Below are 144,179 nucleotides of genomic sequence, written 5' to 3' on the forward strand. Positions count from 1 at the left end.
GAGAGCAAACCTCCCGCTCGGGGGCTTAGCTGCAGCCCAGTGCTCGCCTATGTTTTTAAAATACTACCGAGTGGTGAGAAAACCTCCCACTCGGGGGCTTAGCTGCAGCCAAGTGCTCGCCTAAGTTTTTAAAATCCTACCGAGTGGTGAGCAAGCCTCCCACTCGGGGGCTTAGCTGCAGCCTAGTGCTCGCCTAAGTTTTTGAAAATCCTGTTGAGTGGAGAGCAAACCTCCCACTCGGGGGCTTAGCTGCAGCCTAGCACTCGCCTAAGCATAACGAGTACAAGTCGATTGCAATTTGTGCTTCGTCCCTACCTGCAAAAGAGCATCACAAACACTAGTATATATTCCAAGCAAAGAATGATGCTCGTTCGAAGGCAGAAGCAAACATATTCAACGCCAAACCTAAGTTCAGATAACGTCTTACGGATCCAGAAGTGCTCAGGACCAAGCCTGTTAAAGTTTGTCGGTTACAAAAATCACTCAGCATTCCGAGGCAAATTTAAAGCATCAAGCATAGAAGTTTTTTACCCCTCCTGTGGAGGGCTGGAAGGCGCAACGAACTCGTCCAGGTCGATTCCATCTGTGATCCGAGTGGCAGCAGCGATGAAGGTCTCCATGAAGGATCGGAAGTCATGCTTCTTGGTATTGGCCACCTTGAGAGCTGCCATCTTGTCCTCTCGTGCATCCTTGCAGTGAACTCGGACCAGAGATAGAGCAACGTCGGCACCGCACCTGACAGAAGACTTCTTCCATTATTGCACTCGACTTGGAACTTCGTTCAGTCGAGTCATCAGGGACTCAAGGTCATTCTGAAGTGCTTCTCCTGGCCAGAGCGTCGTGTCGATGCGTGACGTCGCAACCTTCAGCCTTGCAAGATAGTCAACAACGGCAGCAACGCGAGACTCGAGTCGGAGCACGTTCATGGCAGTTTCATCCTTCATAGGAGAGTTGATGGGATCTAGGCTCGTCTCCAGTCGACCAGTCTCCTCCTCAAAGTTCTGGCAGAACTCTGTAGACACAACCCCAAAGTTAAGGCAGCAGTTTGGTGGTGAGGCCAAAATTAAAAAGCATGTCAGACACAAAGGGTTACCTTCAAGCATGAGGAATAGCTTCTTGGCGAGTCCTCCCAGATAAGCCTCCACATCATTCTTCTTTCCCACCAGTTTGCTAGCTTTGTCACTCAGGACCATCTTGTCATTCTTCAGTCGAGTGACCTCCTGGTTGGCCACGTCGAGAGCAGCTTTCAGATTAGTGTTTTCCTCTTCAAGTTTGCTGATTGAAGCCAACTTTTCTTCTACGAGCCTGATCTTCTCGGAAGGTGCTTTCTGTGCCTCAGCGAGGTGAAGATCCTTCTTCTTCAGAGAATCCCTCAGTTTATCTGTAAAATCACAGTAAGATCAGACTCGGGGATGGACAAGAAGCAAAGGCATTCGTCAAGATTCTCACCAAACATACCTTTTGCCTCCTCCTTCGCCTTCGTGAAGTTCTCCTGGAGAAGCTTCAGGTCAAGTTCGAGTTGGATATGCTTGTTCTCCAATTCAGTATAACGAGCTGCAAGCTCGCAAGATTTCTGCAAAAAACCGATCGACAGACGTCAAAGATAGGTCACTTCCGAGTGACTAAGAGAAAAATCGTAGTATTTCTAAGACTACAGCCAAATCTAAACATTCAACTGTAGTCTCGGGGACTACACCCAGTGGGTGCACTCAGCGTGCCCCCACTAGATCTATCAGCTAGACTCAAAGTCGGTCAGTCGACCAAAAAAGAGAGAGTGTGTTCTTCAGACCATAGTCGACTGCCAGCAGTCGACCACAGTCTCGGGGACTACACCCAGTGGGTGCACTCAGCGTGCCCCCACCGGTTTATGATTCCATTCGACCAGATCGAGTGAAGACAGTAATGAGAAAAAAACTCAAGACATAAAGACTATGGTCCACTGCCAGCAGTCGACCATAGCCTTGGGGACTACACCTAGTGGGTGCACTCAGCGTGCCCCCACCAATCCGGAATCTCAATCGACACACCCAGTGGGCGTATGACAGATACTAAGATTTTCAGAAAGAAAAGTTTTCAGATACCATATCCTAACAGAACAGGCAGTGACCGACCAACCTGAACATTGCTCTGAAGGGCTGAACTGGTGTCATAAGCTGCTTGACTGGCGTCTCGGATCGCCTTCACTTGCTCCATCATAACCCCCGCCTGGCTTATGGCTTCTTTAGCAGCGCTTGCTTGGTCTTCAGGGACGTGGTGCGTAGAGAAAAGTGAAGGCTGACCAGCACTCGACGACGAAGGGCGAGCACTCGTCAGTGGCACCGCAAAGGATATGGTAGGCCGAGTGACGTTGTCCCCCTCCGCAACCAACATCTCAGGTGCTGATACGACCTGAGCTGCCTTGCCTGCAGACGCTCTCCTATTCCTCCTCTGCCTCAGTGGTTCCTCGTCTTCATCATCATCAGGAAGATCAATGATGATATTAGATGGAGCTGCAGAAAAGAGTCAAAGTTAAAAACGAAGGTCCCACCGACTGAAAACGAAACTTCAAAGGTCATACCAGGGTTGGAAGTGACGGCATCCTCCATTTCTTGATCTTCAGGTCTGGCCGAGGTATCAGAAGTAGCAGCACTGCAGTTTCAGAAATCAGTCGGTCAGCTAATGAATCGACCAAGAATAAATCCATGAGAAACAAGAGGACACAAGTTATGTCATTAGCCAGAAATAGTGGGAGTCACCATCTTCATCTTTGGCAAAGCCTTCGTAGGCTTCGACGGCACCACTCAAGATTGCTTCGGCGCTTTCTCAGTCGGCACCGGAGAGGTCGTCCGAGGATGCTTGGTCGATTGCACAACAGGCGCGGCCCCCTTGGCGCGCTCGACTGCAGGGTCATGGGCAAGCTTGGACCTTCTTTCAGAACGGGGAGGCGCAACTTCCTCCTCCTCTTCCTCCTCCTCCTCCTCATCGGAGCCTACATCTTCATCACCCTCATCGCCATCCGATTCCCATTCCTCCTGACTTTCACCTCCACTTCCTTCCTCCTCCTCGGTCTGTGCTTGCGCCCCATTGGGCATCGAATACAACTCAGTGGTAGCCTGAAGGACAACAAACAAGACAAAAGTCGATCGACTGATCTGCAGCAAAATAGAATGGACAAAACATGATTACACTCGGAGATAAGTGGTCATACCTTGTCTAGTTCATAAGACTGGTCGAGTGGCGGGATCCTCCTGGCCCCATGAGGGTTGTCCTTGTTCCCTGTGATGGCAGTCATCCACCTCTCCAGTGTGACATCGTCGACCTCCTCTGGGTGGAGCCGAGTGGTGTCTTCAGTACCAGAGTACAACCACATCGGGTGGCCCCGGTATTGGAGTGGCTGGATGCGCCGTCGAAGGAAAACCTCCAGAAGATCCATGCCAGTCACACCGTCGCGAATGAGTTGGACTACACGCTCCATCAACATTTTAACCTGAACCTTCTCCTCCGGAACTACTTTCAGAGAAGACGGCTTGTTCACTCGACTCATGGAGAAGGGAGGGAGCCCAGTCGACTGCCCTGGCGTCAACTGGTCTTGGCAATAGAACCAGGTCGACTGCCACCCTCTAACTGACTCGGGAAGTGTCATAGCTGGAAAAGCACTCTTACTCCTCATCTGGACCCCAAGACCCCCACACATCTGGATTACTTGGCTTCTCTCGTCATTTGGATTAGCCTTTTTCACCATCTGAGAGCGACAAGTGAATATGTATTTGAAAAGGCCCCAGTGCGGCCGACAACCAAGAAGTTTTCGCACAAAGACACGAAAGCAGCGAGATAAGCCATGGAATTGGGTGTGAAGTGGTGGAGCTGAGCCCCGAAGAAGTTCAGAAACCCCCAAAAGAAAAGATGCGGTGGCAGAGAAAACCCACGATCGACATGAGTCACTAACAGGACACACTCACCCTCCTGAGGCTGCGGCTGCCACTCCGTCCCCGGAAGCCTCGCTGCCCCGTGCTCGATCAGCCCTTCGTTGGCCAGGTCGTCGATATCCTTCTGGGTGATGGTCGAGCGGATCCAATCCCCTAGATCCAACCTTGCGGCGAGCGGGACCGCGACGAGGATCTGCCCCGACTGGTCGCTCTCCCCTTCGCCTTCGCTGTCGCCTTCTTCGCCCACTCCAAAGCCGCCGTCTTCTCCTTCACCATTGTCACCGACGAGGCTGGAGCGAAGCAGCGGTGCTGAACAGATGGCAGGCGCAGCGGATGAATTTGAAGACGGGGGAGGGGAAAATGAGGGAGCACTGTTCAAAAACCTCCGCCCAATTCCTTATATGGAGTCACTTCCGAGTGGCTGACTGGTAGGCCCGGGCAATCCTGTCAAATCCCGAAACAGTCGCGCAAGCGATACATGGCGAAAAAGGTGGGGCGAGAATCGAGGCGTCTCTGCCTTATCCCATCCGAGTACCGCGGCCTTCTCCGCTTCGCGCGCTTCCCGAAATTCAGATCCCACTAAATCCGCTAACCGCGGGGCAACTTGACAGACGGAAGATCTCCTGCGATCCGTCGCTCGGACATCTCCAAGTTCATAAAGTTCACTCGACAGATATAAAGAATGGATCAAGGCGACTGAAAGAAAAGTTGACACCCTCACTTAAAAGCCATTGATCCAGAGTAAGACACATTTATAGCACCAGAAAACAGGTTGGAAAGAATATCAACTCCTTCCTCACTCAAACCTCGATCCATTCGGGGGCTAATGATGAAGTCATGTACCTGGGGTAGGGTCATGGACCTGTCCAAGGTACCATCCCCGAGGACATCTTTAGAAGAAGCCGTCTTCCAGTCGACCTAGAGGGACTCCACTCGACGGACTGGAAGACACTCGACGAACTTGAAGACACTCGACCATGAAGACTCACTCGACCACCAGGAGTTCAAGATCTACTCTGTATCCAAACGGTCTGTAATTAAGTAGTCTTTATGGTCATGATGACACTTTATGTAAGGCGTTACCAGTAATGCCAGGCCTTAATGTACTTTAAACCCTCCGCTATGTGGGCTGGCTGGGGTCTTGGCATCCTCTATATAAGCCACCCCCTCCACTGGCAGAAGGGTTGGCACCCCTGTAACTCTCACGCATATAATCCAGTCGACCGCCTCCGGGCACCGAGACGTAGGGCTGTTACTTCCTCTGAGAAGGGCCTGAACTCGTAAAACACTTGCGTGAACAACTACTCCATAGCTAGGATCTTGCCTCTCCTTTAGTACCCCTATAGTACTATCAGACTTAGAACCACGACTGTCAGTAACCCAAGGCCAAGGGTCTTTCATTTTAGGCAGGCAAGAGCTTCAATCCAAAAGCATTTGCTGTGGACTCCACTCAAAAGCCATTACTCAAAGTTCAGCTAGCACTAAAAAATCTACTCCTAGTAGAAGTGTTGAATTAAACAAAGTACTAGTCGTCAACCCGTACGCTTGCACGGGCTAGACATATATACAATTGTGAAGTAATTGTGTCAAAATTTCATTCCAAAAATATTTGTCACTTTTAACCAGAAGTATTCAAAAGGAACATGATAACCGGAACACATAAGAAAATAAGGTTGTGAGTGGAAAAAATTCATAATAACGTGCGAGTGCTGGTTATTCGCAAAGCCGTTTAGTTATATTAGATCTTTAGCACATGTACTCTGCCCTCATAATATTAAATATATGATATAGTTTTAATATTATATAGATAAACAGAATTGTTTCGGAAATTTGATCGGTTAGCATATATGAATCTTATTTAGCATCGATGTATAGTGAAGTCATAAAAATAGGGATATCTCACATTGGCATTCTCTATAGATAAATGTCTAGTAGATTGCTTTCACATTTTTTTCTATAATGGACAGGGAAATTTGGTCAATTAGCGTACACAAATCGATAACATGTTTTTTGGAAATGGAGGCATGCCCCCGGCCTCTGCATCATGATGGTGCATACGGCCCTCTTATTAAAAATCTAGAAAGTAGCGTCATGATTGTCTTACAGCTCGCAAACGGAGCAAAACAAAAAAAACTGGGAAATACAAGCATTAAAAATTGGGGGAGAATTTCACTTCCCCGGCCTCTGCACCAACTAGGGATGCATACGGCCATTTTAGTATGAGTACCATGATAAACATGGTCCTCAATTTTTTTTAAATGAGTATCAAGATATTTTTTGATGAGTGGTTCCACCACACATCAAACTTGATCCTCAATAAACGGGGGAAACCCCCTGTGTATCACCTGTCAATTCTAGGAATTGAACTCGGGTCGTTAGGCTACACAAATCGATAACATACATGCACAACAAATTAATATCTCTAGTGGCTTATAGGTACTCAAGTTAGAATAGACTTGATACGGAGTCTACGAAGGCGTAGCCACTGCACTATCCTTTTATGCAAAATAATCTCTTTGATACGGATAATTAAATGTATATATGGAACACAAACTCTTTCTTGTATCAGATATAGCACCAATGATACCTCAAGGTTCTTATTAATTTGTGAAATAATGGGATATCTGTCAGGACCCCGAATCGATGTCACATCGATCTAGCTGGTAACACCTCATATCACTTTGCGGCCTCACGCACGGTATCCCCACGGGTGTCGTCTTACCTTTTCCCGGGACCGTTTGCGCCTTTTGGCTCACGTATATGATAGTGTCGCTAGCATCCATATGATAAAGAGCCCGGGCTGACATGACTAGTCGTAAACCCAAAGTGGCACAGACTTACAGGGACAGGCATCCATGACCCAGCTTCGAACGTGTCGGTCATCAGCAAGTGGGTCCGGGCTGTAGCACTGGGCTAGCAGGACTCCGGTAAACCGGGCTGTAGCGGGCTAACAGGACTCCGGTACTCAAAGCGTGACATTTCCCCGAAGGGACAGACACAGGAACGAAGAAGGACACATGCCGGCCAGCCTAAGTGTTCCAGAGCAGTAGCAAGCTACCATGGCTCGGCGGCAACACTAGGAGACATTTCCCGGTAAGAGAGACTACTAAAGATAAACAACTAGATAGTCAGATCCCACACATACCAAGCATTTCAATCATACACACAATATGCTCGATATGTGCAAATACAACGAAGCATCACAACATGACTCTATGACACAAGTACTTTATTTAAGGCTCAGTGAGCCATACATAACATACACAAAGGTACGGGTCTCACGACCCCACATACAAGTCATACAGTCATACAAACCAGCAGCGGAAGTAGCTTGTCTGAGTACAGACAACTAGTAAAATAAAAGAGGCTTGGGAAGCCTAGCTATACTACAAGGTCCTTCACAAGCTCAGGGTCACCACCTGGGTCTTTAGCCTACTCGTTGATGTCAACGTCTACATAGAACCCATCAGAAGGGGTTGCAGCGTCTTCTGTAAAAATGTAGATTATAGCAACATGAGTACAAAGGTACTCAGCAAGACTTACATCAGATCCTACATACATGCATAGTATCAAGAAGGGTTGGTGGAGTTATTGCAGCAAGCCAGCTTTGACTCTTGGCTAGGCTATCCTACGATACTCCAACTTGAAATGGTTTTGCGCACACGAGTCCACTACTCACCAATTCAATACACTACCGAGGATCCACCTCCATCTTCCTACGGAAGAGCCATCCTCAGCACTCACACTTATCTTGAGGCTTTTAACAGTTTCCATTTACTTGTCTATGAACTGTATAGGCAACCAAGTAGTCCTTTACCGCGGACGCGGCTATTCGAATAGATTATGATAACCCTGCAGGGGTGTACTTCTTCATACATGTTTCCACCACTTAGCGTCTGCACACGACATGTGCTCGGCAGACTTCAAGCGAAAGCCGACGTGGGTGTAGACCACGACCTACCTAAACACTTAAGCCTCTAGTCCAGGTTTATCGCCTATTCAGGTTCCATCCGCAGGGAGTCCGGCCGAGGTTTCCCATACGGCCCCGAACGATGTGAACAGGGTTCCCGAGATACCTAACGGGTATTCGGTACACCCGGCCACGTACCTACCGCATCACAGCCCACCCCTACGGTCAGCGCTGTCCACGGCCTCCAGTAGGCTACAAACACCAGAAACTACTTGCAACTCCTGGACAGAGATCTAGGGTGAATAAGAAGTCGAGCGGGGTCATATTTCAGGGCCCAATGCATGGTAGTAGCTGTATCTTAAATCACGCATACAGATCTCAGTGCTTAAGGTCGGCTTCAATGAAACAACCCACCATGTACTCCTACATGGCCTCTCATCGATACCTTTACCAAATCGTGTTCACCACACCACTCTCATTACCGACATAATCATTTCACTCCAGCCCATCACCCCGATGAACCAGACCTGACACGACTCTAAGCATAGCAGGCATAGCAAGGTAGGAACAACACATTCATGTGGCTCAAGCAACTCCTACACATGCTAGTGGGTTTCATCTAGTTACTGTGGCAATGACAGGTCATGCAGAGGAAATGGGTTCAACTACCGTAGCACACAGCAGTTTGAATCGCGTTGTCTTAATGCAGTAAAAGAGAGCAGGAGCGAGAACATGGGATTGTATCGATATGATCAAATGGTTGGTTGCTTGCCTGATGGTTCGATGCACTGATATGGTTCTTCGTTAGGGTAATCACGGTACTCCTCGGAGACAGAACCTGCCGCAGAGAGCACCGATACACAAACATTACCAAACAGTATGCAACAATATGATGCATGCATGAGACATGGCAAAATGAGTGTATTGGGCTAATGCAACTAAAACCAGAAGGGTTTGAACAAATTTGAATCAAGGATTCAAATTTCAAATTCAAATATGGCCTTTTAAAGTGCTTTTCCTTGTTCTGCTTAAAACATCAATTTAACTTGTTTGATCATGCATGAAAATAGTACAGATGGATAGATTGGATTTTTCTGATCATTTTTCATATATAATTTGTCCAATTTGGAGTTACAGAATAAAAGTTATGAATTTTTGAAGTTTAAATAATATTCTGGAATTTCCTGATTTAAATTAAATCCAGAAATTATAGTTATTGCGCCAGCATGACGTCAGCATGACGTCAGTGGTCAACTGCGGCTGGCTGGAGTCAAACCTGACGTGTGGGGCCCACACGTCAGTGACAGGGGGGTTAAACAGGGTTAAATTAATTCTAATTACTAATTAGTGGCGCTGGGGCCCACTCGTCAGTGTCAGGGGGTTAACTAACAATGGTTAGCGCTAATCTAACCATCTGACCGACAGGGCCCACGCGTCAGTGACCCTGGGGGGTCAAACCCCAGGTCGGACAGGTCAAACCCCACCGGCGACATGACGCCGGCGAGGCCCGAGACGGCGGCGAAAGTGCTTTTTGCCATTCCGGCAACCAAATGGACGGCGGAAGGCATCTACGTGTTGCTGAGGTTGAGCCGCGACTATTGGTGGTGGTGGTTGGGCTCGGGGTGGCCGGAGTTGACGGCGGCGAGCTCGGCTGCGGCTGCCGGAGTTCGGGTGCGGTCGGAATCGACGTTGCAGGGGGCTTGGGGAGGCGTTAGTGCGCGCTGCGTGCTCCTGGTGAGGTGGGGAGCACGATGGTGTGCTCGGTTGGGTGCTACGGTGACCGTGGCCACGACGGCGACATCGCCGGCGGCGTGGAGCTCTCGGCCAAGGTGGGGCTAGGGCCTAGAGGTCGGGAGAGACCAGGGGAGAAGGGGGAAACGATCCGGGGCTCACCGCGGGGCTGCAGAGGTGGTTAGCGGGCTCGGGGACGCGCTGGAGACGACGAACTCGACGGCGACGATGATCGGAGCCCGAAGAGGGGAACGGCGACGTGGCGGCGATGCAGGGCTTCCGGGGAGCTGTGGAGCGGTGGGGAGGAAGAGGGAGTCGAGGCGGAGCTCCTGAGCTAGTCGGGGGAGCGAGGGGTGGTCGGAGACGGCGGCTATGGCGAACGGCGGCGACGGTGGTGTTCGGCCGTGAGAGAGAGAGGGAGAGAGCAGCACGGGAGAGAGAGAGGGATAAGGCCAGGGGATCGGGGCGGCACCGAGAAGAAGCGCCGCGGCGTCGCGCTGGCGGGGGAGGCAGGCAGACGGGCTGGTGGCGTGGCGCTCCGGCCGTGTGCGCGCGCCGGCCACACGCCTGGCCGACTGGCGCCAGGAGGACGACGGCGGTGGTGGGCTGGGCTGGCTTGCTGGGCCGGCCAGCTGGCTGGGCCGCACAGGGAAGTTTTTCCCTTTTTTTCTGTTTCTGTTTTTATTTAATATATCTGCAACTTTGTTGAATTTAATAAAATACCTAGGCAAGTTCAAAAATCACCAAACTATTCCTGGCCCATAGTTGGATTATTTCCAACATGAAACATTTTAGTTTGGAGATATTTGAGCATTTAAATATTTTATATTATTTTAAATGCCCAAATTCAAATATTTATGATTTAATTCAAAAACCCTAGGATGGCCTAGGAAAATGTGCACCATTTTTGGCAGAGGTTTTGAACCAAGACAAAAATGATGGGCATTTTAGAAGGGCATTTCAGGTTCATTGAAAAATTATTTTAGTAACCCTACTTGGTTTCAGAGGGGACTGGGGGTTCTGTCATCCCCATTTCAAGTTTCTGATGAAAGAATAAACATGATGCAACACTCTAATGCATGACTAGCTAGGGTGTGACAACTCACCCCCACTCAAAAGAATCTCGTCCCGAGATTTGGGTTCCTCCGAGAAGAAGGCGAGATATTCAAGTCGAAGACGATCCTCCCTTTCCCAAGTTGCTTCATCCTCAGAATGGTGCGACCATTGAACCTTGAGAAACTTGATATTATGACGTCGAGTGGTACGTTCGGCCTGATCGAGGATACGAATGGGGTACTCTCGATATGTAAGATTATCTTGGAGATCAAGCGTTTCGTGGTCCACTCCACGGATAGGATCCGAGAAGCAACGCCTGAGTTGAGAAACGTGGAAGACATCGTGAACTCTGGAGAGGTGCGGAGGTAGTTCCAACTGGTAGGCAACTTCTCCTCGTTTGGCAAGAATGCGAAAATGTCCAATGTAACGAGGAGCCAATTTGCCTTTGATACCGAAACGATGGGTTCCCTTCAGAGGGGTGACCCGAAGATAAGCCTTCTCGTCAACCTCGAAAGTCACAGCCTTATGTTTTCGGTCATATTGACTCTTTTGACGGGATTGGGCTGTTTTCAACTTTTCACGAACGATACGAACTTGTTCTTCTGCTTCCTGAATCATGTCCGGGCCAAAGAATTTTCTTTCCCCGGTCTCTGACCAGTTAAGGGGTGTTCGACATCGTCGTCCATAGAGAACTTCAAAAGGGGCTTTACCCAAGCTAGATTGATAGCTGTTGTTGTAAGCGAATTCGGCAAATGGAAGGCACTTCTCCCAGTCCATTCCGAATGAGATAACAGAGGCTCGAAGCATGTCTTCTAGAATCTGGTTGACGCGTTCCACTTGACCACTTGACTGAGGGTGGAAAGCGGTGCTAAAGGAGAGACGGGTTCCCATAGCATTTTGGAAACTTTCCCAAAATTGAGAGGTGAAAAGACTTCCTCGATCCGAGTTAATTTCCAAAGGAACACCATGGAGGGAGACTATTCGGGAGATGTATAAGTCTGCGAGCTGACTAGCGGTTATACTCTCTCGAACAGGTAGGAAATGGGCTACTTTGGAAAGACGATCGACCACGACGAAAATAGCATTATTCCCTCTCTTGGTCCTGGGAAAACCGGTAATGAAATCCATACCAATTTTATCCCATTTCCATTCAGGAATAGTTAAGGGTTGAAGGGTGCCAGCAGGCCGTTGATGCTCTGCTTTTACACGACGACAGACGTCGCAATTAGCAATATACTGAGCAATTTCTCTCTTCATCCTAGTCCACCAGAACCTCTGGCGTAGGTCCTGATACATCTTAGTACTACCGGGATGAATAGTGAGAGGAGATTCATGAGCCTCCTTAAGGATCAACTGCCGTAGATGCTGGTTCTTGGGAACCACTAGATGGTTCTCAAAGTGCACAACACCATGATCATTTGTGGAGAAACAACTAGCACCTCCGCTAGCAATGTTCTCCTTGATCTTAGCTATTCCCTTATCTCGCTTCTGGGCAGCAATGATTTGATCCGTAAGAGTAGGTTTCGCCACCAAGGTGGAGAGAAATCCTTGAGGAACAATGTGAAGGTTAAGCTTCCGAAATTCCTCATGGAGAAGCGGTTGACTTTGTTGTAACATCAGATTGTTACAATAGGATTTACGACTTAGCGCATCAGCCATGACGTTGGCTTTCCCTGGGGTGTAGGTTATTCCTAAGTCGAAATCTGTGATCAACTCGACCCAACGTCTTTGCCTGAGGTTCAGATCCGGTTGGGTGAATATGTACTTCAGACTTTGGTGATCAGTGAATATTTTGCAACGGTTACCGAGGAGGTAATGTCGCCAGGTTTTAAGTGCATAGACTACGGCTGCAAGCTCTAGATCATGAGTGGGATAATTCTCCTCATGTGGGTGCAATTGCCGTGAAGCGTAGGCAATTACGTGTCGATCTTGCATGAGAATGCAACCTAGTCCTTGTCGCGAGGCGTCGCAGTAGATAACAAAGTCCTTAGAGAAGTCTGGCGGTACCAGTACGGGAGCAGAAGTCAGGCGTCTTTTCAGTTCCTGAAAGCTGTGCTCACATTGTGGAGTCCATTCGAACTTTTTATCTTTCTTGAGGAGTTCGGTTAAAGGTTTAGCAACTTTGGAGAAGTTTTCGACAAAGCGACGGCAATAGCTCGCTAAGCCTAGAAAACTCCGAACTTGCTTGACCGATTCGGGTGGAGTCCAGTTAAGGACGGCTTGAACTCGCTCAGGGTTAACAGCAATACCTTTACCAGATATTACATGACCCAGATAGGTCACTTCTGGCAACCAGAATTCACATTTAGAAAATTTTGCATAAAGGCGATGCTCTCGAAGTTTCTGCAACACTAGCCTTAGATGTTCGGCATGTTCTTCCTCGTTCTTGGAGTAGATGAGTATATCATCGAGGTAAACCACGACGAATTTATCCAAATACTCCATGAAGATTGAGTTCATTAACCGAGAAAAGGTGGCTGGAGCGTTGGTTAATCCGAAGGACATGACGGTGTACTCGTATTGGCCATAACGAGTAACAAAGGCCGTTTTAGGAATGTCCCCGTTTCTGATTTTGATTTGATGGTAGCCCAACCTCAAATCCATTTTGGAGAAGACTGAGGATCCAGCGAGCTGATCGTACAGGTCGTTGATCCTGGGAAGTGGATATTTGTTCTTGATTGTGACCAAATTAACAGGTCGGTAATCTACAACCATCCGATCCGTACCATCCTTCTTCTTGACGAATAGGACGGGGCAAGCCCACGGAGATGAGCTAGGTCGGATGAAACCCTTTTTCAAGGACTCATCGAGTTGTTTCTTAAGCTCGGCTAGTTCTAGGGGTGCCATCTTATAAGGTCTTCTAGCAATCGGAACGGTTCCTGGAATGAGGTCTATTACAAACTCAACATCCCTGTCAGGTGGAACACCTGGCAATTCCTCTGGAAAGACATCCGGGAAGTCACGGACTACCGGAACGTCCTCAAGGTCTGGCAAAGGGCTGGTGTTAAGAGAATATAATTGTCGCTTGGCTATTCGGGTCAAGACATTGACTATCTTTCCCGAAGGATGGGTGAGTTGAACAGTCCTAGAGAAGCAATCGATTTGGGCATGATGAGCCGACATCCAGTCCATACCCAGAATGATATTAATATCTGAAGATTTAAGGGCTATCAAAGACGCGAGGAAAACAAGTCTGTCGACTTGGATCTCATTTCCATAACTTACCCTAGAGGTCTGCCATCTAGAACCAGGGGTAGAGATTTCCATAGTGGATGGCATGTCACAGAATGCAACGTTATGCAAACGAGCATAACTTTCGGATATAAAAGAATGAGAGGCTCCTGTATCGAAAAGAACAGATGCCGGGTGGCAGTTAACAAGAAGCGTACCGAGAACGACGTTGGGATCCTCTTGAGCTTCTTCGGCAGAGATACAGTTGACATGGCCACGTGAAGCGGTGACCGGCTTGGCGTGGAATATTTTTCCTGTCGGCTTGCCACGGCCAACAGCTTTAGCAGACTGGTTGGGGTTGGTCTGGGGACACTCACGCATATAGTGACCAGATTCCCCACACTTGAAACAAGTCACGGAACTGGTACGTGGAGGAGCATTGTTAATTGGACCCCCATAGGGCTTGGCTGGAGCAGACTGTTGAACGGGGCGAGGCGCCTGGAAAGATGGCCTCGGTGTGAACCTGGGTGGCAGGGCGGTGTTGGGTACCCACATGCGGCGCTTCTGAGGACCAGCACCGGATGAGGAACCCATGTCACGGCCATGCTTGCGTGTTGCGTCATAGTCAGTCTGACCAGTTTCGGCACTGATGGCTTTGTTGACAAGTTTCTGAAAAGTTGTGCACTCATGCAGACGGAGGTCACGGCGAAGCTCAGGACTAAGGCCCTTACGGAACCTTGCTTGCTTCTTGGCATCGGTAGACACTTCCTCGGTTGCATATCGTGCGAGATTACCAAACTCCCTGCTGTAAGCATCCACAGAAAGTCGGCCTTGGGTGAAACTGCAAAATTCTTCACGTTTACGGTCCATGAGACCCTCCGGAATGTGATGTTCACGGAAAGCCTCACTGAATTCAGCCCAAGTAGTGACATGGCCCGCTGGGCGCATATCTCCATAATTCTCCCACCATAGACTGGCGGGGCCTTCAAGATGATATGCAGCAAAGGTGACCTTGTCAGCCTCCGCTACCAGCGCGGAACGCAGTTTGTGAGAGATACTGCGAAGCCAGTCATCAGCGTCGAGAGGCTCGACGGAGTGGTGGAACATGGGTGGATGCAATTTGATAAAATCACTGAGTGACACCACGTTAGCCCTCTGATGGTGTGCTGTATTCTGTTCAATACACTCCAACAAACGGTTTGTCTCCCGCTTGTTTCTCTCAGCTTCCATCATAACCTCGGCTAGTGAAGGAGGATGAGGCAGATTTGCATCCCTGGCTTCACTGCCTTCGGCCTGCTCTTGAGAAGCAGGGTTAGCGCGCGTGTTGACCATCCTAGGTAAACAAGACAATGATTTAGTCAGGATGATAAAATTCCGACATAGGATAAAAATGCAAGTAATAACTCGAAATGCAAGATGATCATCCGTATGACATGGTAAAAACAGAACTGCTTCTTTTATTCCATCGTCATACACACCATACAGAGTTTAGTACAAGACCAAACAAGGTACTATTACGGTGAAAAGAGGATTACATCTCATCGGAGGCATTCCAAGCTCCTATACATTATTTTTCTACACCTCCGGAAGGAGTACAAACTAGGTCATATCCCACGAGTCACGCGGGACGATAGATGACACAGCTAGTGCGAACTAGTGATACTACCACTAACTCAGACCGATCCGTAGTAGTCCTCGTAGAAGTCACCTCCATAGCCTGGAAGCTCAACATGATCATCTGGAAACAGACGGTCTCGCAGAGCTTGTGGACCATAGGGGCTAGGATGAGGCCTTGGACCAACAAACGGTGGCCTGCGGGGACCGCGAGGTGGGGTGATGCCTCCTACATCACACCAAACCATCACGTCTGGCAGAGCAGATCTCACAGGATAGAGATCGCGCATATCTGAATATCCAGCTTGCACCGCCGGTGCGAACCGAGTCAAAGTGGCCCAGTGGTCAGCACGGGTGTTGAAGAGCTCTAGCCTTAAGGCCCGATTTTCACGGTCCTTATCCTCGAGCATCTCAGCAGTGGTGCGAGTCCGTGAATCCTCCTGAGTGGGGTCAGCATAGATAGCCTGGAGATACCCTTGTGCTCCCGGAAGTGATCCTGGCATATACCGGAAATCAGAGTCCCGAAATATACCAGATCTGACTCGCATAATGGTCATCATAGAGTAGGCGGCGTCCTGCACAACCATCTCAATAGTAACCCCGAGTCCATAAGAGCAGTGAAGAGGCTCGGTGGATCCAGGATAAGATGGAAATATCCTGACAGTGCAGAGATACTGGCTTTGATTAAAGTCTCGGAATTGCTCTTCGACCCTGTACTCAGGATACCAGCGGTATCCAGCCTCAGTCATTACCCTGACCAACTTGGCAGTATGGCCGGGTACATCTAGGCATCGAGTCAGGCGAACCACTTGATTGAGGTCACGAGTGGCCATCTGAAAGCACAATCATAATGCAAGGGCATTAGAGTTTTCTAGCAAAATTTCGGCAGCATAACAGCTGTAAATGCTCAAAAAGGATTTGAGACATTTGACAAAGGATTTCGTACACACTCAACATCACCATATCAAAGTTCTGAAACCATTCTGGCAACATAATGTGGTAGTAGAACTGAACTAGGCTGGTAACCATCAAACTTATAAGGTACTACTAATTAGTAACACGTGATCCTGATAGAGAGAATAGATCCTAATTCCTTAACCCCGGTAGAAGAATGGACTGACTCAGATCAGAATGTCATAAGGTATAAGGAGTAAAAAGAGCCTTACGTTCCATCCCACAAACAACTCCCCTACATATAACTAAAGAATTTCTAGACTCAACATCGACCAGTTGGCTTGGAGAACCTACAGGCAGTCCGGCTCTGATGCCAACGCTGTCAGGACCCCGACTCGATGTCACATCGATCTAGCTGGTAACACCTCATATCACTTTGCGGCCTCACGCACGGTATCCCCACGGGTGTCGTCTTACCTTTTCCCGGGACCGTTTGCGCCTTTTGGCTCACGTATATGATAGTGTCGCTAGCATCCATATGATAAAGAGCCCGGGCTGACATGACTAGTCGTAAACCCAAAGTGGCTCAGACTTACAGGGACAGGCATCCATGACCCAGCTTCGAACGTGTCGGTCATCAGCAAGTGGGTCCGGGCTGTAGCACTGGGCTAGCAGGACTCCGGTAAACCGGGCTGTAGCGGGCTAACAGGACTCCGGTACTCAAAGCGTGACATTTCCCAGAAGGGACAGACACAGGAACGAAGAAGGACACATGCCGGCCAGCCTAGGTGTTCCAGAGCAGTAGCAAGCTACCATGGCTCAGCGGTAACACTAGGAGACATTTCCCGATAAGAGAGGCTACTAAAGATAAACAACTAGATAGTCAGATCCCACACATACCAAGCATTTCAATCATACACACAATATGCTCGATATGTGCAAATACAACGAAGCATCACAACATGACTCTACGACACAAGTACTTTATTTAAGGCTCAGGGAGCCATACATAACATACACAAAGGTACGGGTCTCACGACCCAACATACAAGTCATACAGTCATACAAACCAGCAGCGGAAGTAACTTGTCTGAGTACAGACAACTAGTAAAATAAAAGAGGCTTGGAAAGCCTAGCTATACTACGTGGTCCATCACAAGCTCAGGGTCACCACCTGGGTCTTTAGCCTACTCGTTGATGTCAACGTCTACATAGAACCCATCAGAAGGGGTTGCAGCGTCTTCTGTAAAAAATGTAGATTATAGCAACATGAGTACAAAGGTACTCAGCAAGACTTACATCAGATCCTACATACATGCATATTATCAAGAAGGGTTGGTGGAGTTATTGCAGCAAGCCAGCTTTGACTCTTGGCTAGGCTATCCTACGATACTCCAACTTGAAATGGTTTTGCGCACACGAGTCCACTACTCACCACTTCAATACACTACCGAGGATCCACCTCCGTCTTCCTACGGAAGAGCCATCCTCGGCACTCACACTTATCTTGAGGCTTTTAGTAGTTTCCATTTACTTGTCTATGAACTGTATAGGCAACCAAGTAGTCCTTTACCGCGGACGCGGCTATTCGAATAGATCATGTTAACCCTGCAGGGGTGTACTCCTTCATACACGCTCTCACCACTTATCGTCGTTTACACGACATGTACTCGGCAACCTTCAAGCGGAAGCCCAACGTGGGTGTCGGCCACGACCTACCTAATCACCTAAGCCTCCAGTCCAGGTTTATCGCCTATCCAGGTTCCATCCGCAGGGAGTCCGGCCGAGGTTTCCCATACGGCCCCGAACGATGTGAACAGGGTTCCCGAGATACCTAACGGGTATTCGGTACACCGTGCCACGTACCTACCGCATCCCAGCCCACCCCTACGGTCAGCGCTGTCCACGGCCTCCAGTAGGCTACAAACACCAGAAACTACTTGCAACTCCTGGACAGAGAGCTAGGGTGAATAAGAAGTCGAGCGGGGTCATATTTCAGGGCCCAATGCATGGTAGTAGCTGTATCTTAAATCACGCATACAGATCTCAGTGCTTAAGGTCGGCTTCAATGAAACAACCCACCATGTACTCCTACATGGCCTCTCATCGATACCTTTACCAAATCGTGTTCACCACACCACTCTCATTACCGACATAATCATTTCACTCCAGCCCATCACCCCGATGAACCAGACCTGACACGACTCTAAGCATAGCAGGCATAGCAAGGTAGGAACAACACATTCATGTGGCTCAAGCAACTCCTACACATGCTAGTGGGTTTCATCTAGTTACTGTGGCAATGACAGGTCATGCAGAGGAAATGGGTTCAACTACCGTAGCACACAGCAGTTTGAATCGCTTTGTCTTAATGCAGTAAAAGAGAGCAGGAGCGAGAACATGGGATTGTATCGATATGATCAAATGGTTGGTTGCTTGCCTGATGGTTCGATGCACTGATATGGTTCTTCGTTAGGGTAATCACGGTACTCCTCGGAGACAGAACCTGCCGCAGAGAGCACCGATACACAAACATTACCAAACAGTATGCAACAATATGATGCATGCATGAGACATGGCAAAATGAGTGTATTGGGCTAATGCAACTAAAACCAGAAGGGTTTGAACAAATTTGAATCAAGGATTCAAATTTCAAATTCAAATATGGCCTTTTAAAGTGCTTTTCCTTGTTCTGCTTAAAACATTAATTTAACTTGTTTGATCATGCATGAAAATAGTACAGATGGATAGATTGGATTTTTCTGATCATTTTTCATATATAATTTGTCCAATTTGGAGTTACAGAATAAAAGTTATGAATTTTTGAAGTTTAAATAATATTCTGGAATTTCCTGATTTAAATTAAATCCAGAAATTATAGTTATTGCGCCAGCATGACGTCAGCATGACGTCAGTGGTCAACTGCGGCTGGCTGGAGTCAAACCTGACGTGTGGGGCCCACACGTCAGTGACAGGGGGGTTAAACAGGGTTAAATTAATTCTAATTACTAATTAGTGGCGCTGGGGCCCACTGGTCAGTGTCAGGGGGTTAACTAACAGTGGTTAGCGCTAATCTAACCATCTGACCGACAGGGCCCACGCGTCAGTGACCCTGGGGGGTCAAACCCCAGGTCGGACAGGTCAAACCCCACCGGCGACATGACGCCGGCGAGGCCCGAGACGGCGGCGAAAGTGCTTTTTGCCATTCCGGCAACCAAATGGACGGCGGAAGGCATCTACGTGTTGCTGAGGTTGAGCCGCGACTATTGGTGGTGGTGGTTGGGCTCGGGGTGGCCGGAGTTGACGGCGGCGAGCTCGGCTGCGGCTGCCGGAGTTCGGGTGCGGTCGGAATCGACGTTGCAGGGGGCTTGGGGAGGCGTTAGTGCGCGCTGCGTGCTCCTGGTGAGGTGGGGAGCACGATGGTGTGCTCGGTTGGGTGCTACGGTGACCGTGGCCACGACGGCGACATCGCCGGCGGCGTGGAGCTCTCGGCCAAGGTGGGGCTAGGGCCTAGAGGTCGAAAGAGACCAGGGGAGAAGGGGGAAACGATCCGGGGCTCACCGCGGGGCTGCAGAGGTGGTTAGCGGGCTCGGGGACGCGCTGGAGACGACGAATTCGATGGCGACGATGATCGGAGCCCGAAGAGGGGAACGGCGACGTGGCGGCGATGCAGGGCTTCCGGGGAGCTGTGGAGCGGTGGGGAGGAAGAGGGAGTCGAGGCGGAGCTCCTGAGCTAGTCGGGGGAGCGAGGGGTGGTCGGAGACGGCGGCTATGGCGAACGGCGGCGACGGTGGTGTTCGGCCGTGAGAGAGAGAGGGAGAGAGCAGCACGGGAGAGAGAGAGGGATAAGGCCAGGGGATCGGGGCGGCACCGAGAAGAAGCGCCGCGGCGTCGCGCTGGCGGGGGAGGCAGGCAGACGGGCTGGTGGCGTGGCGCTCCGGCTGTGCGCGCGCGCCGGCCACACGCCTGGCCGACTGGCGCTAGGAGGACGACGGCGGTGGTGGGCTGGGCTGGCTTGCTGGGCCGGCCAGCTGGCTGGGCCGCACAGGGAAGTTTTTCCCTTTTTTTCTGTTTCTGTTTTTATTTAATATATCTGCAACTTTGTTGAATTTAATAAAATACCTAGGCAAGTTCAAAAATCACCAAACTATTCCTGGCCCATAGTTGGATTATTTCCAACATGAAACATTTTAGTTTGGAGATATTTGAGCATTTAAATATTTTATATTATTTTAAATGCCCAAATTCAAATATTTATGATTTAATTCAAAAACCCTTGGATGGCCTAGGAAAATGTGCACCATTTTTGGCAGAGGTTTTGAACCAAGACAAAAATGATGGGCATTTTAGAAGGGCATTTCAGGTTCATTGAAAAATTATTTTAGTAACCCTAGTTGGTTTCAGAGGGGACTGGGGGTTCTGTCATCCCCATTTCAAGTTTCTGATGAAAGAATAAACATGATGCAACACTCTAATGCATGACTAGCTAGGGTGTGACAATATCCAAGGCAGGGAAAGAAATTCAGTCTTACCTGATAGAAGGGAAGATGTGTTTTCCTTTTTTCATCTCGATTGGACATAAGAATTTCTATGTGTATGAGTCTTACTGTATGTTCAAACTTATTTATTGACCACAAACACATTTATATTCAATAATGACAGAAAAAGAAAGCGATCTAGAACTATGCACTGCTGATATGAATATTATGTGCAGTTGCTTCCATTTTATTGATCTTTACATGTGAAATGCATAACTTAAAACCAACTGGAAAAAATCAGATGAAGAACTTGCGGAAAGATGGCTAGACTACCGCCGTTGGGGTGTTTGACCATTTAGCCTGGACTACTTTCTTCCTGTCAGCATTGAAACCATGAAGCAATGCATCTCTGGAGGAAGGTGTGTCTAACAATGACGGGATATGCGTGTCATCTGGTAATGCTTTGACAATCAAAGACGCTAGATATATTGTGCTACAAACCTATGAAGATACTGCACCCAATCAGTCCACCAAGGTTATTAAGAGAAAGAAAGGTAGTATCATCGATGGAGCCCTTCAATTATATGACGATGAATCAAGCTAGAAATCTAGGAACACATGCGGAAGAGCTCATCATGAAATGATTTTAATATTCAATCCTCCTTAAAGAATTTATTTGTAAGTGTATCAACTAAGTATATAAAAATACTCATAGATTCGTGCACCTCCAAATTTAAGTGTTTTCCACTTGCATTTTTCTCTCCATTCTTTCTTAGCTGCAGTACTTGCAAGGCGACAACCACATTACCTCCCTACTTAGCCGACTTCACAATGGTGCTCCACTAATTGTTTAAGAGGCGAGCACATGTAGGCAGTGACCATAAGAGACTTCGGCGTGGAATTAGAACAATCATTTGGAGTTTCTTCCTAACACAGCTTGGCGATGATTGACTTAAGTAACTATATAATCTGCATGTTTGCATGGCTTGATCCTTTTGTTCAAAGAATAAAAGGAAGAACGGATGTAGTAAAGGAAAAATTAGTGGAGAATCACGTTCAAGGAAGTGCATCGATGGATCAATGCCACTGTTGGTAGTGCCCTTGGCTGGCCTTTGACCATGAATTTGATGCTACTATACAAAAGATTGGGAACATGCGTAACTGACGATGCACCCTGCGATGGTCATGTTGCAAATCATTCATAATTAGAAACTTCAGTAGGGATCCCACGCCCGAAATAGTCAATCTTTGCGCACATGTCGAGCGCTCCAATGTAGAAACTTATGAAATGCCAGATTTGTCAATGATTGACATCTGTTACTTGTGCACATGCGTCTAAATAAAATCGAACTGAAGTTTGGCAGGATAAATATTGAAGAATCTATAATAGCTCCTTACCTTGATGGTACAATAATTGATTGACGGCAATAATATTAAAATATGTATACCTTAATTGAAACTGTAGAAAATACAACTGAACCATTGAACTACAATTGAAGTTCAGAAAAAAAATTGATTAGACTTCCACATTAACACAATTCATCTACATTAAATCAGGATACACAAAAAATGCATATACGTTTCAGTTAATGTAGGAGATGTTTGGGGTGGAAGGTCCTAATTGTTGGCATGTAACTTAGACGCATGATACATGAACCAAGTATAGATAGTACCATCTTAAGTTGATGGTGGAGATTAGGCTCGATAGAATGCAAGCAAAAGCCTGAGTTAACATGGAAGATGAACAATACAGAAAGCCATGTCATGTTATTTAAAGAATAAATTAAGCATTGGCAGCACAGAGGAAGACGAAATCTGCAAAAACCTGGCTTAAGCTATTGGTAGTGTTGTACCATCGACCCAAGGTCAAGAGATTACACACCTCCTTCGTTGATCCTCATGCCAAGGGGAGAAACAACGTCTCCTAGCCAATCCTCTCTGCAATCTCGTCCTCCTCCATCCTCTGCCCCAGATCTTCTTTGTAGACCCTCCTCAAACGGGGAGAAGCAGGAATGCATGAACTGTTCTGCAATCTTTCATGGAGTTCAGCCACGCTAAAAGCAGCCAGCCAGCGGCCCCCCGTCCCCTCCACAATGCGTTAGTCCTTCAGGATAGTCATGCCGCTGTCCTCCCTCTACCTCCTCTATACGTTAAATGGAGTGTTGAGACGCATGAAAGTTTATCAGCAATTGCTTGATCTGATTACAAATACCTCCGAAGTAGCAGGAATGCACGGACTGTTCTCTAATCTCTCATCGAGTCTAGCCACGCTAAAAGCAGCCAACCAGCGGCCCCCTCTTCCCTCCACAATGCGTTGGTCCTTTAGTTAGTCATGCCCCTGGCCTCCCTCTACCTCCTCAAGATGTTAAATCGAGTGTTGAGCTGCATAAAAATTTAACAGTAATTGCTTAATGATTACAAAGACCTCCGAAGTTGTAGCTATTGTGCTCAGGCTTGTAGCCGCAGATAATCCCCGTAGTTGTGACTACCTGAGAAAGCATGGGGATAACCTCCTGTTGGGTGCTGCAGCCCTGATAGTCCCAGTGCAGCAAGTCGTGAGGGAGCATGGCAAGACCGAGAGGAGGTGGACTTTGTGGATGAGATAGAGAATACATCAGAGGATGACAGGAAAGGAGAAGACGTAGGGAGAAAACTATAGCGTGAGGATTCTTTTGGGATGGATCGCTAGCCTAGATTTGTTTCTCCACGGGCAACCTAGATTGGTTTTTTACAGCTAACGATAGATCGGTTTTTCTTACAGCTAGCCTAGATTTGTTTTTCCACGGGCAACCTAGATTGGTTTTTTACAGCTACTTTAAGTTTTCTTTTTCCTAGATTGCAAGGATTATATGGGTGGATCTACACCGTTATAACTCGGTCCCATCAGCTGAACGGCCAGTAATTTCTAATTAACGTGGTAATTTCTCGGGAGTCTGTAATTAGTATAGGTATAGATTTCCACTGGAACAGCTATGTATGTTTTCAGTGAGACTGTGCATGCTCTTTGTTTCGTGCAATCTGGTGTCATACTGCCATCACAAAGTACATGACAAAACTAACAACACAGATGGCTTGTTGAAGTATCATAAGGTTATAGGATGATATTAAACAAAAGAAAACTATAAGCTAGGAATGAGTAGTCCTCTTTGAATCTCTTCAACCCAGCTTCTCTAGATGGTGCTATCCCTCTGAAATGCTTGTTGTATGGTTACGTCATGTTCATCTAGACTATATGTTATAAGAGCAAGTATAAGAGAAAAAGTTCAGTAGTGTGAATAAATTAGTACTAATTCATTTGCTGATCAAGATGTTTGATTGTTTTCCTCTTGTTGATTGTTTGGACAAAGCTGTCATGTTCTATTCAGGTAGACAGAGTTGTATATGATTGTTCAAAATATAAGGGCTGAGCTCAAGGAGCATAGCAGCAGCTGTCAGTAGTTACACGCTTGCACTGCATCTATGATAGTTGGATGCAATATATTTCCTAATGTATTTGACTAGTGTTTAGGTCAACAACAATCCATGATTTTTTTAGTTAACAGCAATCCATGATTTTTAGTTAACAGCAACCCATGATTTTTAGTTATAAGCAATCCATGATTTTTAGTTAACAGCAATCCATGATTTTTTGGCTGTTGGCTGCTGTTGTATGTTGCTACTGCTACTTGTTGGTGGGGCACTGGTGCTACTGCTAGTCTGCTACTTGTGCTGGATGTGCTACTGCTAGTCTTCTGCTCGTGTGTTGTTGTTAGTTACTTCGGTTGCTCGTTGGCTTCTGCTAGTGCTAGGCTGCTAGTAGTTCTATAGTGTAGTTGCGGCTGCTCTATTGTGTCATATACAGATATGCTCATGTAGTCATGTGTGCTGCAGATTTATTGGATCTGTGGACTGTGGCCAACCATTTTGATTCTAACTGAACATTTTCAAGCTACTAGTTACTGGTGCTATTTTTCTTGCAGCTGGTCATGCTCGGCTGCTGCTGGTTGCTGGTATACTAGTGCAATGGTGCTCTGTATTGTGTTTCCTTGTGCTATGCTGCACTGTTGCTTGCTGCTATAGATAGTGTGTTGTTTTGTGCTCTGTTGCTGCTAGTTAGTTGTGTTGTGCTGCTGACCTGCTGTTTACTTAGTACTTACTTGTGATGTGCTACTATAACTATTTAGCAAGTGTTTAAAGCTTTAATTCATTAATTTCCTGGGTAATAATTGGTCTCTTCTGCTGCTTATCAGAGATGGGGGGAAGCAGCCACCGCCGCTCTGCCACACCGCAGTACGAGTTGTATGCTTCCAAGTTCTTCAGTATCATACTTGGGACTTCAGTATCATCCATGACGCAGGTATATAAAACGAGAGATCTCCCCTTCACCCATCTCATTATGATATCTGTTGTTTGCTACATCACTCATTGTCCCAAACTGCAGAGGCTGCCTGACAGTTTTATGAACATGCTGGGTGAAGATCCGCCAAATAATGTGAAGCTACGACAGGCTGGCAGTGGGTTACGCAGGCTGTGGGATGTGGAGATGGTGATCAAGGAGGGCCACATGTACTTGTATCGTGGGTGGGAGAAGTTCTACCGTGCCTACGACCTGTGGCTGGGGTACTTCCTTCTCTTCAGGTACTACGACGACGCTAGGGCTGGACCAAAAGCTCGTAGCTCGCAAGCTTAATGAGTTCTCAATAGTTCGACTCGTTAAGCTCGTAGCTCGCTTCTTAATGAACAGAGCCAATCATTGATTTTAGCTTGTTAAGCTTAACAAGCTTAACGAGCGAGCTAACGAGTTTCATGAGTAGCTCGTTAAGCTCGTTAGTAACAATACAACAAATATTTTCATATTACGTGACAAAGTTTTGTAGCACCTGAGCCCATCTATTTAATCTAATCGACATATGAGGCAACAAACTACTTTATTTCTTTTTGTAGTCACCATATTTCAACTTGAAAACCATACCTACACATTCATCATGTATATCGTAACACATTATAATCTGTTAACGAGCGCTCACGAGCGCTCACGAGCTTAACGAGCTTCAAATGAGCTGAATTGAACAAGGTTTTCTGCTCGTTAATCTTAACGAGCTTAATGAGCCGAGCCTTAACGAGCACGAGCTTAAAGAGTACGAGCTTAATGAGTCGAGCTGCTCGTTAGTCCAGCCCTAGACGACGCCACCATGCTCACCGTGAAGTTGTTTAACGCGACTATGTGTCGCATGCGCTATGCTGACGATGATGATGCCAATATGTTCTGCCTCTTCTTATTCCTATACATTTGGCTTTGTCTCACATTGATTGTTAACGGTCATTGTTGCATTTGGACAGGCAATGGGAGCAGCAGCAGCGACACTGGCTACAGCCAAAGCAGCAGCGACTATGGCTGTAGCAAAAGCAACATCGATTCTGGCTTTAGCGAAAGCAACAGCGATTCTGGCAGCAGCAAAGACAACAAGAAGGATGATCCGGACTGGAGTATGGGAGAAGAGGAGCAAAGTGGGGATGAGGAGCTGCAGGATGACGATGGGCATCAGGCTGAGGATGACCTAGTGCTGGTGGTGGTTGACCAATGGCAAGAGATGGTGGTGGCTGACCATGGGCAAGAGATGGTGGTGGCTGACCATGGGCAAGAGATGGAGGTGGCTGAGGATGACCTAGCGATGGTCGTGCCCATCCTGCCTGAAGGTGGCCTCGCGATGGTGGTGGTGCCTGACAATGACCACGCACCGGTGGTGGCGCCGGCGATCCCACAGCTTGGCGACATGACCACGCCAATTGTGATAGAAGACTACATCCCACTGCCTCCACTGCCTCGCTGCTCTTGGCGCATTAGGCTGAGTAAGGAGAAGGAGAAGAACAATGAGAACTGAACTATGTCAGGTATATCAGATCTCCAAAATGATATATATATACTTAGTTGCCTATGTTATCTCTAATATGCTTAGTTTCCTATAGGTTAGCTTCATTTTACCTAAGTTGGCTCTAATATGCTAACTTAGAGCTTATATGCTTAGTTTCCTATAGGTTAGCTCCAAAATAACTTATGTTAGCACAAAATGATCAAGTTTACATAATATGCTTATAGTCTTCTTCTTATTCTTCATCTTTTCCGAAATGACATAGGTTATCTTCATTTTATCTAAGTTGGCTCTAATATGCTAACTTAGAGCTTATATGCTTAGTTTCCTATAGGTTAGCTCCAAAATTACTTATGTTAGCATAAAATGATCAAGTTTACATAATAAGCTTATAGTCTTCTTCTTATTCTTCTTATTCTTCTTCTTTTCCAAAATGACATAGGTTAGCTTCATTTTACCTAAGTAGGCTCTAATATGCTAACTTAGAGAGCTTATATGCTTAGTTTCCTATAGGTTAGCTCCAAAATTACTTACGTTAGCACAAAATGATCATGTTTACATAATAAGCTTATAGTCTTCTTCTTATTCTTCTTATTCTTCTTCTTATTCTTCTTCTAGTATTCTTTTTCTTCTAGTATTCTTCTAGTCTTCTTCTTCTTCTTCTCTTCTTCTTCTTCTTCTAACTTCTTGTTTATCATTTTGCAGATTTGATTTAATTCACGGAAGCTTGCATGGATGGGGTGCTTCTTTTCCATTTGTGTTTTTATTTTGTATCAATGTGAAACTTTTGTGAATTGATGGATAACGGTGTTGGTTGAACAATGTGAAACTTTTGTAATATGTAACGATGGAACTATGTGTTTGCTGTGTATGTATATATGATGAAACTTGTGTGTTGGATATGATTGTTATATGGATGCTTGTTGTATATATATGTGTTGGATATCTCATATGTGAAATGGTGACCTGAGATTAAGAAAAACAAAAAAAAATTTAAAAAAATTGTTACTAATGGCGCACTACCATGTGGTGCGCCATTAGTATAGCAGACACTAGTGGCGCACTGTGGGCAATACTAATGGCGCACTACGTGGTGCGCCATTACAACACCAGATACTAATGGCGCACCAGTGGTGCGCCATTAGAATTTAATACTAGTGGCGTGGTACTAGTGGCGCACCAGTAGTGCGCCATTAGTAGGCAAAACTGGTGCGCCACTAGTAGGCCTTTTCCTAGTAGTGCTTACTACGTACTACCACTAAATATTGTACGTGCAATGCACGGTGATGTTATGGAGTACGTGCCTAAGTACTCTACTACTACTATATTAGTTGGAGGCACATATTAACTTTTATATTTGTTTACGTGTATGCCCCAAGACCTTCCAACTAGACGTGTCTTTCTCTCCAGGTCGCACTTTGTATCGTTCATACCACTAAGTACTACTACATGTGGTCTCCGACCCAGAAGTGGAAGAAGTGGAGACGCTCTACGACGCTGTTTATTTTATGATGGGCTCTACCATGCTGTTCATGTCCCACTCCTTTCGCTGACGTGTGGGACATCCAGCACGTGCCGTGTTTGGCACTCTTCGTCGTAAGAGTTGAAACGCTAGCATTCATCAGAAATAAAAAATAATTATAAATCATCAGTGATACTATTTTTTTAGAACCAATCAGCAGTGATACTATACCATGCGGTTTCCTTGCTCCTCGGTATCAGAAAGAATACTTCCGTTCGCCAACATGTGGGACGTCGACCATCCTGGTCCACTTGCAATGCACGCAGAACTCCAAGGGAGAGTGACCCCGGTCGTCGCGCCGCAGTAACAATGACTAATGAGCCGTCAAATCACAGGCCCACTTCCCACTTTGAAGTTGCTCGGACGAAGGAACCATCATGACTTTGTTGAATTCCGCTTCTTGAAGAAAACTACTGTACCAGCAGTACTGCTAGCTACAGTAGTTACTCCAGCAGAGGCCTCCTTTCGTTCATAGGATAGGAATTTTATAGGAATATGAAAATAATAGGAAGTGAGATGACATTCATCTCAATTCCTATAGAGAAAGAGATGCCATATGATGCATAGGATAGGAATTTTTCCATTTAGTCTAGGCTAATGTACTGGTAATTTGCTCTAAAAACTATAGTAGTAACTAGTAGTACTGGTACATGCTCATACTCAGACACACACACACACACTAACTACTAGTACTACTACTTCTCACATGCTGGCCACACACCGTCGTTCTCCTTCCGGCTTTGTCGGCGACACCCCACCGTGCTTGGATCTCCGCCGACCTCTCCGCAGCAGCGCGTGCGTCCTTTTCTTTCTTGCGGCGGTGGGCCTCTCTTTTCTTGAGTGCTTTCTGACTTTTCCGCTCCCTCAATGCGGCTTTGGCTGCCTCTTGCTCTACTGCCCATCCGGCCTTGGCATCTTCAAATTCCTCCCACATAGTTGTGAGGTCGTGAGCGGCGATGAACTCGGCACGGTGGGATGCCATCGCTTCCCTACCATTTTGTGTGCGGTCGTGGGCTGCGAAGAACTCGGCGCGGTGGGATGCCATCACTGCCTAACCGGTTAGTGTGCGGCGCGGTGGCATGAACAATGCTTGGTGAGAGCTCTGGGGTGGAGTGGTCGGACAACCGTATAGTGCATTGGTTTGTCAAGAGCTCAAGGATAGAAGACGAAGGAAATTTGGATTCCCCTTCAATCCTGGTCATTTACTACCGAGTAAAATGCATTGGTGATCATCGAACTTGTCTTGATAGCTCACTTTGATCATTGTATACGAGATATGGTGATTATACGATCACTGGCTCAGCGTATAGCTCCGTATTTGTCTGGTTGACCAGTCAAATAGTCCGCATGCGCCTCATCAGCTCGTGTTCTTTATCTATCTATGCGGGCCTACCTGTCAATGGAGAAAGAAATACTGTAAAAAAACAAAATTATGCGTATGTGGGGAATCAAACCACGGACTCGTCGCTGCAACGCACCCTCGTCAGCCAAATGAAAATGAAATACTTTGTGTCAGACACTCATGCTCACGCTGTCAAAGCATGCTAATGCATGCACGTCGCCCTCTAAATCAAAGTCTTGCTTATGGCGCAACGCAAACGGCGAGCCCATCACCTGCGCGCCCTGGCGGTGCCTGACATTACTGTTTAGACGTTTGATGGAGGCCTACGCGAACGCCGAGCATGTATTCACCTGGCTCAACACAAATGGTCATACTCGGAGCGCCTTGCTCATGTATATCGTCCATCACAACGACAATCTATAAAACAGCCTAGCTAGAGAGGGTATTATGGTAGTATGGTACGGAGTATGTACTATCTTGAGCGACTGATCTTAGTGCCACTGCACACGAGTGTGTGTCTGATCGATTCGTCCATTATTCGTAAGTTATGCATGGTTCTGTGGTGTCTATGGTGGTCTTCGAAGGCTAGCTGGCGACACGAGCGATTGTCAATACGTGTCGCATATGCCTCAAAGGCTCGTCATCCATGAGTTCACACTTTACCACCACGCCAGCGTCTAACCGCCCTGGCCTACTGAAACCCCTTCCATCGCTAGCGCATGCTTCCCGCCTGAAACAGTCACCGTCTCTCTAGAATGTCAATGCCGCATTCACCGGACTTAACAGCAGGTGCAATTGGTGTGTCACTGACATGCGGGCCAGATGCCCATTGGACCCACACGTCAGCAACCCAACACATCTGCAGTTAAGTCACTGAAGCAACGTCCGCATTCACGCCCGATGAACCTACTCCCACGCTAGTTGTCCATCCGTCTGCCGCAGCTCATTGCCATTCACCCGCTATATTAACTTGAGCCCCATCTCCCAGCCATAGCCAAAGACCCACACTTATTATCCTCCGGTCCCTTCCTTCTGTCGGCACCACTCCAACCATGGCCTCCTGGCGCTCCGAAGCTCTCTTGGACGTATTGTCGTAGGAGCAGACGAGGGAGATCGGCGGCTCCGCTCCGGGTGCGCTCCAAAGCTCTCTTCGACATAGTGCCGCAGGAGCAAACGAAGGAGATCGTCGGCATCCCCTGGCTGCCCTCCGCCACCACGACCAGGAAGCCGGTGCACGTGCGCGGACGCAACCGGCAGCGAGGAAGAGTAGTACACGGTAGGTCGCCGCCGCTCTGGTCCCAGGAAGGCCACCGCTACTCTACTCAGTCGACGCCAAGCTTGGTGGGGTAAACATCGGCAGCTGATTAGCCGCTTGACGGTGACATGGAGGCGGAAATCTTCAGAACCTTGTGCTCTGAAGGAGGAGGTTATCGAGGCGGATGAGGAGGAGGCAAAGGCAATGGCCGGCTTTCTCGGGTTCATGACCGGACATGGTGGTCGGGCGCCGACGATCGTTTAGATTAGGTTTACAGTAGGTTTTAGTATGGTTTTTGCGAAATATGTAATGAATTTCGTCCAGTTTGTAGGAAAAGTTTTTGAAATGTAATTAATTTCATCCGGTTAATTTGAAATTTGCTTTGTTTGCACGAATTTCGTCTGGTTAGTTCATATAGTTGTCGAAAGGTATGCGGGAAGCATCGGATGGCATCCATCAGTGTCCTCGAACAGATGCCAGTGTAAATTTGTGGGCCAGCGCTGGAGATGCCTTAACTATCATGCTATAATTGCTAACAGTCCTCCATTATTTGATAGGGAACAGTTATCCCTCGATCAAAATCAGATCCGCGGTGTTTCGCACTCCTCCCGTGTAAGAGTGTAAACTCTTGCTTACATAAAAATGAAGCAAGTGGACGGCACTTTAGCACATCATATCACTCGAACTAGCCCGCCTAACGAGCGGGAAAGCACCGCCCTTGTCATTTTGTTCTGGATTTCTATCGATCGATCGCGCGAAAATGTTACTCTTTGCAAGTTCTAAAGGAAAAGGCGGCACACTTACGACTCGTACGCGTCGCACCCCCGACAGTCCGGCTCGCATGCCTCTCACCAGAGGGGACACGCGTTGTCTTGCAATTTCACTGACATGTGGGACTGTAATTGAATAAACCGTCGATAGCCGAAATCTAATCGCTTGGCAGGCGTCGGCTGAGAAGAGAGAAACGAGGGAGGGAGAAGAGATCGCCCGCCCGCTGCGCACGGACTCCAAGAAATATATGGTGATAATGTGAGGTGGGCCATGCTGGAGTCCGGACGGCTTCCGGAGCCCGCTCTGACCGCCCTGGCCCATCAAGACGCCAGCTGCCTGCCGCATGCATGCATAGCAAGTACTAAGAAACTGGGCTATAAGGCCTTGTACAATGGGAGATGCTTAGGGAAGATTCTTAGAGAAATAAGCAGGCTTTTCTTTAGCACCGGTGCTTACCTGTAGAAATAGGCACCGGTGCTTAAGAGAAGCCTGGTTTATTTTTCTAAGCATCTCCCATTGTACAAGGCCTAAGCCCGCTTATGTGGAGGAGAGAGAGGCATTGCGAAAGTCAAGGAGTGGGCTCTGCAAGAGCCCGTCTCCACACGTGCTCCTAGGTATAAAAACATAATTCTAAAAAAGGCATAAAAAACAATTGTGTCTAAAAAAGAAAGGTAAAAAACATTTGAGAGGAAATAGATAGAGACAAAGTGAGAAAAACTTGTAACCTTATACCCAACCTTATAGTCAACAGTATGGTAGCATTACATGAGGAAGGAGGGAGTGGTGCACATGCCAAGTTCACTGGGCTGTCGTGTTTCACACTCCTCCGTCGTAACTGTGGAGACAATAGCTTTCATCAAAAATAAACAATGATTACTCGTTGCTCGTCCTCTATATCGGAAAGAATACTTTCATTCACCGACATGTGGGACATCTACCATCCTGGTCCACCTGCCATGCACAAAATTATCCTGGTCTACCCCGGTCGTATCACAGGCCCAACCTTTCCCACTGTAAGTTGTTTGGACGAAGGAACCATCATGACTTTGTTCAATTCCGCTTCTTCAAGAAAACTTATTGTACCCACAATACTGCTACCACACGCGAAGACTAGAAGACACTGTACTACGTCATATCACTGAAATCCACTAGGCCAAACTAGCCCGCCTAGGTCATCTATTTTGGAACGGAGCGAGTACGTCTCTGCATTGCTATGATTTTGTGTTGTATGTCTCTGTACTTTTGCTATGATTTTCCTACCCTATGAACCAATTGAGGCCTGAATGTATCCGTGTCAACTATTGTCTGATCGATCGCTAAGCCTACAATTTTAAGAGCTAGGGCTATTGGTCGATCGACGACGGATAAGTATAAGCGTACCACGAGCTCATCAGCCCCAACATTTCTCTTCGGTGAGTGTGTTGCAAGTACTATATCTCGCACAGTAGCTAGCCTACTAACACCAAGAATCATCAAACAAGCCCTGCTGATATGATAAACAGCTCATACTTACATATAAGCATGCCATATATTACATCAAAAGCTGGTGAGGATACATTGTTTCCGTAACTCGGAGAGGGTTTGCATGATTCACTATCAAACAAAAGTAGCAAGTACCGCCCACACAAGACAGTGCACTAGCCCTAAGATGGTTTGATAACACGCATCGTTCTGGTAATTAAACACAGGGCAATGCAAACTACCCTGAAGGATTAGCGCAACCAACTATTTCTTGTCATCGATCTCTCGGGCAATGACCACAGCACGAACAGCGGCATAGGAATCGATCTCTGGGGTGATGTCCACATGACTGACCGCGACATCGGAATCGATCTCTAGGGCGATGTTCATAGGATGGATAGCGGCATCGGAATCGATCTCCGGGGCGATGCCAACAGGACGAGCCGCGGCATCGGAATCATCAAGGACGCCCACCGGCACCTGCACAACCCTAACATATTATCAAGCACATTGCAAATAATCAAAAACCACAACTATGGTAATAAGACATTATTTTTTACCTTGTGCAGCTCACCGGGGGATCTCATCCCTCCGGGGGCCATCTCCTTGTCCTTGATGGGGGCCATCACCTTGCCAGGGGAATAATGCTTCTCAACGGCGATATCTCCTCAAACTCGGCCTTGAGCCTCACATAGGTGGCCATCAGAGTTTCTGGGGTAGGCACGGTGGGGCCCTTGTTGTTCTTCCAACTTTCTTTGAGGACTTCGTCCGCCAACATCGTCAACTCTTTGGCCAGTGCTTGTTTCTTGGAGTTCTTCGTCTCCATGGGTTGGCCCGCCAACATGGTCAACTCGTTGGTCGGTGCTCGCTTCCTGGAGATCGCTGTCTCCAGTGGGTTGTCCGTCGGCAACTCTTTGCCTAGTGCTCCAGGATCCATCAATGAACTAACAAACAAAAAGCAATCGAAAGGAAACCACCATCGCAATGAAAACAGGGAAAAGAATAGGATATGAGAATCGGTCGGTGCTTCGCAAAAAGAAGATTCTTGGAATGAAAATATAGCAGCATAACTGATTCGCCCACCTTTCCTTCATCGGTACAGAAGAAAAATGGCAGACGTGAGTAGCATGGAGTGAGGTTTTCTTCAAGAAATGGAAGAAAGGGCTTGAACGAGCGTTCCAGTGGCATGATGGTCGCTTCGTCCAGTCCAACTTGGAGGCCACCTTACCGCTGCTGGTAAATAAAGGTGTGGGTTTTTTGATATGACGGGTCATGACGGCCACACCGGGGTGATAGGTGAGTCTTGACTGTAGCACCTCGCTGTGATTTGGTGGATGACACGCGGGCCCGGATGCTTTGAAATGTCCTGCATGTAGATAGAGCGGCTAATCGTATAGGAGTGCTCAATATTGTGCACTGCGACCAAGGCGGAGAGAAAAAAAGAGAACTATGTAATTAATGCATGAGTTTAATTAGGGTAGTTTTGTAAAGTACGAGATACATTCCTCCAATCGCAAAATGCCTTGGTTCATGAGATTTGAGATGTGAGCCCTATAAACCAGAAGGGAGGGAGTACTGCACGCGGTGTAGTCTAGTCACTTGTTGAAATCTCTAGAAAGGCAAATACTCCTTTCCGGTTTACAGGGCTATACTACTCCCTCCGTCTAGGTGTGTAAGTCATCTTACGAAAACCAAATAGTCCCAAAACACTTAGTCACGGTGCATTAACTTCTACCTTGTTTCTTGTTTCTTAACATATCAACCAATAAGAGATGAGAGGTGTGCATGCTTCTATGACTTGCAGTGGCTAGTTCATTGCATGCAATGTTATTAATTAGCAAATAAACATTGGTGACCCTAGGAGGAAACGATGCTAAGCGCGTGGACCTATGCAGAATGAGTATCAACCAATGGATGATGGAGTTTAATTGTTAAACAATTCAATGAGGGAAGCTTAGCTACAAATTCAACGACATACTCACGTAGACATAGGAAGTAGCAAGTACTAGTACTACAATAGTGGGCTCAAATAGCAATTTTGTCTCATGCAAGAGCCTGGCTACTATATGCGTGCTCTAAGGCACTGCACCACGCGAGCATTCGCCACTGCCACGTTCGGGTTGCGCTTGGCTCTTCGCCTCTTCGAGAAGACGAACGATGATGTTACTCCTGCTTCTACAGTATCGAATCCACTGCTGCATGTCCGTCCACCTCGTGCGGGAGGGATAGCATGTAGCGAAAGATTCTACTTACTGCTCCTGCCTTTGCGACTATGATAGGTGGGCCCAACAGGTGGTTGGCCCTCCTATCATGCAGCCAAAGGTAGGTGCAGTTAAGGCACCGTAGCTCAGTCCGCGAGGGAGAGGGCGTTGTAGTAATCAAATTTCTCGGTCTTGTACGAGTTGATGCGACACATCAAAGCACTGCACTCGGTAAGTCTTTTTACACATTCCAAATGGACTACAACATACGGATATATGTAGACATATTCTGTTTCGTTGTAGTCACTTGTTGCAATCTCTAAAAAGACTTATATTTGGAAACGTAGGGAGTACAGCGCATGCATGCATGCCGTGACTTTCCTTTTGATACTTGCATGTGTTGATTTGATGCACCTTGCCAAATTTTGACTATAAATTTAACTAACCAAATTCTCATGCATGACACAAAAAATTATGGGGCTGTTTGGATTGTGACTATGTTTGTCTTATGTTGCCACATTATTTTTCGCACACTTGCCACACTTACCTAACTTGAGTTGCTCAAATTGTTAGACACACTTTGGCTTGCCTAAGGGAATCTTGCCACAATTTTTGTGTCTATGACATGTGGGGTTCACTGCTAATAAAAATATTCTTGTCTTAGGTGTGGCTAATAAAAAAGACTTATATTGAGGAACGGAAGGATTATAAAATATAAATAATAATGCATGTTGGGGCAACGCACGTTTCCGCTAATTTTAGCCGTGGGCTTGTTCACAATTTTTACGAGTGGGTGGTTGTTCATTTAATGGAGGGACTTGTAGTACCAGACTTGAACGATACAAAGTGCGACCTGGCACACCGTAACACCACTTGGAACAAGCGGGTAGCTATCTCAAAAAACAATCAACAACAAAAAAAACCGCGACCTGGCATGTAGTACACAATTTTAAACGTTTGTTTTGATGGAGTTAAAACGGTAAACTAACCCACTACGTATATATAGGCCGGAGCCTCCACGCTTGCTTGCTAGGGTTGCTCTATTCACACACTCTCATCCTCTCCAGATCTAAAGAAGATAGGGGTAGTAACACTGTCTTTCTCCCTTCAAAAAACACTGTCTTTGTATCCTCACCGCTGGATACAGATCCGGACGTATCCTCCTCCACTGGTGTCGGGGAAACTGATCCACGAACACCTATGGGGCCGGCGGACCGAGCCCCTTTCAGTTCGGCGGGGGGGCGGAGATCGCACAAAGAGTAGATCGAGGCGAAACACACGAGCAGTTTACCCAGCTTCGGAGCTCTCCGGAGAGATAACACTCCTACTGCTGCTTGTCTGATTGTATTGAGTTCTTGCTCGGGTGCGCTGAGTGCTACAGTACACACGAGACCGAGCGTGAGTGTTTTCTAGTTTCGAACCCCTCTCTACGTTGCGCATGGGCCTCCTTTTATATGCTCAAGGGGTCACCGATAGGTGGCAACGTAGGCAAGGGTAAAAATGGAAAAAGAGGGGTGGTTGGTACAACTACTTGCACAGTACATCCTACCTAACCCTGACGGCAGGGGACAAGGGCATTAAATGCCCGTCCGCGTCGCCCAAACAGTGCAGAAAAGGACCGTCAGGGGCGCCACCGCTTGCCACGATGGAAATCTTGTCAGCGTCGCATGCCACCACGCACCACTGGCTGCACAGCCTCTCGCCACGCGCGCCTGGAAAGGACCTAGGGTGACACGTTGGTGGATGTGCTGGAGCGTGGGTACAGAGTGGTAGCCTGCCGCGGCAAGCGCCTTGGTGCGGCTGTTGTCTTGTCGCGCCCGGAAGCTTGTCGCTCACCGGGCCTTGCCGGGACGCGCGGCGTGTCGCGGCAAGTTCCTTGAAATGCCTTGGTTGGCCTTCCCAGCAAGCTCCTCTTGCCGGGGACTTGTCTCCTTGGCTTAAACACTTTGTTCTTGAATGGCTCCAAAGGAACCACAGAGGACCTTGGCGGTCACCCGGCAAGCCTTGCCGCGGGGCGCTGCAACTGCCCGTGCACAAGTTCGGGATACTAGGGTACCCCTACTCTAGTACACCGACAGGAGCCCCCGGGCCTGGGCCACACACGGTGCCGAGCTCTGTTGGGCCAGGCCCAAAACAGGGCACGGGCACACGCGGCCTGGGTCACGCCGTATCTTACTCCGTATCCACCGCGCCCTCCCCCAACGGCACGCGTCGAATGCGGCATCGTGGGAGAGATCGTGGGTGGTTTCTTTATTCGGAAGGACGAAACGTCTGCCCCCTCCCTCTTTATAAGCGGAGAAACAGGGGCAGTTCGCCCATCTTCACAAATCTCCACCACTCTCCCCTTCTTCCCGAAGCTGAAAGAGAGGAGCGCTTCGCCCCCCATTGCCACCAGCACCACCAACGCCGCCGATCTCCCCCACGACCTTCTCCATGGCTCCGAAAGCCGACAAGGGGAAGGGCGTGAAATTGGTCGAGGCACAGCGGCTCGCGGCGCTGCGGAAGGAGCGGGCCATCTTCCCCCCTCAGCTTGGCGCGAAGGAGCTGAGGGAGTACTACTACCTCTTCTGGTCGACGGAGACGCGAGCGCATCCGCGCACGAGGGTACTCCCGGCCGCTGCTTCGGAACTAGCTCCAAACGGGTACCCCTTCTTCACGTTGTTCTTCTACTGCGGGCTCTGCCGGCCCTTCTCTGAATTCTTCTGTGACATCATGAACACCTACGGGTTCCAACTCCTTGACTTCACCCCCAACGCTGTTCTGACCATGGCAGTTTTCGCACATCTTTGCGAAAACTTTGTCGGAGTCCATCCAAACGTAGCCCTTTTCCGCCACTTCTTCATGCCCCGGGTTGAGAGAGGGGAGCCTCTTGCCGGTGGGATTGCTTGGATCTCGAGAGTCGGCAAGAAGGAAGCATATCTGGAGGGAGAGCTCCGCAGCAAGTGGGAGGAATGGAGAGCGGAGTGGTGCTGGATTGTCGAGGAGAACCCGCAGCCATTTACTGTCCTGCGCCAAGCTCCAATAGTGCGTGGCAATGACTGGAGCAACGTGGCCCCAGAAGACGACAGGCTGAAGATTGCCGTCACCCGGATCCTATGCCTCAGGCTTGCCGGGCTCACCGTAGGCGCCGTTGGCGCAGATTTTCTTCGCCGTCGCATCACCCCCCTGCGGGAGAGGAGGAGACCCGCCTGGGAGTTTCAGAACTCGGTGGATATCATGAGGCTGCGCCCGGGCCTCAACTTCAACTTCACCGTCCTGGAGCTGGATGCGATGCTCCTGGAGCTGTTCAAGCGCGATCCTCAACATCCATTCATGTTGCCGAGGAGGGTCGTTCCATTGTGCAACAACTCTTCGCTCGACCGCATCCGCGCAATGATGCCACTGTGCGACTCGCACGGCATCGTCCCGACTTGGCAAGAGCCTGTAGATGACGTCGTGCGGGATTTCTTTGACGGCTTGGTAGAAGTGCCGGTCCGCGCTGATGAACAGAAGAGCCTTACCCGCGACACCATCGATGATGAGATGCAGCGCATCGCCACCAGGCTGGAGGAGGCGGCGGCAGCCGCTGCCGCGGGTGAGTTTGGGTTCACCGTGGAGGAGGCAGAGGCAGCAGAGGCGGCAAGCCTTGCCGAGCGCGAGGAGTTTGCCGGCGAGGAAGAGCTTGCCGGGCCTGAAGCTGAGCCGAGCAAGCCCGGCGAGGGAGAGCTCGTCGGGCCCGAACCTTCAGACAGCCTACCGCAGGCGGAGCCCCCAGCCCCACCAAGAAGGCGTCTCCGCAAGGCCGCGGACGTAGCGGGGCGGGAGACGAGCCAACAGCCGCCGAGCCGCACGACACGCTCTACCGCGGCAAGCACCGTTGCCGCGGGAGCGCCTCACGCCGCTGCGGCAACTGGAGCGGGGTCTTCCCGGTCCGCCGCTACTGCTCTTGGGAAGCAGGCAAGGGAATCTACTCCTCCGCCTCATCGCACCGGAGGCGATCCGGACTTCGATCTCTCCGCGCTCAGCTCCGACGAGGAAGAAGAAGAGTAAGATTCCTTGCTATTCTTGTAGTTCTTCGATTTTTGTTGCTTTGTCTTGTATCTGACTTGCTTCATTCTGAACCTATTCCTTTTCAGGACACTGGCCCAGAGAGCGGCGAAGAGAGCCAAGGCCCCGGTGATTGTCATCAAGGACGACCCCACCGCGACGGCAGAGGACATGTCCGAGACCACCTTGTCGGACCCGGCAACCATTCCTCAAAGCAGCCCCCAGCGCAGCCCTCCACGTAAGTATATGGTTTACTTCATGCTCTTAGGCGCGCATGGGTGCTCTCTCTTTGCTGATATCTGATTGTTGGTTGGTGTAGGAGCAGAGCAGCCTCACCAGGAGTGCCCGGAAGCCGCTCCTGAAATGCCTTCTGCTTCGACTACACCGCCAGGGGACGCTTCCCCGGCAAGGGAGCGTTCTCCGGCAAGGGAGAAATTTCCGGCAAGGGACAGTTCTCCGGCAAGGGACAGCGCCAGTGATCCTCCGGTGGTTGAGACCTCGACCGCAGATCCTAGCAAAGGTAATCATCTTTGCCTGAAAACTTCCCTTGGGTTCTTCTTCTTCTTACTTTCTTTTTGGATATTTTGCTTGACTTTTCTCCCCTTTCCGTTCGTCAGATCCATCTGCCGCGGAGCCAATGGAAACCGAGGTCGCCGGCGAGGAGAACGCGTGCAGCAACACCAACGACGCCATTGCCACCAAAGGAGAGGCCGACGCTGATGATCCCGCCGGCGAAGAGGCCACCAAAGCTGCTGCTGCAGAAGCTGGCGAGGGATCCGGCGATCGCACTGATGGCCCCGAGGCCGCAGGAGCGCCAGGCGCTGCGCCGACCGCCGATCCCTCTGCCGCTGCTGCAGAGCTAGGCTCCGAAGAGCCCCAGCCCGGCGCCTACTTGAAGGCTGGCGATGGCATCTTCATCAAGCTCCCCTGGGCGTCAAGCTCCAGGGCGCTTGTCGAAGGAGAGACTTTGGATGGAGAAGAACTCGCCTCCGCTGGGCTGACGCTGGTTCACGCACCAAGCAGCAGTAGCGACGAGCCTGAGGAGGAGCGGCTGCTGCGGAAGCTGCTGTCGCTCTACCGCGCCCGACAAGCAAAGCTGGCATCCCGAGAAGCACTTGTCACTAAGGCGGGAGTGGATATCGAGAAGCGTGCGGAGGAGCTCCGGGGTCTCAGGCAGGAAGCTCTCCGGTCCCTGGCGGAGGAGCGGGAGCAACTTCTCGAGGAGCGGAAAGCCTTCCTCCTCGAGAAGGCTAAAGTTGAAGAGAAGCAACGGCTTGTCGCCGAAAATCTATTTGCGCAGGAAGGCGAGTTGGCGCAGCGCAAGGTGAACCTTGACAGCCACGAGGAGGAGCTTGTCGCGCGCAATCAAGCAATCGGCGGGGCTCTCAAGGAAGCAAGGGATGCTATCGCAGCTGCCGAGGCCGCCAAGAAGGAACTGGAGATGAGCGTGGCGCAGCTGGAAGCCGATCTCAGGGCGAGCGGCGAGGAGCTTGCCGCGCTCAAGCGTGAGCGCGAGAAGGACGCTACCGCTCATGGTGAGCTGCAGGGTCTTCTCGCTGAGAGGAGCAAGGAGCTTAGCGCCGCCAAGGATTCCAATGCAGATCTCGAGTTAAAGTTGGCTACTTTTACTCAGACGCTGGACGGTGCCAGGGAGCGGGAGGTGGCCTTGTCGGAGAAGATCAAGGCCGACGAGGCGCTGTTGGCGAGTGCTGCTGCCGCCCACGACGCTTTCAGGGAGACCGTGGAGCACTGGCCCGAGGGTCTTGTGGATCTTGCCGCAGCCATCAGCGGAGAGTTGGCGCAGTTGGGGATGGAGGAGCTCGGGTACTCCTCCAACGAGCACCTCCAACCCAGCGCCAAGCTTAGCTTGTTCTTCAAAGGCGTGGCGACGGCCCTCCAGCGACTCCGGGAGAAGATCCCAAAGCAGTTGGCCGACGAGTCGCGCAAGATCTGCGCGGGAGTTCTTTAGAAGGTGCTGGTGAAGGTGGCCTTCCGCAACCCAGGCCTCAACTTCACCAACGTCCTCAAGTCCTTGCCGCCGGATGCTGATCTGGAGGCGCTCAAGGCCCTTGTCGCACCCATTGTGGACAAGGTGAGCGAAATCAAGAGGGTTGAGGGCGATCGCGTAGACTAGGCCGCCCGTTTTCTCTTTTTCCTTGTCGCTGCTGATCATGTCATGAGAACAATCCGTTAGAGCTGCGACAAGTTATCTTGTAATATAACTCTATTTTGGGTAGAGATTGCTGTGTTATTTCCTTTACTTGATTCCTTCCTTTGTATGTTTTTGCCCTACGCTTTTAGGGAACTTGTTGGCGCAGGCACCTGAGCCGCGAGCGCTGATTGCGGGATGTCAGCAGCCTGCTGGCGGTGCCGCTTCCGACAAGAAACCTTGTCGCAACTAGTCGCAGCTCACTTAAGTTGTTGAGCAGACTCGAAACAAAGTAAGGGCGCACTGGCTATGAGTTGGTTCCTCCGCGCATAGGTTTTCCATACAAAGTACGGTCGTTCGAGGAAGATAACTTAAAAATTTAAAAACTGATTGCTCAAACTTTGGCAACTTAGTTTTCTGTCACTTGCTTTCCGGTAAGGCGAAACTTCCTTGAACGATGCCTGGTCCACACCATTATCTTCTCCTTTCCCCCTGGCAAACTTGTTTGTGAGGGAACCTTCCTTTCCTTTTTGAGAAAAAGAAAGAAGAGAAAATAAAGATATGGTGCCTTCCGGCTCGTTATTGCTTACCGGGGGTAGGTGCTGCACAAAGTGTCAGATAAGGCATGCAAAAATAAAGTAGAAAGCATGATATTGACAAGATGTGCGGAGCACATGAGTTTTACTTATGCACGGGGTCTGCGCCCGACTTTGTACAAAGGATTACATGCAACATCGGCAAGACTTGCACAAAAGGTGGTTGCCGGAACAGGTTCCGGCAACCGCGCCCTATGGGTAAAACTTACGAAGATGCTCAATGTTCCAGGAGTTGCTCACCGGAATGCCATCTTCGGTCTCAAGGCGGACAGCGCCAGGCCTAGTGACTCGTTTCACCTGATAAGGGTCTTCCCACTTTGGCGTCAACTTGTTGGAATTCTTGGCGGACTGAACGCGCTAAAGAACAAGGTCGCCTTCCTCGAAACTTTTGGCATTAACTTCAGCGCAAAGCTTGCTGGTATCGAGCAGCTCATACAGCAGCCTGAAGACGGTCCTCCTCAAGGAGCAGCGCGTCATCTTGTCGCAGCTGCTCTTGCTCAAGCTCATCATAAGAGAGCACTCGAGGTGACCCATATACGAGTTCCGTGGGGAGAACTGCCTCTGCTCCATAGACTAGAGCGAAAGGTGTCTAGCCAGTGGCTCGATTTGGCGTCGTCCTGATCGACCAAAGAACCACCGGCAGCTCCTCGATCCAGTTCTTTCCGCACTTGTGCAGCCTGTCGAAAGTTCTGGTCTTGAGCCCGCGCAGCACTTCAGCATTTGCCCTCTCCGCTTGACCGTTGCTTCTCGGATGAGCAACAGAAGCGAAGCAGGCCTTGGCGCCAAGATCTTGGATGTACTGCATGAAGGTGCGGCTCGTGAATTGTGTGCCGTTGTCGGTGATGATCCTGTTAGGGATCCCGAAACGGCAAACAATCGACCTAAAGAACTTGACTGCTGACTGTGCTGTCACTTTCCTCACTGGTTCCACTTCCGGCCACTTTGTGAACTTGTAGATTGCAACGTACAAGTACTCAAAGCCCCCGACAGCTCGGGGAAAAGGGCCGAGGATATCGAGCCCCCAGACCGAAAATGGCCAGGATAAAGGGATCGTCTGGAGAGCTTGAGCTGGCTGGTGTATCTGCTTGGAATGGAACTGGCATGCTTCACACTTGGTTACTTGTGCAGTTGCATCCTGGAGGGCTGTCGGCCAAAAGAAACCTTGCCGGAACGCTTTGCCGGCAAGTGCTCTTGCGCCAATGTGGTGACCACATATGCTTCCATGTATCTCTGCCAACAGCTTTTATCCGTCTTCCCGGTGAATACACTTTAATTTCACCCCGTTGAGTCTTCTTCTGTACAGTGTGTTGTCGACAAACTGGTACATACTTGACTGCCGGGCTACTCTTTCCGCTTCTTCTTGCTCTTCGGGAAGTTCTCCTGTCTGAAGGAAATGGACAATTTGCTGTGCCCATGCTGGAGCTTGTGGCTCGACAACAAGGACTAAAGGCACATCTGCTGCTGTGGGAACATCCGCTTCTACGGCAAGAACTTGTGGCTCTGCCGGAGCTTGATGTTCCCCGGCAAGCTTGCATAGTGAGAGGCTGCCATGGACAGCTACTTGTCGGGCCTGGCATCTTCAGTATGTTGTATGCATAGTGAGAGGCTGCCATGAATTTGGCGAGTGCTGGACGGCCTAGTATCCCATTGTAAGGTAATGGAAAATCAGCAACGTCAAAAGTGACCCTCTCAGTTCTGAAGTTCAACTCGCTGCCAAATGTCACCGGCAACGTGATCTTTCCCTTCGGCTTGCTCCTTCCCGGGTTGATTCCTTGGAATGTGCCGGTCTCTTCGAGTTCGCCATCAGGGATCTGGAGTTTCTGGAGTACTGCGGAGGAGATCAGGTTCAAGCCGGCCCCGCCATCAACTAGCATCTTAGTGACCTTGAGGTTGCGGATAGTTGGTGAAACCAACATCGGCAAGCACCCGACATCAGTTATGCGATCAGGGTGATCCTCAATATCAAAGATGATAGGCGTGCTGGACCATTTCAGAGGCTTGCGCGACTCGACGGGTGGTTCTGCTGCATTGACTTCCCACACCCACTGCTTGAGCTCGCGGTGTGAAGTATGCAGAGAAGCACCACCGTCAACGCACAGGACCTCTGTGGCTTTCTGGAACTCCTGCTCATTGGTCTCGTCATCATCCACATCTTCATCGTCGTCGTCATCTTCATCCTTGTCGCGGCCGCGGGGAGGTCTGCCTCCTTGCCGCTGCTTGGCCTTGCCGCGGCGTCCTCCTCGGCCGGGACGTTTCTTGCCGGCTCCTCCAGCGCCTTCCTGGGCCTTCTCCTTGTCGCGTCGCTCGTATTCATCCTTTTGCTGCTCAACAAGCTGCTCGACCTTCTTGCAGCTCTGGAGGTCATGGCCCTTGGTGCGGTGGATCTTGCAGTACTGCTTGTTGGTGATGTTCTGCTTGTCAGCGACCGCCACAGCCTGGTGGTTGGTGCCCGCGGCAATCTCCTTGCCGGAGCTACCAGCTTTGGCTTTCTTGCCGGACTGCTCAACGACTAGCACCTCTTTGCCTTTCTTCTTTCTGTTGTTCCGCCGCCGGTTTTTCCTTGCCGGGGCAGTCTCCTCACTATCAGATCCTTCTGCTCCTGTATTCTCTCCGGGGAGTTTCCTCCCTTCCTCAGCACGTGCACACTTGTCGGCTAGGGCATATAGCTCACTGATGTCTCTGATCTTGCACATCGCCATCTCCTCCCGCATCCTGCGGTTTCGCACGTTCTGATGGAACGCGCTGATTACCGCGACAGGGTGGACATCTGGGATGTTGTGCTGTACGCGGCTGAATCTCTGAATGTACTTGCGCAGAGGCTCTCCTTCCTTCTGGGCAAGCAGATGAAGATCGCTCTCTTGGCCATGAGGTTTGTGGCCGCCTGTAAAGGCGCCGACAAACTGATGGCATAGATTTTCCCAGGAGGATATGGAGTTGTCCGGCAAGTGCATGAGCCAGGATCTGACATTGGGCTTGAGCACCAGCGGGAAGTAGTTGGCAAGGATCTTGTCGTCTCGTCCCCCGGCAGCTTGCACCGCGATGGTGTAGATGCTGAGGAACTCCGACGGATGCGACTTGCCGTCGTACTTCTCTGGCACGTCTGGCTTGAAATTCTTCGTGCTGGGCCACTGGACTTGCCGCAGCTCATGAGTGAACGCAGGGCAACCTACCGCGTACGGCAAGTCGCCTGGTTCCCCTGGTGCATGCACGTCGACAGAGGGCCTAGTGCGCTGGTCTGATTGACGTCGCGCTTCTCTTCAGCGCTCGATACGAGTACGAGCGTCTTCTTGCTGTCGTTCGTGAAGAACTTGGCGCTGATCGCGACGAGCTCGTGGATCCGATGATGCGGTGGAGTCGCTGTCGAGGTGGATCCGGCGAGTCGGCAATCTTGGCCTTCGGGGTGGAGAGTTCATGGTAGTTGCACCCCCACCGGCTTCGTCGCCATCGGCTCGTGCCTGGCGGTCCTGCCACGGCAGCGATGCACTCGGCTGCCGCGGAATGTCGCCGTTGGCGAAGCTGATGAGACTCTGAATGGTGGCCCTCCATCCGTCGATCTTGTCTTCCGTTGGAGGGTAATCCAGGAGCAGTTGAGCTCGCGCCAAAGCTTCTGCTGGAGTGGTGGGAGGCAGTGGCGAACGGTGCGAGGAGTGGGATATGCTCGGACTTCTAACTATGTTAGAAGGAGCAGTATCCCGTCTAGGCGACCGCGCCTCGCTCGTGCCAGCATGTTGGCGTGCATGCTGGTCTTGAGCACCCCGAGATCCACCAGCTCGATCTTGTCTCAACAAACATATGGTACTGCGAGTACCATGACGCTGTCGGTCCTGCGCCTCCTGAGATGGGCGCGGAACATGTACGGACACCGAGGTCTGCGCAGCCTTGTCCTTGGACCTGGCAGCGTTGTGAGCTTCCTCGCCGATGTCCGTTCTCCCGTCGGCGTCTGCCCCACCACTCGTTCGCTTAGGTGGTGGTGGGATCGACGTGGACGGAGCAGCTGCTGCCGAAGTCTTCTTCTTCGGTGCCATGTCGATGAAGAAGATGAAGATCTAGCTCGTGTGAATCGCCGGATCAGGTTCGCACAATCTCGACGCCCCCTACCTGGCGCGCCAAAGATGTCGGGGAAACTGATCCACGAACACCTATGGGGCCGGCGGACTGAGCCCCTTTCGGTTCGGCCGGGGGCAGAGATCGCACAAAGAGCAGATCGAGGCGAAACACACGAGCAGTTTACCCAGCTTCGGAGCTCTCCGGAGAGATAACACTCCTCCTGCTGCTTGTCTGATTGTATTGAGTTCTTGCTCGGGTGCGCTGAGTGCTACAATACACACGAGACCGAGCGTGAGTGTTTTCTGGTTTCGAACCCCTCTCTATGTTGCGCATGGGCCTCCTTTTATATGCTCAAGGGGTCACCGACAGGTGGCAACGTAGGCAAGGGTAAAAATGGAAAAAGAGGGGTGGTTGGTACAGCTACTTGCACAATACATCCTACCTAACCCTGACGGCAGGGGACAAGGGCATTAAATGCCCGTCCGCGTCGCCCAAACAGTGCAGAAAAGGACCGTCAGGGGCGCCACCGCTTGCCACGATGGCAATCTTGTCAGCGTCGCATGCCACCGCGCACCGCTGGCTGCACAGCCTCTCGCCACGCGTTCCTGGAAAGGCCCCAGGGTGACACGTTGGTGGATGTGCAAGAGCGTGGGTACAGAGTGGTAGCCTGCCGCGGCAAGCGCCTTGCCGCGGCCGTTGTCTTGTCACGCCCGGAAGCTTGTCGCTCACCGGGCCTTGCCGGGACGCGCGGCGCGTCGCGGCAAGTTCCTTGAAATGCCTTGGTTGGCCTTCCCGGCAAGCTCCTCTTGCCGGGGCCTTGTCTCCTTGGCTTAAACACTTTGTTCTTGAATGGCTCCAAAGGAAACACGGAGGACCTTGGCAGTCACCCGGCAAGCCTTGCCGCGGGGCGCTGCAACTACCCGTGCACAAGTTCAGGATACTAGGGTACCCCTACTCTAGTACACCGACAACTGGTGAAGGGTAGGAGGGGCAGCATTTAGGCCGTCATCGACAGCGAGGGAGGAGACCCATTGCCGGCCGTACCGTTATCTCTGGCTGAGCACTGGCGAGGGAGGTCCTCTGATCCCTTCGTTGTTGCCTGTGGGCGGATCCAGCCTCCCGTCGCCCACCTATCCACATCCCGACGACCTTCCGGTATATCTTTGTTCGAAACCACCTTAGCTCTACTTCCCCAACTCGCTACGTTACTGCATGTGCATCATTTTCTACCTCTCAGCCCCTCTCGATCGGGTGGTCCAACGTCACCTTTTTTTTCTTAAATTGTCAGAGGTAAAGCTACTTCATGGAGTCGAATCTTGTACTCCCTCTGTCCGAAAATACTTGTCATTGAAATGGATGTATCTAGATGTATTTTAGTTAAACACATCCATTTTGATGACATGTAATTTCGGACGGAGGGAGTACTTGGTTCAAACAAGAAATAAAGTGGGGGTGGGGGAATTTATTATGTACATCGGACTTGGTACAAACAGGAAGGAAAGGGGGTGAAAGTAGTACAAACTGGTCATCCAATCGGTCTCTTGGTCGAAAAGGGAAATATAGGGGTAACGCTATACACAGTGGTATGACCAGGACTAGATTTGTTATCCACACATAGGAGTAGGTGTCTAGAGTGAACAAAAATGGGACCAACCCACACATGTTTCTTGGATGTTTGTTTCTCGGGGCAACAAACTATGAATGACCACCTTATGCCCTTCTTTACGTACATGGTGCTGGACTGCCGGTGCACCCACTGTCCCATGCCCTTATACCAAATATTTAGCTGTTCTTAATCTAATGTCCCTGGTAAAAATGAAGCCATGCTACTATTATAAGCCATGACAACTTTAGCCAAATGTTTTTGCATGTAATTGTTTGAGACTCTGACTGTTTCCTCTGTACCTTTTTGTGCAAACAGGGATATCCAATTCACCTGGTTGCTGTTGTGACCTTTTGGTGCACTTCACAAAACTCTTCTTAAAAGAAGTGACTTTTGTGTTGTTTAACTGGAATGTCAGAATGGAACAGTTGGTTCATTTTGGTGGAACTGCACAAAGGGAGATCTGTGTTCCAATCCTCATAATCCATATTGGCGCCATAACCTTCCTTTAGGTAAGAATGATATTTAATGCATGTGTTCATCTCAATTTTCAGACTGCCATGAGAATATGCTATTTTTTACTAGTACAGTTGTACTCCCTCACTGACAAAACCAATTCTGAAATAGAAGGCCAATCATGTACTTGGTTTCACCAACCGGTGAGGAGAAAGAGAAAAAGAGCATGAAGAGGAAGAAGAAGAAGAATAAATAGTGCCAAGGCGATCTTGCTGAAGCCAGAGGCCTCAGTCGAGGCCATTCAAGGGCTCTGGCATCGACTACCTTACATGTGAGAGATCCTCCAGGGAGTACTTAAGTACCACTAATTTATTGCTGCCTAATTTTCTTGTCGGAGTTAAACAAATCTTTAGTAGGACCCTATGCTGAATCATGTACGTGTGTATGTTTGTCTATGGAGGTGAATCATGTGGTGGAGCAGGGAGGGAATAGTATTAGTGTCATGAAATAATAGTGCTATTGTTTTGCATGTCAATTTATTGCCATTGGTTCAATGAGGCAATGTTTTTCGTATTGTCCATCATGCATTTGATGCTACTGTTTGAGTAATATGCTAATGTCTTCCTATCCTTTCTCACTAAGCTAATGAAGCTTTCACCTTGTTCCTACTTGTGCAAACAGGGATCATGTTGTGCCAATCATACATTTTAGTGGAACTACACAAGACGATACAATGAACTGTATCCCAGCCAGTGCTTTAACTCTGCTTGAAATTCTTGATAATCTTTCGATATAATCTCAGCACTGGTAAACAAGAGTGATTTCAACCATACATTTGAAGTGCACAAAAATATATACTATTGAGTGATTCTACTAAGTTCTTTATCATATCTTATGGGACTACATGAATAAGCTTTTTTCTCATGTTGGTACGGGCCAAAGGCCTTCATCCATATTAGTTTGCTATCATCTCTATTTCTATCGTGCTACTGTCATGAGAAACTCCTTTATCTTTGCACGTTAAAGTTTTGCAACCTATATAAATGGCAATGCTTTGGGTGTTGAGCTAATTGGCACTGATTAAATAAACTAATACCTCTCGTTAAGCAAGACTACTATGTTGCTAACTTTACCCATTAAGATAATGAGGGTGCTTCTATTTGTTACTGTATGTTTCATCAACTAGGCCCACTATTATAGTAATCTCACTCTCTCAATATATTGCCAACAGGGATGCTCGATTTTGGTGGAACTGCACAAAAACTTTGGGTGCTTAATTGCCTCGACAGCTTCCGTCCTTTCCTGTCAGTCGCTAATCTTGGCTTGCTTTCTTCCTTCACAGTCAGTCGCTTCGCTTATCTCGGCTTCTAGTCAAAGGAAATAGTAATTGATATGCTAGCCCACACAGGTTGGTACTGGTCTTTATCTTGATTATTGTGCTTGTCATGTATTGGTAATTTGGTATTGCGCTACTATTTGCCGATTTTATAAAGGAGTATCTAGGAGCCAGAACTCGCAGGCAAATCATTGCATTCGGTGATTTCAGTAGAACTACACAAAATGATCAGATGGACAGATACTTATGCTGCTGCCATGTACTCCAAAGTTCACTCAGACAAGCATCGATGTTGACAAGAAGTGCCTATATTCATTCGAGTATCAACCGGCATCAACCAGTTGTCAAACTCCCAAGTATTAGGAGAGTGAATGCCAAAAATGTTGCTTGGCGCATAGCCCAGAAGAACACAGTCCAGTCTTTGGTCCCAACTTGTGCCTTTTGGTGATCGGCAGATATGGTAGCGAACTGTATGGCATGGAGTCTAAAGATTCCAGACAATTTGGTTGACGCATATATTCATCTAGCACTTAATCAGTCTGCACGTCAGGGATGCTCCATTTCAGTTGAACTGCACAAAAAAATTGGGTGGTTCATTTTCTCAACCGCCTCCTTTCTCATCTGCAATGTAGAATTTTGGCGAGCTACAGGACCAACATGAGGCAGTAAACTAGTTGGATGAAATTAGTGGACAAGTTGCTCAAACCTCACTCGGCACGAGGCCACTATTTGAGGATAAACCTACAAGCAAAGTTCAGATTGTCTGTGCTGCCTCTTATGTACTCGAAAGTTTACTCGTACAAGAACTAATTTTAGCAAGAAGTACCTCCGACTGAACACCATTTACCACCCTAGGTAATTAAAGTTCGTCCATTGATCATATTGGCTGTGATCTCAATCATTTGGATGCATAAACATACTGAACATGTGTATATCTGAATCTTTTTGTGAATTATGTATGAATATTGTCGTGTGATCTCTCAATCATTTGGATGCGTAGATATGCTGAGCTTGTGTATATATGAATCTTATGAGTTGTTGATAGTGAATGTTGGCTATGAATATGAACGTGTCCTGCGAAGCTGAGTTTGATACGAATGTTTACCTTTTCTGTTGTATTTGTGTGTGAACCTGTTAGTATGCCTATTGTGGGGTATGTGATGTGTGGGTGTCAACGGCACACCTTCTTCCCGAGAAGAATTGCACCTGGTTTGTTAGGGTAGCAACGGCGCATCAGCTCTTTTTAATCTTTTTATTACTCTGTCTTCCCCTCTTCCCCGCTCAACCCCTGCCTTAATGTTTTTAGCCTCAAAACAAACATAGTATTACGTTGTTTTTGGGGCTTGATGAAAAATGAGTGCTTGTTTCTGTAGGTTGGCCCGCCCAGCAAATGGGCTGTTGGTCCACCACGACGGACTGGGAGGCTAAAAATACAAGCTGTATGGTGCAGAGGCAAGTAAAAATCGCTATCGAGAGCCATCCACTGAAGAAAAAAAATCGCTCCTTATGTGCTCTTCAGTCGTGCCGCCGGCCCCCTCTTTAATCTGGTTCGCTCGGGGATCTGGTATCATTTTTTTCCAGAGGGCGAACAATTATCAGCTAGGCCTAGGTTTTGTATCTTAACATGCATAGCCCACGACATACGGAGACAGTGGTTTCAACTTATTTTTTGAGGTCCATACCAGCTTATGGGCTTTTTCTTAACATGCATAGCCCACGACATATGGCAGCCCAATGTATTTTTTAAAAGAACGCATGTCTCTGTTCTATTTATCTATATATAATAATAATAATGTTGTGTCCAATTTATGTTTTCCCTTCGAACCACATTATATATATTTATATTATTACTATTATCGTATATTTTATAGAGACTTATATATACATTATAAAAACATCCCACGTGTTATTAACTTATAAAAGTAAATGTTTAACAGAAGTTGGCAAGGAAAATCCTGGTTGTTTTTTACTCATAGGCAAGGAAAATCTTGGTGACTGCGTACAAAAGCTTGCGAAGATTTTAAGGACCAATTTAATAATAACGCGCTCATTTTTATTTTGAGCAATAACTCGCTAATTTGTTAATTATATATATATATATAATGTGCCTCTCCGGTTTATTCTTTGATATTAATTGCTCCTTCTAACATAACATTATATATATATAGAGCCCAGCTAATTCGTGTATTTCAAGGAAGTGCAAATGGGCTGGGATTTCTTAGAAAATATAAAAGGGCCTGATTGACGCGAAATTATTTGTTCACCCAGCCCAGCAAATGGACTGTACATTCTAGAAAACATGGGTTAAATATATGCCACATTTTTGTAGGCTGACATGTGGGCTAATAGGTCGAAGCCTACGTAGGGCGTTGTCAACATGGTCAAAAAATGATTGTGACATCCACAGCCTTTGGATTTATATCCAACGGCCGGCATGCACCTTCAATCTCTCGTCTTCTTCCTCCAGCGTCGCCGGGACCGCATGGTCCAGCCGGCGGCGGCTAGCGGCTCTGCTTAGCATGCATCACTGCGAAGCGCTACCCCACCACCGGCCAGGCTATCCCTCCACCCCTCGACACCTCTTGTTATTCTCCACAGACTGTAGCCCCACGCCACAACAGAACCAATTATAACCCTTCTCCTCCTCTCAATCTGCGACTCCACTGCCGTGTCTTCCCATCTCCGAGTCGTTCTCATCCGGGGCCTCGCTGTCGTCCACCGCCTCGCTGCGCTCGGTGCGGCATGGTCAACAAACGAGAGTCATCGTAAGAGGACTGTATGTGAAGATCCTGACGGCTGGGACCCAGGAGGTCCATGGTCGCACACAAGGAAAGTTCCTCCTTATTAAGCTGAAAAAATGTTTCCTCCACCTGACAGCTGGGACCCACCGGCTGTATCTTCGCACGGAAGGAAGTGCCTCCTTGTTTTGCGAAAAAAATTATTCATCCCGTTGACAGCTGGGACCCGTCAGATTTGGTGGCTGACTTGTGGGCCTACTAAGCGGACGTGTACGCACGGCTTTGTCAATTTAATCAACAAATGATTCTAGCAGCTGGACCTTTTGGATGTTAATCCAACAGCCGTGCTCCTTCTTCAACCTCTCTTCTTGCTCCTGTCTCCCGTGGGCGGCACCGCGGCTGTGCTGCCGCGCACCCGAACCAGTCAAGTTTCCCACTCCTCTCCATCTGCAACTCCACTGCCCCGTCTTCCCCAGCTCCGGGTCATTCCAGTCCGGGGCCTCGCCTCGTCCATCGGCCTTGGTGCGCTCGCCATGGTGTGGTCAGCGTGGTCAACAACCGAGAGTCATCGGAAGATGACTATACGTGAGAGGCTGACAGTGGGGATGTACCACGCCCATGGACGCATGCATGCAACGGAACGCGGCATGGTCAACGTGGTCAAGGAACGACTTCCATCGGAAGTATACTATACGTGGAGAGGCTGACAGCTGGGTCCACGGCCGCAGCAAGGAAGTGCCTCCTTATTACGTGGAAAATAATGATTCCTCCACCTGACAGCAGGGACCCACTGGACGGGACACCGTATTTTGCGAAAAAAACGTTTCCCCCTAACTGCTGGGATCCACCTGACGGGCCATCGTCTTTCACGAAAAAACATTCCCCCTGCTGTCAGCTCGGACCCACCGGATGTGCCTCTGTATTAAGCAGAAAAAATGAATACCCCCTGCTAGCTGGGACCCACCTTGGTGGGAGGCTGACTTGTGGGCCCACTAAGTTGATGGGTACGGAGCGCTTTATCAACATAGTCAATATGAACGATTCTAGCTATAGTGACCATACGATGTTCATCCAATGGCCATCTTGCTTCTTCAACCTATGGTCTTCTTGCTCCAGCCGCCCAAAGCAGCGCCGATCGTGTCGCCTGCTCCTGACTCTCGTGGCCGGCTGTGATGCCGCGGAGGCCTCACCGCCCCCTACTACTCCCGCCGCTGGCCAGGCCATCCCTCCACTCACCCACACCCCCTGTTATTCTGCGGCGACGGCAGCCTCACACTGCAGCCGAACGAGTGAACCCTCATACTCCTCTACGCGTGGGCATCCACTGCCGCGTCTTCCCCGGCTCCGCGTCGTCCCCTTCCTAGGCCTCACTGTCATCCACCGCCCTAGTGCTCTCGGCGCGGCGTGGTCAATGTGGTCAAGAACGGCTTCCATCGGACATGGACTGTACGTGGAGAGGCTGACAGGAAGGAAGTGCCTCCTTATTACACGCAAAATAATTATTCCTCCACCTGACAGCGGGGACCCACCGGACGGGCCACCGTATTTCAAGAAAACAAATGTTTCCCTCTGACTGCTGGGACCCACCAGCTACGTCTTCGCACGCAAGGAAGTGTGTCCGGGCAAAAAAAGGATTCTCCCCCCTGACTGCTGGGACCCACCAGCTACATCTTCGCACGCAAGGAAGTGCCTGACAGTCGGGACACACCTGGTCGAAGCGTACGTAGCATTGTCATTCTGGTCACGAACATGTACGTACATATATATTGGTGGATGTATAGGCGCGCACATGTCGTAGCAGAGGCGTGCACGTAGCATGTACAAGTACGTACAGCGGCCAGTGTGCAACAAATAAAATACGTCCATGTATGTGTACAAACGGGCGATGTCTCAAACGCCTACTCGCATATACGTACGGCCAGGGTTGGTACGGAGAAACAGCGTCATCGTCGTGTTCATGGGGAGCCAACCGGTTGGGTCGGAATGGAATGCGTCGTCATGTTCATCGGGAGGGCTTGGACGGAACGTGCCATGGAAACGAGGCCTGGCGTACCACAGAATGAAGGAAACGGCCTTGTGTTCGACTGGCCACGTTCGAAACGGGATCCTGTTCATCGGGAGGGGTCTGGCGTACCGCAAAATGGAGGAAACAGACCTCCTATGGTCGAGACGGGGGTCCTATTGATCGGGAGGGGTGTGGCGTACCGCAAAACGGACGAAATGGACTTGTGTTGGAGTGCTACGGTCGAAATGGAGGTCCTGTTCATGGGGAGGGGTGTAGTGTACCGCAAAACGGGACTCCACGGGATATTGTCCATCTCCACCGTCGACCTCCTCTAGCCTCCACGGGCTACCATCGACCTCCTCCATCCTCCATGGGCTCCTGTTCATCCAGCCTCCACCGCGCGCTACTCCACCGACTACTGTTCAACCACCCCTCCACGGGCACCCCTCCACCGTCTACTGTTCATCCAGCCCTCCACGGGGTCATCCTGTTCATCCAGCCCTCCACGAGGTCCTGTTCATCCAGCCCCAACCGGCTCGATCAATCGGGGTCCTGTTCATCCAGAGGCAACGCCACGGGGTCCTGTTCATCCACCCCCGCCGCTCACTATTCATCCAGAGGCAGCATCGATTGGCTTCAGTTAGCAGCAGTAGTGAAGGAACCACTCGATCGGGTTTAGTTAACAGCCATCGATCGACCGCTCGGGTTCAGTAACGCGTAGCCAGCAGTGCAATCGCTCGGGTTCAGTTAGAGCCCAACGCCTCACTCGGGTTCAGTTAGAGCCAACGCCTTGCACACATGCACGTTTGTGTACGAGAGAAACCCACATCGCTCGGCCCCCGACCACCCACCGTAACCGGGAACTCCTCGAAATTTTCCCCGCCCTCGCTTCTACCATGGTTTTTTCCGTCATGGACGGCATAAAGAATGTCATGCAGCTGCGTCTCCGGCCCGCCCAGGATGAAAAGCCCATTTTCTGTCATGATTTTTTGTCATAGAAGTAGGAGCCCACCACATCTATGATGATACCGGGTTTTGTCACAATTATCATCATAGAAGTGTCATAAGTATGACAGAAAAAAATTTCGTTCGGCCCAAAATGTCACGGATGTGTCTTTTTTTTGTAGTGCATCAATGAGTTCTTAAGAGAGAATTTTATTGCTTTTTCTTGTCGGTTTTACTTGACAATTCAAAATCAATAAAGCGGAAGGAAGTTAGCAAGGCAGCGGATAAAGGTGCTCCTTCCAAACAGAGGGCCTCTACAGTTTCTACTCCTCCACACCCCCAAGATGATTTCCAAGACAACACATGCATAGACACTCAACAAAGCTGTGTTTATGATGAGCACGTCTCCCCTAGTGCACCATCACCGGTGCTCCTTCTAACTTGGCACTGTTATATGTGGTTGCATGTTATGTGTGATGTCTAGCTTGTATTGCTTCTAATTTTGTTGAATTCCATCTGCTTACTTTACACACTATACTTGAATAAGACACATGTTCCTATTTCTAGAACATACAATATCTGTCTATCACACCATGTTCTTACATCAAATTACTACTGTTGTGTAACCTGCAACAATCACTTATCATAAGACATGTTTGACTTCAGAGTGTGATATAAGTTACATCTCGCATTCTTTTCTTGCTTGTACTACTAATTTTTTGAAATGGCACTTATGACGAGACAGTTTTAACTTGGTAGAGTGATATTCGTTGCATCTTTCATATGGTGTCTAGCTTTCATTGCTTCTAATTTGTTGAAATGCCTTCTCCTTAGTTTACACATCATAAACTATGAATATGCAATGTTGTGAATATGCAATGGCACTAATGACGAGAGACCTCTAACTTGGTAGTGTGATGTTGTTTGCATCTTGCATATGCTTTATTTCTTGTACTGCTTCACATTTGTTTAAACGCCATTTATGATGAGACATTGTTAACTTGGCAGAGCGATATTTGTAGCATATTTCATATGGTGTCTACCTTCCATTGCATTGCTTCTAATTAGGTGAAAGGTCTTCTGCTTAGTTTACACATCATAGTTCTGGTTATTTCTTCCATCCTGTTTTTCGTACATATTACATCCTCCTATCATGTGGTTGTCTAACATCAAAGTTCGGTTCGTTTGCATCACGCATCAATTTGTTCTGAAGAACTAAATTGCTATTCGTTTTTCTTGTCGGCTTGACTTAACATGGCACAGAGAAAGAGAAAGAAACACAGAATGGCAGGGAATGAGAAGCGAATGAATCCTGCAGATTCTGCTGGTACTGATGGTGCAATAGAAGGTCAAAGTCCAGCGGAAAATTCTACAAACACGGCATCCCATGCTACATGAGCTGCAAAAAAAGCCAAACAGAAACAAATAGCTGCCACCAAACAAGCAAAGACAGCCCTAGTTCTTGCAACACCTACCACAGTACTACCACCTCCACGAGTTACCCATGCGTCAACTGAGCTAGCAGCACGTTCCCAAGCTCCCTTGCCACACTACAAGAAATATGTCAACTAGTGACCTTCTGTCAGTGACCCTGGAAGAATTGGTCACAGATCTATGACCATTTCAAACCAATTGGTCAAAAGCTGTTCGGGGGGCTCCAAACCCTAAACTATAATGACCATTTTGGCCAGAAAGGTCGTAATTTCGTTACACGAAATGGTCATAAAGCAGATAGCACTGGTCCGCTGCCTTATTTCTAGCTGATCATGACCAATATAGATGGTCATAACCTTGTAAATTGTGGTGGGTTGCTATGACTAGGCGCCACCTCATCAGTTTTGCCTATGTGTCATGTCCATGTGGCAGTTTTTGCCCTAGGTTGTGAAGCAACCTATATTTCTGTCATTCCCAAAAGTCCCAAAAAAATCTCATAAATTCTTTGGGTCATATCTCCATCAAATATGTAAGAAACCTTCCTTGCCTAGTTCAAAAATAATTCAAAAATATACATTTTCCTATTATGTTCAGAAAAACACTTTGTGAAGGAAGTACCACTTTGGCATGTCCAAATAGTATCCATTTTCTACAGTGCTTTCCTATGCCCAAATAACCATCCTCCACCAAATGCCAGCTCAATCCATTCATTATTTTGAGCCTAGCTTCAACATTTGTATTTATGTCCAGTGTAGTACTTTGCAAAGCAAGTACCACCTAGGCTCCTCCTTTTGAGCTGAAAATTTGTGAAGACGGTCTTCTTAGTAACTAATCATCCTTAGCCAAAACTCGCGCCCATTAGCCATGTTCATTTCCCGTTCCGCTAATCAAACACTTGGCTGCTTATTCATGTTTGAGCATCGATCAGTCTCCTCGTGAGAATGTTATGTTGTGATTTTCTTCCTAGCACCTACCTGGGGAGTGCCCAACCCTCTAGACATGCCTAGGCCGCCCAGAACACATGGCAACGCCACGGTCACGCGGTGACCTCACAGCGGGCATGCGAGTTTACGCGCTCTAGAGTTGGGGCCCTCGGCCACCGTCCAAACCTCAATGTATCGCCACCAAACAATGTATTTCTGATTAAATAGGTACTATGTAACTAGAAATGATTTTTGGAAAAAATAAATAGCAAACTATGAGGCAGCTGCAGTTCAAAATTGACACGCTTCCGACTGAATCGGTGGGAATTTGTCTTTTTCACCAGAGGTGGATCAAAACTATTGACACCCAACCATTTTGTCAATTGTGCATTAAATATGTCCTAGTATTTTAGAAAATTTATTTGGTCCAATTTTGCAACAAATATATGGTAGGTCCTTCACAAAAAAATTCATTTCAGGCACTCAGAAAATGGAAAATGAATTTTCCGTGCAAAAAATGAAAACTCCCGTAGGCAACATTGTTTGGAATTCCAAGATGCACCCTTGTGCAAAATATGAGATCATTTGAACAAACTATGCCATGAATGTGGCCATAAGATTGATCACTTGGCTTGAAAGTCATGAATATTCACGCATGATAGCTCATTCCTGAGAACACTTTTTTAAAATAAATTCCGTATTACAAGTTTATTATTTTTCCTGGAAACTTGGCCACATATAATGACACAATGCGAAGGTTTTCCAATTTTTTGATTTTTTTTGAATTTTTTATGCCCGTTTCAAAATACGGTCAAAACGGCGGGAATAACCGTTCCTAGCTAGTGGTTGAATCTTGAATTTTTTTGGTGTTTCTCTGATTAAATAGATACTTATGTACCTAGAAATAATTTTTGTAAAAAATAAAGAGTAAACTATGATGCAGCTGCAGTTCAAATTTGACCCGCTTCCAGCTGAATCGGCGGGAATTTGTCTTTTTCATGAGAGGTGGATCAAAATTTTTTACACCCAACCATCTGGTCAATTGTGCCTTAAATATGTCCTATTATCTTAGAAAAGTGATTTGGTCCAATTTTGCAACAAATATATGGTAGGTCCTTCACAAAAAAACCTCATTTCGGGCACTCGAAAAATGCAAAATGAATTTTTCGTCCAAAGAAAAAATGAAAATTCCCTAAGGAAACATTGTTTGGAATTCCAAGATGCACCCTTGTGCACAGTATGAGATCATTTGAACAAACTATGCCATGAATGTGGCCATAAGATTGATCATTTGGCTTCGAAGCCATGAATCTTCACGCATGATAGCTCGTTTCTGAGAACACTTTTTTAAAATAGTTTCCGTATTACAAGTTTATTATTTTTCCTGGAAACTTGGCCACATATAATGACACGATGCGAAGACTTTCCAATTTTTTGATTGTTTTTGAATTTTTTATGGCCTTTTCAAAATGCGATCAAAACGGTGGGAATGACCGTTCCTAGCTAGTGGTTGAATCTTGAAACTTTTTTGGTGTTTCAATGATTAAATAGATACTTATGTACCTATAAATGATTTTTGGAAAAAATAAATAGCAAACTATGAGGTAGCTACAGTTCAAATTTAACCCGCTTCCAACTAAATCGGCGGAAATTTGTCTTTTTCACCAGAGGTGGATCAAAACTTTTTACACTCAACCATTTCATCAATTGTGCATTAAATATGGTCTAGTATTTTAGAAAAATGATTTGGTCTAATTTTGCAACAATTATTTGGTAGGTTCTTCACAAAAAAACCTCATTTGGGGCACTCGAAAAATGGAAAATGATTTTTTTGTTCAAAGAAAATAAAAATGTCCTTAGGCAACATTGTTTGCCATTCCAATATGCACCCTTGTGCACTATATGAGATCATTTGAACAAACTATGCCATGAATGTGGCCATAAGATTGATCATTTGGCTTGAAAGCCATTGATCTCCACACATGATAGCTCGTTTTTTAGAAAATTTTTAAAAGAATTGCCGTATTATAAGTTTATTATTTTTCCTGGTAACTTGGTCACATATAATGACACAATGCGAAGGTTTTCCAATTTTTTGATTTTTTTTGAATTTTTTATGCCCGTTTCAAAATGCGGTCAAAACGGCGGGCATGACCGTTCCTAGCTAGTGGTTGAATCTTGGATAATTTTTGGTGTTTCTCCGATTAAATATATTTTTATGTACCTAGAAATAATTTTTGGAAAAAATAAAGAGCAAACTATGAGGCGGCTGTAGTTCAAATTTGACCCGCTTCCTATTGAATCAATGAAAATTTGTCCTTTTCATGAGAGGTGGATAAAAACTTTTCACACCCAACCATTTGGTCAATTGTTCATTAAATATGTCCTAGTATTTCATAAAAATGATTTTGGTAAAATTTTGCAACAAATATTTGGTAGGTCCTTCACAAAAAAGCCCATTTTGCGCACTCGAAAAATGGAAAATGATTTTTTCGTGGAAAGAAAATGATAACTTCCTTAGGCAATATTGTTCGCCATTCCAAGATGCACCCTTATGCACAATATAATATCATTTGAACAAACTATGCCATGAATGTGGCCATAAGATTGAGCATTTGGGTTGAAAGCCATGCATCTTCACATTTGATAGGTCGTTTCTGAGAACACTTTTTTATTGCTGTATTACAACTTTATTACTCTTCCTGGTAACTTGGTCACATGTAATGACATAATGTGAAGGTTTTCTAAATTTATGATTTTTTTAATTTTTTATGCCCATTTCAAAATGCGGTCAAAACGACGGGAATGACTGTTCCTAGCTAGATGTTGAATCTTGGAAAAAATTTGGTGTTTCTATGATAAATAGATACTTATATACCTAGAAATGATTCTTGAAAAAAATAAAGAGCAAACTATAAGGCAGCTGCTGTTCAAACTTGACCCGCTTCCAGCTGGATCGGTGGAAATTTGTCTTTTTCACGAGAGGTGGATCGATACTATCGACACCCGACCATTTGTTCAATTGTGCATTAAACATGGCCTAATATTTGAGAAAATTGATTTGGTCCAATTTTGCAACAAATATATGGTAGACCCTTCACAAAAAAAACTCATTTTGAGCACATGAAAAATGAAAAATGAATTTTTAGTCAACTACGACCAATTTTTTAGTCAACTACGACCTATTTAGAAGTCATAACATCATTTGTGTGTATTGAATTTTGATTGGTCCGTTGACGCTTCACGTGGATCGTGCATGGAACACCATCGGATGCTCGTGGGTCCAACGGTAGTCCTCACCCGAAGCCCACCTAAGCCGAAACCCTAGCTCTACTGAGTCCTCATGGACTTTTTTCATCCACCCCCCGCCTCCTTTCTTTCTCCCCTCGTTCTCTTCTCCTTCCTCTCTCCCCTCCCAATCCAATTTAAGCCCTCCCGATCCAATCCAGGTCACCCGCCCCCTTACTCCTGTCACCACACCAACCTCGCCGCCGGCCCAGCCCTGGTTTTACCGCGGGTGCGGCGGCGCGGTCCTGCCGTTGCGGGAAGGTGCGCCTAAAGCGGATGCGTAGCAGCGAGAACGCCGTCTCCATGCGCGTTGCCGCCATCATCGCCTCCTAGCGCCGCTGCAAGACCGGCAAGCGTCGCGGCTACGAGGGTATGTGCTTCTCCCTCCCTTGCCCCGGAGACCCCTTCAACGATCGCCACGGCAAGAAGCGCAAGACCGAAGATGCCGCCGACACCAACAACGACCACAAGAAGAAAAGCAAGGGTTCCAAGAAGCAAGAGCGGGCCGGCGTGGGAGACTCCTCCACCGGCGCGGCGGTGCTGGGGGCGGTGGCGGCAAGGAGGGGGTGCCATGAGTGGGTGGTGGACCAGTACAGCAACCAGCGCAACGTGGGGGCGTTCGACAAGGACGACACCGACGTCGGCACCGGCATCGTCGGCGTGCCCGCTTGCGGGGACGTCATGAAGATGCAGATCCGCGTCGACTAGGCCTCCGGCAGGATCATTGACGCCTGCTTCAAGACCTTCGGCTGCGGCTCCGCCATTGCATCCTCTTCCGTCGGTGAGCAAGCATACCGGCCCCTCGGTTTCCTTCCTCCGCTAGCAGCTAGTCTTCTTTATATTTCTGTCACGTGTGCTTGTGTTCATGTTCTTTAGACGTTAATTTTTAACAACGCACCAAATCACAATAATAAGAGCTTCATCTGAATCCATGTCATAAGAGCTTCATCTAAATCCATGTCCATGCGTTTTTTTACCTTTTCATGTTGATATGTAAGCCCATCTAAAGGAGTTTGTCATTCATTCCTTACAATTGTCACAGAAATTAATTAGTTTGCATCTAACTGTAGATATCTGCAACTATCTGTATTTCATACATTCAGAAATTGACATGGTCGCCACCATCGACTATGAGCGGGGGTCCTGGTCCTCTCCCTCGTCGTCCTTGGCGGGGGCATCGCGACTGGGCGCCATCGTCTTGCCCCGCGTTAACGTCTCGATCAGCTTCACTGCCACGAGTCCTGCAACGACCTATTCCTCGTCCACATCGGCTTCACCGTCGCCAACACCTGGAACGACGCCAAGGTACCCTACTCGCCCTGCCCGCCTGCGCGCCAACTCGCTCGGCTGCCACTAGCAATTGAGCTCGATGTATTGCTGTGGCTTTGACTGTTCAACACGAAGATGCGGTAAAAGCGCATGTGTCTGATGCCTAGAAGCAAGTAGTAAAGCTTGACATCTGAAGATGATGACACCAACACGAAGATGGTAGTTTCCCTGATGAGATGATCTTTCGACCATGAAGATGGTAGTTTCTGCCAGTCTTTCTAGTGCCTTAGTTTCTTGAATTGGGGAGCAAATAAAATAAGTATAGTAGATAGTTTTACTCTTCTTTACGCTTAGCCATACTCTTGCATATCAATACTAGGCATTCCATTATAGGCTGATGTTCAACTCAATGATCTTAGCATGCGTATTTGGTTGCTACTAGTAGGAAATTTATGCAATTAAAGTTAGCATCGGGCATCTTGTAGGCCATTGTCACCGAATAAGTTGAATCTGTATGCTATAATAGACACCTGGTGAGGTAAACAATTTATTCTTGTTCATGCCACTTCCTGTTTTAGATGCTCAATGTGGTTACTGGATGAGTTTGTTATGTTTAGTCAAAGTGTCTTGAAATGCTTGGGAATGGCTCATCCTTCTGGACATGCAGTTAGTGTGAATCTGTTTTGGCAGCTAACATGCCTCGTCATTCTGACTACCTGCTTGCTCACTTCATGGAACTTGAGAACATTCATGTTCTGTTTTATCCATTCTTACGTTCCGGCATCTAGTACTTCAATGATCTCACACTGGCGTCGTGGCAGTTTAGGACATGCTTATCCTTGCAAAAAAAATTGAGCTCATGCAATACTACTGTTTATATCTATCATTCAGTACTACTATTTATATCTAATCAAGCCCTTATGATTTGGGGATCATGTAATACCAGTGCTTATATGCTTTGCGCTGATGAAAAATATTTGACCATGGCGACAGGATGTTGTGATAGACGGCCTGAACAACAAGACCCACATGAAGACCCTGCTGAAGTGGATGTGGGCCAGGATCATCAAGCTCTCGTACACGCAGCAAGGAGCTGGTCTTCGCCTCGCCTCGCACAAGCGACGTCGTCAGGTTGCAAGCAAATATTCATGTCTGCACTTTCACTAGTGTCGACCCTTGCTTTCGTTGCTAATAATACATGCATGCTCCACAACTAATACAGAAGATGCATTTCTATCCCATCTAGTAGGTGCTGACTCGATGCAAACAAATAAAATAAAATTAGTAGGTGTTATATGTTGAACGATGCTAGCTGCTGTACCAATGTGATGTTGCTTGATTGATTGATGACTGCCTGTATGGTAGCTTCTGTATGCACTTGATATTTGCATGAGACTTGAGAGAACTTCTGAGAATACTGTGAGCGGTGGAACTGAAGTTTGCAATGAGACTTGATATTTGGAACGCCTCTCCCAATGAGAGAGCAGAAGAACTGAAGTTTTCTCTAATATAGATTTCTCAAATCTCTCTCTGAACTTCTCTAATAAAAAATGGTGTAACTGTTAAAGCTCTCCGTGGCGACATGTTTCTTTTACCAATACAATACTATATTAGCACTCAAGGACTGTTTGAGTGATAGGCTGTTCATACTATTAGAGAAGTGAACTGATTAAGCTATTGCTTTCCCCAACAACAAAAAATAAACACAGTAGTTGAACAACGTGTATCCCTTCACTTGAAAGCCTATGAAACTTTCTGTAGCAGCAGTGTAGCACACTTTATATATATGTATGAGGGTGGATATTTCAACTCTAGTTTACTTCCTAACTCATGCATATATATGATGGAAATTGTGCAGGTTCCATGGTGCCAAGTGGCCTCTGGCCATCTTGAACTAGGACTCCAGTAACAAGTAGATGTTGCTGCTGCACTCAATACTTTAAGTTGTTTTTCTTTTTATTTTTTTGAGAGAAGTGTATTTTTAAGAGAACTATTAGTGGGTCAACGACAGTAGAAAATATGATGTTAATCACCCATTTACCCCGTTAATAACCTGAGAACACTTGCCTCCTCGCCAACCCTCGCCCCAGCCTGCCGCTGTCGGCGCGCCGCAACAGCTAATTAGATTTTTGAGACTCTGTTTCTATGCTCTGCTCGATAGCATTTTGGATATTGATTGGACACGCTTTATATAAAACGATTTATCTTGTACATTGCTCTGCCTAACTTGTATACATGAAACCATACTTGTCAAATATCGAGTATCACTTCTGAATAATAGCGTCTTGTTTTCTCTTCACTGAATCACAATTCTTCTCTCTTTTTACCATCAATCCATCTTAGAGCCAACACTAAGAAAAACACTTATCTTCATATTAGGCTTATTATTTTCCTGTCTGCAGTATTATAATGTACATATGCTTTTCTGTTCACTGAATTACAATTCTTCACTATTTTTACCATCAATCCATCTTCTTACAGTTGCATGCTTTTTTTGGGTTGTCCAGATGACCAAGCCCAAGGAGGAAGAAACTTCTCATCACTAAGCACAAGTAACTCCAACAGGTTGACGCCGTAGATTCACAATGTACCTTCTATATGCCCATCCCGTTCTGTGATTTGTGTCTTGAAACCCAAAAAAACCATGCCCATGTGGGAGCTGAACCATAGTTTTTTGCTTCTCGAAAATAATATCCTTGGATGAATCGACTTGAAGTAGTTCCTTCGAAATTCTTGGAAATGCTTTGGTAGTTTCTTTCGGCGAGAAACTGTTTTGTACTGAAGGTACATGTGTGGTTTGCTACTGTTGCTTCGTTTGGGTTGGGTTGGTTCCAGCAGGGAGATGTGCATGCACACTGGCAGCATGAGCTAGCAGCCATGATTGCCAGCTAGCCACCACCATGTAAATGTAATAAATGTGTGGCCTATCTAGTGTGCTGCTGATAGAAATATAGATGTGTGGCCTATCTAGTGTGCTACTGATAATCTGTTTTTACCTCACTTGGCAGGCACCATAATCTGTTTTTACCTCACTGTACTATAGGAATAAATGTGTGGCCTATCTAGTGTGCTGCTGATAGAAATATAGATGGAAGATTAGTTAACCAGTTATGCATTCTATAATCCTTCATATATATTGATGTTGTCTATGCGTGTTGCTGCTTCATACATGTTTAATCAAATCTATCGAGCAGTTGTTGTCATGTCATGCTTGGTGTATTAATAGCCAATTTAGTTGCGTATTGCCATTTCTATTTTGCTACTGAACACCTTCCAACTTAAATGTTGAATTGCCTTGTACACATAATTGTTTGTAATCTATGGGAAAGCCATTAATAGTCAGCTAACCTTGTGAACTGTATAAATATATCAAAATCTTGTGTTGATAAATTGAGCTTGTTGTCAATTTTTGCTTATAAGCTATGTTTGATGTTGCCTACAGGTTCTTCTTCTTCTTATTTTTTGCATAGGTGAAGTATGAAGTGTGAAGTCGTGAAGCCTATCAGCAGGAGTAGCACATTATGTATTGTAATATCAGGCAGAGTGTAATGTTAGTTAGAGTGGCATATAATGTATTGTAATATTCAGTGTTGTTTTGGATGAATTTCATTTGCTCTATAGTCTATTTAAAATATTGATTGCGTATATAACTTCAATACCTATGAAATGGAAACCTGACCAGGGGGACATATTTTTTAAAATTGTTTGACAAATTTTGAAATTTCTGACGTGTGGGTCCAATTGTGATATCAGCATGACAAGTGGGACCAATCTGACCAGTGGGACCAGCACAAAAATAATATGGTTGAAAATATAAAATCAATAGTAATGGCCTAGAAAATAAAAATGTTGAATTGTGGGGCCAGGCCCATGTATCTGACTAGAATTAGAAAGAAAAATAACATTAAATGGGTTGAATTGTTGGGCTCGGGCCATATAGACACCGAATTGGACCGGGCTGAATCTTATTAACGACCTTTTCAATTGGTCGCAATTTTGCCACGTCAGATTGCCACGTCGGATCCGACGTGGCCTGGGCAGATAGCCAATGACCAAAACAAAAGGTCATGGGTTCAACGACCTTTTGTTTTGGTCATAAACGTCTACGACCTTATCCCGAAGAAGGTCGTTAATTTCAGTTTACGACCGCCAGCTTTTGACCTTCTGTTTTTGGTCACAAAAAGGCCGCAAATGAAAAACAATGACCTTTCGGTGACCAATAGCGATGGTCGTAAGTTGACATATTTCTTGTAGTGCCACCTGACACTACTTCCCAAGCACTCTTGATGCAAGACGAGTTGGCAAGATCAGATGAACCTTGTGAGCTTCAACAGCAAGAAGGTAGTTGCTGGAGTCAAGTTACAGTTGTGTGCTTCTTTATATGTATTCGCACAGTTTGATGTACACTAACACTTCCTATGTTCGTTGTTGGACTAGCACCTAGGCGCAAGAGGAAACAAACATCAGGGATAATGCTTGATAGGTTAACTAAATCTAGAGGAGGAAGAATGGAGATCCGTTTTGAGGCAGGTTTAAAAAGGCCACGTGATGCTACAGAGTCAGCCAAGTTAGTATCAGAGGCAGCGGTTGCCGTTAGGTGTCATGTATGTATCTTCCCAACATGGATTCAGTACAGGAATGACAAAGACGAAACCCAATTCAACACCTTCCTCGACCATTTATCTGGAAGTATGGTTATGTATGGAAACTAGTAATATCGTCTTGCTCTGTCCCATACTTTCTAGGTTGCTGATAATGAGATTCCCATAATTTTCAACAAATGAGGTTCAAGTTAGATAGCCAAGTTGATACAACCAGACAAGCTTGCACCCATGTTTTCAAGTCTGCTCTGCGATAGTATCGGTATAACTTGAGGAAAACTCACTTTGAAGGCAAGGCTAACAGTGAACTTTCCCAAACATCTCCAGTGGAAAATATATCGGATGAAGACTGGAGGGGCCTCGCTAAACACTGGTCTGATCCGAAGTATTAGGTACATTATATATATGTGATCAGATCACATGTTGAAGTCCTATTTACGCATATGCCACACAAATTTATCTTCTTGTAGGTGAACTGTGAAGGAAATATGCCCTAGAGGCAATAATAAAGTTATTATTTATTTCCTTATTTCATGATAAATGTTTATTATTCATGCTAGAATTGTATTAACCGGAAACATAATACATGTGTGAATACATAGACAAACAGAGTGTCACTAGTATGCCTCTACTTGACTAGCTCGTTAATTAAAGATGGTTATGTTTCCTAACCATAGACATGAGTTGTCATTTGATTAACGGGATCACATCATTAGGAGAATGATGTGATTAACTTGACCCATTCCGTTAGCTTAGCACTTGATCGTTTAGTATTCTACTATTGCTTTCTTCATGACTTATACATGTTCCTATGACTATGAGATTATGCAACTCCCGTTTACCGGAGGAACACTTTGTGTGCTACCAAATGTCACAACATAACTGGGTGATTATAAAGGTGCTATACAGGTGTCTCCGAAGGTACTTGTTGGGTTGGCGTATTTCAAGATTAGGATTTGTCACTCCGATTGTCAGAGAGGTATCTCTGGGCCCACTCGGTAATGCACATCACTATAAGCCTTGCAAGCATTGTAACTAATGAGTTAGTTGCGGGATGATGTATTACGGAATGAGTAAAGAGACTTGCCGGTAACGAGATTGAACAAGGTATTGAGATACCGGCGATCGAATCTCGGGCTAGTAACTTACCGATGACAAAGGGAACAACGTATGTTGTTATGCGGTTTGACCGATAAAGACATTCGTAGAATATGTGGGAGCTAATATGAGCATCCAGGTTCCGCTATTGGTTATTGACCGGATAAGTGTCTCGGTCATGTCTACATAGTTCTCGAACCCGTAGGGTCCGCACGCTTAAAGTTCGATGACGATTTGTATTATGAGCTATCTAATTTGATGTACCGAAGATAGTTTGTAGTCCCATATAAGATCGGGGACATGACGAGGAGTCTCGAAATGGTCGAGACGTAAAGATCGATATATTGAACGACTATATTCGGACATCGGAAAGGTTCCGAGTGATTCGGGTATTTTTCGGAGTATAGGGGAGTTACGGGAATTCACTGGGAGAAGTATTGGGCCTTATTGGGCCATACAGGTATAGCGGAGAGAGGCCAAAAGGAAGGAGGCGCCCCCCTCTGGTCTGAATTGGACAAGGGGTGCAACACCCTTTTTTCTTCTCCCTCTCCCCCTCTTTCCTTCTCTTCTACTCCGGAAAGGAAAGGGGAATCCTACTAGGACTTGGGAGTCCTAGTAGGACTCCCCACACTTGGCGCGCCCCCTCTAGGGATGGCCTCTCCCTCCCTCCTTTATATACGGGGGCAAGGGGGCACCTCTAGACACAACAATTGATCTCTTGATCTCTTAGCCATGTGCGGTGCCCCCCTCCATCATAATCCACCTCGATCATATCGTAGCGGTGCTTAGGCGAAGTCCTGCGTCGGTAGCAACATGATCACCGTCATCACGGTGTCATGCTGACGGAACTCTCCCTCAAAGCTCGGCTGGCTCGGAGTTCGACGGACATCATCGAGCTGAACGTGTGCTGAACTCGGAGGTGCCGTACATTCGGTACTTGGATCGGTTGGATCGTCAAGACGTATGACTACATCAACCGCGTTCTGCTAACGCTTCCGCTTTCGGTCTACGAGGGTACGTGGACACACTGTCCCCTCTCGTTGCTATGCATCACCATGATCTTGAGTGTGCGTAGGATTTTTTTTGAAATTACTACGTTCCCCAACAGTGGCATCCGAGCCAGGTTTTATGCGTAGATGTTATATGCACGAGTAGAACACAAGTGAGTTGTGGGCGATACAAGTCATACCGCTTACTAGCATGTCATACTTTGGTTTGGTGGTATTGTTGGATGAAGCGGCACGGACCGACATTACGCGTACGCTTACGCAAGACTGGTTCTACCGACGTGCTTTGCACACAGGTGGTTGGCGGGTGTCAGTTTCTCCAACTTTAGTTGAACCGAGTGTGGCTACGCCTGGTCCTTGAGAAGGTTAAAACATCACTAACTTGACGAACTATCATTGTGGTTTTGATGCATAGGTAAGAACAGTTCTTGCTTAGCCCGTAGCAGCCACGTAAAACTTGCAACAACAAAGTAGAGGACGTCTAACTTGTTTTTGCAGGGCATGTTGTGATGTGATATGTGTTGGGGAATGTAGCAGAAATTCAAAATTTTCCTACGAGTCACCAAGATCTATCTATGGAGAGACTAGCAACGAGAGAGAGGGGAGTGCATCTACATACCCTTATAGATCGCTAAGCGGAAGCGTTCAAGAGAACGGGGTTGAAGGAGTCATACTCGTCGTGATCCAAATCACTGGAGATCGTAGTGCCGAACGGACGGCACCTCCGTGTTCAACACACGTACATCCCGGTGACGTCTCCCATGCCTTGATCCAGCAAGGAGAGAGGGAGAGGTTGGGGAAGACTCCGTCCAGCAGCAGCACAACGGCATGGTGGTGATGGAGGAGCGTGGCAATCCTACAGGGCTTCGCCAAGCACCGCGGGAGAGGACAAGGACTTGGGAGAGGGGGAGGGCTGCACCAGAACTTGGGTGCGGCTGCCCTCCCACCCACCACATATATATAGGGGCAAGGGAGAGGGGGGCCGGCCCCCTCAAATCCAATCTGAGGAGGGGGCGACGGCCAGGGGGGGTTGCTTTGCCCCCCAAGGCAAGGGGGCGCCCCCCTTTAGGGTTTCCCCCAAACCCTAGGCGCATGGGCCCTAAGGGGGGAGGCGCCCAGCCCACTAAGGGGCTGGTCCCTCTCCACAAACAGCCCATAGGGCCCTCCGGGGCAGGTGGACCCTCCCGGTGGACCCCCGGAACCCCTTCGGTGGTCCCGGTACAATACCGATAACCCCCCGAATTATTCCGGTGACCGTATGATGACTTCCCATATATAAATCTTTACCTCCGGACCATTTCGGAACTCCTCACGACATCCGGGACTCCGAACAACATTCGGTGACCACGTATATCTATTCCCTATAACCATAGCATCATCGAACCTTAAGTGTGTAGACCCTACGGGTTCGGGAACCATGCAGACATGACCGAGATGTTCTCCGGTCAATAACCAACAGCGGGATCTGGATACCAATGTTGGCTCCCACATGTTCCACGATGATCTCATCGGATGAACCACGATGTCAAGGACTCAATCAATCCCGTATATAATTCCCTTTGTCTAGCGGTATTGTACTTGCCTGAGATTCGATCGTTGGTATCCCGATACCATGTTCAATCTCGTTACCGGCAAGTCTCTTTACTCGTTCCGTAACACATCATCTCGTGATCAACCCCTTGGTCACATTGTGCACATTATGATGATGTGCTACCGAGTGGGCCCAGAGATACCTCTCCGTCAACCGGAGTGACAAATCCCAGCCTCGATTCATGCCAACCCAACAGACACTTTCGGAGATACCTATAGTGCACCTTTATAGCCACCCAGTTAAGTTGTGACGTTTGGTACACCCAAAGCATTCCTACGGTATCCGGGAGTTGCACAATCTCATGGTCCAAGGAAATGATACTTGACATTAGAAAAGATTTAGCATACGAACTACACGATCTTTGTGCTAGGCTTAGGATTGGGTCTTGTCCATCACATCATTCTCCTAATGATGTGATCCCATTATCAACGACATCCAATGTCCATTGTCAGGAAACCGTAACCATCTATTGATCAACGAGCTAGTTAACTAGAGGCTTACTAGGGACATGGTGTTGTCTATGTACCCACACATGTATCTGTGTTTCCTATCAATAAAATTATAGCATGTATAATAAACGATTATCATGAACAAGGAAATATAATAATAATAACTAATTTATTATTGCCTCTAGGGCATATTTCCAGTAGTCTCCCACTTGCACTAGAGTTAATAATCTAGTTCACATCGCCATGTGATTAACACTGACAGGTCACATCGCCATGTGACCAACATCCAAAGAGTTTACTAGTGTCACTAAACTAGTTCACATCACCATGTGATTAAGACTCAATGAGTTCTGGGGTTTGATCATGTTTTTGCTTGTGAGACAAGTTTTAGTCAACGGGTCTGCAACATTCAGATCCGTGTGTACTTCGCAAATCTCTAGGTCATATTGTAAATGCTGCTTCCACGCTCCACTTGAAGCTATTCCAAATGGTTGCTCCACTATACGTATCCGGTTTGCTACTCAGAGTCACTCGGATAGGTGTTAAAGCTTGCATCGACGTAACCATTTACGCCGAACTCTTTATCACCTCCATAATTGAGAAACATGTCCTTATTTACTCCAAGGACAATTTTGACCGCTGTCCAATGATCCGTTCCTGGATCATTCCTGTACCCCTTGACTGACTCATGGCAAGGCACACTTCCGGTGCGGTACACAGCATAGCATACTATAGAGCCTATGTCTGAAGCATAGGGGACGACCTTCGTCCTTTCTCTCTCTTCTGCCGTGGTCGATCTTTAACTCTTAACTTCATACCTTACAACTCAGGCAAAAACTCCTTCTTTGACTGATCCATCTTGAACACCTTCAAGATCATATCAAGGTATGTGCTCATTTTGAAAGTATTATTAAGCATTTTGATCTATCTTATAGATCTTGATGCTTATTGTTCAAGTAGCCTAATCCAGGTTTTCCATTGAAAAACACCTTTCAAACAACCCTATTGCTTTCCAGAAATTCTACATCACTTTTGATCAACACTATGTCAACAACATATACTCATCAGAAATTCTATAGTGCTCCCACTCACTTCTTTGGAAATACAAGTTTCTCATAAACTTTGTATAAACCCAAAATCTTTGATCATCTCATCAAAGCGTACATTCCAACTCCGAGATGCTTACTTCAGTCCTTAGAAGGACTGCTGGAGCTTTGCATACTTGTTAGCGTCTTTCAGGATTGTCAAAACCTTCTGGTTGAATCACATACAACCTTTCCTCAAGAAAACTGTCAAGGAAACAATGTTCTTTGACATCCTATATGCAAGATTTCATAAATAATGAAGTAGCTGCTAATCCAATTCCAACAGACTCTTAGCATCGCTACGAGTGAGAAAGCCTCACCGTAGTCAACTCCTTGAACTTGTCGGAAAACATCTTTAACGACAAGTCGAGATTTCTTAATGGTGATACTTACCATCATTGTCTGTCTTTCTTTTAAAATCCATCTTTACCCAACGGCCTTACAACCATCAAGTATTTCTTCCAAAGTCATGGATCCTCTCTCAGATTTTATGGCCTCGAGCCATTCATCGGAATCCGGGCCCACCATTGCTTCTCCATAGTTCGTAGGTTCATTGTTGTCTAGCAACATGACCTCCAAGACAGGATTACATACTACTCTGAAGCAGTACGCATCCTCGTCGACCTACGAGGTTTGGTAGTGACTTGATCCGAAGTTTCATGATCACTATCATAAGCTTCTACTTCAATTGGTGTAGGTGCCACAGGAACAACTTCATGTGCCCTGCTACACACTAGTTGAAGTGATGGTTCAACAACCTCATCAAGTCTCCACCATCCTCCCACTCAATTCTTTCGAAAGAAACTTTTCCTCGAGAAAGGAATCATTTCTAGAAACAGTTACTTTTGCTTCCGGATCTGAGATAGGAGGTGTACCCAACTGTTTTGGGTGTCCTATGAAGATGCATTTTTATCTGCTTTGGGTTTGAGATCATCAACCTGAAACTTTTCCACATAAGCGTCGCAGCCCCAAACTTTAAGAAACGACAACTTAGGTTTCTCCAAACCATAGTTCAAACGGTGTCGTCTCAACGGAATTACGTGGTGCCCTATTGAAGTGAGTGCGGTTGTATCTAATGCCTAACCCATGAACGATAGTGGTAATTAGATAAGATACATCACGGTACGCACTATATCCAATAGGGTGCAAATATGATGTTCGGACACACCATCACATTATGGTGTTCCAGGCGGTATTAATTGTGAAACAATTTCCACAATGTCTTAATTGCGTGCCAAAGCTCGTAACTCAGATACTCATCTCTATGATCATATCATAGACATTTTATCCTCTTATCACGATGATCTTCAACTTCACTCTGAAATTACTTGAACCATTCAATAATTCAGACTTGTGTTTCATCAAGTAAATATACTCAGTATCTACTTAAATCACCCGTTAAGTAAGAACATAACGATATTCACTGCATGCCTCAGCACTCATTGGACTGCACACATCAAAATGTGTTACTTCCAACAAGTTGCTATCTTGTTCCATTTTACTGAAAAACTAGGCTTTTCAGTCATCTTGCCCATGTGGTATGATTTGCATTTCTCAAGCGATTCAAAATCAAGTAAGTCCAAATGATCCATCTGCATGGAGTTTCTTCATGCGTATACACCAATAGACATGGCTCGCATGTCTCAAACTTTTCAAAAACGAGTGAGTCCAAAGATCCATCAACATGGAGCTTCTTCATGCGTTTTTATACCAATATGACTTACATGGCAGTGCCACAACTAAGTGGTCCTATCATTACTATCTTATATCTTTTGGCATGAAAATGTGTATCACTATGATCGAGATTCAATGAACCATTCATTTTAGGTGCAAGACCATTGAAGGTATTATTCAAATAAATAGAGGAACCATTATTCTCCTTAAATGAATAACTGTATTGCAATAGACATAATCCAATCATGTCTATGCTCAATGCAAACGCCAAATAACAATTATTTAGGTTTAACACCAATCTCGATGGTAGAGGGAGCGTGCGATGCTTGATCACATCAACCTTGGAAACACTTCCAACACATATCGTCAGCTCACCTTTAGCTAGTCTCCGTTTATTCCGTAGCTTTTATTTCGAGTTACTAACACTTAGCAACCGAACCGGTATCTAATACCCTGGTGCTACTAGGAGTACTAGTAAAGTACACATAAACATAATGTATATCCAATATACTTCCGTCGACCTTGCCTGCCTTCTTATCTACCAAGTATCTAGGGTGGTTTTGCTTTAGTGTCCGTTCCTCTCATTACAGAAGCACTTAGTCTCGGGTTTAGGTTCAACCTTGGGTTTTCACTAGAGCAGCAACTGTTTTGTCGTTTCACGAAGTATCCCTTCTTGCCCTTGCCCTTCTTGAAACTAGTGGTTTTACTAACCATCAACAATTGATGCTCCTACTTGACTTCTACTTTCCCGGTGTCAAACATCGCGAATACTTCAAGGATCATCATAACTATCCCTAATATGTTATAGTTCATCATGAAGCTCTAGCAGCTTGGTGGCAATGACTTTGGAGAAACATCACTATCTCATCTGGAAGATCAACTCCCACTCGATTAAAGTGATTGTTGTACTCAGACAATCTGAGCACAAGCTCAACGATTGAGCTTTTTCTCCCTTAGTTTGCAGTCTAAGAAAATCATGGGAGGTCTTATACCTCTTGACATGGGCATGAGCCTGAAATCCCAATTTCAGCCCTAAAAACATCTCATATGTTCCACGACGTTTCGAAAACGTCTTTGGTGCCTCTACTCTAAACCATTTAACTAAACTATCACGTAGTTATCAAAACGTGTATGTCAGTTCGCAACATCCACAGACTACGTTCGAGGTCCAGCACACCGAGTGGTGCATTAAGGACATAAGCCTTCTACGAAGCAACGAGGACAATCCTGAGTTCACGGACCCAGTCCGCATAATTGCTACTATCAACTTTCAACTAAATTTTCTCTAGGAACATATCTAAAACAGTAGAACTAAAGCGCGAGTTATGACATAATTTGCAAAGATCTTTTTGACTACATTCAGGATAATTAAGTTCATCTAATGAACTCCCATCAGATAGACATCCCTCTAGTCATCTAAGTGATTACATGATCCGAGTCAAGTAGGCCTTGTCCGATCATCATGTGAGACGGACTAGTCATCATCGGTGAACATCTTCATGTTGATCGTATCTACTATATGACTCATGCTCGACCTTTCGGTCTGTTGTGTTCCGAGGCCATGTCTGTACATGCTAGGCTCGTCAAGTCAACCTAAGTGTTTCGCGTGTGTAAATCTAGCTTACACCCATAGGGCCCTCCGGGGCAGGTGGACCCTCCCGGTGGACCCCGGAACCCCTTCGGTGGTCTCGGTACAATACCGATAACCCCCCGAATTATTCCGGTGACCGTATGATGACTTCCCATATATAAATCTTTACCTTCGGACCATTCCGGAACTCCTCGCGACATCCGGGATCTCATCCGGGACTCCGGACAACATTCGGTGACCATGTATATCTATTCCCTATAACCCTAGCGTCATGGAACCTTAAGTGTGTAGACCCTACGGGTTCGGGAACCATGTAGACATGACTGACACGTTCTCCGGTCAATAACCAACAGCGGGATCTGGATACCCATGTTGGCTCCCACAAGTTCCATGATGCTCTCATCGGATGAACCACGATGTCAAGGACTCAATCAATCCCGTATACAATTCCCTTTGTCTAGCGGTATTGTACTTTCCCGAGATTCGATCGTCGGTATCCCGATACCTTGTTCAATCTCGTTACCGGTAAGTCTCTTTACTCGTTCCATAACACATCATCCCTTGATCAACCCCTTGGTCACATTGTGCACATTATGATGATGTCCTACCGAGTGGGCCCAGAGATACCTCTCCGTCAACTAGAGTGACAAATCCCAGTCTTGATTCGTGCCAACCCAACAGACACTTTCGGAGATACCTGTAGTGCACCTTTATAGCCACCCAGTTATGTTGTGACATTTGGTACACCCAAAGCATTCCTACGGTATCCAGGAGTTGCACAATCTCATGGTCCAAGGAAATGATACTTGACATTAGAAAAGCTTTAGCATACGAACTACACGATCTTTGTGCTAGGCTTAGGATTGGGTCTTGTCCATCACATCATTCTCCTAATGATGTGATCCCGTTATCAACAACATCCAATGTCCATGGTCAGGAAACCGTAACAATCATTGATCAACGAGCTAGTCAACTAGAGGCTTAGTAGGGACATGGTGTTGTCTATGTACCCACACATGTATCTGTGTTTCCTATCAATACTATTATAGCATGGATAATAAATGATTATCATGAACAAGGAAATATAATAATAATAACTAATTTATTATTGCCTCTAGGGCATATTTCCAACAATATGGTCAAGGCATGATGCTATATTTTATTGTATGAGATGATCATATTTTGTTACCGAGTTATCAGCAACTGGCAGGAGCCATATGGTTGTTGCTTCATTGTATGCAATGCAATCGCCCTATAATTGCTTTAGTTTATCACTAAGTGATAGTGATAGCCGTAGAAGCAATAGTTGGTGAGACGACAACAATGCTGTGATGGAGATCAAGGTGTCGTGCCTGTGAAGATGGTGATTGTCGGTGTCAAAACTGGCGGATCTCGGGTAGGGGTTCCCGAACTGTGTGTCTAAGGCTAATGGTAACAGGAGGCGGGGGACACGATGTTTACCCAGGTTCTGGCGCTCTTGATGGAGGTAATACCCTACTTCCTGCTTGATTGATCTTGATGATATGAGTATTACAAGAGTTGATCTACCACGAGATCGTAGAGGCTAAACCCTAGAAGCTAGCCTATGATTATGATTGTTGTTGTCCTACGGACTAAACCCTTCGGTTTATATAGACACCGGAGGGGGCTAGGGTTACACAGAGTCGGTTGCAGAGAAGGAGATCTACATATCTGAATTGCCAAGCTTGCCTTCCACACAAAGGAGAGTCCCACCCGGACACGGGACGAGGTCTTCAATCTTGTATCTTCATAATCCAACAGTCCGGCCAAAGTATATAGTCCGGCTGTCCGAGGACCCCCTAATCCAGGACTCCCTCAGTAGCCCCTGAACCAGGCTTCAATGACGATGAGTCCGGCGCGCAGATTTTCTTCGGCATTGCAAGGCGGGCTCTTCTCCAAATTCTCCAGAGTACCTGTTGTAACGAGGAGTGTTCAGCTTCCATTAATGTTGCACTCCTTAACTCCGGTGCTTTAATAATGGCTATCTCCACGTGTCAAGCGAATGCGAGAAGTCGGGGCATTTTTACATTTGCCACCCTGACCATGTAAGTAAATCGTCTATTTAAAGAGACGGGGATCCTCAGATCCAAATCACACCATCCTCCCCCAGCGAGTGTTCATCAGAGCGTGCCCGGAAGAAGCCATCCCATCATGGCCGGCCGTCGCAGCTCCTCCTCTCGCTCCCGTAGCACTAATCCAGGCGATTGGGAGAAGTGTTTCGTCCCCCACAGCCGATTGGTAGAGTTGCGGACCCAGGGATTTCTCCCGCCTGCGTACATGGTCCCCGTCCGAGCCGGACTAGCTACTTATAACGGCGGGGAGCAAGCGGAGAGTTTTCCGAATACATCCAAGGGGGATCGGGTATGCCTTGTCCCTTATTTGCTGAGGGGACTCGGATTTCCAATCCATCCATTCCTCCGCGGGCTCCTGGAGTTCTACGGCCTCCAGCTGCATAACTTCACTCCTGCCTCCATACTACACATCGCAGGCTATGTCGCCTTCTGCGAGCTATTTATGGGCTGCAAAGCTCATTTCAAGCTATGGAAGAGGCTATTCTGCCTTGTACCCCGCACTCAGGAGGGGTCGATATATCAAGTGGGCGGAGCCGAAATATGGCGCATCGCCGGGACCGGATACCTATCCGGTACTCCGAAGAAAACATCCGAGGACTGTCCTTCGGAGTGGTTTTATACGGAGGACGCCCCCCTTCCGGACCCTATTCGGATGGGCCTTCCTGAGTTTACAAATTCCCCGTTGAAGAAACACCATAGCTGGCGCCCCTGGAGCCCCCCAGGAGGAAGATAACAGAGAGGTCCTTTTCCTGATGGACAGGATAAAGACGCTGGCCAAATCAGGGCTGACAATACTTGAAGTTATGTCAATATGTATAATGCGGGGAGTGCAACCACTTCAATATTGGGGGAAACCCATATGGCACTTCAATGGAGAAGACGACGCCACCCGCTGTGGCCGTAAAGGTCCGGACTCCGCCGCCGCTCTGGCGAAAATACTATCCAATTTGTACAAAGGAAAAGAAGAGGAGTTCATCCTCATTAAACCATGGGATGGATTCTCCATGTACAACCCCCCAAGCTGGGTGAGCTGATATCTTTTATTCCAGTCTTTCCCACATTCCTCATCACGAATATTTACCTTGCCAATTCATAGCAGGAACTGCGAAAAGCTATGAGGGAGGTTCACAGCCCGTCTCCACAGCTAGAGGACCCCGACCGGGCCCTCGACCCCGGACTCGAAGAAGATCCGGACATATTTGTGGAGCTTATCGATAGGGCGTTCTATCAGCTAAGCCGTGATGGTGCCTTGGTGGCCATCATAGTTGATTACGCTGGCCTACTCCCTGCATCGCATGTAAGTAAAACCGGAGTCCCAACTTCCGAGAAGGATCCCTTCTTTGCCTCTTACCCACCGCACACATATTCTGTCTTACAGGGAAGTCCATCGGGGCGCCGTGCCGAACCCGTGGTGACTCGTCAACAAGGGGCACCAAAGCCGGGTAGGCTCAAAAGGAAGACGATCAGGAATGAGGCGCCGTTGCAGAGGTATGATTAAGACCTTGCTCTGCGGTTATCATCTTAATAACGTCTATGGCTCCTGGCAGAAAAAATGCTCGCCGGACTGTGCCCGGAGAGCCTGCTGGCCACGCCTCCACCAGCCAGGCTTAGGGGCAGAGGCTAACGCGGGGACAACGCCGGATGGTCCTCCTATAGAGGATGCAGATAGATTATCCGCTACAAACTCCGAAGTGGAGAGCGCCATGAATCACAGGCGCCGACGGGCCACACTACGCGACCCTAATTTCTCTGAAGAGGCATTCAATGCCTTCAACTCAGGGGACGCGTACATCCGAGCTGCTCAAGATGGTCTCGCCAGAGCCACAGACCAGTATGTAAAGGATATACGGGTAAGAAAATCTGATAAGTATGTATATCAGTAGCCCCCTGAGACTTGAACTAGTTGGCACAACTGATTTAAGGATCATTGTATGCATATGTTCTTACAGAGAAGAATACCCAGCTGTCCAAAGAGCTGGAGGAGTGCAAAGCCCAGCTGCGGGCCGCAGTTGCCAAAATGGAGGGGTCCATGAAGGCCCCATCTGGTAATACTTGTCTTTATCGAAAAGAGTGTATTGACATATACCAGTTAGTATTCGGCATGCATGCAAATCTAATAGTAGATTCTGCAGACAATCCCGGAGGTAATCCAGAGATCGTATCGAAGGATGAGCAACATTCTCAACGACAGCTAAAGGCTGGCGAGCACGTGCTTACAAAGGTTATACGGGAGAAAAATGATCTCCAGGACGCGAAGACCCGACTGGACGTTGAATTAAAAGATGTTCGGGCCCAGCTTGCTGACTCCGTGAAGGAGAATAAGAGGCTTCGACGCAGCATTTTTAGTAAGTGCTCAAACAAACCTTTATAAAGTTTGGCAAAGAAGTGGGCTAATAGAATTATGTCTGTAGGTATGTGATAGGTCGTCCTAAAGAGGAGATGCCAGGATCTGCAGGCGATCTTCTGCAAGAACTCTCACAACTGCATGGACAAATTCGGCAGGTGATGTAGGGTATTACCCAGGCCTTGTGGTCGTCCACATCCTTGCCCGAAGGCATGGGAGATCTTGTGGAGATGCTCAAGGTAGCTCGGCGGCGCTTCCGATTATGGAAGATATCGGCCTACCGACAAGGTGCAAGGGAAGCCTAGGCCATGATGAAGATGCGATATACCAAGGCTGACCCGAACCATATGGCCGAGGTCGGACCTGTAGGGTCAGATGGGAAAGAGATCCCCGTTAGTCTGGTGTATGACTAGGTAGCATTATCCGCAAAGTATTCCCAACAGGATTGTAGGCTAGACAGCCTGTTGGATGGTATAGAAGAAGAATTTAGTCAGTCTAAGTGATTTTGTACTTCAAATGACATATATATTTTGTCCCTAGCCGGATTGTATATCATTTGTCATGGCGGACCTTTTCGCTTCAACCTCCAGACCCGACAGTCCGGAGTGTATCCGAATACCCGCTCAGTTATGTAAAAACTAGGGTATTGTGGAAACCATGCGTAGGGATCATAAGTGCTTGAACAGACAAGTACCCAACTAGCTATGTTATATTAGATGGATAGTGAGAAACATCTTCCTAGGAGAATAGTTCCGTTAAGGGTTCCTTTCCCTGGGTACGCATGCATTAATGTGCATGTCCGAACTGCGAAAAGCAGCGCAGGATATAAACATCTGGGGGCGTATATTTGAAATAAGTAAGACACATCTTTTGTTCACCGATCGAATATTCCCTTAAGAACGCTAGCTTTCAGCTTCACCCAGTCTGAGGTACACATCCGGCTGATCCGGCAGTAACAATCGCAGAGGTGCTCCCCTTATGCCCTAGCCAAATTAACGGGAATGTAGGGCATAAACACAAGAGCCAGCCAACCCAGCTTGGCCAAAACTTAAGTCATATTGATGCATATAATGGCGAAAAAGGCACATATGGAGAAGTGACGCATATGTGGTGGGCATAAAGCCTAGAAGATAATTATATTAAACTTATGTATAAGAAGCCCCCAGGTATATTGAGCACGCATAGCGCGGCCGGAGTGTGCGATCGAGGCACACTTAAAGCTTTTAAGGCTATATATAAAAAAGGAAAGAAAGAAAGAGGGAGGACATAACTTTAAAAAAAGCGGAGATAGGGAGACGAACACAAAGTTCGGCACTAGGCGTAGAATCTTTGGAGTCTGACCGCGTTCCATGGGTTCGGCTCGAGTCGCTTATCTGATGCATCACGCAGACGGTACGCTCCTCAAGTGAGAACTTTATCGATGATGAAGGGACCCTCTCACTTGGGCTTGAGCTTGTCCTTTTTCTTCTCTGGTAGGCGTAAAATGAGTTCGCCAACGTTATAGGTTTTGGCCTATACTTCTCTGCTTTGATACCTTCGATCCTGCTGCTGATAGAATGCGGAACAGGCCTTTGCAACATCGCGCTCCTCCTTCTAGGGCATCTAAACTGTCCTGCCGATCTAGCTCGGCCTCTCTCTCTTCATACATGCGCACTCTAGGTGAGTCATTAATGATGCCGCAGGGTAGTACTGCCTCTGCGCCGTACACCATAAAAATGGTGTGTATCCGGTGGTGCGATTTGGCGTGGTCCGCAGCCCCCATAGTACAGAGTCGAGCTCCTCGACCCAGTGCGTATCTAATTCCTTCAAGGATCGCACTAGTCTGGGTTCGATGCCACTCATAATAAGACCATTTGCTCGTTCGACTTGACCGTTTGTTTGGGGGTGATAGACAGAGGCATAATCAAGCTTAATGCCCATGTTGCCGCACCAAGTTTTCACCTCATCAGCTGTGAAGTTGGAGCCATTATCAGTGATGACGTTGTGGGGGACACTGTAGCGGTGTATGATCCCAGATATAAAGTCTATCACTGGTCCGGATTCGTCCATTTTAACTGGTTTGGCCTCTATCCATTTGGTGAATTTATATACCATGACCAACAAGTATTTTTTTCTTATGGCTTCCACCTTTAAGGGGTCCAACCATATCGAGCCCCCAGACCGCGAAGGGCCAAGTTATGGGGATTGTTTGGAGAGTGGTAGGTGGCATATGGCTTTGATTTGCAAAAAGCTGGCAACCGACGTAGTGTTGGACGAGGTCCTGTGCGTTTGCTCAGGCTGTCGGCCAGTAGAAACCTGTACGGAAGGCCTTGCTTACAAGGGACCGAGCTACGACGTGGTGGCCGCCGAGTCCAGCATGAATTTCTGCCAAAAGCTGCAGTCCTTCCTCTTCGGAGATGCACCTTTGGAGCACTCCTGTCGCGCTTTTCTTATAAAGCTATCCCTTGTGGACCTTGTAGGCTTTAGAACACCGCACAATGCAACGTGGCTCATTTTGGTCCTCAGGGAGTTCTTGCCTATTAGGTAGGATAAGAAGGGTTCTGTCCACGGGGCGATTACAGCCATAATCACGTGGGACGAAGGTGTTATTTCGTTGGCGGAGCCTCCGATTATGTCAGAGTGTTCAGGATTTGGGGTTGTGTTCGGCTCCGGGCTGGTATTGCCGGTCTCCCCTTCCCACATTATGGATGGCTTGAACAGCCTTTCCAAGAAGATATTAGGTGGGACGGGGTTGCGCTTAGCGCCGATGCGGGCGAGGATATCCGCCGCTTGATTGTTTTCTCGGACCACATGGTGGAATTTGAGCCCCTCAAACTGGGCTGACATTTTGAGGACGGCATTGCGGTAGGCCGCCATTTTTGGGTCCTTGGCGTCAAAGTCTCCATTTATTTGAGATATTGCAAGGTTCGAATCCCCCCGCACGTCTAGGCATTGAATGCCCATAGAGACTACCATCCGAAGACCATGCAATAGAGCCTCATACTCGGCTGCATTGTTGGAATCCGTGTATATTATTTGGAGTACGTATTGGACTATATCTCCAGTGGGGGATGTCAGGACAACACCTGCCCCCAGACCAGTCAACATCTTAGAGCCGTCAAAGTGCATGATCCAATTTGAGTACGCGCCGTGCTCTTTAGGGAGTTCGGCTTCTGTCCATTCGGCGACGAAGTCAGCCAGTACTTGCGACTTAATGGCTCGCCATGGTTTGTATGTTATGTCGAACGGGAGGAGCTCGATAGCCCATTTAGCAATCCGTCCCGTGGCATTGCGGTTATTTATTATATCGTTGAGTGGTACTTCACAGGCCACCGTGATTGAACACTCTTGAAAGTAGTGTCGTAGTTTTTGGGATGCCATGAATACCGCGTATGCTATCTTTTGATAATGTGGGTACCGTGATTTGCATGGAGTGAGGACGGTGGATACATAGTATACCGGCTTTTGAAGCGGGAACTTATGTCCGTATGTCTCTCGTTCGACGACGAGCAATGCGCTTATAACCTGGTGTGTTGCAGCTATATATAACAGCATGGGTTCGCCGATATTTGGCGCGGCCAGGATTGGATTGCTGGCCAAGAGGGCCTTTATTTCTTCCAGTCAGGCCGTAGCCGCATTTGTCCACTTGAAGTGTTCGGTGCGTTGAAGAAGGCGATAGAGAGGTAGTGCATTTTCTCCTAATCGGGAGATAAAGCGGCTTAGGGCAGCCACGCATCCAGTTAATTTCTAGATTTGATTGAGGTCTGTTGGGGTAGCCAACTGTGACCGAGCTCGGATTTTAGCCGGATTTGCTTCAATTCCTCTATTGGAAACGATGAAGCCCAAGAGCTTTCCGGCAGGTATGCCGAAGAAGCATTTTTCCGGATTGAACTTGATGTCATATGTTCGGAGATTGTGGAACGTAAGCCTCAAGTCGTCTATTAAGGATTCGACGTGTCTGGTTTTGATGACCACGTCGTCCACGTATGCCTCCACTGTTTTGCCGATTTGTGTTTCCAGGCATGTGTGAATCATGCGTTGATAGGTTGCACCGGCGTTTTTGAGCCTGAAAGGCATGGTGCTAAAATAGAAAGGGCCGTATGGAGTGATGAATGTCGTTGCCGCTTGATCGGTCTCTGATAACCCACAAGTGTAGGCGATCGCAACAACTTTCGACGGTAAAGTATTCAACCCAAATTTATTGATTCGACACAAGGGGAGCCAAAGAATATTCTTGAGTATTAGCAGTTGAGTTGTCAATTCAACCACACCTGGATAACTTAGTATCTGCAGCAAAGTATTTAGTAGCAAAGTAGTATGATAATAAAGGTAACGGTAGCAAAACTAAAGATAATTGTTTTTGGGTTTTTGTAGTAATTGTAATAGTAGGAACGGAAAAGTAAATAAGCGAAGAACAATATGTGAAAAGATCGTAGGCAATGGATCAGTGATGGATAATTATGCCGGATGCGATTCCTCATGTAATAGCTATAACATAGGGTGACACAGAACTAGCTCCAGTTCATCAATGTAATGTAGGCATTTATTCCGTAAATAGTCATACGTGCTTATGGAAAAAACTTGCATGACATCTTTTGTCCTACCCTCCCGTGGCAGGGGGGTCCTAGCGGAAACTAAGGGATATTAAGGCCTCCTTTTAATAGAGAACCAGAACAAAGCATTAGCACATAGTGAATACATGAACTCCTCAAACTACGGTCATCACCGAGAAGTATCCCGATTATTGTCACTTCGGGGTTGTCGGATCATAACACATAATAGGTGACTATAGACTTGCAAGATAGGATCAAGAACACACATATATTCAGGAAAACATAATAGGTTCAGATCTGAAATCATGGCACTCGGGCCCTAGTGACAAGCATTAAGCATAGCAAAGTCATAGCAACATCAATCTCAGAACATAGTGGATATTAGGGATCAAACCCTAACAAAACTAACTTGATTACATGATAAATCTCACCCAACCCATCACCGTCCAGCAAGCCTACGATGGAATTACTCACGCAAGGCGGTGAGCATCATGAAATTGGTGATGGAGGATGGTTGATGATGACGACGACGACGAATCCCCCTCTCCGGAGCCCCGAATTGACTCTAGATCAGCCTTCCCGAGAGAGATTAGGGCTTGGCGGCGGCTCCGTGTCGTAAAACGCGATGAAACTTTCTTTCTGTTCTTTTTCTCCCCGAACATGAATATATGGAGTTGGAGTTGAGGTCGGTGGAGATCCAGGGGGGCCACAAGATAGGGGGCGCGCCCTATAGGGGGCCGCGCCCCCCTGTGTGGACAGGGTGTGGGCCCCTGGTGTATTTCTTTCACGTAGAAATTCTTATTAATTCCAAAAAATTGCCTCCATGGATTTTTAGGACATTCCGAGAACTTTTCTTTTCTACACATAAAACAACATCATGGCACTTCTGCTGAAAACAGTGTCAGTCCGGGTTAGTTTCATTCAAATCATGCAAGTTAGAGTCCAAAGCAAGGGTAAAAGTGTTTGGAAAAGTAGATATGTTGGAGACGTATCAACTCCCCCAAGCTTAAACCTTTGCTTGTCCTCAAGCAATTCAGTTGATAAACTGAAAGTGATAAAGAAAAATTTTACAGACTCTGTTGCTCTTGTTGTTGTAAACATGAAAAGCCAGCATTCAAGTTTTAGCAAATACTATGAAGTAACCATACTTACAATAACACTTAGGTCTCACAATTACTCATATCAATAGCATAATCAGCTAGTGAGCCATAATAATAAAACTCGGATGACAACACTTTCTCAAAACAATCATAACATGATATACCAAAATGGTATCTCGCTAGCCCTTTCTGAGATCGCAAAACATAAATGCAAAGCACCTTTAAAGATCAGGGACTGACTAAACATTGTAATTCATGTTAAAAGAGATCCAGTCAAGTCATACCCAATATAAACCAATAGTAATGAATGAAAATGACAGTGTGCTCTCCAGCGGGAGCTTTTAATAAGAAGGGTGATGACTCAACACAAAAGTAAATAGATAGTCCCTTCGCAAACGGAAGCATGAATTTGTAGAGAAGCCAGAGCTCGATTTTTAAATAGAGATTGAATAACATTTTGAGCGGCATACTTTCACTGTCAACACAACAACTATGAGATGGCTGTATCTGCCATACTACATGTATTATAGGCAGTTCCCAAACAGAATGGTAAAGGTTTATACTCCCCCAACCACCAACAAACATCAATCCATGGCTTGCTCGAAACAACGAGTGCCTCCAACTAACAACAGCCCTGGGGGAGTTTTGTTTAATTATTTTGATTTCCTTTGATCTTTTTTGATCATGGGACTAGGCATCCCGGTTACCGGCCCTTTCTCGTGAATGAGGAGCGGAGTCCACTCCTCTTGAGAATAACCCACCTAGCATGGAAGATATAGGCAGCCCTAGTTGAAACATGAGCTGCTCGAGCATACAAAACAGAATTTCATTTGAAGGTTTGGAGTTTGGCACATACAAATTTACTTGGAACGGCAGGTAAATACCGCATATAGGAAGGTATAGTAGACTCATATGGAACAACTTTGGGGTTTATGGAGTTTGGATGCACAAGCAGTATTCCCCCTTAGTATAGGTGAAGGCTAGCAAAATACTGGGAAGCGACCAACTGAGAGAGCGACAACAGTCATAAACATGCATTAAAAGTAATTCACACCGAATACAAGCATGAGTAGGATATAATCCACCATGAACATAAATATCATGAAGGCTATGTTGATTGTTAAAACTACATGTGTGAACATGTGCCAAGTCGAGTCACTCAATTCATTCAAAGGAGGATACCATCCCATCATACCACATCATAATCATTCTAATGGCATGTTGGCACGCAAGGTAAACCATTATAACTCATAGCTAATCAAGCATGGCACAAGCAACTATAATCTCTAAATGTCATTGCAAATATGTTTACCTCATAATAAGCTGACTCAGAAACGATGAACTCATCATATTTACAAAAACAAGAGAGGTCGAGTTCATACCAGCTTTTCTCATATCAATAAGTCCATAATATATCTTCATTATTGCCTTTCACTTGCACGACCGAACGATGTGTATAATAATAATAGTGCACGTGCATTGGACTAAGCTGGAATCTGCAAGCATTCAACTCAAGAGAGAAGACAAGTAATATGGCTCTAAGTTAAATAAACAATCATGCATATGAGACCCACTAAACATTTTCAATATGGTATTCTCGACCCCCCCAAAAAAAGAAAAAAAAACTATTTACACGGGAAAGCTCCCAACAAGTAAAAAGAAGAACTAGAAATCTTTTTGGGTTTTCATTTCAATTTCTACCACAAGCATGGAAATTAAACTAACTAATTTTTTTGGTTTTTCTTAAGGTTTATCAAACACACAAGAAGAAAGCGAAAAAGAAAATTTAAATAACATGGATAATACAATGAAAGAGTATGAGCACCGACGACTAGTGTGTGAACATGAATGTAAAGTCGATGAGAAATACGTACTCCCCCAAGCTTAGGCTTTTGGCCTAAGTTGGTCTAGTACCAAGGAATGCCGCTACTCTCCCCGGTGTACTGGGAGGTGTAATCAGGATACCACTGGCTGGTCATCTCCGGATCCCACTAGACAGATGATGCACGATAAGGGTCCAGTTCAGGTTCCGGCTCAGGTTCAGGTTCTGGAGTAAAAGCTTGGGCTCGATGATCGTTCACCGCTTTCGGTGTGACAAGAAAATTTTCTCCAAATATGGGGCCTTCCTTCACCGAGGAACCACCTTGGTACATTCTCCTAGATATAATTCTTTTTCTGAAAATTTTCTGAAATTTTAGTAACTTCAAAATAAAAGTGAATAAAACTAAACAAGATTGGTAGCAACTACTCCTACAAGTGCCTAGAGCTAATATCATGCATTACAATTGCTTGGGACCTCATAAATTCAACATGCAAGCTCAAGAACATGGTCACCTATGCAGCAAAAAATTGCAACAAATAAAGCACTAGAACAAAAACTAATTGGACCAATGGAGGAGTCACATACCAAGCAACAATCTCCCAAAGTAGTTTTATGAATGGAGCTTTGAGCAAGGAGATCGAAAATCGCAGCAAAATGAGCTAGAACTCGTGCTTGAGCTGGATGGGGATTTTTTGGGTAGAAGATGAAGTGTGTGGATGCTGTCATAAGTGGAGGGGGGCCACCAGGGGCCCACGAGACAGGGGCACGCCCTAAAGGAGGGGCTCCACTCTCGTGGCCTGGTGCTTGCCCCTCCTGCAGTGATTTCAGACCTAAAATCCTCAAATATTCCATACAAAATCATACTAAATTTGCAGGGCATTTGGAGCACTGTTATTTTCGGGATATTTTTTAGTGCACGGATAATTCAGAAAACAGACAGATAATACTATTTTTGCTTTATTTGTTCTAAATAACAAAAAGTAAAAAGTGGGTACAGAAGGTTGTGCCTGCTAGTTTCATCCATCTCGTGATCATCAAAATGAATCCACTAACAAGGTTGATCAAGTCTTGTTAACAAACTCATTCCGAATAACACGAAACCAGAGAAATTTCGAATAACACTAAGTTACCTCAACGGGGATATGAAAATCCCCAACAATAAGAATATCATACTTTTTCTTGACAGTAGGGAGAGGAAATTCAAAACCTCCAATAATAATAGTTGGAACTTTTCCAATAGAATTGATGCTATGAACTTGAGATTGTTTCCTCGGAAAGTGTACCGTATGCTCATTACCATTAACATGAAAAGTGACATTACCTTTATTGCAATCAATAACAGCCCCTGCGGTATTAAGAAAAGGTCTACCAAGGATAATCGACATACTATCGTCCTCGGGAATATCAAGAATGACAAAGTCCGTTAAAATAGTGACATTTGCAACCACAATAGGCACATCCTCACAAATACCGACAGGTATAGCAGTTGATTTATCAGCCATTTGCAAAGATATTTCAGTAGGTGTCAACTTATTCAATTCAAGTCTACGATATAAAGAGAGAGGCATAACACTAACACCTGCTCCAAGATCACATAAAGCAGTTCTAACATAATTTCTTTTAATGGAGCATGGTATAGTTGGTACACCCGGATCTCCAAGTTTCTTTGGTATTCCACCCTTAAAAGTGTAATTAGAAGGCATGGTGGAAATTTCAGCTTCCGGAATCTTTCTATTATTTGTAATGACATCCTTCATATATTTAGCATAAGGATTTACTTTCAGCATATCAGTTAAGAGCATACGTAAGAAAATAGGTCTAATCATTTCAGCAAAGCGCTCAAAAATCTGCATCATCCTTTGTCTTGGATGGTTAGGAGGAAAGGGCATGGGTTTCTGAACCCATGGTTCTCTTTCTCTACCGTGCTTCCTAGCAACAAAATCTCTCTTATGATAACATTGCTTCTTTGATTGTGGGTTATCAAGATCAACAGCAGGTTCAATCTCTACATCATTGTTTTTGCTAGGTTGAGAATCAACATGAACATTATCATTAACATTATCACTAGGTTCATGTTCATCACCTGATTGTGTTTCAACATCAGAAATAGAAATATCATTGGGATTCTTAGGTGTGTCTACAGTAGGTTCACTAGAAGCATGCAAAGTCCTATCATTTTTCTTTTTCTTCTTTTTAGAAGAACTAGGTGCCTCTAAATTATTTCTCTGAGAATCCTCCTCGATTCTCTTAGGGTGGCCTTCAGGATACAAAGGTTCCTGAGTCATTCTGCCAGTTCTAGTAGCCACTCTAATAGCAAAGTCATTTTTATTATTTAATTCATCAAGCAGATCATTTTGAGCTTTGAGTACTTGCTCAGCTTGAGTAGCAACCATAAAAGCATATTTGCTAACAAGTTTGAGTTCATCATTAACTCTAGCCATATTATCGCTTACAAGTCCTATCCCGAAAGCATTATTCTTTAACTCTCTACCAACATAAGCATTAAAACTTTCTTGTCTGGCCATAAAGTCATCAAATTCATCTAAACATGGGCTATGAAATTTAGTAGAGGGGATTTCAACTTTATCATATCTATAGAGAGAATTTACCTTTACTACCTGTGTCGGGTTATCAAGACAATGTGGTTCTTCAACAGGCGGTATATTAAGACCATGTATTTCTTCAATAGGTGGTAAATTCTTAACATCTTCAGCTTTGACACCTTTTTCTTTCATTGATTTCTTTGCCCCTTGCATATCTTCAGGACTGAGAAATAAAACACCTCTCTTCTTCGGAGTGGGTTTAGGAATAGGCTCAGGAGTTGGCTTAATTGGTTCAAGAATTGCCTCAGGAATTGGCTCAGGAAGAGTCCAATTATTTTCATTAGTCAACATATTATTCAATAATATTTCAGCTTCGTCGACTGTTCTTTCCCTGAAAACACAACCAGCACAACTATCCAAGTAGTCCTTGGAAGCATCGGTTAGTCCATTATAAAAGATATCGAGTATTTCATTTTTCTTAAGAGGATGATCGGGCAAAGCATTAAGTAACCGGAGAAGCCTCCCCCAAGATTGTGGGAGACTCTTCTTTGATTTGCACAAAATTATATATTTCCCGCAAGGCAGCTTGTTTCTTATGAGCAGGGAAATATTTAGCAGAGAAGTAATAAATCATATCCTGGGGACTACGCACACAACCAGGAGCAAGAGAATTATACCAAGTCTTAGCATCACCCTTTAATGAGAACGGAAATATCTTAAGCATATAAAAATAGCAAGACTTCTCATCATTAATAAACAGTGTAGTTGTATCATTCAACTTGGTAAGATGTGCCACAACTGTTTCAGATCCAAGGCCATAAAAAGGATCAGATTCGACTAAAGTAATAATCTCAGGATCAACAGAGAATTCATAATCCTTATCAGTAATACAGATAGGCGAAGTAGCAAAAGCGGGGTCAGGTTTCATTATAGCATTAAGAGACTGCTGCTTCCATTTAGCTAATAATTTCTTAAGATCATATCTATCATTGCAATCAAAGATTTCCCTAGCAGCTTCTTCATTCATAACATAACCCTCAGGAACAACAGGCAATACATAATCATTGGGAGAACCTTCATCATCACTATCATCAATAATAGTATCTTCAGTAATATCATTCCCCCTAACTCTAGCAAGTTGTTCATCAAGAAATTCACCTAATGGCAAAGTAGTATCACGCACAGAAGTAGTTTCATCATGCATAGTAGAAGTGGCATCATCAATAACATGCGACATATCAAAATTCATAGCAGTAGCAGGTTTAGGTGTCGCAAGCTTACTAATAACGAAAGGAGAATCTAGTGCAGAGCTAGATGGCAGTTCCTTACCTCCCCTCGTAGTTGAGGGCAAAATCATAGTTCTGTCGTCTTTCAAGTTCTTCATAGTGATCAACAGATATAAATCCCAAGTGACTCGGAGAATAGAGCTATGCTCCCCGGAAACGGCGCCAGAAATTAGTCTTGATAACCCACAAGTGTAGGGGATCGCAACAACTTTCGAGGGTAAAGTATTCAACCCAAATTTATTGATTCGACACAAGGGGAGCCAAAGAATATTTTTGAGTATTAGCAGTTGAGTTGTCAAATCAACCACACCTGGATAACTTAGTATCTGCAGCAAAGTATTTAGTGGCAAAGTAGTATGATAATAAAGGTAACGGTAGCAAAAGTAAAGATAATTATTTTGGGGGTTTTGTAGTAATTGTAACAGTAGCAACGGAAAAGTAAATAAGCAAAGAACAATATGTGAAAAGCTCGTAGGCAATGGATCGGTGCTGGATAATTATGCCGGATGTGATTCCTCATGTAATAGCTATAACATAGGGTGACACAGAACTAGCTCCAGTTCATCAATGTAATGTACGCGTGTATTCCGTAAATAGTCATACGTGCTTATGGAAAAGAACTTGAATGACATCTTTTGTCCTACCCTCCTGTGGCAGCGGGGTCCTAGCGGAAACTAAGGGATATGAAGGCCTCCTTTTTATAGAGAACCGGAACAAAGCATTAGCACATAGTGAATACATGAACTCCTCAAACTACGGTCATCACCGAGAAGTATCCCGATTATTGTCACTTCGGGGTTGCCGGATCATAACACATAATAGGTGACTATAGACTTGCATGAAAACATAATAGGTTCAGATCTGAAATCATGGCACTCGGGCCCTAGTGACAAGCATTAAGCATAGCAAAGTCATAACAACATCAATCTCAGAACATAGTGGATACTAGGGATCAAACCCTAACAAAACTAACTTGATTACATGATAAATCTCATCCAACCCATCACCGTCCAGCAAGCTTACGATGGAATTACTCACGCACAGCGGTGAGCATCATGAAATTGTGATGGAGGATGGTTGATGATGACGACGGCAACGAATCCCCCTCTCTGGATCCCCGAACGGACTCCAGATCAGCCCTCCCGAGAGAGATTAGGGCTTGGCGGCGGCTCCATGTCGTAAAACGCGATGAAACTTTCTCTCTGATTTTTTTCTCCCCGAACGTGAATATATGGAGTTGGAGTTGAGGTCGGTGGAGGTCTAGGGGGCCCACGAGATAGGGGGGGCGCCCTATAGGGGGGGCGCGCCCCACTGTCTCGTGGACAGGGTGTGGGCCCCCTGGTGTATTTCTTTCGCCCAGAAGTTCTTATTAATTCCAAAAAGTGCCTCCGTGGATTTTCAGGACATTCCGGGAACTTTTCTTTTCTACACATAAAACAACATCATGGCAGTTCTGCTGAAAACAGCGTTAGTCCGAGTTAGTTTCATTCAAATCATGCAAGTTAGAGTCCAAAACAAGGGCAAAAGTGCTTGGAAAAGTAGATACGTTGGGAACACAATGAGTTGTGTCCTGCGATAGCGTCGATGATTTGATCGATGCGGGGGAGGGGGATGGGATCCTTAGGGCGAGCTTTATTGAGGTCCTTCAAATCGACACATAGGCACCATGATTTGTCCTTCTTTGGTACCATCACTAGGTTTGCTAGCCAGTCCGGATGTTTTATTTTTCTGATGAATCTGGCCTCGAGTAGCTTGGCTAGCTCTTCTCCCATGGATTGTCGCTTAGGTTCTGAAAAGCGCCGAAGAGTCTGCTTGACTGGCTTGTATCCCTTTAGTATGTTTAGGCTATGCTCGGCCAGCCTGCATGGGATACCTGGCATGTCTAAGGGATGCCAGGCAAAGATGTCCCAATTCTCGCGCAAGAACTCTCACAGTGTGGCATCTATTGTGGGGTTCAACTGTGCCCCAATGGATGTTGTTTTTGTAGGGTCCGTTGGGTGGACCTAGAATTTGACTATTTCGTCTGCTAGTGTGAAAGAGGTGGACTTGGGTCGTTTGTCGAGTATCACGTCGTCCCTATCCACTGTGGAGCGCAGCGTAGTTAATTCTTCGGCCGTGAGAGCTTCGGACAATGCCTCAAGGGCTAGAGCGGCGGTTTTATTTTCGGCACGGATTGCTACGTCCGGATCACTAGCTAGAGTCCCGACTAGGGATGATACCTCTGAAGGTTGTGCTGCTTTGCTCAATGCGGCTCTTGTCTATTTCCATTTTATTGAGAGTTTCCTCATAGATGAGGTTTAATCCGCTGCCACCGTCCATGAACACTTTAGTAAGCCAGAAGCCGTCCATAATTGGCCTAAGGACCAAAGCGGCTGGTGCCCAGACTGTTCGAAATTGAGGTTCGTCATTGGCATTGAAGGTTATGGTCGTGTCATTCCATGGATTTATTGATGCAACGTGGCAGACTTCGGCGAGGCTGCGGAGTGCTTGCTTACGCCTATTGTTTGAGGCGAAAGTCTCAAAGACTGTTAGTATTGTATTGTTATTCTCTGCGGGATGATGCTCTGCGGTATTGTTGATGAGGAGATCCTCGCCGCTCTTGGCCACCTGCTGGAGTATCCAACATGCTCTAAAGCTGTGTGTTGGTATGGTATCCGGTGTACTGTGAATTTTGCATGGCCCATTGAACCATCCCTCCAATACGGTTCCACGCCATGTAGTGGGCTTTGGTTTCTTTGTGATTGGATCGAGTGACTTGCGAGGGTGCACCCTTTTTGTTTGAACGAGGGGTTTAGTGAGAGCCAGGGCATCCCAGAATTTTGTGTGGGTTTTCCATGTGCTTTTCATTGCGCAGTACTTCCATACTATGGCCGCTAAGTAAGCGAAGTGTGCTAGTTCACGGCGACTTATGGCGTTGAGAATTCCCCTGTCCGTGCAATTTTTGCGAAAGAATGAGATTGCGTCTTCCTCGTGACAGTCCTTAACCTTGCTCGTTACAAGGAGGAATCTGGCCCAGAAGTGATGTACTGTCTCTTGGGGCTCTTGTCTAATGCGGGAAAGATCACTTGTGTCTGGGTGGGTGGGTAGATTTAAGTCCAAACCTTGACCCGATCTGAGACCCAGGGGCGAAGGAGCTTCCGAGCTTGGTGGCTCGGACTCCCAGATGCTGCCCAATTTTCCTGGCCCGCTGTCCGATTCTAGGTTCGGGGCTTGGGCCATGTCCTCCCGTAGACTGGTATCCGGCTCGGAGAGCTCGGGAATCCGGACATAGTTCGTCCTCAAAATAGAGGAAGAATCGCTGCATTGTTCCTCCACCACCGCTATCTGATGGGTGACCAACGGAGAGTTGATCTCCCTTTGGTCGGGTTTAAGCCCGATCCGATCATAGTCTGTTGCAACTTCTAAGGAGGCAATGCGATCCGACAACACGTTCAGGGAGGAGAGCTCCATTGGATCCATCTGCTCGGTGAATTCCGAGCCAATGTGGAGGCTGTTCTTGATGACCTGAGAAGTCATCATCGACGCGGCGACCGAACTGGCGGTCATGACGAAGCCGCCCAGCCAGAGAGTTTGTCCTACAGCCAGGGCTCCCCCAGAGGTGATGTTGTCCTTGACAACAAGACGATCCATCAAGCCTTACCATGACGACACAGTGGAACTCTCAATGAAAGCACTAATGCTGGTGTCAAAACCGCCGGATCTCGGGTAGGGGGTCCCGAACTGTGTGTCTAAGGCTAATGGTAATAGGAGGTGGGGGACACGATGTTTACCTAGGTTCGGGCCATCTCGATGGAGGTAATACCCTACTTCCTGCTTGATTGATCTTGATGATTGAGTATTACAAGTGGTGATCTACCACGAGATCGTAGAGGCTAAACCCTAGAAGCTAGCCTATGATTATGATTGTTGTTGTCCTACGGACTAAACCCTCCGGTTTATATAGACACCGGAGGGAGCTAGGGTTACACATAGTCGGTTACAAAGAAGGAGATCTGCATATACGAATTTCCAAGCTTGCCTTCCACGCAAAGGAGAGTCCCACCTGGACACGGGACGAAGTCTTCAATCTTGTATCTTCATAATCCAACAATCCGGTCAAAGTATATAGTCCGGCTGTCCGAGGACCCCCTAATCCAGGACTCCCTTAGTGATCATGACGGTGCTTCGGAGATGGAGATCACAAGCAAAAGATGATGATGGCCATATCATATCACTTATATTGATTGCATGTGATGTTTATCTTTTATGCATATTATCTCACTTTGATTGATGGTAGCATTATAAGACGATCTCTCACTAAATTTCAAGATAAAAGTGTTCTCCCTGAGTATGCACCATTGCCAAAGTTCGTCGTGCCCAGACACCATGTAATGATCGGGTGTGATAAGCTCTACGTTCATCTACAACGGGTGCAAGCCAGTTTTGCACACGCAGAATACTCAGGTTAAACTTGACGAGCCTAGCATATGTAGATATGGCCTCGGAACACTGAGACCGAAAGGTCGAGTGTGAATCATATAGTAGATATGATCAACATAGTGATGTTCACCATTGAAAACTACTCCATTTCACATGATGATCGGTTATGGTTTAGTTGATTTGGATCACGTGATCACTTAGATGATTAGAGGGATGTCTATCTAAGTGGGAGTTCTTAAGTAATTTGATTAATTGAACTTTAATTTATCATGAACTTAGTCCTGGTAGTATTAGCATATATATGTTGTAGATCAATAGCTCGTGTTTAGCTCCCCTTTTTTATTTTGATATGTTCCTAGAGAAAAGTAAGTTGAAAGATGTTAGTAGCAATGATGCGGATTGGATCTGAGGTTTATCCTCATTGCTGCACAGAAGAATTATGTCCTTGATGCACCGCTAGGTGACAGACCTATTGTAGGAGCAGCTGCAGATGTTATGAACGTTTGGCTAGCTCAATATGATGACTACTTGATAGTTTAGTTCACCATGCTTAACGGCTTAGAATCGGGACTTCAACGACGTTTTGAATGTCATGGACCATATAAGATGTTCCAGGAGTTGAAGTTAATATTTCAAGCAAATACCCGAGTTGAGAGATATGAAGTCTCCAACAAGTTCTATAGCTAAAAGATGGAGGAGAATAGCTCAAGAAGTGAGCATATGCTCAGATTGTCTAGGTGCTACAATCGCTTGAATCAAGTGGGAGTTAATCTTCTAGATAAGATAGTGATTGACAGAACTCTCTAGTCACCATCACCAAGTTACTAGAACTTCGTGATAAACTATAAATATACAAGGGATAATGGAAACAATTCCCAAAGCTCTTCGTGATGCTAAAATCGACGAAAGGTAGAAATCAAGAAAAGCATCAAGTGTTGATGGTTGACAAGACCACTAGTTTCAAGAAAAAAGGGCAAAGGGAAGAAGGGGAACTTCAAGAAAAATGACAAGCAAGTTGCTGCTCAAGTGAAGAAACCCAAGTCTGGACCTAAGCCTGAGACTAAGTGCTTCTACTGCAAAGGGACTCGTCACTAGAAGCGGAACTGCCCCAAGTATTTGGTGGATAAGAAGGATGGCAAAGTGAACAAAGTTATATTTGATATACAGATTATTGATGTGTATTTTACTAGTGTTCATAGCAACCCCTCGGTATTTGATACTGGTTCAGTTGCTAAGAGTAGTAACTCAAAACAGGAGTTGCAGAATGAACAGAGGCTAGTTAAAGGTGAAGTGACGATGTGTGTTGGAAATGGTTCCAAGATTGATATGATCATCATCGCACACTCCCTATACTTTCGGGTTTAGTGTTGAAACTAAATAAGTGTTATTTGGTGTTTGCGTTGAGCATGAATATGATTTGATCATGTTTATTGCAATATAATTATTCATTTAAATTAGAGAATAATTGTTGCTCTGTTTACATGAATAAAACCTTCTATGGTCATACACCCAATGGTTTGTTGGATCTCGATCGTAGTGATACACATATTCATAATATTGAAGCCAAAAGATGCAAAGTTAATAATGATAGTGCAACTTATTTGTGGCACTGCCGTTTAGGCATATTGGTGTAAAGCGCATGAAGAAAATCCATGCTGATGGGCTTTTGGAATCACTTGATTATGAATTAGTTGATGTTTGCAAACCATGCCTCATGGGCAAGATGACTAAGACTCCGTTCTCCGGAACAATGGAGCAAGCAACTGACTTATTGGAAATAATACATACTGATGTATGTGGTCTAATGAGTGTTGAAGCTCACGGCCAGTATCGTTATTTTCTGACCTTCACAGATGATTTGAGCAGACATAGGTATATCTACTTAATGAAACACAAGTCTAAAACATTTGAAACGTTCAAAGAATTTCATAGTGAAGTGAAGAATCTTCGTAACAAGAAAATTAAGTTTCTACGATTTGATCGTAGAGGCGAATATTTGAGTTACGAGTTTGGTCTTCAATTAAAACAATGTGGAATAGTTTCACAAACTCATGTCACATGGAACACCACAGCATAATGGTGTGTCCGAACGTCATAAACGTACTTTATTGGATATAGTGCAATCTATGATGTCTCTTACCGATTTACCACTATCGTTTTGGGGTTATGCATTAGAGACAACTGCATTCACTTTAAATAGGGCACCATCAAAATCCGTTGGGACGACGCCTTATGAACTGTGGTTTGGCAAGAAACCAAAGTTGTCGTTTCTTAAAGTTTGGGGTTGCGATGCTTATGTGACAAAGTTTCAAACTGATAAGCTCGAAACCAAATGGGAGAAGTGCGTCTTCATAGAATACCCAAAGGAAACTATTGGGTACACCTTCTACCACAGATCCGAAGGCAAAATCTTTGTTGCTAAGAATGGATCCTTTCTAGAGAAGGAGTTTCTCTCGAAAGAAGTGAGTGGGAGGAAAGTAGAACTTGATGAGGTAACTGTACCTTCTCCCTTATTGGAAAGTAGTTCATCACAGAAATCTGTTCCTGTGATTCCTACACCAATTAGTGAAGAAGCTAATGATGATGATCATGTAACTTCAGATCAAGTTACTAACGAACCTCGTAGGTCAACCAGAGTATGATCCGCACCAGAGTGGTACGGTAATCCTGTTCTGGAGGTCATGTTACTTGACCATGGCGAACCTACGAACTATGAGGAAGCGATGATGAGCCCAGATTCCGCGAAATGGCTTGAGGCCATGAAATCTGAGATGCGATCCATGTATGAGAACAAAGTGTGGACTTTGGTTGACTTGCCCGATGATCGGCAAGCCATTGAGAATAAATGGATCTTCAAGAGGAAGACGGACAGTGATAGTAGTGTTACTATCTACAAAGCTCGAATTGTCGCAAAAAGGTTTTCGACAAGTTTAAGGTGTTGACTACGATGAGATTTCCTCACTCGTAGTGATGCTTAAGTCTGTCCGAATCATGTTAGCAAATGGCTGCATTTTATGAAATCTGGCAAATGGATAAACAAAACTGCATTCCTTATTGGATTTATTAAAGAAGAGTTGTATATGATACAACCAGAAGGTTTTGTCAATCCTAAAGGTGCTAACAAAATATGCAAGCTCCAGCGATCCATCTATGGACTGGTGCAAGCATCTCGGAGTTGGAATATACGCTTTGATAAGTTGATCAAAGCATATAGTATTAATACAGACTTGCGGTGAAGCCTGTATTTACAAGAAAGTGAGTGGGAGCACTACAACATTTGTGATAAGTATATGTGAATGACATATTGTTGATCGGAAATAATGTAGAATTATTCCGTAAAGCATAAAGGAGTGTTTGAAAGGAGTTTTTCAAAGAAAGACCTCGGTGAAGCTGCTTACATATTGAGCATCAAGATCTATAGAGATAGATCAAGACGCTTGATAAGTTTTTTCAATGAGTACATACCTTGACAGGATTTTGAAGTAGTTCAAAATAGAACAGTCAAAGAAAGAGTTCTTGCATGTGTTACATGGTGTGAAATTGAGTGAGACTCAAAGCCGGACCATGGCAGAAGATAGAAAGAGAATGAAAGTTATTCCCTATGCCTCAGCCATAGGTTCTATAAAGTATGCCATGCTATGTACCAGATCTATTGTATACCCTACAAAGATTTTGGCGAGGGAGTACAATAGTGATCTAGGAGTAGATCACTGAACAGCGGTAAAAATTATCCTTAGTGTAATAAGGATATGTTTCTCGATTATGGAGGTGACAAAAGGTTCATCGTAAAGGGTTACATCGATAATAGTTTTGGCACTGATCCAGATGACTCTAAGTCTTAATGTGGAGACATATTGAAAGTGGGAGCAATTCGCTAAAGTAGCTCCATACAGAGCATTGCAGACATAGAAATTTGTAAAATACATACGGATCTGAATTTGGTAGACCTATTTGACTAAACTTCTCTCACAAGCAAAACATGATCACACCTTATTACTCTTTGGGTGTTAAATCACATAAACGATGTGAACTAGATTACTGACTCTAGTAAACCCTTTGAGTGTTGGTCACATAGCGATGTGAACTATGGGTGTTAATCACATGGTGATGTGAACTATTGTTGTTAAATCACATGGCGATGTGAGCTAGATTATTGACTCTAGTGCAAGTGGGAGACTGAAGGAAATATGCCATAGAGGCAATAATACAGTTATTATTTATTTCCTTATTTCATGATAAATGTTTATTGTTCATGCTAGAATTGTATTAACCGGAAACATAATACATGTGTAAATACATAGATAAACAGAGTGTCACTAGTATGCCTCTACTTGACTAGCTCGTTAATTAAAGATAGTTATGTTTCCTAACCATAGACATGAGTTGTCATTTGATTAACGGGATCACATCATTAGGAGAATGATGTAATTGACTTGACCCATTCCATTAGCTTAGCACTTGATCGTTTAGTATTCTGCTATTGCTTTCTTCATGACTTATACATGTTCCTATGACTATGAGATTATGCAACTCCCGTTTACCGGAGGAACACTTTGTGTTCTACCAAACATCACAACGTAACTGGGTGATTATAAAGGTGCTCTACAGGTGTCTCCAAAGGTACTTGTTGGGTTGGCGTATTTCGAGATTAGGATTTGTCACTCCGATTGTCGGAGAGGTATCTCTAGGCCCACTCGATAATGCACATCACTATAAGCCTTGCAAGCATTGTAACTAATGAGTTAGTTGCGGGATGATGTATTATGGAATGAGTAAAGAGACTTGCCGGTAACGAGATTGAACTAGGTATTGAGATACCGACGATCGAATCTCGGGCAAGTAACTTACCGATGACAAAGGGAACAATGTATGTTGTTATGCGCTTTGACCGATAAAGATATTCGTAGAATATGTGGGAGCTAATATGAGCATCCAGGTTCCGCTATTGGTTATTGACCGGAGAAGTGTCTCGGTCATGTATACATAGTTCTCGAACCCGTAGGGTCCGTACGCTTAAAGTTCGATGACGATTTGTATTATGAGTTATGTAACTTTATGTACCGAAGGTAGTTCTGAGTCCCGGATGAGATCAGGGACATGACGAGGAGTCTTGAAATGGTCGAGACGTAAAGATCGATATATTGAACGACTATATTCGACATCAGAAAGGTTCCGAGTGATTCGGGTATTTTTCGGAGTACAGGAGAGTTACGGAAATTCACCGGGAGAAGTATTGGGCCTTATTGGGCCATACAGGAATAGCGGAGAGAGGCCAAAAGGAAGGAGGCGCCCCCCCCCCCTCTGGTCCGAATTGGACAAGGGGTGCAGCACCCTTTTTTCTTCTCCATCTTCCCCTCTTTCCTTCTCTTCTACTCCGGAAAGGAAAGGGGAATCCTACTAGGACTTGGGAGTCCTAGTAGGACTCCCCACACTTGGCGCGCCCCCTCTAGGGATGGCCTCTCCCTCCCTCCTTTATATACGGGGGCAAGGGGGCACCTCTAGACACAACAATTGATCTCTTGATCTCTTAGCTGTGTGCGGTGCCCCCCTCCATAATAATCCACCTCAATCATATCGTAGCAGTGCTTAGGCGAAGTCCTGCGTCGGTAGCAACATCATCACCATCATCACGCCATCGTGCTGACGGAACTCACCCTCAAAGCTCGACTGGATCGGAGTTCGAGGGACATCATCGAGCTGAATGTGTGCTGAACTCGGAGGTGCCGTACATTCAGTACTTGAATTGGTCGGATAGTGAAGGCGTACGACTACATCAACCGCGTTGTGCTAACGCTTCCGCTTTCGGTCTACAAGGGTACGTGGACACACTCTCCCCTCTCGTTGCTATACATCACCACGATCTTGCGTGTGCGTAGGAAATTTTTTGAAATTACTACGTTCCCCAACAAACTGTTCAAAGAACAAGGCCAACCGTACGAAAGTGAAATTCCAACAGACGACAGGATCTCGTAGCTATATTGCACACTGTGAGGCTCTTGTAATTAGCTGTTGTTTCACTTTTTTCGCTGTACCATATTATCAAATCTATATTGACTTGTTCCAAATGCAGAGGAAAGCCTGCAAGGACCAAATAGTACCTGAACCAAATGTTATGGAAATCTTCAAGGATTGTCACACCAGCAAGAAGAAGGGCATGACTACACCAGTCAAAGCAGCTGTTGTAAATCCTTAATCCTCATGCCTTTTAACTACTACTTACTCTGACTTGTGCCTTGAACTGCATGGTTTGCAGCCAATGTCTATTACTCTTTTCAATTTTATACACAATTTTCTTAGCGTATCATTGCACCTTACAAGGTTTAAAAGAGAGGAGTGATGTTCCTTTGATCTTGACCCGTAACCTAGTTCCGTGCTAGACTTGCCCACACAACGTTACAATTGCCTATTTGTCTGTTCTTAGTTGTTTTGTGATATGAATGATGTCATACTATGCTTACCGTATTATAAACTTCGTCTCTTTATCCTTAGCCCTCAATATAATGTGAATAAATAGACAATACATTAGCGCTGGTACATGGTCATATGTTTGGAACCTGGTTTTATTATGTACTTTGCAATAAAATACAACTAACATTTTACATGGGTTCACCAAAATAAGTTCTGTATATAGACCAAAGCTATTTTGTTTGGTTTTGATGCCACCTTAATATCTTCTGTTTTGGTACTACTAATGTAAAAACTCAACTTTTCAGCGAGCTATGTAAAAAATGGTGGAACCGCCACCTTCAGAAGGTGGCGAGGCAACTATAACCGCAATGTCAGCTCTTGCTGTAGTGGGTCAGTACCTGTACACTAACAGTGCCGAAAGCATGTTCCTGCGTAATACTGGGTTGATTGTTAAGGCAATCTCGTACAAACTGCCTCATGATCAAGATATGCAAGCTCAAAGCAATGTTGTATCTGCGCTCCAAACACAAGACCATTCCCTAACAGAGACCCTTTGTGAAACAAGGAGAGACATTGTTCGATGTCGTCAAGATATGCATGGTTTTGAAACCAGACTATCAGACATTTGCTATGTTGTTCAGGAGCCTAGGAGAAATGAAGGCGAGGGTTATGGTGCTCCATCGGACAATACAGCATGAAAACGTAATAGTCAGGTCAAATGAACTGAGCTTGTAAACTTCTGGTGGTGCATTTATCTGCAGGACTGTTAACTTTTATGCCAACCTTCCTTTTTTATATAGTTGTAATTTGTTCTGGTGCGATACAAAATTTATTCTTAACGTAGAACCACCGGCTAAAGAAAACAGCAAGCCATTTTTGATGGTGTAGGGTGTTCCCTATATTTGCACCGGCGGCGATCTTTGATGCCGAGTGGATGTAATCTGTGCAATCGCCTCAATAGCCTAGCGTTAGTTTCGGCCTTATTTATTTCCTAGTCTTCTTTTTCCCTGGTTTGCTAGTGGCCGCAACAACCATGGGCCATATACGGGTCGTAGGATCCATGGGTCTCCTATGGGCCGTCGATAAATGCGCATCCAACTGAGTTGTAGAATCGGTGGGCCTCGGGCCGTCGGATAAATGGATCTACATGGGCCGTAAACGGGCGTAATTGGTATCGGCCAAGAACGGTAATAGGCCGTTAACAGGCCGAAGGACAGCAAAGGCTTAATTCTGTCACAAGCATAACGGGTCGTTAATGGGCTAGAATATAGGACGGGCTGGAAATGGCGCAACGGGTTAACAGGCCAGAAACGGGCCAACTCTTGCCATGGGCCGAATTTGGCCCATTTGCGGAAGGCCAGTAACGGGCCAGAAGTAATCAAGGGCCGGAAAGGAGCCCAAGAACGTATGGGTCGTCAATAGGCCGAAAACTAACACGGGCTGGAAACGGCCCATGTGAATCACGGGCCGTTAACGGGTACAAAGAAAATTACTATTCATTATGGGCTAGAATCACCGTGGACCTCTAAAGGGCCTAAAGATACGAAGGCCTCAGATGGGCCGAAAGACGTGTGGGACATACATGGGCCAAAAGTGAAATGGGCTGGTGTTATATTCAACGGCCCACATGACGTTGTTGGGCCGGTTCCCTTTAGGGCCTAACGGGTCGTGAGTTACCGGGCCGTAAAATGGGCTATTTGCGAAGAGACCGTTCACAGGCGTTTCATGGGCCAGCCCATCAACTTTTGACCAAGTCAAACGGGCAGGCTTTGTAAGCTAAATGGGCCAGTGGTGGGCCATGGCATGTGTCGACATATCATAGGCGCCTATCTGACCCACTGATGAGCTGACACGTGTTTCGTCCGGCCAATAAGAATTTTACACGTGGAAATTTCCCATTGGTCGGGGCTGTTAACGGGTTCTCGGATCCAAAACCCGACCTGATAGCTTAATAGTGTTCCGTTCTGGTGGATGCCATGTGTCGGTCACCCTTGATGAAAGCACTTCTGTGACGCGCGATTTATCATGGAAGTGGACACTTCCGTGATGGTAATTTTGGTAATGTCATGGAACACTTCTATGACAGAACAGGTATGACTATCTTGATTCTGTCATAAAATCGTCAGGGATGTACATGCATGACAAAAAAATGCGACCTACTATGACAAACACGTATCATCACGGAAGTGTATTTTTTTGTAGTGTCATGGGATGCGCTTCTGATTGCTGCCCCCTAGTACTTCTCTCCGATCGTTCACAATTTTGCTCTAGTCTTTCACTATTAAGCATTCCTTGCTATTAGAAATCATTAATGCACTAAAGTGCATTGTAGGATATCTTGGCCGTAAGCTAACAATTCTCATGTGAACTTTAGTCTCGATCCAATGAGGCACAACATTCATCAGGAGTCCCTGTTGAAGAACATCGTATAGTAACATACTTAGCAATGAAGTTTAGCTTAAAAAATAATGTATGCAAAAGATGCACTAAGGACAAATAGTAAAAATCTTACCATCTTTCCTAAGTAGATGTGACCGTAGTTAAGTACGAACACTATTGGTCACACATTTTGAGTACTAAGATTTTCAATTCCAGAAAAATAATTTGTCTTGACAGTATGAAGATCCTCAAGCCATGAAACATAATGACTTATCTCCTCGCAGTTTAGTTCAGCCCCGGGACAGTAGTAGGTCCTATCTACCAAGCGCTGGACATGTTTGCTTGAATGGAAATAAGCTGTCAATAGAAATTATTTGTCAACTATTTTTGAATAAACAATATCAAAGACATAAATATTGTTGAGAAACTCAGATACTGCTATAACTGGAGGCGTCTGCACATCGACCCAAATGTTGATATTACCTTCAATATCATTTTCCGAATGAATATCAAAGGTGATAACCATATCAGGCTCAAATGCATAAGTCATGCATAGTGTTTTCCAAGTTTTGCATCTAAAATAGGTGTAGGTGTCTGCGTTGTATAATTTTGTGTGGAAAATACAACCATTCTCGGTCTTCAAGTAAACTCTCTTTACCACCATAGTAGTTTTCATAAGACTGAAACCTATCTTATCCAAGACAAAAACTCTTACATGGCAGGGGATACGCTAGTAGAATAGTAAAAAATTAAATTATAAGTTGAAGCAAATGAAGCAGATGTCATGCTTAATTACGAAAAAAGACTTGTCATTGTCACTTACTGTATCCACTTCGAAGTTCTCGTCCAGCTTGATGCTGAAGCGCCTATCATCATCTAGGAAGATTATATCGCACAGGCCGCACTCGTCTTCACAGTATTTGCAAATATCGAAATCCTTTTCGTCGTCAGACATATCGTATGTTCATAGTTGAAACATTAATTGAAAATCAATCGAAGACAACTATGAGAATACTCAACACACAAATCCGGGGCACTCGATATTTCCTACATATTCTGGCACAAGTCATGCCAAAATTCATGGAAAATCCGGCATGACCTTTGCTAAAATAGGACATATCGAGGGCCTGAAATTTGCCGGACCGGAAATGAATCAACACTCCGACAAAACATAGGCCACTCGGAGGTGTAACCTACAAACATGACCGGCCACTTGGGCAAGCACATATCCTATTTGAGCAACACAAGATATACATTTCAAAATATCTTATAGGACTCATATTGACATGAGCATTCAATAAGCAACACCAAATCGTAAAATAAATAAGTATTCAAATTAGCACGCATTCAATAAGGAAAAGTAAATCATCTGTTGCGTCTGTACATCGTCGAATATTATCACTAATACATCCCGAAAGGTATCATACTCATACATAAAACATCACTAATAAAACTAAAACCCTAGCGAACGACGGGTATCGGCGTGGGCGGTGGACACCCAAAGAGAAGGAACCATCACAGGATCATAGCTCCAGTGAGATACCTGGAGAACCTGCCAGGTATTGGAGAACCTATGCTCCAGCACAAACAAGTAGCGACAGACGTGTGTGTCCTCCTCGCTGAGATGGTGACGTACCACCTCCGCGGGGTCCTCAAGCCTCTAGACCATCACTGGCCCACGCGACCGCCACCAAAGAAGGTTCGGGTCAACGACGGGCTGACTTCTCACCAAGTTGCGCCCCTCGGTAAGTAGCACCTCCCAGTACTAGCCCGGCGGAGCCCAGTCCCGGACATGGCCCATCTGGTCAAGCAGGCGTCCTCCACCGAGTCAACGACGAGGATGCGGGATAGGTATCGTCGACGTCGATGCGGGAAAAATTGCCTTAACTAAAAAAAATAACAACAAATGTGACATGTTCAACTAGTTATATTAATTCAACTAGTTCTTACTAAAAATAAACTTACTATAAATAAAAATAAACTAGTACCTAATTAGTACCTAGTTCTTACTAACTAATTAGTACCTATGAATTACTTCCCTAATTACCATCTAATTTGATGAACCTAGGGGTGGAAAGTGGTAGCGGATATTCCAATTATCCAACTTAAAAGTTAAATAACTGGTCAAATTTTACTCGTTTTATGATTAATCCTAGAAATTATTATGCATTACAATAGTGTTTATTCCTCATCTAAGAAAACATCCGAGCCGCATCCATATACGATAACATCCGCATCCGATTCGTTTCCACCCATACATGAACCCTAACTAATTTGATGCAACTAAAATTTGAAGAACCCTAGGCAGAGGTAGGGGAGGGGAGGAGCAGGCGTGCTCACCTCGGGTTCCTGCGGCGAGGGAGGGGCAGGCGGCATCGAGGTCGGGGTCGGGGCTCGGGAGCGCGGCGGAGGGCGGCGTCGAGGTCGGGGTCGGGGGCGGCGTCAAGGTCGGGGGCGGGGGCGGCGTCGAATACGGGGTCAGGGGCGGTGTCGAGGGTGTGCGGAGAGCGTGCAGCGGCCGACGGGCGACGGCGGCGGCAACAACGGATGAGTTGGATTTGGGGGAAGTGGTCATGGGGAAGAACGAACTGCGTGGTTAAGTCAGAAGTAGCAGTAGCGCGTTCCAGGAAGTGCGCTACTTCTAAGTTAGCTACAGCGCATTCCGCTATACGCGTTACTGCTATTCCTTTCTCCTTTTTACCCTTTTTCATTTATTTTTCTTTACATTTTATTTTTTTTCCTTTCACCTTCTTCTATTTCTTTCATTTTCATTTACTTTTCTATTTGCTTTCCATTTAATTTTATATCCTTTAGCAGTAGCACCTTTCAGCGTAAATGCGCTACTACAAAGCAAGTAGCGGTAGCGCGGTTCAATGTAGATCGCTACTAATATGTGTAGCCTATTGGCTAAGCCATGGGAATTTTAGTAGTGGCGCTTTTAACTCCAGGCGCACTACTGCTACAACTTTATCTGTAGCGCCGTTTACACCAGCGCGCTACTGCTACTTAGCACCAGCGTGCTTTTTTGACACACGCTACTGCTAAAGTCCTGTGTATAAGGTTTTCCCTAGTAGCAATGATACATACGTGTTGTTTCCCCTTCTGTCACTGGGATCAAGCACCGTACGATCGAACCCATCACAAAGCACCTCTTCCCATTGCAAGACAAATATATCAAGTTGGCCAAACAAAACCCAAATATCGGAGAAGAAATACGAGGCTATAATCAATCATGCATATAAGAGATCAAAGAAGCACTACTTTAGGATGCTGCTAACGCGACACTACAGTCAGAGACCTTTCAAGAAACTATGTGCGATGAATAATCGCAAACGGTGGTGCTAGAGAACCGTTAAAAATGTGCAAAACTTTTGTGATGACAGATGCATCAAACACGATTATATTTTAGTTGCGTTTGTGATGCAGGGCATACGGTTCAGTTCAGTTAACTGTTTGTGATGAGGAGTAACAAAATGAACGGGCAGCCAGATGAAGGTGTGTGCGATAAACAGCATACGGTTCAGTAGGATGAACTATTTGTGATTAGGCAACACAAAAGAAACAGTCAGTTAGATCAAGGTGTGTGTAATATACGGCATGCGGTTCACGTGGATGAATTGTTTATGTTGAGACAAGAAAACATAAATGGTTCAATATAACAAGATGTGTGTGATACGCAGCAAACAGATCTGTAATCAAAAATGTGTGCGAAGACCGATAATAACATAGGCGGTTGCTGCTAATAAGACGTGTGTGTTGTGCGATGGGATTGCATACAGAACAACAACATATATATTACATGCATGATTAACCAAATTAAACATCCAATTACATAGGTGGCTACTACAACCATGGCATTTGCACACACCAAAGTAAACTATTACATGCATAATTTCATAGGTGGCTACTACACACATGACACTTACACACACCAATAAGGTAACTATATATTACATGCATGACAAACTAGCATAAACGACCATCTGATCATCATCTACTTCTTGTGACGCTTGCTTTGCTTGTGGCTCAATACAGGCTCGTCGATTTGGGCATCGAGGCACTTCCTCATGTCAGCGATCCGCCTACGCATCTCGTAGCATGTGTACATGCTCTTGGCCGCAAACCCAAGGTGAGGTTCATCTAGTCGCCGCATCCAGGCCCTATGCCTGGATACAGGATTTGTTCTCTGGGCATCCTGCTTCATCTTTTTGTAGTAGGGGTCGATGATGGCCGAGGCGAGTTCGACCAGGGAGTCCTTCGTGCTGCCCCAGACCTTGTAGCGGTCACGGATTTCAACAAGGTTCTGGCAAGCCAAGCCCGTAACACTGAGCTCTTTTACATCGTCGGTGGTTTCCACCGTAGCAAACTTGTAGATGGTGTTGTTAACAAACTTGTTGAAACGGTCACAAGGCTCTCTGGCCATGCAGTAGTGGTAGATGAGGACATGATGGCGCACACACAACTGGGCAACGGCACCCTTCTGATGTATGTCGGGACTACCGGCGGTGTACTGGAGGTCGATACCGACCACCTTGTTGTGTCGTGGGGCGCGATCGAAAGGTTGAAGAGACTAAGGTTATAATGGCCGCGGTAATTAAAGGGGAGGCCAGACGACACGTCCTGATGGCAGTTCTAATTTGCAGCGCGTAACTCCATCATGCCGCACGTAACTTCATCGTGTGGCAACGCGCGCGGTGCAACCACATGCATATGGGGCCCCCGAGTAGATCAAGCGCTCTGCTCGCGTCCCTCCGCGGTCGCCTCAACGGTGAGCAACCATATATATGCATATAGCAGTTGAACACGCAAGGAAAAGCTGTCCACAACCCGAGCGCACTGACGGACTCGAGCAGAGCACACCATGGCGCCTAACGGTTCAACTGTTTGTATAAATTAAGCACGATTGCTTAATCTATGAATGAAATCTATGCTTAATTACTAAATTTTAGTTGCAAAAATTAGATAGTGCTAGTGATTTTTAGCTGCATATTTTGACAAATCGCCATTGGAACTACTAGATGTCCTCTCTGTATGTGTTGTCGTCGGTGTGCTTATTGTGTCGTGCGCCGGCACCAAACACTGGTAGCACAACTTAAAAATTGACGGATGGACTACTAGTTACAGTGATGCATATAATTAAGCAAAGGGATCACACATGTCTGTATTGACTGGAACAAGAATGCAATAGCACAATAAGAATTAAAGAGGAAAGAATAAATAAGCATCCATCAACGTACAATCTCCTCCTCCTCAACTCAGTGTGTCGGGCCACCGACCGGCGACTAAGGAGCGGCTGCTTTTGTGGCGAGGTCAAGGTGCTTCTCAGTAAAGGCATCCAAGGCTTCCAGCCGGTTGAAGAAGGTCAACGTCGTAGCGTCCTCGCTGGCCTTGTACATACCTATGTACACGATTTTCTCGTACACGTGGATGTGTAGGTCAGTGAATTCTTGCAGGGCGAGGCGCCTCGCGGTGAGCACGACCTCCAGGTGGACATTCTTCCTGGCGTCGGCGGGCAGTCATAGGGCCACTAGTTCTTGAAAGAGGTTCTGACCATGGAGGCCGATTAGGGTGGCAGGCAATGAGGAGCCCGGGTGCACGGGCTGGAGGAGTATGGCAATGTCATCTGCGAGCTTCTTGACGATGGTGAACTTGTTGGTGGTGGCAACAATCATCTGGTGCAACTGAGAGTCGTAGCTGGCGTCAACGGCGGCCATCAACCAGCCGGTCGCCAACACCCTCTGGAGACGATCCTCGGTGCCACGCCGCAGGCCGGCATCGTGGACCGTCTGGCACAGCTGCTGGCCACTCGCGTGCATCACCGCCATGGGTCTGGAGTGAGCACTTTTGCGCTTAGTGTAGGTGCTTAGGCAAATGCTTAGGTGCGTACGATGTGGTAGATGCATTGGAATGGAGGGGGCCTTTATATGAGTGCAAACTGCGTTGCATTCACATCGTGCTGCCTCTTTTCCTAGTCCTCCTCCCATTACTTCCCTCATGCATTCATGATGCTAATTGAAGGAGGATGCATCATTGGTCGTTCAACATTTTGGGAACCGCTACCCTCTCCCTTGTTTGCATTAAAGTCGTATCAGGAACTGCGCCGCCCGCTGTCAAGTCGAATAGTACTGCATTGCCCGCTGCACGCCCGGTTTAACATGCCTCCTGCCTCCATCTATGCTTAATTACTGAATTTTAATTGCAAAAATTAGAATACTGCTAGTGATTTTTAGCTTCATATTATGACAAATCGCAGTGGTACAAGGTTGACAAATGGCAATGTTACTAGATCAACAAATGTCAATCTTTCCAGCAAAGTATTTAGTAGCAAAGTAGTATGATAATAAAGGTAAAGGTAGCAAAAGTAAAGATAATTGTTTTTGGGTTTTTGTAGTAATTGTAACAGTAGCAACGAAAAAGTAAATAAGCGAAGAACAATATGTGAAAAGCTCGTAGGCAATGGATCAGTGATGGATAATTATGCCGGATGCGATTCCTCATGTAATAGCTATAACATAGGGTGACACAGAACTAGCTCCAGTTCATCAATGTAATGTAGGCATGTATTCTGTAAATAGTCATACGTGCTTATGGAAAAGAACTTGCATGACATCTTTTGTCCTACCCTCCCGTAGCAGCGGGGTCCTAGCGGAAACTAAGGGATATTAAGGCCTCCTTTTAATAGAGAACCGGAACAAAGCATTAGCACATAGTGAATACATGAACTCCTCAAACTACGGTCATCACCAAGAAGTATCCCGATTATTGTCAATTCGGGGTTGTCGGATCATAACACATAATAGGTGACTATAGACTTGCAAGATAGGATAAAGAACACACATATATTCATGAAAACAAAATAGGTTCAGATCTGAAATCATGGCACTCGGGCCCTAGTGACAAGCATTAAGCATAGCAAACTCATAGCAACATCAATCACAGAACATAGTGGATACTAGGGATCAAACCCTAACAAAACTAACTTGATTACATGATAAATCTCATCCAACCCATCACCGTCCAGCAAGCCTATGATGGAATTACTCACGCACGGCGGTGAGCATCATGAAATTGGTGATCGAGGATGGTTGATGATGATGACGGCGACGAAACCCCCTCTCCGGAGCCCCGAACAGACTCCAGATCAGCCCTCCCGAGAGAGATTAGGGCTTGGCGGCGGCTCCGTGTCGTAAAACGCGATGAAACTTTCTCTCTATTTTTTTCTCCCCGAACATGAATATATGAGTTGGAGTTGAGGTCGGTGGAGGTCCAGGGGGCCCATGAGATAGGGGGGCGCGCCCTATAGGGGGGGCACCCCCCTGTCTCATGGACAGGGTGTGGGCCCCCTGGTGTATTTCTTTCACCCAGAAATTCTTATTAATTCCAAAAAGTGCCTCCATGGTTAGTTTCATTCAAATCATGCAAGTTAGAGTCCAAACCAAGGGCAAAAGTGTTTGGAAAAGTAGATACGTTGGAGACGTATAAACTCCCCCAAGCTTAACCCTTTGCTTGTCCTCAAGCAATTCAGTTGATAAACTGAAAATGATAAAGAAAAACTTTTACAAACTCTGTTGCTCTTGTTGTTGTAAACATGAAAAGCCAGCATTCAAGTTTCAGCAAATACTATGAACTAACTGTTGGAAATATGCCCTAGAGGCAATAATAAAAGGATTATTATTATATTTCCTTGTTCATGATAATTTTCTTTTATTCATGCTATATTTGTATTATCCGGAAATCGTAATACACGTGTGAATAGTTAGACCAAATATGTCCCTAGTAAGCCTCTAGTTGACTAGGTCATTGGTCAACAGATAGTCATGGTTTCCTGACTATGGACATTAGATGTCATTGACAACGGGATCACATCATTAGGAGAATGATGTGATGGACAAGACCCAATCCTAAGCATAGCACAAGATCGTGTAGTTCGTTTTGCTAGAGCTTATCCAATGTCAAGTATCTCTTCCTTAGACCATGAGATCGTGTAACTCCCAGATACCGTAGGAGTACTTTGGGTGTACCAAACGTCACAACGTAACTCGGTGACTATAAAGGTGCATTACAGGTATCTCCGAAAGTGTCTGTTGGGTTGACACGGATCGAGACTGGGATTTGTCACTCCGTATGACGGAGAGGTATCTTTGGGCCCACTCGGTAATGCATCATCATAATGAGCTCAAAGTGACCAAGTGTTTGGTCATGGGATCATGCATTATGGTACGAATAAAGTGACTTGCCGGTAACGAGACTGAACGAGGTATTGGGATACCGACGATCGAGTCTCAGGCATGTAACGTACCGATTGACAAAGGGAATTGTATACGGGGTTGATTGAATCCTCGACATCATGGTTCATCTGATGAGATCATCGAGGAGCATGTGGGAGCCAACATGGGTATCCAGATCCCGCTGTTGGTTATTGACCGGAGAGCCATCTCGGTCATGTCTGCATGTCTCCCGAACCCGTAGGGTCTACACACTTAAGGTTCGGTGACGCTAGGGTTATTAGGAAGACTTGTATGTGATTACCGAATGTTGTTCGGAGTCCCGGATGAGATCCCGGACGTCACGAGGAGTTCCGGAATGGTCCGGAGGTAAAGATTTATATATGGGAAGTTGTCATACGGACACCGGAAAGTTTCGGGGGCATATCGGTATTGTACCGGGGCCAGCGGAGGGGTTCCGGGGGTCCACCAGGAGGGGCCACCCCTCTCGGAGGGCCTCATGGGCCACAAGGGGCAGGGAACCAGCCCCTGGAGGGATGGGCGCCCCCCCTGGGCCCATGCGCCTAGGGTTGGGGGGGACCCTAGTGGGGGCGCCCCCCTTGCTTGGGGGGCAAGCCCCCCTCCCTGGCCGCCGCCCCCCCTCTAGATCTCATCTAGAGGGGGACGGCCCCCTTCCACCTTCCCCTATAAATATAGGGGCGAGGGGAGGGCTGAACACCTGAACCAAGGCGCAGCCCCTCCCCTCCCCAACACCTCTCCTCCTCCATTGAGTGCTTGGTGAAGCCCTGTCGGAGTACTGCCTCTCCACCATCATCACGCTGTCGTGCTGCTGCTGGAGCCTTCTTCCTCAACCTCTCCTTCCCCCTTGTTGGATCAAGAAGGAGGAGACGTCATCTGCTCCGTACGTGTGTTGAACGCGGAGGTGCTGTCCGTTCAGCACTTGGTCATCGGTGATTTGGATCACGGCGAGTACGACTCCATCATCCCCGTTCCCTTGAACGCTTCCGCACGCGATCTACAAGTGGTATGTAGATGCAATCTCTCTCCCATGACTCGTTGCTTAGATGAACTCATAGATGGATCTTGGTGAAACCGTAGGAAAAATTTTAATTTTCTGCAACGTTCCCCAACAGTGGCATCATGAGCTAGGTCTATTCGTAGTTCTCTATTGCACGAGTAGAACACAATTTTGTTGTGGGCGTAGATTTTGTCAACTTGCTTGCTGCTACTAGTCTTTTCTTGCTTCAGCGCTATTGTGGGATGAAGCGGCCCGGACCGACCTTACACGTACGCTTACGTGAGACAGGTTCCACCGACTGACATGCACTAGTTGCATAACGTGGCTAGCGGGTGTCTGTCTCTCCCACTTTAGTTGGAGCGGATTTGACGAAAAGAGTCCTTATGAAGGGTAAATAGAAGTTGACAAAATCACGTTGTGGTTATTCGTAGGTAAGAAAACGTTCTTGCTAGAACCCAATTGCAGCCACGTAAAAGATGCAACAACAATTAGAGGACGTCTAACTTGCTTTTTGCAGCAATTGTCATGTGATGTGATATGGCCAGAAGTTGTGATGAATGATGAATGATATATTGTGATGTATGAGATCATGTTCTTGTAATAGGAATCACGACTTGCATGTCGATGAGTATGACAACCGGCAGGAGCCATAGGAGTTGTCTTTATTTTTTTATGACCTGCTGTCATTGAAGATCGCCATGTAAATTACTTTACTTTATTGCTAAACGCGTTAGCCATAGAAGTAGAAGTAGTCGTTGGCATGACAACTTCATGAAGACACGATGATGGAGATCATGGTGTCATGCCGGTGACGAAGATGATCATGGAGCCCCGAAGATGGACATCGAAGGAGCTATATGATATTGGCCATATCATGTCACTACTTTATATAATTGCATGTGATGTTTATTATGTTTATACATCTTGTTTGCTTAGAGCGACAGTAGTAAATAAGATGATCCCTTATAATAATTTCAAGAAAGTGTTCCCCCTAACTGTGCGCCATTGCTAAAGTTCGTCGTTTCGAAGCACCACGTGATGATCGGGTGTGATAGATCCTTGCGTTCACATACAACGGGTGTAAGACAGTTTTACACATGCTGAAACACTTAGGGTTAACTTGACGAGCCTAGCATGTACAGACATGGCCTCAGAACACAACAGACCGAAAGGTCGAACATGAGTCGTACGGAAGATACGATCAACATGGAGATGTTCACCGATGATGACTAGTCCGTCTCACGTGATGATCGGACACGGCCTAGTCGACTCGGATCGTGTAACACTTAGATGACTAGAGGGATGTCAATCTGAGTGGGAGTTCATTAAATAATTTGATTAGATGAACTTAATTATCATGAACTTAGTCTAAAAGTCTTTGCAAAATATGTCTTGTAGATCAAATGGCCAATGCTCATGTCAACATGAACTTCAACGCGTTCCTAGAGAAAACCAAGCTGAAAGATGATGGCAACAACTATTCGGACTGGGTCCGGAACCTAAGGATCATCCTCATAGCAGCCAAGAAAGATTATGTCCTAGATGCACCGCTAGGTGAAGCACCCATCCCAGAGAACCAATACATTATGAACACTTGGCAATCACGTGCTGATGATTACTCCCTCGTTCAGTGCAGCATGCTTTACAGCTTAGAAACGGGGCTCCAAAAGCGTTTTGAGCGACATGGAGCATATGAGATGTTCGAGGAGCTGAAAATGGTTTTTCAAGCTCATGCCCGGGTCGAGAGATATGAAGTCTCCGACAAGTTCTATAGCTGCAAGATGGAGGAAAACAGTTCCGTCAGTGAGCACATACTCAAAATGTCTGGGTTGCATAACCGCCTGTCCCAGCTGGAGATCAACCTCCCGGACGAGGCGGTCATTGACAGAATCCTTCAGTCGCTCCCACCAAGATACAAGAGCTTTGTGCTGAACTACAATATGCAGGGGATGGTGAAGACCATTCCTGAAGTATTTTCAATGCTGAAGTCAGCAGAGGTTGAAATCAAGAAAGAACATCAAGTGTTGATGGTCAATAAGACCACTAAGTTCAAGAAGGGCAAGGGTAAGAAGAACTTCAAGAAGGACGGCAAAGATGTTGCCGCGCCCGGTAAGCCAGTTGCCGGGAAGAAGTCAAAGAATGGACCCAAGCCTGAGACTGAGTGCTTTTATTGCAAAGGGAAGGGTCACTGGAAGCAGAACTGCCCCAAATACTTAGCGGACAAGAAGGCCGGCAACACTAAAGGTATATTTGATATACATGTAATTGATGTGTACCTTACCAGTACTCGTAGTAACTCCTGCGTATTTGATACCGGTGTCGTTGCTCATATTTGTAACTCACAGCAGGAGCTGCGGAATAAGCGGAGACTGACGAAGGACGAGGTGACGATGCGCGTCGGGAATGGTTCCAAGGTCGATGTGATCACCGTCGGCACGCTACCTCTACATTTACCTACGGGATTAGTTTTAAACCTCAATAATTGTTATTTAGTGCCAAGTTTGAGCATGAACATTGTATCTGGATCTCGTTTGGTGCGAGATGGCTACTCATTTAAATCCGAGAATAATGGTTGTTCTATTTATATGAGAGATATGTTTTATGGTCATGCCCCGATGGTCAATGGTTTATTCTTAATGAATCTCGAATGTAATGTTACACATATTCATAGTGTGAATACCAAAAGATGTAAAGTTGATAATGATAGTCCCACATACTTGTGGCACTGCCGCCTTGGTCACATAGGTGTCAAGCTCATGAAGAAGCTCAATACTGATGGACTTTTAGAGTCTCTCGATTATGAATCATTTGACATGTGCGAACCATGCCTCATGGGTAAAATGACCAAGACTCCGTTCTCCGGAACAATGGAGTGAGCAACCAACTTATTGGAAATCATACATACCGATGTGTGCGGTCCAATGAGCGTTGAGGCTCGCGGAGGATATCGTTATGTTCTCTCTCGCACTGATGACTTGAGTAGATATGGGTATGTCTACTTGATGAAACACAAGTTTGAGACCTTTGAAAAGTTCAAGGAATTTCAGAATGAGGTGGAGAATCAACGTGACCGAAAGATAAAGTTCCTATGATCAGATCGTGGAGGAGAATATTTAAGTCATGAATGAGGTGGAATCGCTTCACAACTCACGCCGCTTGAAACACCTCAGCGTAATGGTGTGTCTGAACGTCGTAATCGCTCTCTATTGGATATGGTGCGATCTATGATGTCTCTTATCGATTTACCGCTATCATTTTGGGGATACGCTCTAGAGACAGCTACATTCACTTTAAATAGGGCACCGTCTAAATCCGTTGAGACGACACCGTATGAATTATGGTTTGGGAAGAAACCTAACCTGTCGTTTCTAAAAGTTTGGGGATGCGATGCTTATGTCAAGAAGCTACAACCTGAAAAGCTCGAACCCAAGTCGGAAAAATGCGTCTTCATAGGATACCCTAAGGAAACCATTGGGTACACCTTCTACTTAAGATCCGAGGGCAAGATCTTTGTTGCCAAGAATGGATCCTTTCTGGAAATAGAGTTTCTCTCAAAAGGAGTAAGTGGGAGGAAAGTAGAACTCGATGAAGTACTACCTCTTGAACCGGAAAGTAGTGCAGCTCAGGAAAATGTTCCTGTGGTGCCTACACCGACTGGAGAGGAAATCAATCATGATGATCAAGGTACTTTGTATCAAGTTACTACTGAACTTTGTAGGTCCACAAGGACACGTTCCACACCAGAGTGGTATGGCAACCCTGTCCTGGAAATCATGTTGTTAGACAACGGTGAACCTTCGAACTATGAAGAAGCGATGGCGGGCCCAGATTCCAACAAATGGCTAGAAGCCATGTAATCTGAGATAGAATCCATGTATCAAAACAAAATATGGACTTTGACTGACTTGCCCGATGATCGGCGAGCGATAGAAAACAAATGGATCTTTAAGAAGAAGACAGACGCGGATGGTAATGTCACCATCTATAAAGCTCGACTTGTCGCTAAGGGTTATTGGCAAGTTCAAGGGATTGACTATGATGAGACTTTCTCTCCCGTAGCGAAGCTTAAGTCCGTCTGAATCATGTTAGCAATTGCCGCATACTATGATTATGAGATATGGTATATGGACGTCAAAACGGCATTCCTTAATGGTTATCTTAAGGAAGAGCTGTATATGATGCAGCCGGAAGGTTTTGTCGATCCTAAGAATGCTAACAAAGTATGCAAGCTCCAGTGATCCATTTATGGGCTGGTGCAAGCATCTCGGAGTTGGAACATTCGCTTTGATGAGATGATCAAAGCGTTTGGGTTTACGCAGACTTATGGAGAAGCCTGCGTTTACAAGAAAGTGAGTGGGAGCTCTGTAGCATTTCTCATATTATATGTAGATGACATACTTTTGATGGGAAATGATATAGAATTCTTGGACAGCATTAAGGCCTACTTGAATAAGTGTTTTTCAATGAAGGACCTTGGAGAAGCTGCTTACATATTAGGTATCAAGATCTATAGGGATAGATCGAGACGCCTCATAGGTCTTTTACAAAGCACATACCTTGATAAGATTTTGAAGAAGTTCAAAATGGATCAGTCCAAGAAAGGGTTCTTGCCTGTATTGCAAGGTGTTAGATTGAGCTCGGCTCAATGCCCGACCACGGCAAAAGATAAAGAAGAGATGAGCATCATCCCCTATGCCTCAGCCGTAGGATCTATTATGTATGCCATGCTGTGTACCAGACCTGATGTAAACCTTGCCGTAAGTTTGGTAGGAAGGTACCAAATTAATCCCGGCAAGGAACACTGGACAGTGGTCAAGAATATCCTGAAGTACCTGAAAAGGACAAAGGACATGTTTCTCGTATATGGAGGTGACGAAGAGCTCGTCGTAAAGGGTTACGTCGACGCTAGCTTCGACACAGATCTGGATGACTCTAAGTCACAAACCGGATACGTGTATATGTTGAATGGTGGAGCAGTAAGCTGGTGCAGCTGCAAGCAGAGCGTCGTGGTGGGATCTACATGTGAAGCGGAGTACATGGCAGCCTCGGAGGTAGCGCATGAAGCAATTTGGGTGAAGGAGTTCATCACCGACCTAGGAGTCATACCCAATGCGTCGGGGCCGATCAAACTCTTCTGTGACAACACTGGAGCTATTTCCCTTGCCAAGGAGCCCAGGTTTCACAAGAAGACCAGGCACATCAAGCGTCATTTCAACTCCATCCATGAAAATGTTCAAGATGGAGACATAGATATTTGCAAAGTACATACGGATCTGAATGTCGCAGATCCGTTGACTAAACCTCTTCCGCGAGCAAAACATGATCAACACCAGAACTCTATGGGTGTTCAATTCATCACAATGTAACTAGATTATTGACTCTAGTGCAAGTGGGAGACTGTTGGAAATATGCCCTAGAGGCAATAATAAAAGGATTATTATTATATTTCCTTGTTCATGATAATTGTCTTTTATTCATGCTATAATTGTTTTATCCGGAAATCGTAATACACGTGTGAATACTTAGACCAAATACGTCCCTAGTAAGCCTCTAGTTGACTAGCTCGTTGGTCAACAGATAGTCGTGGTTTCCTGACTATGGACATTAGATGTCATTGACAACGGGATCACATCATTAGGAGAATGATGTGATGGACAAGACCCAATCCTAAGCATAGCACAAGATCGTGTAGTTCGTTTTGCTAGAGCTTATCCAATGTCAAGTATCTCTTCCTTAGACCATGAGATTGTGTAACTCCCGGATACCATAGGAGTACTTTGGGTGTACCAAACATCACAACGTAACTGGGTGACTATAAAGGTGCACTACAGGTACCTCTGAAAGTGTCTGTTGGGTTGACACGGATCGAGACTGGGATTTGTCACTCCGTATGACGGAGAGGTATCTCTGGGCCCACTCGGTAATGCATCATCATAATGAGCTCAAAGTGACCAAGTGTTTGGTCACGGGATCATGCATTACGGTATGAGTAAAGTGACTTGCCGGTAACGAGACTGAACGAGGTATTGGGATACCGACGATCGAGTCTCGGGCATGTAACGTACCGATTGACAAAGGAAATTATATACGGGGTTGATTGAATCCTCTACATCGTGGTTCATCCGATGAGATCATCGAGGAGCATGTGGGAGCCAACATGGGTATCCAGATCCCGCTGTTGGTTATTGACCAGAGAGCCATCTCGGTCATGTCTGCATGTCTCCCGAACCCGTAGGGTCTACACACTTAAGGTTCGGTGACGCTAGGGTTATTAGGAAGACTTGTATGTGATTACCGAATGTTGTTCAGAGTCCCGGATGAGATCCCAGACGTCACGAGGAGTTCCGGAATGGTCCAGAGGTGAAGATTTATATATGGGAAGTTGTCATATAGACAACGGAAAGTTTCGGGGGCATATCGGTATTGTACCGGGGCCACCGGAGGGGTTCCGGGGGTCCACCGGGAGGGGCCACCCCTCTCGGAGGGCCTCATGGGCCGCAAGGGGTAGGGAACCAGCCCCTGGAGGGCTAGGCGCCCCCCCCTTGGGCCCATGCCCTAGGGTTGGGGGGAACCCTAGTGGGGGCGCCCCCCTTGCTTGGGGGGCAAGCCCCCCTCCCTGGCTGTCGCCCCCCCTCTAGATCTCATCTAGAGGGGGCCGGCCCCCTTCCCCCTTCCCCTATAAATAGAGGGGCGAGGGGAGGGCTGAACACCTGAACCAAGGTCCAGCCCCTCCCCTCCCCAACACCTCTCCTCCTCCGTTGAGTGCTTGGCGAAGCCCTGTCGGAGTACTGCCTCTCCACCATCATCATGTCGTCGTGCTGCTGCTGGAGCCTTCTTCCTCAACCTCTCCTTCCCCCTTGCTGGATCAAGAAGGAGTAGACGTCATCCGCTCCGTATGTGTGTTGAACGCGGAGGTGTTGTCCGTTCAGCACTTGGTCATCGGTGATTTGGATCACGGCGAGTACGACTCCATCATCCCCGTTCCCTTGAACGCTTCCGCACGCGATCTACAAGTGGTATGTAGATGCAATCTCTCTCCCATGACTCGTTGCTTAGATGAACTCATAGATGGATCTTGGTGAAACCGTAGGAAAAATTTTAATTTTCTGCAACGTTCCCCAACACTAACCATACTCACAATAACACTTAGGTCTCACAATTACTCATATCAATAGCATAATCAGCTAGCGAGCCATAATAATAAAACTTGGATGACAACACTTTCTCAAAACAATCATAACATGATATAACAAAATGGTATCTCGCTAGCCCTTTCTGAGACCGCAAAACATAAATGCAAATCACCTTTAAAGATCAAGGACTGACTAAACATTTTAATTCATGGTAAAAGAGATCCAGTCAAGTCATACCCAATATAAACCAATAGTAATGAATGAAAATGACAGTGTGCTCTCCAACGGGTGATTTTAATAAGAAGGGTGATGACCCAACATAAAAGTAAATAGATAGGCCCTTCGCAGAGGGAAGCAGGGATTTGTAGAGGTGCCAGAGCTCGATTTTAAAATAGAGATTGAATAAAATTTTGAGCGTCATACTTTCACTGTCAACGCAACAACTATGAGACGGCTGTATCTTCCATACTACATGTATTATAGGCAGTTCCCAAACAGAATGGTAAAGGATTATACTCCCCCAACCACCAACAAACATCAATCCATGGCTTGCTCGAAACAACAAGTGCCTCCAACTAACAACAGCCCTGGGGGAGTTTTGTTTAATTATTTTGATTTGCTTTGATCTTTTTTGATCATGGGACTGGGCATCCCGGTTACCGGCCCTTTCTCGTGAATGAGGAGCGGAGTCCACTCCTCTTGAGAATAACCCACCTAGCATGGAAGATATAGGCAGCCCTAGTTGAAACATGAGCTGCTCGAGCATACAAAATAGAATTTCATTTGAAGGTTTGGAGTGTGGCACATACAAATTACTTGGAACGACAGGTAAATGCCGCATATAGGAAGGTATAGTGGACTCATATGGAACAACTTTGGGGTTTATGGAGTTTGGATGCACAAGCAGTATTCCCGCTTAGTATAGGTGAAGGCTAGCAAAAGACTGGGAAGCGACCAACTGAGAGAGCGATAACAGTCATAAACATGCATTAAAATTAATTCACACCGAATACAAGCATGAGTAGGATATAATCCACCATGAACATAAATATCATGAAGGCTATGTTGATTGTTAAAACTACATGTGTGAACATGTGCCAAGTCGAGTCACTCAATCCATTCAAAGGAGGATACCATCCCATCATACCACATCATAATCATTCTAATAGCATGTTGGTTCGCAAGGTAAACCATTATAACTCATAGCTAATCAAGCATGGCACAAGCAACTATAATCTCTAAATGCCATTGCAAATATGTTTACCTCATAACAAGCTGACTCAGAAACGATGAACTCATCATATTTACAAAAACAAGAGAGGTCGAGTTCATACCAGCTTTTCTCATCTCAATAAGTCCATAATATATCGTCATTATTGCCTTTCACTTGCACGATCAAATGATGTGTATAATAATAATAGTGCACGTGCATTGGACTAAGCTGGAATCTGCAAGCATTCAACTCAAGAGAGAAGACAAGTTATGGCTCTAAGTTAAATAAACAATCATGCATATGAGACCCACTAAACATTTTCAATATGGTCTTCTCGACCCCCAAGGAAAAGAAAAGAAAAGAAAACTATTTACACGGGAAAGCTCCCAACAAGTAAAAAGAAGAACTAGAAATCTTTTTGGGTTTTCATTTCAATTTCTACCACAAGCATGGAAATTAAACTAACTAATTTTTTTGGTTTTTCTTAAGGTTTATCAAACACACAAGAAGAAAGCGAAAAAGAAAACTTAACTAACATGGATAATACAATGAAAGAGTATGAGCACCGACGACTAGTGTGTGAACATGAATGTAAAGTCGATGAGAAATATGTACTCCCCAAGCTTAGGCTTTTGGCCTAAGTTGGTCTAGTACCAAGGACTGCCGCTATTCTCCCCGGTGTACTGGGAGGTGTAATCAGGATATCACTGGCTGGTCATCTCCGGATCCCACTGGACAGATGATGCACGATAAGGGTCCAGTTTAGGTTCCGACTTAGGTTCAAGTTCTGGAGTAAAAGCTTGGGCTCGATGATCATTCACCGCTTCCGGTGTGACAAGAAAATTTTCTCCAAATATGGGGCCTTCCTTCACCGAGGAACCACCTTGGTACATTCTCCTAGATATAATTCTTTTTCTGAAAAATTTCTGAAATTTTAGTAACTTCAAAATAAAAGTGAATAAAAATAAACAAGATTGGTAGCAACTACTCCTACAAGTGCCTAGAGCCAATATCATGCATTAGAATTGCTTGGGACATCATAAATTTAACATGCAAGCTCAAGAACATGGTCACCTATGCAGCAAAAATTTGCAATGAATAAAGCACTAGAACAAAAACTAATTGGGCCAATGGAGGAGTCACCTACCAAGCAACAATCTCCCAAAGCAGTTTTGTGAATGGAGCTTTGATCAAGGAGATCGAAAATCGCAGCAAAATGAGCTAGAACTCGTGCTTGAGCTGGATGGGGATTTTTTTGGCTAGAAGACGAAGTGTGTGGATGCTGGCATAAGTGGAGGGGGGCCACCAGGGGCCCACGAGACAGGGGGCGCACCCTAAATGGGGGGGCGCCCTCCACTCTTGTGGCCTGGTGCTTGCCCCTCCTGCAGTGATTTCAGGCCTAAAATCCTCAAATATTCCATAAAAAATCATACTAAATTTTTAGGGCATTTGGAGCACTATTATTTTTGGGATATTTTTTAGTGCACGGATAATTCAGAAAATAGACAAATAATACTATTTTTGCTTTATTTGTTCTAAATAACAGAAAGTAAAAAGTGGGTACAGAAGGTTGTGCCTTCTAGTTTCATCCATCTCGTGATCATCAAAATGAATCCACTAACAAGGTTGATCAAGTCTTGTTAACAAACTCATTCCGAATAACACGGAACCGGAGAAATTTCGAATAACACTAAGTTACCTCAACGGGGATATGAAAATCCCCAACAATAAGAATATCATACTTTTTCTTGACAGTAGGTAGAGGAAATTCAAAACCTCCAATAATAATAGTTGGAAATTTTCCAGTAGAATTGATGCTATGAACTTGAGATTGTTTCCTCGGAAAGTGTACCGTATGCTCATTACCATTAACATGAAAAGTGACATTTCCTTTATTGCAATAAATAACAACCCCTGCGGTATTAAGAAAAGGTCTACCAAGGATAATCGACATACTATCGTCCTCGGGAATATCAGGAATGACAAAGTCCATTAAAATAGTGACATTTGCAACCACAACAGGCACGTCCTCACAAATACCGACAGGTATAGCAGTTGATTTATCAGCCATTTGCAAAGATATTTCAGTAGGTGTCAACTTATTCAATTCAAGTCTACGATATAAAGAGAGAGGCATAACACTAACACCGGCTCCAAGATCACATAAAGCAGTTCTAACATAATTTATTTTAATGGAGCATGGTATAGTTGGTACACCCGGATCTCCAAGTTTCTTTGGTATTCCACCCTTAAAAGTGTAATTAGCAAGGATGGTGGAAATTTCAGCTTCCGGTATCTTTCTTTTATTTGTAATGACATCCTTCATATATTTAGCATAAGGATTTACTTTCAGCATATCAGTTAAGCGCATACGTAAAAAATAGGTCTAATCATTTCAACAAAGCGCTCAAAATCCGCATCATCCTTTGTCTTGGATGGTTTAGGAGGAAAGGGCATGGGTTTCTGAACCCATGGTTCTCTTTCTCTACCGTGCTTCCTAGCAACAAACTCTCTCTTATGATAATGTTGATTCTTTGATTGTGGGTTATCAAGATCAAGAGGAGGTTCAATCTCAACATCATTGTTTTTGCTAGGTTGAGCATCAACATGAACATTATCATTAACATTATCACTAGGTCACCTGATTGTGTTTTAGCATCAGAAATAGAAATATCATTGGGATTCTCAGGTGTGTCTACAGTAGGTTCACTAGAAGCATGCAAAGTCCTATCATTTTTCTTTTTCTTCTTTTTAGAAGAACTAGGTGCCTCTAAATTATTTCTTTGAGAATCCTGCTTAATTCTCTTAGGGTGGCCTTCAGGATACAAAGGTTCCTGAGTCATTCTACCAGTTCTAGTAGCCACTCTAACAGCAAAGTCATTTTTATCATTTAATTCATCAAGCAAATCATTTTGAGCTTTGAGTACTTTCTCAGCATGAGTAGCAACCATAAAAGCATATTTGCTAACAAGTTTGAGTTAATATTTAACTCTAGCCATATTATCGCTTACACGTCCTATCTCGAAAGCATTATTCTTTAACTCTCTACCAACATAAGCATTAAAACTTTCTTGTCTAGCCATAAAGTCATCAAATTCATCTAAACATGGGCTATGAAATTTAGTAGAGGGGATTTCAACTTTATCATATCTATAGAGAGAATTTACCTTTACTACCTGTGTCGGGTTATCAAGACAATGTGGTTCTTCAACAGGCGGTATATTAAGACCATGTATTTCTTCAATAGGTGGTAAATTCTTAACATATTCACCTTTAATACCTTTTTCTTTCATTGATTTCTTTGCCTCTTGCATATCTTCAGGACTGAGAAATAAAACACCTCTCTTCTTCGGAGTGGGTTTAGGAATAGGCTCAGGAGTTGGCTTAATTGGTTCAGGAATTGCCTCAGGAATTGGCTCAGGAAGAGTCCAATTATTTTCATTAGTCAACATATTATTCAATAATATTTCAGCTTCGTCGGCTGTTCTTTCCCTAAAAACACAACCAGCACAACTATCCAAGTAGTCCTTGGAAGCATCGGTTAGTCCATTATAAAAGAAATCGAGTATTTCATTTTTCTTAAGAGGATGATCGGGCAAAGCATTAAGTAACCGGAGAAGCCTCCCCCAAGCTTGTGGGAGACTCTCTTCTTTGATTTGCACAAAATTATATATTTCCCGCAAGGCAGCTTGTTTCTTATGAGCAGGGAAATATTTAGCAGAAAAGTGATAAATCATATCCTGGGGACTACGCACACAACCAGGAGCAAGAGAATTATACCAAGTCTTAGCATCACCCTTTAATGAGAACAGAAATATCTTAAGGATATAAAAATAGCGAGACTTCTCATCATTAGTAAACAGGGTAGCTATATCATTCAACTTGGTAAGATGTGCCACAACAGTTTCAGATTCAAGGCCATAAAAAGGATCAGATTCAACTAAAGTAATAATCTCATGATCAATAGACAATTCATAATCCTTATCAGTAACACAGATAGGCGAAGTAGCAAAAGCGGGGTCAGGTTTCATTCTAGCATTAAGAGACTGCTGCTTCCATTTAGCTAATAATTTCTTAAGATCATATCTATCATTGCAAGCAAAGATTTCCCTACCAGCTTCTTCATTCATAACATAACCCTCAGGAACAACAGGCAATACATAATCATTGGGAGAACCTTCATCATCACTATCATCAATAATAGTATCTTCAGTAATATCATTCCCCCAAACTCTAGCAAGTTGTTCATCAAGAAATTCACCTAATGGCAAAGTAGTATCATGCACAGAAGTAGTTTCACCATGCATAGCAGAAGTGGCATCATCAATAACATGCGACATATCAGAGTTCATAGTAGTGGCAGGTTTAGGTGTCGCAAGCTTACTAATAACAAAAGGAGAATCTAGTGCAGAGCTAGATGGCAGTTACTTACCTCCCCTCGTAGTTGAGGGCAAAATCGTAGTTCTATCATCTTTCAAGTTCTTCATAGTGATCAACAGATATAAATCCCAAGTGACTCAGAGAATAGAGCTATGCTCCCCGGCAACAGCGCCAGAAATTAGTCTTGATAACCCACAAGTGTAGGGGATCGCAACAGCTTTCGAGGGTAAAGTATTCAACCCAAATTTATCGATTCGACACAAGGGCAGCCAAAGAATATTCTTGAGTATTAGCAGTTGAGTTGTCAATTCAACCACACTTGGATAACTTAGTATCTGCAGTAAAGTATTTAGTAGCAAAGTAGTATGATAATAAAGGTAACGGTAGCAAAAGTAAAGATAATTGTTTGGGGGTTTTTGTAGTAATTGTAACAGTAGCAATGGAAAAGTAAATAAGCAAAGAACAATATCTGAAAAGCTCGTAGGCAATGGAACAGTGATGGATAATTATGCCGGATGCGATTCCTCATGTAATAGCTATAACATAGGGTGACACAGAACTAGCTCCAGTTCATCAATGTAATGTAGGCATATATTCCGTAAATAGTCATACGTGCTTATGGAAAAGAACTTGCATGACATCTTTTGTCCTACCCTCCCATGGCAGCGGGGTCCTAGCAGAAACTAAGGGATATTAAGGCCTCCTTTTAATAGAGAACCGGAACAAAGCATTAGCACATAGTGAATACATGAACTCCTCAAACTACGGTCATCACCGAGAAGTATCCTGATTATTGTCACTTCGGGGTTGTCGGATCATAACACATAATAGGTGACTATAGACTTGCAAGATAGGATCAAGAACACACATATATTCATGAAAACATAATAGGTTCAGATCTGAAATCATGGCAATCGGGCCCTAGTGACAAGCATTAAGCATAGCAAAGTCATAGCAACATTAATCTCAGAACATAGTGGATACTAGGGATCAAACCCTAACAAAACTAACTTGATTATATGATAAATCTCATCCAACCCATCACCGTCCAGCAAGCCTATGATGGAATTACTCATGTACGGCGGTGAGCATCATGAAATTGGTGATGGAGGATGGTTGATGATGACGACGGCGACGAATCCCCCTCTCCGGAGCCCCGAACGGACTCCAGATCAGCCCTCCCGAGAGAGATTAGGGCTTGGGGGCGGCTCCGTGTCGTAAAACATGATGAAACTTTCTCTCTGATTTTTTTCTCCCAGAACGTGAATATATGGAGTTGGAGTTGAGGTCGGTGGCGGTCCAGGGGGCCCACGGAATAGGGGGCGCGCCCTATAGGGGGGTGCCCCACTGTCTCTTGGATAGGGTGTGGGCCCCCTGGTGTATTTCTTTCGCCCAGAAATTCTTATGAATTCCAAAAGGTGCCTCCGTGGATTTTCAGGACATTCCGAGAACTTCTCTTTTCTACACATAAAACAACATCATGGCAGTTCTGCTGAAAATAGCGTTAGTCCGGGTTTGTTTCATTCAAATCAGGCAAGTTAGAGTCCAAAACAAGGGCAAACGTGTTTGGAAAAGTAGATACGTTGGAGACGTATCAGTCTCCGCCATCTTGATTTGATGGTATCCGGAGTATGCGTCGAGGGAACACAATGAGTTGTGTCCTGTGGTAGCGTCGATGATTTGATCGATGCGGGGGAGGGGGAAGGGATCCTTAGGGCAAGCTTTATTGAGGTCCTTAAAATCGACACATAGGCGCCAGGATTTGTCCTGCTTTGGTACCATCACCAGGTTTGCTAGCCAGTCCAGATGTTTTATTTTTCTGATGAATCCGGCCTCGAGTAGCTTGGCTAGCTCTTCTCTCATGGCTTGTCTCTTAGGTTTTGAAAAGCGCCGAAGAGTGTGCTTGACCGGCTTGTATCCCTTTAGTATGTTTAGGCTATGCTCGGCCAGCTTGCGTGGGATACCTGGCATGTCTGAGGGATGTCAGGCGAAGATGTCCCAATTCTCACGCAAGAACTCTCACAGTGCAGCGTCTATTGTGGGGTTCAGCTGTGCCCTAATGGATGTTGTTTTTGTAGGGTCCGTTGGGTGGACCTGGAATTTGACTATTTCGTCTGCTAGTGTGAAAGAGGTGGACTTGGGTCGTTTGTCGAGTATCACGTCGTCCCTATCCACTGTGGAGCACAGCGCAGTAAATTCTTTGGCCGTGAGAGTTTTGGACAATGCCTCAAGGGCTAGAGCGGCGGTTTTATTTTCGGCACGGAGTGCTACGTCCGGATCACTAGCTAGAGTCCCGACTAGGGATGATACCTCTGAAGGTCGTGCTGCTTTGCTCAATGCGGCTCTTGTCTATTTCCATTTTATTGAGAGTTTCCTCATAGATGAGGTTTAATCCACTGCCACCGTCCATGAGCACTTTAGTAAGCCGGAAGCCGTCCACAATTGGACTAAGTACCGAAGCGGCTGGTGCTCGGGCTGTTCGAAATTGAGGTTCGTCATTGGCATTGAAGGTTATGGCCGTGTCCTTCCATGATTTATTGCTGCAACATGGCAGACTTCGGCGAGGCTGCGGATTGCTCGCTTACGCCTATTGTTTGAGGTGAAAGTCTCGAAGACAGTTAGTACTGTATTGTTATTCTCCGAGGGATGGTGCTCTGTGGTATTGTTGATGAGGAGATCCTCACCGCTCTTGGCCACCTGCCGGAGTATCCAACATGCTCAAAGGCTGTGTGTTGGTATGGTATCCGGTATACTGTGAATTTTGCATGGCCCATTGAGCCATCCCTCCAATACGGTTCCACGCCCTGTAGTGGGCTTTGGTTTCTTTGTGATTGGATCGAGTGACTTGCGAGGGTGCACCCTTTTTGTTCGGACGAGGGGTTTAGTGAGAGCCGGGGGATCCCAGAATTTTGTGTGGGTTTTCCATGTGCTTTTCATTGCGCAGTACTTCTGTACTATGGCCGCCAAGTCAGTGAAGTGTGCTAGTTCACGGCGTCTTATGGCGTTGGGAATTCCCTTGTCCGTGCATTTTTTGCAAAAGAATGAGATTGCGTCTTCCTCGTGACAGTCCTTAACCTTGCTCACTACAAGGAGGAATCTGGCCCAAAAGTAATGTACTATCTCTTGGGGCTCTTGTCTAATGCGGGAAAGATCACTTGTGTCTGGGTGGGTGGATATATTTAAGTCCAAACCCCGACCCGATCTGAGACCCAGGGGCGAAGGAGCTTCCGAGCTTGGTGGCTCGGACTCCCAGATGCTACCCAATTTTCCTAGCCCGCCGTCCGATTCTAGGTTCGGGGCTTGGGCCATGTCCTCCCGTAGACTGGTATCCGGGTCGGAGAGCTCGGGACTCCATACATAGTTCGTCCTCAAAATAGAGGAAGAATCGTTGCATTGTACCTCCACCACCGCTATCTGATGGGTGACCGGCGGAGAGTTGATCTCTCATTGGTCGAGTTTAAGCCCGATCCGATCATAGTCTGTTGCGACTCCCAAGGCGGCGATGCGATCCAAGAGCACGTTCAGGGAGGAGAGATCCATTGGATCCATCTGCTCGGTGCATTCCGAGCCAACATGGAGGCTGTTCTTGATGACCTGAGAAGTCATTGTCGGCGCGGTGGCCGAACTGGCGGTCTTGACGAAGCCGCCCAGCCAGAGAGTCTGGCCTACAGCCAGGGCTCCCCCAGAGGTGATGTTGTCCTTGACAACAAGACGAGCCATCAAGCCTTACCATGAAGGCACAGTGGAACTCTCAATGAAAGCACTAATGTTGGTGTCAAAACCGCGGATCTCGGGTAGGGGGTCCCGAACTGTGTGTCTAAGGCTAATGGTAACAGGAGGTGGGGGACACGATGTTTACCTAGGTTTGGGCCCTCTCGATGGAGGTAATACCCTACTTCCTGCTTGATTGATCTTGATGATTGAGTATTACAAGTGTTGATCTACCACGAGATCATAGAGACTAAACCCTAGAAGCTAGCCTATGATTACGATTGTTGTTGTCCTACGGACTAAACCCTCCATTTTATATAGACACCGGAGGGGGCTAGGGTTACACATAGTCGGTTACAAAGAAGGAGATCTGCATATCCGAATTGCCAAGCTTCCCTTCCACGCAAAGGAGAGTCCCACCCGGACACGGGATGAAGTCTTCAATCTTGTATCTTCATAATCCAACAGTCCGGGCAAAGTATATAGTCCGGCTATCCGAGGACCCCCTAATCCATGACTCCCTTAGTGATCATCACGGTGCTTCGGAGATGGAGATCACAAGCACAAGCTGATGATGGCCATATCATATCACTTATATTGATTGCATTTGATGTTTATCTTTTATGCATCTTATCTTGCTTTGATTGATGGTAGCATTATAAGACGATCTCTCACTAAATTTCAAGATAAAAGTGTTCTCCCTGAGTATGCACCATTGCCAAAGTTCATCGTGCCCAGACACCACGTGATGATCGGGTGTGATAAGCTCTACGTCCATCTACAACGGGTGCAAGCCAGTTTTGCACACGCAGAATACTCAGGTTAAACTTGACGAGCCTAGCATATGCAGATATGGCCTCAGAACACTGAGACTGAAAGGTCGAGCGTGAATCATATAGTAGATACGATCAACATAGTGATGTTCACCATTGAAAACTACTCCATTTCACGTGATGATCGGTTATGGTTTAGTTGATTTGGATGACGTGATCACTTACATGATTAGAGGGATGTCTATCTAAGTGGGAGTTCTTAAGTAATTTGATTAATTGAACTTTAATTTATCATGAACTTAGTCCTGGTAGTATTAGCATATCTATGTTGTAGATCAATAGCTCGCGTTTAGCTCCCCTGTTTTATTTTGATATGTTCCTAGAGAAAACTAAGTTGAAAGATGTTAGTAGCAATGATGCGGATTGGATATGAGGTTTATCCTCATTGCTGCACAGAAGAATTATGTCCTTGATGCACCGCTAGGTGACAGACCTATTGTAGGAGCAGCTGCAAATGTTATGAATGTTTAGCTAGCTCAATATGATGACTACTTGATAGTTTAGTTCACCATGCTTAACGGCTTAGAATCGGGACTTCAAAGACGTTTTGAACGTCATGGACCATATAAGATGTTCCAGGAGTTGAAGTTAATATTTCAAGCAAATACCCGAGTTGAGAGATATGAAGTCTCCAACAAGTTCTATAGCTAAAAGATGGAGGATAATAGCTCAAGCAATGAGCATGTGCTCAGATTGTCTAGGTACTACAATCGCTTGAATCAAGTGGGAGTTAATCTTCCAGATAAGATAGTGATTGACAGAATTCTCTAGTCACCATCACCAAGTTACTAGAACTTCATGATAAACTATAAATATACAAGGGATAATAGAAACAGTTCCCAAAGCTCTTCACGATGCTGAAATCGATGAAAGGTAGAAATCAAGAAAAGCATCAAGTGTTGATGGTTGACAAGACCACTAGTTTCAAGAAAAAAGGGCAAAGGGAAGAAGGGGAACTTCAAGAAAAATGACAAGCAAGTTGCTGCTCAAGTGAAGAAACCCAAGTCTGGACCTAAGCCTGAGACTAAGTGCTTCTAGTGCAAATGGACTAGTCACTAGAAGCGGAACTGCCCCAAGTATTTAGCGGATAAGAAGGATGGCAAAGTGAACAAAGGTATATTTGATATACAGATTATTGATGTGTATTTTACTAGTGTTCATAGCAACCCCTCGGTATTTGATACTGGTTCAGTTTCTAAGAGTAGTAACTCAAAACGGGAGTTGTAGAATGAACAGAGACTATTTAAAGGTGAAGTTATGATGTGTGTTGGAAATGGTTCCAAGATTGATATGATCATCATCGCACACTCCCTATACTTTTGGGTTTAGTGTTGAAACTAAATAAGTGTTATTTGTTGTTTGCGTTGAGCATGAATATGATTTGATCATGTTTATTGCAATACAGTTATTCATTTAAGTTAGAGAATAATTATTGTTCTGCTTACATGAATAAAACCTTCTATGGTCATACACCCAATGGTTTGTTGGATCTCGATCGTAGTGATACACATATTCATAATATTGAATCCAAAAGATGCAAAGTTAATAATGATAGTGCAACTTATTTGTGGCACTGCCGTTTAGGTCATATTGGTGTAAAGCGCATGAAGAAAATCCATGCTAATGGGCTTTTGGAATCACTTGATTATGAATCAGTTGATGCTTGCAAACCATGCCTCATGGGCAAGATGACTAAGACTCCGTTCTCCGGAACAATGGAGCAAGCAACTGACTTATTGGAAATAATACATACTGATGTATGCGGTCTAATGAGTGTTGAAGCTCACGGCCAGTATCGTTATTTTCTGACCTTCACAGATGATTTGAGCAGACATACGAATATCTACTTAATGAAACACAAGTCTGAAACATTTGAAACGTTCAAAGAATTTCATAGTGAAGTGAAGAATCTTCGTAACAAGAAAATTAAGTTTCTACGATCTGATTGCAGAGGCGAATATTTGAGTTACGAGTTTGGTCTTCAATTAAAACAATGTGGAATAGTTTCACAAACTCATGCCACATGGAACACCACAGCATAATGGTGTGTCCGAATGTCATAACCGTACTTTATTGGATATAGTGCAATCTATGATGTCTCTTACCGATTTACCACTATCGTTTTGGGGTTATGCATTAGAGATAGTTGCATTCACTTTAAATAGGGCACCATCAAAATCCGTTGGGACGACGCCTTATGAACTGTGGTTTGGCAAGAAACCAAAGTTGTCATTTCTTAAAGTTTGGGGCTGTGATGGTTATGTGACAAAGTTTCAAACTAATAAGCTCGAACCCAAATCGGAGAAGTGCGTCTTCATAGAATACCCAAAGGAAACTGTTGGGTACACCTTCTATCACAGATCCGAAGGCAAAATCTTTGTTGCTAAGAATGGATCCTTTCTAGAGAAGGAGTTTCTCTCGAAAGAAGTGAGTGGGAGGAAAGTAGAACTTGATGAGGTAATTGTACCTGCTCCCTTATTGGAAAGTAGTTCATCACAGAAATCTGTTCCTGTGATTCCTACACCAATTAGTGAAGAAGCTAATGATGATGATCATGTAACTTCAGATCAAGTTACTACCGAACCTCGTAGGTCAACCAGAGTAAGATCCGCACCAGAGTGGTACGGTAGTCCTGTTCTGGAGGTCATGTTAGTTGACCATGGTGAACCTACGAACTATGAGGAAGCGATGATGAGCCCAGATTCCACGAAATGGCTTGAGGCCATGAAATCTGAGATGGGATCCATGTATGAGAACAAAGTGTGGACTTTGGTTGACTTGCCCGATGATCGGCAAGCCATTGAGAATAAATGGATCTTCAAGAGGAAGACGGACGCTGATAGTAGTGTTACTATCTACAAAGCTCAAATTGTCGCAAAAAGATTTTCGACAAGTTTAAGGTGTTGACTACGATGAGATTTCCTCACTCGTAGCAATGCTTAAGTCTGTCCGAATCATGTTAGCAAATTGCTGCATTTTATGAAATCTGGCAAATGGATAAACAAAACTGCATTCCCTAATGGATTTATTAAAGAAGAGTTGTATATGATACAACCAGAAGGTTTTTTCTATCCTAAAGGTGCTGACAAAATATGCAAGCTCCAGCGATCCATCTATGGACTAGTGCAAGCATCTCGGAGTTGGAATATACGCTTTGATAAGTTGATCAAAGCATATAGTATTAATACAGACTTGCGGTGAAGCCTGTATTTACAAGAAAGTGAGTGGGAGCACTACAACATTTGTGATAAGTATATGTGAATGACATATTGTTGATCGGAAATAATGTAGAATTATTCTGCAAAGCATAAAGGAGTGTTTGAAAGGAGTTTTTCAAAGAAAGACCTCAGTGAAGCTGCTTACATATTGAGCATCAAGATCTACAGAGATAGATCAAGACGCTTGATAAGTTTTTTCAATGAGTACATACCTTGACAGGATTTTGAAGTAGTTCAAAATGGAACAGTCAAAGAAAGAGTTCTTGCATGTGTTACATGGTGTGAAATTGAGTGAGACTCAAAGCCCGACCACGGTAGAAGATAGAAAGAGAATGAAAGTCATTCCCTATGCCTCGGCCATAGGTTCTATAAAGTATGCCATGCTGTGTACCAGATCTATTGTAACACCTACACATATTTTGGCGAAGGAGTACAATAGTGATCTATGAGTAGATCACTGAACAGCGATAAAAATTATCCTTAGTGTAATAAGGATATGTTTCTCGATTATGGAGGTGACAAAAGGTTCGTCGTAAAGGGTTACGTCGATACAAGTTTTGGCACCGATCCAGACGACTCTAAGTCTTAATCTGGAGACATATTGAAAGTGGGAGCAATTAGCTAAAGTAGCTCCATAGCATTGTAGACATAGAATTTTTTAAAATACATACGGATCTGAATTTGGCAGACCCATTTGACTAAACTTCTCTCACAAGAAAAACATGATCACACCTTAGTACTCTTTGGGTGTTAAATCACATAAATGATGTTAACTAGATTACTGACTCTAGTAAACCCTTTGAGTGTTGGTCACATAGTGATGTGAACTATGGGTGTTAATCACATGGTGATGTGAACTATCACTACTAGAAAAAGGGCTATAGATGGGATTGACACTAATGGCGCACCAGACAAGTGGTGCGCCATTAGTATATACTAATGGCGCACCTCTTTCTGATACGCCATTAGAGTTGAAACTACTAATGGCGCACCTGGCCCAAGGTGCGCCATTAGTATCCAAAAAAATAATTGAACTAGTGCGCCTGTCCAAACATACTAATGGCGCATCCAGACACAGTGCGCCATTACTAGTTGTAACTAGTAATGGCGCACCCGTCGGAAAGTGCGCCACTAATGTTGTTTTTTTATTATATTTTTTATTCCTTTTTTTGCAATACTACTAATGGTGCACTCTTCAACCGTGTGCCATTACTAGTTTAAACTAGTAATGGCGCACTGTAGAACAGTGCGCCATTAGTACGTTTCTTTTTTTTGCAAAACTACTAATGGCGCACCACCAGAAGGTGCGCCATTAGTAACCTGGATTACTAATGGCGCATTTAGTGCTGGTGCGCCATTAGTAAGTGGGCAGCAACAAGATATTTTGGACAGCCTCTCCTACCCACACTCACTTTCTCCCCACTTCATTCTCTCCACCTCCTCCTTGTCTCGGGTGCCTCCTCTTTTTCACCTCATTTCCACCATAGATTCATTCAAATTAAGTGGTTAAATTACCTTGTTTTGATAGGTAAGTAAGGGGGGAAGCTATATTTATGTTGTTCTCCCTACAACAATGTGCACATGCACTTTTTATGGCCTAGCTAGATCTATGTATGTTCGTGGTGTTGCATATGTTTGTGGTGTTGCATATGTGTTTGTGTTTGGAGGTGTACCGGTATTTGAAATGCGATAGTTGCCAATATTTTGCCGGAATGTTGATTCATTTCCGTTTTGGCGAGAATTTTGGCATTAAGCATTCTTTTTGGTCCTATGTTTAGGGAAAGTCATGCCAAATTTTTTCCTGGTTCTAAAATATCGTTTTGCTCTACCCGCAGGCGACCATGGTCCGCACGATGACCGAAGGCATCGTGAATAGGTTTTTGAGGTCCGCGAAGGCCGAGATGCTTCAAAAGAACGAGACGGAGATAAGATGTCCGTGTCGAAGATGCAAGCTGAAGAGCCTTATTGCGGACCCGGATTCCTTGCAGGTGCGGGACCACCTGCTCTTGCGCGGTTTCATGGATGGCTATCGGTGGCAAGGTGATGAAGATGACTACGAAGTCGTCTATGGGGGCCGGGCAAGAAATGAGGAAGGGCAGCAAGACAACCACCGCGGCTCGGGCGGGCGAGAAGACGAAGAATCCCCAGGAGATGATCACAACAGTGATGATGTACACAGTCATCATGTAGAGGATGCAGGACATGATGACGAGGAAGATGCCGGAGCAGATGACGGGCATGATCATGAAGATGATGATGCCGGTGGAGCAGACGACGCTGGACCATCCATGGGCTGGGTGCAGGACCCTCATATTCCAGAGCTGCTTCTCAAGCAGACGGATAACGCAAGAGCTGCCGCCCGAGAGAAAGCCAAGATGGATCAACTTGAGTTAGACGCGGTTACTCCATTGTATGAAGGATGCAGGCCCGAGGATACCCGCCTGAAAGTAACGCTCATGGCTCTGGAGATGAAGGTAAAACACAAAATGACCGACGCATGTTTTGACGAGAACATGTCATTCTGGCATGAACGTCTTCCCAAGGGGAACAAGTGCCCGACCAGTTTGGAGGAGGCGAAGAAAATCATGTGTCCTTTGGATTTACCGCACGTGAAATACCATGTGTGCATGAACAATTGCATCATTTATCGGGACGAGCATGCGGAGTCTACCATATGTCCGGTGTGCGGCGTCACTCGATACAAGAAGAGGAAGAAAGCTCCTTGTCGGTGTCAAAACCGGCAGATCTCGGGTAGGGGGTCCCGAACTGTGCGTCTAGGCGGATGGTAATAGGAGACAAGGGACACGATGTTTTACCCAGGTTCGGGCCCTCTTGATGGAGGTAAAACCCTACGTCCTGCTTGATTGATATTGATATTGTGGATGTTTACAAGAGTGGATCTACCACGAGATCAAGGAGGCTAAACCCTAGAAGCTAGCCTATGGCATGATTGTAATGGTTGTTGTTGTTGTGTCCTACGGACTAGAGCCATCCGGTTTATATAGATACCGGAGAGGGCTAGGGTTACATAGAGTCGGTTACAATGGTAGGAGATCTACGTATCCGTATCGCCAAGCTTGCCTTCCACGCCAAGGAAAGTCCCATCCGGACACGGGGCGAAGTCTTCAATCTTGTATCTTCATAGTCTTGGAGTCCGGTCGATGATGATAGTCCGGCCGATGATAGTTTGGCTGATCATGGTAGTCCGGCTATCCGGACACCCCCTAATCCAGGACTCCCTTAGTAGCCCCTGAACCAGGCTTCAATGACGATAAGTCCGGCGCGTATATTGCTTGGCATTGCAAGGCGGGTTCCTCCTCCGAATGATAGAAGATTGTGAACACCAGGATAGTGTCCGGCTCTGCAAAATAAATTCCACATTCCACCGTAGAGAGAATAATATATACACAAGTTCAATCTGTTGATGTTTTTTTGCGGCATGACGTCACGCCACTACCAAGCCATTACTCGAATCATGTTTTACTGTATTTAGCGAAGCGGTTTCCTTGGCACGTCTTGTCGAAGCAGAGATCGTGTTCCCCCTTAATCCGGGATTCTCATCAATACGGACGTGGGTAACCCAACCACGCCATTGATGGTGACGCTTGGGGGATAAGCGAGTTTTACCAGGCCGGTGGGGGACGCGTAGACTTCGCCCGCCCATATAAGGGATAAGGATTCACCTTTTCACCTACGCCTTCTTCCTCCTTTGCTTATCCATCTCCGCGCACTCGAGCTCCAGCGCCCAAGCCCGCACATCTCGTCTCAACCTTCCCCGGTTATGTCCGGAGCGGGAGGCAAGTGGATGACCTCCTCCGTTACAGAGGAGCACATCGAAAGACTACACAGCGCCGGCTACCTGTCTGGCGACATCGCGCACCGGCTGCCCGACAAGGGGCAGCTCGTCCCCACCCCCAGGCCCCATGAGAGGGTCGTTTTTCTTCCCCACTTCCTCCGTGGACTGGGTTTTCCACTTCACCCCTTTGTCCGGGGGCTCATGTTCTACTACGGCCTGGATTTCCATGATCTGGCGCCGAACTTCATCCTCAACATCTCGGCGTTAATCGTCGTGTGCGAGGCCTTCCTCTGCATCCAGCCCCACTTCGGCTTGTGGCTCAAGACCTTCAATGTCAAGCCGAAGGTAGTGAAGGGCACTCAAGCGGAGTGCGGAGGCGCCATGTTGGGCAAGATGCCCAATGTCCTTTGGTTCGAAGGGGCCTTCGTGGAATCCGTCAAGGGGTGGCAATCGGGGTGGTTCTATATCACCGAGCCGCGCGACCCTAAGTGGGCGGCAGCCCCCGAGTTCAGATCTGGTATCCCCATGCAGCTCACCTCCTGGAAAGAGAAGGGCTTGCTATGGGGTAGTTCGGAGGAGCTGACGGGATTCCAAGCCTGTATCCAGAAGCTGGTGAAGAAGCTCAGGCTGGTTAACGTGGTCCAAGTCATGCTCGTCCGCCGGATTCTCCCATGCCAAGAGAGGGCATTCAATCTGTGGGAGTTCAATCTGGAACAGCACCAGGCACTGAGCGGGCTCTTCAACACGACGTACGAAGGCGCCTGGAGGGTGCTGTTTAAGGGCGCCGAAGCCCCCGCCTCTGCGACTGAAGATCGCGGATTTCGCTCGCAGCGCCAAGCCGACGAGGTAAGTGATTCTACCCCTTTACGGGACACTTGCTTTTCATAGTTTGACTCTATGCGGGTTTTAATTTCCCCTTTTCCTTTGACAGGACTGGATGAGGAAGGCGGAGCAGATTATCTACCTAGCTCCTATGCCAGAAAACCCAGTAGACGCCCGTCTAGCGAGGCTGCTGGTTCCGGCACCGCACGTGGTGCCGGAGAAGAAGGCCAAGAAGGAGGCCACGGGTGCTCAAAAGAGTTCCCGTTTTCAGGTGTCCGACGACTCCGGGGCGGACTCCTCCCCCGAAAATGAGGAGGAGAAAGAGGACTCTCTCCCAGAGGAGGGAGAGAGGAAGAGGAAGGCTTCCCCAACAGGGGAGGCCGAAGGGTCCAAGAGGGGAAGGACTATTCCCCCGGACAGCTCCGCCAACATCAACGTTGGCGAGGAAGAATGGCCTTCAAGGGCCAGGCCCCCAGCGAGATCGTAAGTATCCGGATTCCTGAGTGATTTATAATTTCTTTTTCTGTGTCACATAGTGTCATTTTGATGCCGCATGCTGCCTGTAGTCCGGCCAATGATGATCTCGCCACTTCATCGAGCGGGTCATTGGCTCCGTCGGATGTAGACTCCATCCCGACCGCCTTCACCCCTCGCGACACCGAGGATGCTGAGGTGGGATCCCCAGAAGGGACCCATCAGGGGGAGGCTCCGGAGGCGCCACAAGGCAGCCTCCCGGACTTTGCGCCGGACTCCACATCAGAACCCGCAGTGGTTCCGGAGTCCGGCCAGCGGCCCCTTCACACGAAGGGCAAGACCGTGATGCCAGCGGCTTCCATCCAACCGGAGGCGCCGGACAATTTGTTGGAGGCGCTCCAGAGCGCTTCCATCGAGGAAGAACGCCGCACTATTATGAGTGTGGTGATTCAGAAGGTGCAGCTCGCCAAGAGCGGGCTGACCGAAGCCTGCAGTGGCCTTCTATCAGGCTTTGAGGTAAGAAGATAAAAATATGCAATGTAATACCGCATAGACAGTAGCCCCTGATGCTCAGTTCGGTGTTCGGAAAGAAAAGCCGGACTGAGGATCTGAAAAAAAGAAGATATACGCAGGGTTGCTAAAAAATTATGTCAATATGGGTTGCAGGCTGCGCTGCTGACCTCTGCCGCACTGACTGCGGAGGTCGGTGCTTTGAAGCAGGAGCTCGAGCGGTCCGAGCAAGAGCTCGGCCGCGCCAAGGAGCAGCTCTAGGACAAAGAAGGTGAGTAACACCACTTTGAACGTGTACCTTACAGAAAAGGATTTAGGTTGCAACAAAAAATAACAAGGATAACATGGGTACTGCAGGGGCCACGAGCGAGGTGGCGACCCTGAAGGAGGCCGTGTCCGTGGCCGAACGCAATGCGGCCGCGGAACGGGCAGAGCGAGAAAAGCATGAGGCGCAGGTGGCGGTGGTTTGGAAAGAGCTCCAGGCTCTCATGGAAAAGCATGAGAGTTTGGAGCGTGACTCAAAGACTCGAGAGTCCGAGCTTGCCTCAGCTCTCGAAAGTGCCAAGACTGCCAAGGCCGATGCCCATAAGTCCCTTTAGGAGATTGAGTTGGTGAGGAAGATAGCGGCGGGTAAGGCATTTTTCATGCAAAGCAAGCATGTGAATGTAAATTATGTGTTACTTACCCGAATTCGGAGCTCTCCAGGGGCGTTTGCAGATCTGCCTCGCAGCGTGTCTGATGCCACCGCATTCTACCGAGCCGAGGAGGGGAGCTCGACGGAGAAGGTCTTCTGGTGTCAGTATGCTAAGGCCGGCCATCCGGTGCCCCCTAACGACCAACTGAAGCAGCTGGTCGAGCTCCACAAGGCGGCCGAGCAGGCCATGAAGGGCCTCATAGTCCGGCTGTGGCCTGGAGAGGCCATGCCTGGGAGCTACTTCAGCCTCGTGCGATGGTTGGTGGATGCGTGCCCCTGGGTGGAGGTTATCAAGCGCTCCGCCTGTATTGAAGGTGCTCGTCGGGCCCTTGCCCGCGCAAAGGTGCATTGGGGCAAGCTGGATGCGGAGAAGCTAATCACTGACGCACCACCAGTGGGCAAGGAATATCGTACGCCCGATATGTACTATAAGACTGTTCTGAAGGGTGCCCGCAAGATTGCGGATGAGTGCCCTAGGGATGTAATTATTGAGTAAATTCGCAATGTGTTATCCTGTGCGCTGAAAACTTTGTTCATATGCGCTAAGCAACGCTTGTTAATTTAAAATATTACCTTCTGTGCCACCGTTTATTAAATCTGAGAGATGGCAAGTCATCGGCTTCAGCCCCCATGCCACGAGTGCTGGGGTGTTCGGGATAAACTTGAGCACTCTTGTTCCCATTTTTGGGTCCATCTAGGGAGGCGCTCAACACAACAAACAAGGCAACCGGACTTATAGTGCTTGAACACTCTCACGTAGCCATAGAATTCTATAATTTTAAACTTCAGCGAAGCCCCTAGTATTCGGAAGGCCGAATTAGGGGCGCTATCCACGCCTTCGTCGGACATTATCCGGAACTTCGCTCGAAGCGGCGTAGGTCTTTAAGGACCCGAAAGGACCTCTCGAACAGCGACCAGTCTCTCGCCTTATCATGACAGTCAGTTTTAGCTTTCTCCACTGAGGCATTAACCCGGCTCAACCGGGGCGCAATCACAGTGGTTCTCCCAGTGCTACCTTAGCCGATAGAACGGAACGTAAGGTGCCAAACATGGGAGCCGGGCAAACCCAACTATTGACCCAAGACATGATTCAGAGCCGATTCATATAATGCTATAAGTTCGGGGTGCCGCACTTGTGAAAGTGTTCGGACTTTATCACACCATAATGCGGGGAACATAAGCCCATGGTGTATTTGGCCGTACCAAAATGTACGGATGCAACATGTCGTAAATGAACATATATATATATAAGGTAATGCAATTATGGGCAAAAAGTGCTGCATTTTATTCGAGAAGATCTGCTATGAGTGCGAACTGATACAAATAGTGCGGAAAGCAAGGGATTGGACGAATTAAAGGCGTCTCCCTCCAGGGGTAGGCCGCGGAATGGTGTATTTAACAAATTTAATGCTCGTAATGGAGACCACCTGAGTGTTCGTCGCGGCCTTTGTCCCTCCGTGGCTGTTGCATCATGAGTTTGGCAGGTTCGCCGCCAGACAGAGTTCTGTATAAAAAAGAGAGAAATAAAAGATAAAAAGAGCCACACTTGGGAGCCCCTGGTGTGGTCGAACCGCACTCTGGGTCTGTTGTGGTTGTGCCTCTCCCCCTATGCCCATGGTATCTCCAGGGCGTAATTATGTACGCGGAGAGTTTGTCTTACAATTGTGCAAGGGCTGGGGTTGAGGCCGCATTGCTACGCATGCTCGGAACGTGCCAGGTGGTATTGGTTGATGTTGCTCCGGGTGCGTTTGGCCGTGTCCGGTCGTTTAACGGCCGGACTCGAGAATTGCCTTAAAAGGCTGCTCTGTACTTCTGCCGCGAGAGCCGCTGTATGTTCCTCCGTTCAGAGGGAGCGTTCCGTGTTTCCATTGACCGTGATGACTCCACGAGGTCCTGGCATCTTGAGCTTAAGGTATGCATAATGCGGCACCGCGTTGAATTTTGCGAACGCGGTTCGTCCGAGCAGAGCGTGATAGCCACTGCGGAACGGGACTATGTCGAAGATTAACTCCTCGCTTCGGAAATTATCCGGGGATCCGAAGACCACTTCCAGTGTGACTGAGCCTGTACAACTGGCCTCGACACATGGTATGACACCTTTGAAGGTTGTCTTTGTAGGTTTAATCCTTGAAGGGTCTATGCCCATCTTGCGCACTATATCCTGATAAAGCAGGTTCAGGCTACTGCCGCCGTCCATCAGGACTCTCGTGAGGTGAAATCCATCGACGATTGGGTCTAAAACCAATGCGGCGAATCCGCCATGGCGGATACTGGTCGGATGGTCTCTTCGATCGAAAGTGATCGGGCAAGAGGACCATGGGTTGAATTTTGGGGCGACTGGCTCCATCGCGTATACGTCCCTTAGTGCACGCTTCCGCTCCCTCTTGGGTATATGTGTTGCGTATATCATGTTTACCGTCCGAACTTGAATCCCTTTTGTCCTCTGTTGTTCGGTGGCCGGGTCTCTTCCTCGTCATCGCTGTGTAGCCCCTTGTCATTGTTTTCGGCGATTAATTTGCCTGCCTGCTTGAATACCCAACAATCTCTGTTGGTGTGGTTAGCTGGCTTTTCGGGGGTTCCATGTATTTGACAGGAGCGGTCGAGTATTCGGTCCAAATGGGACGGGCCCGGAGTGGTTCTTTTGAATGGATTCTTCCGTTGACCGGGCTTGGATCCTCGGAACCCGGAGTTGACTGCCGTATCCTCATTGCTGTCGCCGTTAATGCGGCATTTGTTTTTGTTTTGACGCGACCTGCCATTGCGGTCCTTGGTATCCGGACTGCCAGCGTTTTTGCTGAGGTTGTTGTTGCGAGCTAGCCAGCTATCCTCTCCCGCACAGAAGCGGGTCATGAGTGATGTGAGGGCTGCCATGGATTTCGGCTTTTCCTGTCCTAGGTGCCGGGCCAGCCACTCGTCACGGATGTTATGTTTGAAGGCAGTGAGGGCCTCTGCATCCGGACAGTCGACGATTTGATTTTTCTTTGTTAAGAACCGTGTCCAGAATTGCCTGGCCGATTCGTCTAGCTGCTGGATTATGTGGCTTAGGTCATCTGCGTCCGGTGGTCGCACATACATGCCCTGGAAGTTGTCGAAGAATGCGGCTTCCAGGTCTTCCCAGCATCCAATTGACTCTGCGGGCAGGCTGTTAAGCCAATGCCGAGCTGGTCCTTTAAGCTTGAGCGGGAGATATTTGATGGCGTGAAGATCGTCGCTGCGGGCCATATGTATATGGAGGAGATAATCCTCAATCCAAACCGCGGGGTCTGTTGTGCCATCGTAGGATTCGATATTAACGGGTTTAAACCCTTCAGGGATTTGATGATCCATTACTTCGTCAGTGAAGCATAGTGGGTGTGCGGCGCCTCTGTATTGAGCAATATCGCGACGTAGCTCGAGAGAGCGTTGTCTGCTGTGTTCGGCCCGGCCGGAGTAGTTGTATCCGGCGCGACGGTATTCGTCGTGGGTCTTGGGGCGCCCATGTGATCCATAGATAGATCTGGATTGTCTTGCCTTGTCCTCCAATATATCCCGCAAGTCCGGCGCGTTCCCCTGTGGCTTCATGCGATGCCGGGGTACGGTTTTGGTGGAGGGCTTGCATGCCTCTCTGTCGCGGCCACGAGGTGGTCGGTCTGCCGTATTGTGCTCTGGTAATGCAGGTTTGTACGCTTCCTCCTCTAGTCGGGGGAGCAACTTGCGTTTTGTGTAACTTTTGGAGGGGCGTTTGAGTTCATACTCTTCGGCCACGAGGACCTCGGTCCATCTGTCGGCCAGTAGGTCTTGGTCAGCTTGAAGCTGTTGCTGCGTTTTCTTTAGGCTGTTTGCCGTGGCCATTAGCCTGCGTCTAAAACGCTCTTGTTCGACGGGATCCTCAGGCACGACGAATTCGTCGTCGTCGAGGCTTGCCTCGTCTCCGGAGGGAGGTAAGTAATTATCATCCTCGACCTCTTCGTCTGCCGCCCTCTCATGGGGGCTTGCTTCTGCCTCCTCCTACGCTGGATCGTGCTGGAGGGGGTTGTCTTCGGCACTTTCTGGGGTGTTATTATCTCCTGTGCCGGAATCTCCATTCTTGCTGTGGCGGGATTTAGAGCGGCGCCGCTGACGTCGGTGCTTAGGCTGTTTCTTTAAGGAATCGGCCTCCGTTGCTTCTTCGCCATC

Source organism: Triticum dicoccoides, chromosome 5B (assembly GCF_002162155.2).
Source record: "Triticum dicoccoides isolate Atlit2015 ecotype Zavitan chromosome 5B, WEW_v2.0, whole genome shotgun sequence".
In the NCBI taxonomy this organism is placed as follows: domain Eukaryota; kingdom Viridiplantae; phylum Streptophyta; class Magnoliopsida; order Poales; family Poaceae; genus Triticum; species Triticum dicoccoides.